At 40.0% G+C, this 144,179-nt stretch overlaps 2 protein-coding genes across 2 annotated transcripts; both read left to right on the forward strand.

Moving 5' to 3' along the window:
• Positions 1–14,559: 14,559 nt before the first annotated feature.
• PEX7 (peroxisomal biogenesis factor 7) lies at positions 14,560–99,879 on the forward strand. Its single transcript, XM_004609010.2, has 10 exons — positions 14,560–14,796; positions 16,549–16,606; positions 20,010–20,160; positions 30,611–30,688; positions 31,179–31,287; positions 44,681–44,787; positions 46,981–47,094; positions 48,259–48,314; positions 65,996–66,095; positions 99,425–99,879. Exons 1-10 carry the CDS (start codon positions 14,667–14,669, stop codon positions 99,491–99,493), a joined length of 972 nt encoding a protein of 323 aa, XP_004609067.1. The 5' UTR covers positions 14,560–14,666; the 3' UTR covers positions 99,494–99,879.
• A 10,780-nt stretch (positions 99,880–110,659) lies between these two features.
• On the forward strand, positions 110,660–115,044 carry SLC35D3 (solute carrier family 35 member D3). Its single transcript, XM_004609009.2, has 2 exons — positions 110,660–111,329; positions 112,311–115,044. The coding sequence occupies exons 1-2, from the start codon at positions 110,891–110,893 to the stop codon at positions 113,132–113,134; spliced, it is 1,263 nt and encodes a 420-aa protein (XP_004609066.2). The 5' UTR covers positions 110,660–110,890; the 3' UTR covers positions 113,135–115,044.
• Positions 115,045–144,179: the final 29,135 nt, after the last annotated feature.

Consider the following 144,179-nt stretch of genomic DNA (forward strand, 5'->3'; position numbering starts at 1 on the left):
AACTTTAACAGTCAAACTTAGAAAGGTGCCTATGAAGAGAGCAGGCTTAGGGGAGGGATAGGGAGGGAACCTGGGAACACTGGTGATGGGAAGTTGACACTGGTGGTGGGATCAGTGCTGGAACATTGTGTGTCTTGAACTCAACTATGAATAACTTTGCAGATCATGGTGATTGAATAACATTTTTATTAAACTATCCTTGACTTCCTAAAATAAATCTTATTTGACTATGTGCGGAAAAAAGAGTAATCTTTGAGTAAATAACTTTAAAAGTCACAAGAGCAAACTTCTACTACTGGAATTTTATACTGCTTCAGTAGACCTTCTTGATTAAAATTCACCAGCCAAGAAACTTTTTAGCTCTACTTTCATTGTCATCCCTAGATAACTGAACTCCAAGTGGAATGTACAGATATGGGAAGGAAGGTGAAAAGAATGAAAAGTAGAGATAAGAGAGAGTATTTCCTGTCTCTTAGTCCTTACTTTTCCAATTCCAGTCATCAACCCTTATGGAAGATTTTAAGTATTCCAGACATTTTCTTTAAGATGTTAGAGACACAAAGAAAGTAGACCTGGACTTTATTTATAAATTCTCCCAATATGGGCATAAGGGCTAGATAGCTCAATGGACTGGAGCATATGCTTTGCATGAGAGAAGCCTGAATCTGATGGAACCCCTAACCACCATCACCATCCAGGACACTGAACAGTGCCAGATTATGTCCTGAGCAGTACTTCTGGGTATAATCTCCAAACAGAAATACCTCCCCTGCCCGCCCTCGCCCCCCCTCCCCACTTCAAAGTGCCCTGACTCCAATATATTGAATCATCAGTGACTCAATGTTTTACTAGGAGTGATTTGATCATTTGTATGTTTGGTGATTTCTATTCTAGAAAACTTCACCCCATAATGATGAAATATTTTGTAACACTATATTCATATATTGATAAGTTGTGGCTGGTTTCTCAAAGCACGTCAAAACTATTTTCGCAGCCAGGATCACTAACCGTTTATTCCAGCTGGAACCAGCTTCTGTCCTTTGCTGAGAGACCCTACTATTTTTAGCTTAGATTGTATAAATCTTCCTTCTCTGCTCTCTGCCAAGGTTCCAGCTGCATTATGTTTTCTCACTTTGATATTTTACTACCATCCACTTATCGTTGCAAGATCTCCATAGTTCCTAGTTTACCTTTATTGTTTTACCAGAAGGATAGCACATTTAGGCTTGCTTTAGGCTGCACTCACTGAACCAGAATTTCCTGAATGCTTATATGATAGAGATATGGGGTATGCCAACAAACATAAGGGGTTCAGATTCTTACTCTGATGGAAAATTTATGAATATCCAAAATAATTGAGACTCAAAAAAAGATACAGAAGGGACCAGAGTGATAGTACAGTAGGTAGGGCATTTGCCTTGCACACGGCCGACCTGAATTCAATCTCCAGCATCCCATATGGTCTCTCAAGCACCACCAGGAGTAATTCATGAGTACAGAGCCAGGAATAATCCCTGAGCACTGCTGGGTATGACCCAAAAAGCAAAATATGTATGTATGTATGTGTATATATATATATGTGTGTGTGTGTGTGTATAAATTTATCTTATATATAGTAACTTCAGAACTTCATTTAATAAGCCCAGGGATTCCCTGCCAATGTCATTCTGAATCTTGATTCATTCATTATTTTTCTTATTGACAAGCACTGTTCCAACACCACAAAAAAACATCTGAGACCCCTGGTTATCACAACAGCAAGAGATAAGAGAAGGGGAGTCATAGTTCAAAAGAATAAAACAAAATTTAAAAATCATGGTTATAAACTTAACTTTAAATAATGGACACATTCCCATCTTCAATTTTTTTGAGAGCTGATTATCCTGCCTAGACAGCCACTGTTTAAAGGATGTGAGTTATGTGGTCACTTCCTTCACTGATTGAATCCACTACTTTTGCTTCTCAAAATAATCTGCAAATTACCTAATGTATTTTTAATCTGAATCAAATATCTCCACTAATCTCCAAAATATAAAAGAAAAAGTCTTCTCAGAAAGGTCACACTTTTAAAAAATTTAATTTTATTTTTATAAAGTTGTTCATAATAATTTATTACGTTCAATATTCCAACCCCAATCCCACCACCATTACATCTTCCAAACAACCATTATTTTGAATATTCCCACCACTTCCAAAGCCTGCCCATAAAACAGGATGTAAATAATTTATTTTGTATTGCTGGTTATGAATAATATGCTAAAAATGATCCAGAAGTTTTCTTAGAGGAAAGTGTTCAAAGATTGCTGTGCCTCACCTTGGAGCCACTGTACAAGGTATTACTAACTTGTTGTTACAGTTTCAGCCTGTGTGCATATATATGTATATCACTGTCACTGTCATCCCGTTGCTCATCGATTTGCTCGAGCGGGCACCAATAACGTCTCTATCATGAGACTTGTTGATACTGTTTTTGGCCTATCGAATGAGCCATGGGTAGCTTGCCAGCGGGATACTCTCAGTAGCTTGCCGGGCTCTCTGAGAGGATGAAGGAATCGAACCCGAGTTGGCCGCGTGCAAGGCAAATGCCCTACAATAATAATAATTTTAAAATCCATTAATAATAGAATTCAGAAATGAATTATGGGGTTCATGAGTTAAACAAGGGCTCCTAAACAGACTGTGTATATAATATATGTACAATATATATATATATATTTAAATTGATATTGATTGCCTTCTACTTTACACCCTATCAAATGTGGTGAGCTGCTTTTGGTATATCAGTGGTATAGAGTATGAGATGTCACTTCAGGAATTCTAAAATATTGAGTAGGGTGATACTGCTGGAGTTAAATTTTTAACTGGATGGTGACTTTGGGGTCCAGAGGTATCTCTGCAGCCTGTGGCTCTATCCCAAGATTTATTTGTGCATCTCTGGATCCTGGCCCATTAATGAGCTTATATGGGGCCAGAGGCAGTTTGTGAATGTGACTGCCAGGCTTCCAGATGAACAGGGAGATGGGGGAAGGTCACCTATTCCTTAATCCGTGAGAACCTGGAGATTTTGGTCACAAAACCCGCATACCTGAGTTTTTCAGCAGATCCACGTATGGATGAGGCTTGTCTGAGACAGTGGAGATTGGCCACGAACATGGCAGTGATTGAGTTCTGGCGGTTTTTGGCTGTTGGGGCTCTGTTGAAGCTCATGGGAGTGGGGTGGGGAGGGCTCACCTGCCCCTCTCTGTATTGCCCGGGATGGGACTCAGCCTGGCGCAGGGTCTAGAGGCATCTCTGAAACTTTTTGCTCTCTTCTGAGATTTATTTATGAATCGTGGATCATTGGTGTTAATGAACTTATATGGCACCAGAGGCCGTTCATGTGTCTGACAGCTAGACTCCAAGAAGAACAGGGAGATGGAGGAATCTCCCATTCCAGACTCCATGCAAGCAAAAGGTCATATTTTAACTTCAGGGAAGATAGAATGTATACTTAAGGCCTAGTCTTTAGATCTATGTCATTAGCACCTAAGAGATAGGTCCCTAATGCTGGTCTTTTAGAGCTAGATACCTAAGCCCTTGTCCCTTAGCTAAGTTTCTAACATCTGACGTTTAGAGCTGTCACTAAGCTAAGAGAGGTAGAAGTAGATGTCACGAGTCTCTCCCTTCATAATTCATAATTATTATATGAATAATAGGGTAATATAATAAATAATTATTTATTTATTAGCACCAGATGTGAACCATTTCTCCACCCTTACTCCAATTTTTTTTTTAATGAAGAAAGGCATCTTTATCAACATTAAAACAACAACACATTCCTCACAGTCCTGACAGGGAAAATCCCTCCAGTAGCCTATTAGCCTATTGAGATGATATCATTCAGCACCATAGATAGACACCTTAAACATTATGTTTATGGGTTTATGAAAAGTCTGTTTGTGAAAAGTCTTTGCCTTTTTTCAAGATTTACACCCAACAGAATAGGAGTAGAAAAGGTCATCACGGTGCCTGTATAACGGTAAAAGGTCTCTTTCTGGCTTTGAAATAACTGTCATTTTGTTATATCCTCACTTGGCCTTTCCCCTGTATATACATTCAGATAACTCCCAATAGTATGTACACACATATGTATATATATACATACATATATACATATATATATGAGAGAGAGAGTAGAGAGATTGCTCCAGGTCTCAATTCATTCTCATCAAAGTAGGATCCTACCACTATGACAGCTTTGTAAAAGTTCTCTCTCTCAATACAGTAGCACAAGGAGTTTGGAATACAAAGTGCAAATTTGTGGGGCTTTTGTTTGATTTTGGGTCATACTGGCTGTGCTCAGGCCTTACTCTTGGTTCTATGCTCTAAAGCAGTGCCCAGGGGACCATATAAGGTGCTTGCGATTGAACCCTCAGATGGACCATGCGCAAGGCAAGATCTTTATCTACTATACGATCTCTATTACACTTTGCACAAATTTACAAAGTGTAAATTTGGCATGGGGAAACATAATTCAGAGCATCACAAATACTATCACATATTACAATACCATAAGCCCATTTCTTAATCATTGTGGCAACATAGCAGACAAGCTCCACAGGCTAACTCAAATAAGTTTATTTTTGACTTAAATTATTTAAATTGAATAGTTTATCTAACAGTTAGATCAGACAGTTGCTCCATATTCCCTCATTTTTTATGTTTAACTCCTGAAAAATAAAAGACACTCTTCTCTTCAAAGGATTTAAGATTTTAGACCCCAGTCAATGTAACACTAACACTAATCAGTAGCAATTTCTTTAGATCAGAAGTTTACTACAAGTAACAAAGGCAACAATTATTAACAAGAACACTTTTTTATTTACTTTAAACATTTAATCTATTATTATTATTTTTGCTTTTTGGGTCACACCTGGAGAAGCATAGGGGTCGCTCCTGGCTCATGCACTCAGAAATTACTCCTGGCAGTGCTCAGGGGACCTGGGAATCGAACCCGGGTTGGCTATGTTCAAGGCAAACGCCTTACCTGCTGTGCTATCACTATAGTCCCACATTCAATCAATTTTTAAAAATAACTGAAAGGCCTCAAGAGAAACCTAAACTTTACTGAGTGTTTACTATGTATATGTATAGTATTGAGATTATTTGCATCGGGGTCTACTCCAGGTTCAGTGCTCAGGGGACAAGACCAGTGTTGCTGAGGGGAACATGAGATATCAGGGACCGAATCCAGGCCTCTTGTATACAAAGCATTGACTTAGTCCATTGACCTAGCTCTAGACCTCTTTTGCATAATTTGTCTACTAAATCCTCACATTAGTCCTAAAGATTATTTATTGCTACATCTACTTACAAAGGAGGTGGTTGGCAAGAAATAATTTTCCCATTGTTCTATTTATAATTAATGGTGCAACAGGAATTTCAATCCAGATCTGCTTAAGCCTCAATGACTTTTACTTTTGGGTAAAATTGAATATATATCATTTTAAGTATGTGAAGAGACTCTGTGTTGTTAAAAGCAGGGATTGGACTACGTATGACTAGGGAATGGTTTTTATGCTATATTGTGGGATTTTATATAAATAGTTGTAGATGGCAAAAAATTAAAAATCATAGAGGTATGTATACAGTGAATAGAGAGACCTGATCTTTATTCTGTCTCCTAATGTCTCCACTGTTAATAGTTTTTTTATGTTTTGTTCCTAATAGAAGTCATGGATTTACAAGCAGGAAAAATGCACATATTAATACATCTTGAAAACAGAAACAGTGTCATATTATAACCTTGTTCTGGATATTCTAGTGATGAGGCTTACTTCTCTCTGCATATTTCCTTGAATATTTTTTACCCACGTGCTTACATTAATTTGTTAAATTATAAAACATAACCATAAGATGATCTGGCAAGCTACCTGTGGCGTATTTGATATACCAAAAACAGTAACAACAAGTTTCACAATGGAGACGTTATTGGTGCCCACTCAAGCAAATCGATGAACAATGGGATGTCAGTGCTACAGTGTTATCCATAAGATAACATCAGTGTATTCTGTTTTCCTCTTTTAAAATTTGGTATAATTCCATATGATCTCACTCATCTATAGTATATAGAGCAGTGCTTCTCAAAGCTTTTCTCAAACTATGGCCCCCTTCCAAGCTTCCTTCCTTCCTATTGTTGTCCTGTTCTACTGGTTTGTCCCCTTGTCTCATGTCATGACCCACCCACTATTTACATGGTTTTCACCCATGGTTCCTTTTGACACCTGAGGTGCCACCAGAGGTTATTTGGTCCCTGGGTTGAAAAATAATCATATAGAGAAACAAAATAAGGGACCAGATAATATAAAATGATGATAAGCTCTTGGCCTTGGTTACAAAATTGAAATTTCCAACCAGAGGGAGCAAGGGTATGGGGAGGGAAGAGGCAAGCTAGAAGTGACACAAGGACAGTAGGGAGAGCCTGGGGCACTTTCGTGATGGTGAAAGTATCGTGATTTTGTACATCAACATTATAAATTGTGAGCATGTTGCCCAAAATAAAATAAAAGACTGTAATTAGGGGTTAAACAGGGCCATAGAGAGAGAGTACGTGGGTTAAGGTGCTTGCCTTATATGCGGCCGACTCTGGTTTTATCCCTGATACTGTATATGGTCCCCTGAGCACAGAGCCAGAAAACCAGGTGTGCCCTCCATTCACTCACCCCCCCCCAACACACACAACTAAAACAAAAGAGAAAAAATGGAGGGAAAATAAGATATCAACAATGAAAATTTGGTACAACAGACACAAAATAATATATATTCTTAATGCTTGGATGAAGAGCTTAAATACAAATAACAAGTCACTTTCTTTAGCAGTGCTGGGGATCTAATTTCATATATGCCATGCAAATATTCTACTGCTGAGCTACATCTTTGGCCCAAATAGTAAGGTTTTAAAGAAAAGAATAATTCAAGGTCAGTTTACTTCTTATAATGTTTGGCAATATTGACTTATTTTGTTTTGTTTTTGGAATAACACCTTGCAGTGCTCAGTGCTTATTCTGGGTTCTGTGTCAGGGATCACTCATAGAGGACTTGGGAGGACCATATAGGGTGCTGGGAATTGCATCTGGGCCATCTTCATGCAAGGTAAGCACTTTGTCTGCTATCTTTCCAGCCCCAAAATTGACTTTCTACTTCTTAAGTATGATTCTCAGTAACATTTGTTTTTTTAATTTAGCTTTGGGTTTTAATGTGACTACCTAAAATAAACTTACTAATTAAATAAAATATTGGTATTTTTTTAAATTTAAATTTGAAGGCAAACTTGCCTACTGCTCCTGATAGTTTTAGTTTGAGTACAAATAACTTAGTTATAGCAATTTTTCTTTATAACAAATCTTGGAAGCATGATAGAAACATGAGGGTCCAATAGTAAAGGGGATAAGGTGCTTTCACTGCTGGCTGTGGAAGGGAAAAGCGAGCGAGCGAGAGAGAGACAGAGAGACAGACAGAGAGGGAGGAGAGAGAGGGAGATAGAAAGAAAGAGTGAGAAAGAGAGAAGAAAGGACTCTATGATATTTATTTTTCAGAGTACCAAAATGAAAAAAAAACAATAAGCACTTAAACACACACAAAAAAGACTCCTACAATCAAACCACTACTGTCTCCATTAAACAACAATAAACAGACAATCTTGGGCTGGAAAGATAGTTCAGTGGGTAGGAGTGAGAGATTTACATGTAAGAAGATGGGATTTTATTCCTGACACTACATAATACCCTAGGACCACTAAGATTGGCCTCTAATACTGAATGAGGAATAGCTCCTGAGCACGACTAGAGGTGTCTCCAAAACCAAACCCAAACAAACAAAAATTACATGAATAGTTATTACCTCGTAGACATTTTATTTGCTAAGTTTGCCACCGAAAGGATGTGACCTGTATACTCTCCCCAAATGGGGAAAACAAGGAAAGCACAATCATCTTACAAATATATTAGATTCATGCTCTTTTCAAATTTGCAATTAAATTGAAGAATTAGAATTTCTGGAATTAGTCAACTTAAGGAAGAATTTGAAGAGGACAGAGTTGGCTTGTGGGATAAGAAGGCAAAACTTCTGCGTAGGGGGCAACATTAAAGAACACCCCAAAAGTCAGTGGGTGTAGAACAAAAGACTCTTTCAGAAGAAAGCTGTAGGCAATCCAAGTTAATATGACGGGTGAGGGGAGATTTTACTTTCTTTTCAGCTTCTGATTTTTTTTTTCACTGAAGGATAGTAGAGAATAAAACTAAACTCTAAACATGTTCAAATTACTTAAGAGCATGAATTGACAACGTTTATTTTTTAATAAACTGAACTTCTTTTTAAAATTAAGACCATTTTATACCCGCATAACTTATTTATTTTGTAACTGAAAGTTTGTACTTCTTGGACTTTTAATCTATTTCACCCTGCACACTTAAACCTCTAGCCATAACCAATCTGTCCCCAGTATTTTTGACTGGAGCTGTTGTTTTTAGTTTCCATAAGTAATTCCCATTGCATGTATTTGTCTCTCTTACTTGTTTCATTTAGCATAATACTATCTTGTTGTTTTACAGTTTTCACATCATGGAGTCTCACTTAAATCACTTAACATAATGTCCTCAAGGATCATGCTTTTTGCAGTTTCATGGTTTTCTCACTAAATAGAATCTCACTATTGCAGCATCTTTATTCATTCTCCCATTTGATGAATTGTAGGAGTTTTTGCATATCTAACTTTTGTAAATAATGTTGCAATAAACATTGGTCATTTTGAACAAGCATTTTAATTTCATTTGAATAAATATCCAGCAGGTAGGGTGTTTGCCTTGCGCGCCCGCCCCGGGTTCGATTCCTCCGTCTCTCTCGGAGAGCCCAGCAAGCTACCGAGAATATCCTGTCCGCACAGCAGAGACTGGCAAGCTACCCATGGTGTATTCAATATACCAAAAAACAATAACAAGTCTCACAATGGAGACGTTACTGGTGCCCGCTCAAGCAAATGGATGAATGGGACGACAGTACTACAGTGCTAAATACCCAGATCTGGAATTGCTAGATCTTGTAGCAGTTCTAATTTTCTGAGAGCACTGTACTGAGATATATCAAAATGTTGAACATCTTTAAACATATCTATTAACTGTTTGCATGTCTTCTTTAGATAAGCATCTACTCAGGTTCTATGAGCAGTTTTAAACTGTGCTCTTGTTGTTTTGAGGGCCCAACTCTCACCATTGAAATGGATAAGTTTTATCTGGTTCTATTGTTTCTTTTCTTCTGCTTACTTTGGATTTAGCTTACTCTTATATTTTTCTAATCTTATCAGGTGAAGACATAAATTATTGATTTTACAGCTTTTTCTTTTGAAAATGTTTATTGAAAGATGTAAGTTTTCCTGAAGCAGTTTTACTGCATCTCATAAATTTTAGTAAGTTGTGGTTGCTGTTTTTTAATTTGTTTTTGGGCCATCCCTGGTGGTGCTCAGAGCTTACTCCTGGCTCTGTGCTTAGGAATCCCAGTTGTGCCGAGTGGAGGTGTCGTATGTGGTGCTAGGAATTGAATGTGGGTCAATCATATGCTAGACAGATGACTATGTACTAACTCTCTTGCCCATAAATTGAATTTTTACTTTCAAAAATTAAGTTTAATGAATTAAAAATTTTCTTTTGATACTTTTTCTTAGATCCGTCATTTTAGCTAATTATATCCTGAATATATACTGGTAGTTTGGCCCCAGTTATATAAGTTGTTTCATGTCAATATATTTGGGAATTTTTCAATTATCTTCCTTGTTGTTAATTTCAATTTTGATTCTATTGGAAATGAAAGCAGACACTATCATTTGTATTATTTATAATTTACTAATGTGTGTTTTATGGCTCAGAATATGGTATAGCTTGTGAATGTTTCTTATGTATTTATATTTAAAGTGAGTTTCTTGACACAAGAGTTGGGTCTTAATTTTTAATATAAACTCTTTTAATAGGCGCACTTAGATCATTGACATTGAAAGCAATTTTTAATTCAGTTGGATAAATATCCACCATGTTACTTACTGTTTTCTGTTTGTTGACTTTGTTCTTTATTCTATTTTTATTCTTATATTTCTACTTTTTCTGGCTTTAGTGAGTACCAACTTGGTTCTATTTTCTGTTCTTCCTTAGCACATAAGTTATACTTATTTTTAAAAACTATTTTTAGTAGTTGCTGTAGAGTTTGCAATAGACATTTTTAGCTAATCTAAGACTAGTTTCAAATAACACTATACAATTTAAGGGTAGGGTAGTATGATACCTTTAAAAACCAAATAATCCTAATGCCTCCATCCCTCTCATTCCTGTATCATTGCTGTTATTTTTCATGATAATAATTATTATTCATATTGTCACTTTCAGCAGCCATGGGAAATTTATATATAAATTATTAAACGAGGGTCTGGGGCGATAGTACAGTGGGTAGAGCATTTGCCTTGCACACGGCTGACTCAGTTTCCGTCCCCGGCATTCCATATGGTCTTCCAAGCACCTCAGGAGTAATTCCTGAGTGCAGAGCCAGGAGCAACCTCTGAGCATCACTGGGTTCACACCCAAAAAGCCAAAAAAAAAAAAAATTAGATGAGACCAAGGGAATAAAAATTTTATTTTCATATTTTCTTACTTTATGTAGACACAAGTTTCTTACCTATATTATTTTTCTAATAACTAATTTAACATTTATTATGCCAAAAACAGCAACAACAAGTTTCATAATGGAGACGTTACTGGTGCCCGCTCGAGCAAATCGATGAAAGATGGGATGACAGTGCTTATAAATCAAGATTGTTGACCACAAGTTACCTAAATTTTTATTTGACATCTCTATTTCTCTTTCACTTTTGAAGAATTATTTTATAAAATGTGAAATTTTAGGCCAGTTTTTCTTTCCTACAACACAATATTTCATTTTTCTTACATTTTGCACGCATGGGTTCTGAAGAGAAGTTATATACACCAATATTTTTTCTTCATTGGCAAGGTATTTTCCTCTCTATAACTTCTTTTCAAATTTCTAAATTAATCTTCAACTTCATGTAGTTTGCTAAATGATATATCTCTATATAGGATGAGCTAGTTTGTTTCTATTTTTTTAAATGAAAATTTAAAAAAATATATTCAATCACCATGAGATGCTCTGTTACACATTTATCTTCCTTGATAATATGGATGGTGTGGTTGGGTGGTTTGGTGTCTAATTCTAGTTTGGGAGGCAATTCTCATTCACTATTGTTTTGATGATTTCTTTCAGTCCTCTTTCTCTTTCTTCTCCTTATGGATTCCCAGTACGTTTATCTTATACTTTTTGAGACTGTCTCATAGTCTTTGGATATCCTACTTTCATTCTTTGCTCTCTTTTTTTTTGTGAAGTTTGTTGATGTAGTCTCTTAACACAAAGTCATTTTTCTCAGATGAGGAATAATGAGCTCATCAGTCATTATTTCTGTTACAATATTTTTGATCTCTAGCATTTTGGGGGCGTTCTTAGAATTTTTATCTGTCTGTTTACATCGCCCATCTGTTCTTGCATATTGTCTACTATATCCATTAGAGACATTAGGCATGGAAATCATATTTGGTTTACAGTCTGAAAATTTCAACATCACTGTCGTGTCTGATTCTGACACTCTTGCTTCATCTTTTCAAATTGTATGTGCATGTTGTGGGGATGGGTAATAGGGGGTTACTTATGCTATGCTTTGTAATTTTATTCTTAATAGTTGGATACAGTGTAACCAAAAGAGGGAATCTCAGTAAATAGGCCTATGATACTGTGCTGGTAACGTGTGTGGAAGGGAAGAGGGGGCATCTGCTTCTCTGTTTAGCCAGCCTGCGCTGCGCTGACTTTAGACAGTGAAATATCCAAGTGTTTCTAGGTATCTTTCCTCTCCACACTCCTTACTGAGACAGGATGTCCAGAATGAGTTGGGGTTGAGTACTGTACTTCGCCCAGGTTAGTTAGACTCTAATAATACCCTAGAAGGTTAAGATCTGATTATCTAGTCTCCCCTGAGGGTCAGCCTTGTTCAGAACAGAGAGCATATTTCCAAATGATTCCCTTACTCTCCCCCTGCTAGAAAAATAAGATTTTTTTCACCATTTACTGCAGGAAACTTTTGACCTCTTGGAGATAAATGTTATGTTGTTGAGCATCTCCTATGTCTGGGTCATTCTGGAGATTTATTATTGTTATTATGATATGTTGTTATGATTTATTATTGTTATTCTGGGCACACCTAGAATGTAGGGATAGAATCCAAGGTCTTACACTAGTAAAACATGTACAGCAGTTTCCACAACCCTGCCCCAAACTCCTCCGAGATTTTAATTTATCAGACCTACCCATATTGTGCTTCCAGTAACTCATCATTCCCTGGTTGTTTTACTTACACAATTCCTTGGTGGTTTGTGCTAGTGGGTCTCTGCTCCTATAAGTTAGTACTCTTCCTGTAAGCCTGTGCTGTTTATCTCTAATATGGAAGGTAGAGGGTTGCCGTGATATTCTCCATCTCTCAGAGTCAAAAGACCTACTGAGTCTTAGTCTGTTTCACTTTTTAAACTTAATTTTGGGACAGAGGGATGACCTCCAAACTCATTACCTGCAGATCCAGAAACAAAGTTCAGCTTTTCATAAACCTGTATCAGTTTACATAATTAAAGTAGGTTTAGACGTTTTAGGAGATTTGGGAGGTAGAGGAGCATGCAAGGTGTCCTTACTCTGTCTACTACTTAACTATGCACTAGAGGTTCGTGTGGAAATTCCCCTAAATTAAACTGCAGTCTTGAATAGAGTAGAATGATTACTTACTCACTTGGATTTTTATTATGTATCTTTAACTATCTCCCATTCTCCTGCCAACTTTTATTTATACGTGTTTACCCGTAAGTTCTACCTTTGTATTTCTTCTTTTTTCTTACCCTAGTCTTCGCTACAGGAGGCAATCCTTTTAACAAGTTTAAAAGTCACCAATCTTCAAATAAGAATTTCTGCCTGAACAAAATTCTGACTGGTGTGCTCAAAAGCCCTAAGAAATTCACACTAAACATGTTACAACTGGAGCTCATTTTTTCTCAAACCTGCTCTTCCTCCACAGTGCATTTCACAAGACAGTTCTTCCATCTAGACACCTAATCAGAAATCTAAGAATTATTTTATCTCCTCCATGAGCCTCACATATCATGTTTTGAGTTACTGCCTTAGGATTTCATCTGACTTCCTCTCAACTCCCACAACTATAGTCTATTTGTTATCTTTTGCTTCAACTGTTGCTAAAGTGTTCTGATTGCCCTTATCTCCAACCTCTGTCTTACAGATTAGTGCTGCCAGATGTTTAAAAATGGAAACACAGACATTTAATTTCCCACTAGAAAATTTTGATTTCCCACTGTTTTAGCTAAAGTAGAAACTCAATTCCCTCAATATGGCTCATGAAGCTGTACCAGCTTCAGCGAGACAGTCCAGATGCTACTTTCTAGTCTCTTAAACTAGTACTCTCTTCATTAATACCCCTTCCCTATAGCCAGGGGAAGACCTGGCAGACATGGTCTTTTGGGTCGCCTGGATTGCTCAATGCATCTATCTGGAGCAGCACTTTCCAGTTATTCATCTTCCTTCCTCCATCTCATATTCATATGTATTTCTCATAGAACCTACAGTATTTTGATTACACTTAACTGATTACATGTCTAACAGTCTAATCTCTTGCTGACATCAAGTATATCCTGCTTTTGAAACTCAGATGCCTAGCACTGTACTTAGATTATGATCAAGGTGATCAAATGACTAAGGTTGCATTCATTGACCTGTTTTGTTAGGCAGATAAATTACAAATGGTGATCCTTCACCTAGTATATTAAACCGTAAACATTTGAATGAGTGAATGAACAGATTTTCCTTAATTTGTTCAGGGTTCTGCGCACTTAATATATCTAGTCGGAATTCAAAGAACAGAGAATTGCTTTGGTCCATACTTTCCCTCACCTGACTTAATATTGTGCACTTAATATATCTAGTCGGAATTCAAAAAACAGAGAATTGCTTTGGTCTATACTTTCCCTCACCTGACTTAATATTACTGTGGGCAACACAGTAATCAATTGCCTTTGGACTCGCTGTATGGATTCAGAGTGTTTTTAGCTTATCATCTAATTAGGTAACGATCAGGTACATTGACTGATGCCAGTCTTTCAAAAGTTCAATAGGTGAATAATGTACAATGTTTAATAGGTGAATAATAGACCTGTCTATCCCCTTAAATTAAAAGCTGAATTCAAAATTGAAAAAAAAAAGTTTAATAGGTGAATAAATAGTCGTACAGTGTAGGCTGATATGTAAGAACAAACAGTGTCCGAAGCAGCTGACCATAGAATCAGGGCTTAACTGAACCCTGTTGACAGCTGGCGCAAAGCAACGAACTTTGCCCCAAACCAATATGGCGCTCGGGACGTCTTTGCCCCACCCTCTGCTGACCAATCGGAGTCTAGAATTCAGGGTAACCGCGTCTTCACTTCCGCCTCGCCTTCCTGGTCGCTTCTAAAAATCTCTCGGGCGAGTTCGGACCGGGAGCTTCTGACCCGCCCGGGCTTCGGCGGCGGCGGCGGCGGCGGCGGCGGGCGGGCGGAATGAACGTGTCGCGCGGCGGAGTGGCGCGGACTCTGCGGGTGCCGGGCCGCCACGGCTACGCCGCCGAGTTCTCCCCGTACCTGCCGGGCCGCCTGGCCTGCGCCGCCGCACAGCACTACGGCATTGCGGGTGAGGACGGATTGCGCCGCGCCGCCGGGGCGGGGACGGGTAGCCGCCGGCCTCCAGCTCCTCCCGGACGTCGGAAAGCGCTGCCAACAGCAGGCAGTACCGCGGAGGAACGCCAGGGGGCAACAGAACCCCCCACCCTCCACCCTGGGCCGGCGCGCGCCTGCGTCAGTTTGGGGAGTCTGGCTCTGCAGACCCGGGGCCACCTGCAGACGGGCTCTCCTTTTATGCGACCGCGTAGAAGAAGGAGCACGTGGAACGTGCCCAGGTCCTTCATCCTTCAGGGCACCCGGGCTTCACCGCCACCTGACGCCTCCTCCCCTGGGACACATGCCGCCCGGCCTAGAGCAGTTTTGGTGCCTGGGTGGGACAAACAGCGCCGGGCTCATGGGTCTGCAGGGTCTCCCCCCCCCCCCCCCCCCCCCCCCGTCAACTAACATCGAAGCCCATTTTGCACATTCAGTTTCCCAGCAGTGATTGGTAAGAAGGATGCACTTGAGCACCTACCCGAGCGGACCGAATTTTTCCCACCTGTACGCTCATGAAATCGATCAAGTTCTGCCCTCATCTGTCGTCCCTAGAGAAGTACACGCGGTTAGTTGCAAGCCTTGTCGGAGGTTCGGCAAGCGAACCTTTTCTTCATTTTGCTATTTTTTTTTTAACAAAAATTCTTAGTATCCCAGCCGCATGAACGCACTGGAACTCCGTGAAACAAGTCACTGCGTAATTTCAGCTGTGTTGTAGTTTTCAATTGGTTCTCCTGCGAGGAAAGCAAAAGACTGAAAACAAAACAAAACAAAAAAAAACCCAACAACCCTACCCCCACCCCCAACAACAACAAAAAGCCCGTGCTTTCTAAAACTTAGAGGGAGAGAACTATTTACTACTTAAAATATTTCACCATTAGTTTTTAGTTCGTGTGCATTCAGATTTACAGTACTTGTCCGCCAGTAGGTTGAAGATGCATGAATTTATAATGATCTTTTAAGTTAAATCCAAAAATTACAGAGACAAAAACCCGCCTTAAAAGGAGTATTTTGAAAAGTTGGCCATGTTCTAGTGCGTTTCTTGCCCCCACCACCATCATAAGTATACCTTTTATTGTTTTGTTTTGGCCCCACATCCAGCGTTATTCAGTGCTTAATCTTGGCTCTGTGCTCAGTTATCACTCCTGGGGATGCTATGGGGATCTTACCAGGTGCTGGGGATGGAGCCCACGTTCACCGCGTGTAAGGCAAGCGCTTTGCCTGCTGTACCATCTTTCAGGCCTCTAAATACACCTTTTGAATTATGCTAGACTTTTAGAAAATAATGTTGGTACACAACATATGTGTTCAAGTATGTGAACTTTATCACCAAGCATGTGGTGAATTGCAGCAGGTATTTCGTTTTAAAATTCCATGTTGAATGTATTTGGATATTTTAAATGTTCAGGGAAGGCAGTGAGTGAGGAGGATCACAAGGTCACGGTCCTATTCCCTTGAGATTTCTTACCTGTGAATGGAGATGACAACCCTTACTGGGTAAGTCTGTATGTCTGCACACTCAGTTCTCTCTCCACTCTGCCGTGTGAGTCTAGGTTCCCGTCTTAGGTGCGGTAATAAGTCTTAAAGACTGAAGCACAATTGGGAAGGCGAATGAGCCCAGCTCTGATCAGTGTTTGGTGGTGATATTGCGTCTTCCCTCCGGGAGACTTTCTTGACCTGAGATATCCCTGGGCAGTGTCGCCTCTGATCTCGGTGTTTTTCTCCTTAGGCTGTGGAACTCTGCTAATATTGGATCAAAATGAATCGGGGCTTAGGATTTTTAGAAGGTAAGGTGACTTTAATTATTAAACATGTTTCAGTTTTAAATTTCTTGTAGTGCTTTATTACAGCTAGGGTTTGATTTTTCTAGTTTGACTCGTTGATCAATAAGATGTTTTATTTTGTAATATTAAAGGAATGTTTTCATGTGTAAAAATTATTTTTGCTGGTAAATTGTGATTATGTCACTGTCTTCTAAAGTGTTTGTCTCCTTTATAAATTATTATGACCCTTAAACATTTTTTAAAAGGAGTGAGTTAATATATATGGGGTGACATTGCCTAATCTTTGCTGTCTTTCCAAAATCTATCGAATTTTTTAAAATTTTGGGCACTTGTGAATTAAGAACAGTTGTGAGTAGGGGTTCATACATGAACTATCCAGGACCACATCCTCCAACCTGGCATCTGCTTCGCACTACTATGGTCCTCTGACAACCTATTCCCTTGTCCACTCACCCTTTCCCTGTGGGAAGATTCCTACTGAAGATAACTTCTCAGTTTCTGTTGCCTTTGGACATTTGTAACTCCCCTATTTTATTTCTTCATATGCTACACATGAGTGAGATCGTATTGGTGTCTGTCCCTCTCTTTCTAACTTCAGTCAGCATGATACTCTCTAGCTCCATTCATGTGGCAGCAGATTTCATGTTTTCTTATAGCCAAGTAGTAATCCACTGTGTACATGTCCCACCATTTCTTTATTCAGTTATCTGATCTTGGGCACATGGGTTGTTTCCAGATTTTGGCTATTGTGAATAGTACTGCGGTGAACATAGGAGAGCAAATGTCTTTTCTAAGTTGAGTTTTTGGGTGCTCAGGGGAGATGCCCAAGTGGAGTTGCTGGGTGATCTGAAAGTTCAACTCCTGGTTTTTTGAGAAGTGACCATATGTTTCCCAAAAAGGCTGGACCGGTCACTGTTCCCCAACATCAGTGAATGAGGGTTCCTTTTCCCTCACATCCATACCAACACTTTATTTTGGTTGTTGTTCTTTCTGATACGTGCCAGTCACGAGTGTGAGCTGTTATTTCATTGTTGTTTTGCTTTATATATTCCTCTGTACACAGGGCTTTCCTGTGACTCCTCATGTCCAGGCTGCTTTCTTGTGTCATTCGTCTCTACATGTCGTGCTGGGCGGGGGGTCTGCCATCTTCAATGCCTTTCTTTCCTGTCCCTTGGAGAAGGAGGTTCAAACTGGATGCATGTGCTGTTTCTCTTGAGTGCCATTCATCGGTTCCTCAGCACCTGTTAAACTTGGTGCCTCTCTGGCTCGCTTTTGTCTGCTTCAGTCTTGGGGCTTTGCCTTCTAGCAGGTGGGCCTCTGGCTAGCTTTCTGCATGTGTGCTTATTCTTTTTTATTTATTTTGTTTGTTTTTTTTGGAGCGATAGCACAGCAGGTAGGGCATTTGCCTTGCATGCGGGTGGCTGACCCAGGTTAGATTCCTCTGCCCCTCTCGGAGAGCCCGGCAAGCTACCGAGAGTATCTCACCCGCCCAGCAGGATCTGGCAAGCTACCTGTGGCATATTCGATATGCCAAAAGCCAGTAACAACAAGTCTCATAAGGGAGTCATTACTAGTGCCTGCTTGAGCAAATCGATGAGCAACGGGATGACAGTGACAGTGATTTATAAGTGTTGCAGAGCATTTTTTTTTATACACCTTTTCTGTGGGCTGGAGCGATAGCACAGTGGTCGGGCGTTCACCTTGCACGTGGCTGACCCAGGTTTGATTCTTCCGCCCCTCTCGGAGAGCCCAGCGAGCTACCGAGAGTATCTTGCCTGCACGGCAGAGCCTGGCAAGCTACTCGTGGTGTATTCAATACGCCAAAAACAGTAACAACAAGTCTCAAAATGGAGACGTCACTGGTGCCCGCTTGAGCAAATAGATGAGCAACAGGATGACAGTGAGAATGACAGTGACCTTTTCTGTGCCTTCTACGTTGAGGAAAATGGGTAGAATACTTCATGACATTGAATCTTCAGCATTCAGAAAGTTTGGCCAAGCAAACGAAAAGAAAGATTGATGGGATTATATCAACCTAAGAAGCTTCTGCACCACAAAGGAAAGGCTAGCTGGAATTAAAAGACCCCACAGACTGGGAGAGGATATTTGCCCACCACTCATTGGATAAAGGGTTAATATCCTAAATATATAAAGCAGTAGCTCTACAAACGAGCAAACCAAAACCAAAACAGTCAACCCCATTAAAAATAGGTGGTAAAGATGTACAGAAACCTTGGCTGTCTTTTCAAATATTTTTGGTGCTGAGACAAGAACCCAGAGCCTCACCCAGGGCGAAGCTTGATTTTTAACACTGAGAGACATCACTGGCCTCTGTGTTTTCCTTCCTTCCTTCCTTCCTTCCTTCCTTCCTTCCTTCCTTCCTTCCTTCCTTCCTTCCTTCCTTCCTTCCTTCCTTCCTTCCTTCCTTCCTTCCTTCCTTCCTTCCTTCCTTCCTTCCTTCCTTCCTTCCTTCCTTCCTTCCTTCCTTCCTTCCTTTTTTGCAGGTGGGGAGAGTCACACCAGCCATGCAAGGGGTCCTTTCCCTGTACTCAGGGGCCACTCCCAGGGCTGTCAGGAGACCATATGGGCACAGAGCACGGACCCCCCATTTTCAAAGCACGCACTCCAGCCCACTGAGCTCTCTTGCCCCTGTGCTGACTTCCCAATGGAGGTTTGCTTCACTCAGTCAGGAGCTGTGTCTCCATTTTGTGGCGTATTACTGCCTGTTTCTCCTTTCCATCCTGTCATATCTGTGTTACTTTGGTCTCAACATGTCCATCAGGATAAGTTAAAGGTAGTTAGATGAAAGGAAATTCTGCTAGAAAATATATACCTACTCATGGCACAGGTGAAAGAGTTGATGGAGAAACCTGAAATTGTTTTTGATATCCTCAGGCAGAAGCATTTGCCAACCCAGGTTTGAACCCTGACATGTGGCTGACACAGGTTCCATCCCTGGCATCCCGCATGGTCCCCCAAGCACTGCCAGGAGTGATTCCTTAGTGCAGGACCAGGAGTGAGCCCTGAGCATTGCTGGAAGTGGCCCAAATAACAAAGACAAAAAGAAATTCTTCATCTTTTCAACCCCAGAAACTGTGAGTCCTCAGGTGTGGCAGCGTCCCAGACCACTGTTCCCATCTCCCGCTGGGAGGCCTGTTTTATTCTGGCTCTTGAGTCTTCTCGCCCTAGCTCTGTCCCTGGGCTGTTTTTCTAACCTCTCTGGCTTTGCTCCTGCTTCTCTCAGGTGCAGCCCTGCTTCGTTTTTCATAGTTGTGAACATAGAGTGAAGTAGTAGATTCACTTAAGTGACAAGTTATGCAGGAAACCCCACAGTACTGTTCTGTTGCTCTTGTTCAGCCGTCCACGTAACTAGATTTTTCTTTTTGTTTGAATTTTTCTGGTATAGCTTTGACTGGAATGACGGTTTGTTCGACGTGACCTGGAGTGAGAACAATGAGCATGTTCTGGTCACCTGTAGTGGCGATGGCTCTCTGCAGCTCTGGGACACGGCCAAGGCCACAGGGCCCCTGCAGGTCTACAGGGAGCACACTCAGGAGGTAGGTCCCAGCGTCCTGGGTGGCTGCCTGTCCTGGGGAGGAAATCCTCTGGAGGCTGGATGGGGAATGGCTACAGGGAACGAGAAGTTCATGCTTTGAGTGTTTCTTGGACTTGTTAGATGTCATACAGTGTTTGACTGTGCAAACGCAAAGTACCTCTTGGCCAGAGAAGCTGGTAAAGAAGAAAAGGTCAGACTTCTCATTAGTCACTAAAGATGCCTCCAGTAACAAGTGAACTGAGCCGTTGTTTTCTCCTGAGGCCCCTTATCTCTGCTCTGTCTGCCATGCGCTGCCTTAAGGTAGAGGTGGGTGGACTTTTCTCTAAGGCAGGGTGAGATCGCCTTTAGGGTTCCAGTAAAATTTCTCCGGATTTTCAGAACGTGTTGGAGCCAGGGCACAACTGAATAGGAGGGTAGTGCTTAGGAGAACTTTAAAAATTAAAATCTGGTTCATGTTTCTATGTATTTTTAATGAACGTGATAAAGACATTCTCTTTCGGTGAAACGCCTTACATTTAAAATATTTTTTCCTCAAGGCACCAAATGGATCCTTCAAATGAAAACTTGCAAAGTTTGCTTTTAAATTTTTGTCTGCCAGAGACTCCACGGAGGGCCCTGAGTAAATGCCCGTTTAGTGCAACTATATTAGTATTTTGTGAGAAAAGATGAGTTGTAAGAGACTTCTAGATATCATCTGGAAAGTTTTGTGTGAAAATCCCCACGGAGAGACCAGGATGGTAGCTATAGTCAGTAAGAATAATAATTTCCAACTTTGTAACTCAAAATGAAATGAAAAGATTTAGTTCTTTTACTGTAAGTCACTGCGAATTAATGCGGTGATTAACTAAGTTGCCATGTTTTTATAGAATCAGTGTAAAGACAACTTTGGAAAGGGGAAACTTTCCCTTTAGAATGTTTCGTGCAACCCCCCCCCCCCCACACACACACTGAGAAAGACTAGGAAGGTAGGTCAGAGGGAAGAGTGATGTGAATGTGAGGCTGAGTTTGGCCCCCAGCACCACATGGATGCCTAGCTTCTGGAACAGCTGAGGACATACCTATTAAAAATTACAAAGTAGCGTGTCCGCAATTTAGACTTTTTTTTGTGTTAGACTCATGATTTTCACTATCTTGTTATATCACCTATAATGTTAAGGTTTGTTTTCCCTTAAAATATTTTTTTTCCCTAAAGAGTTCTTTTCATTTTCTTACAGTTTTGCTCTTACTTTATCCTGAAATGTAATGTTGTAATGTTCGTGAAATTGTGGACTTGACAACTCATTTAGAGTGTGTGTTAAAAAAGAAAGTATAATGTAAAATATATAAAAAATAGAATGTACCATTGAAAGAATCTCTTATATAACCAGTGGTCGATGTATTGCTCATTAGAAAATACTGTTGTAAAATGTTCTTGATAATCAGGAACTTTATCCTGTGAAAGTGATTTTTACTGTCTTGTGGTGGAAACTCATTTGACTTTTTGATTGTTCTGGTGGTGAGAAGATTACTTGTCCTAAGCCCATATCTCTTTTTCTGTCAACCAGCTGTTGTATCTAATGCCTTCTTTTGAAGTGGTGAGACTAAATCCAGTTCCCCTTTTCTAGGAGGACTCTTATATTTGCTTTTGTTTTGGGCCACACCTGAAGATGCTCAGGGGTTCCTCCTGGCTCTGTACTCAGGAATTACTCCTAGCGGTGCTTGAGGACTGTGTGAAGTACTGGGGATCAAACCTGCTTCTACCTCGTGTAGGGCAAGCACCCTACCCACTGCACTAGTGCTTGGGCCCAGGGAGGACTCTTAAAAATGGCTTTCAGCTCCCTACCTCTTCCTTCTTTTAGACTGAGCTTTTGTTATTCCTGAGTCTCTTCCCAGGTTACATTTCTCCACATCTTTTATCCTCCTGTTTTTCGACGTCGCTTTAAACCCAGAAACACGATGGTTGGTGAACTTTTTTATAAGATATTGCTACCATGATCTTGAGCCTGTACTTCTGCTGTGACAGCCTAACCTGGATGTATGTTTATCCTAGCCATAGTGCTGGATTACTGTACATTCGCTAGTAAATCTTTGTGATTTTAAGATTTTAACTGTTGGACCTGGAAGCTGCTGGGACCTTGCGTGGAGAGAAGGGGAGGCTCACCTGGAAGGGTGGGGAAGTAGGCAGGGGATGAGGAGGTGTGGTGTGGCACTGGGGCTGTTAATAGGACAGAGATCCGAGGTGGAGAATCGATCTTAGTACCTTCAAGGTCACAGGGCAAGATAAAAAGTGATGTCCCTGACTTGGACGTTCTTAAATGGAAAAAGCTTCCTCAGAGACCTCCTGCCATGCCACCCCACAGCCTTTGTGTCTGAATGACTAGAAGAGATCCCAGACCTGGCTCTAGACCTGTCACCTGTGAGGGAAGCAAACGACTTGCCTGCAGGCCTGAACAAGGTTTAGCACTGGGACAAGGAATGGACAGGGCTTTTCCCGAGGAGAACACTGGGTTCTGTAAGCAAGGAAGAAAGTACAGTTGAGTGACTGTTGGGGAGACAGATATCTGTATCCCAACATTAATGCTCATCTTTCTCACAATTTTTAGTAAAAGACAATGCCAAGGAGAGTAATGAAGAGAGAATTACAGGAATCTCACAAAGCTGTTCTCCGTGAGATTGGTCAGAGAATTTCTGGTCATCAGTTTTCAGATTTTGGTGCAATAATATCAACTGTTTCGCAGTTTTCTTTTATTTATTTATTTTCATTTATTTATTTATTTATTTTGGTTTTTGGGTCACACCCGGCGATGCACAGGGGTTACTCCTGGCTCTTCACTCAGGAATTACCCCTGGCGGTGCTCAGGGGACCATATGGGATGCTGGGATTAGAACCAGGGTCGGCCGCGTGCAAGGCAAACGCCCTACCCGCTGTGCTATCGCTCCAGCCTCATCGCAGTTTTCTTTTAAAGGGAAATGCTCCATTTATTCAAAGTAAGTTTCATTCTAGTCAGACGTGTAAAAGGTTTTAAGATCAAACAAGAATTGTCAGGCACACCTGGCGTTGTTCAGTGGTTACTCCCAGCACTGCACTCAGGAATTACTCCTGGCAGTGTCCAGGGGATCATATAGGGTGCTGGGGATTGAACCCAGGTCAGCCACATGCAAGGCAAATGCCCTACCTGCTGTTCTATTGCTCCAGAACCCTGCTTCCCTTTTTAAGGAACAGGGACCTTGGAAAAATAGTTGATTCCAGGACTGGGCAGGAACTACAGAAAATGAACCTATCTTTGTGTCAGAAAGCTAAACAGCTACAAAAGGCAGCTGGGATCCTGTCAAAAGTTTAAAAGAGACACCCCTGCAAAGGCTGACCTTGGCCTATGGTGGGACCTGTAAACATTAAAAAGTTTGAGCAATAAATGAAAATATCCTGCTCTCCCAATACAATCACATGTGTCTATACATTTTTTACTCACTACATGAAGTTCCATTACATGGAATAGTATGGGCGGAGGGGACATGCCTCCTGTTGCACAGTTGCTGTTCCCGATGTGTTCCTGGAAGTGCTTGGGGAACCAGGCTGGACCCAGGGCATATGCATGCAAGGCTCATGCTCCAGCCCTTTCAGCCTCCTCCATGGACCAATATTATTTGGAGTATTAATGATAAAAAAATTAGTTACCCACTAAAATCACTGGGATAACTAACCTATTCTGGAAAAAGGTAAGTGACCCCAAGGAATTTTTTTCTTTTTTTTTTAAGCAGTTAAAAGTAACTGCTTGTGGGGTAACAAAGAGTGATTCAGATAATTACTTAGAATCGTAGTTAATTAATACACAAGACATAAACAAATTCAAAATCACCATTCGGTAGCCCCTAATGACATAATGGTACGAGGCAAGGGTTATCTGTGGATGCTAAAATCATTCCTTTAAGATTGTCTATCATCTGGTCAACCTTAGGATCATTAATAATGGATCTCAGGTTGGAAAGGCTACCTGAAGGACTGAGCATATATTTTTTCATGCAGGAGACCTGGGTTTGATCTCAGGCTCCACATGATCCCCTGAGCACTGCTGGAAGCAATCACTGAGTTCTGGACTAACACTGGGCACTGATGGCCCTCAAATAAAAACAAATAAGTGGATCTACAGGAAATTATGCACCTCCTGATATGATAGAATGCTAGTATGATAATAATTTTTAAAAAGATTGAACATATTCTGATGATGCTTACCCATCTAACTTCCAATTTAAGGGAAACAGGAATGGTAGAAGAAAAATTTAAAACTCCACTCTGAGGAAAAAATGAGATCTAGAGTATAGAACACTCTGCAGAACTCAATCTGTATTTTCAAATAAATATCATGGGAAAAGGGCAGTGGGCATGAGAAGGAAGAGAAGGGAAGATTTTTTTAGCTTGGGAAAAACTTGAAAGGCATAACAGCTAAGTACTGAATGTGATTTTTGTTTGGAGCTTGATTCAGTTGTAAAAAAATGGTTTCTTCTTTTGGTTTGTCTTTGTTTTATTTTGAGACAAGTAATAGAATTTGGGCTGAGCATTTGATGATATTGAAGAACTGTTGCTAGTCTTATTGGGTGTGAATATGACCCCAGGTTTTTGTCAAAAAAGGAAAATAAGTGGAAAGGTCTGCTGTTAGAATACTTCAGCTATCAGTCAATGAATATGTGATGGGACCAGTGAAACACAACATCAGAATGCCAGCTGTTATGGGAGGGTACGTGATGGCTATCTGGGGCTTCTGTGATTGTCTCTCTTTTATGTACAGTTTAGAATTTCTACAATGAAAACAAAGCTTTTAAGTTTCACATTAACAGAGATCCGTTTCTTTCTATTCGCTCAGTAATTTAAAGTCAATGTCTCTCTTCTTTGTATTGATATGGATAAGTATGAACATTCTGGACAGTTTTGGGGGGGTGATTTTTAATTAAAAAAAACCATCTTTAAAAGGGCAATACTGTACAGTACATTAAAAATAAGCTCTTTGGGAATTGGTTCCAATAATGAAATTTGTCCTCTCAGAACGTGGTTTTGATAAGGTTCAGATTTCATAAAGCAGCACAAAATAGGGTTGAGTGTTTTTTTTTTTCTCTTATTGCAATTTCCAATTAATGCTCTTCACCACCACCAAAAGTAATTTTGTGAAATAGGCCTTTAGCAAGCTCTGCATTTAAATCATAACTGCATCGCTCTCTTTTCTTTCTGTGCTTAATGTGGCCCTTCTACATTTCTGGCAATGAATGGGAGTGGAGGGGGAGTGGGAATAGGGAGAAACATGAGCAAGCACACTAATGTGAGGTCTGCCTTAGGTGCAGACACGTCTCTCTCTGCCTTTACTCATTCTAAAACTCTGCCAGGGACGGATATGGGCATAGCTGAGAAAATGAACAGGTAAGGCCTGGTTCTTACTCTTTTGGACTCTTGGCTTTGTCTTGGAAAGAGATACATGCTGCTGGTTACCACCAGATTTGTAATCTGCTAAGGATCAATGAGAGGCCAGGATCTTGTCCGGGAGAAGGAAGGGGTGATGACCGTGAGTCTGAAGGGAGAGTTGGTATTAATTGTTTAGGTGGTAAGGTCAGTGGACTAGGACTAGAGGGGAAGGAAATTGTGTGGCAGAAGGTAAGCTCAGGAGCCAGTAGCCTGGAATGGTAGCATTTGGGCTGTTGTACCACACATAAGTGACAAGATAGTCTTTGAAAATTTGACTGAAATATTTTGTGTGTATAGATATATGATATAAATTAAGGGTAATATAATGAATGTCTATATATTCACTACCTAGCTTAAAAAAATAAAACATTACCTATACTATTGGATGCATTGGTTACCCCTTTCTCATCCTATCCTCTCTTCCTCCTTTTTTTCTCCTTCCCCCTCTTCTCAAAGCAGCAGCTATCATGAATTTTCTAATTTGTTTTCTTGACTTTTTACTTCATGTGCTTTTTTTTTTTAAAAAAAAAACTTCATATGTTTTTTTTTTAAACTTACCTAAAGCCTCTAGTTTTCATGATTTTTGCTTTGGTCCTAAGTAGAAGCACTGTGGAGTGGAGGAAACTTGATGTTGAATGAAGTTGGTGCTAAGTTGCAGAGGCTCTTGGTGTGAAACCATCGTGAGTGCTTTGTCTAGGGGAGTGGCATGGGTTTTGTTTTAGGAAGGTTATTTTGTAAATTCTTTGGCTAATGGATGGGAGTTGAGCAGTGGCACCTGGGCAGAACAGTTGGTAGCTGGGGTTGGTTGAAATCTCAAGATTACATTTTCGTTACATGAGAGTTCACATATTAACAGATAACCACATTGCCTTGGGACCATGTCCCTTCTAACTTGGCTTTGCTGCTTCTCAGCCACGATTGCTTGCATTTGCTTGCATCCTGCTTCCCTGTACTTCTGCCAGAAATCTTTCAGCTCTTGGTTCCCTCTTACTGCTCTTACGTATCTGCTCACTGAGGTCCCCCCACCTCTCCTACTAAGAAGTGACCTCTGTCCTTGTCATTGTTTTCTACTCTACTTAGCTTTATTTTTTTCTTTAATTACAACCCGAAATCATATACTTGTAATGTCTTTTCCCTACTAAAAGTATAGAATCCTTGTTATCTGGGACTTTTATCTGTTTTGTCTAATATTGTAAATCCCACTCCTATCCCTGTCAAAGCCCAGTGCCTTGTACATAGTAGCTGCAAAATAGATATTTGTTGAAAAATGAATTGTCTTTTTTTTTTTCCTTTTGGGTCACACCCAGCGATGCACAGGGGTTGCTCCTGGCTCTGCACTCAGAAATTGCTCCTGGCGGTGCTCAGGGGACCCTATGGGATGCTGGGAATCGAACCCGGGTCAGCCGCATGCAAGGCAAACGCCCTGCCTGCTGTGCTATTGCTCCAGCCCCAAAAAATGAATTGTCTTGAGTTTGGATTATAGATTCTTTCATCCCTTTCAGCTGTCTCCCCAATATCTCATCTGCTGTAAACTGTTTTCAGAGCTGAAGGTTAATATCCAAACCATTCCTACTGATGTACGCAGGGCAAGGAATTTCAGAGAAGACCATCCACTACTCCCAACTTTACCCCCTTGGCAGCCACGCGAGCAACAGACTCTTACTAGATGGAAGCCCCACATGGAGAAGCTTGGATCAAACCCTGTGAAAGCTACCTTGAACAAAGGAAGGGCGCGCATATGTTGCTGGAGCCCGGGTGCTGCTTGTGCCCATGTTTCCAAGCACATGTGGTGCCTGAGCACATGTCGCCTGCATCTCCCCTCTTGAGCTATGTACTGGGCTCTCTCTGTCTTTTGGGGGAAGCTCGTACTCTTTCTCCAGCACATTACATGACTCTCTCCTTTTTCTGTCTCTCCTTTCCTTCAAAAGCCTCCAAATAAAATCTGTTTTTCACTTCACTGCTCATCTACTCCTGAAATTCTTTTCTGTGAGATAGGGCAGTGTACCTGGGAACCCTGGGTAAGGCCTAGGACTGTTTTTTCCCCCCCTCCCCCTGGCAAACAGCAGTTCCTTGCTCTAGTCTGAGTCCACGGCTCCCGAGAAATGGGGTGGTAGGGATTAACTACTGTGCGGAAGACCAGGAGACGTCAGGTGTGGCTTGATGGCGACCTCATGGGGCTGGCAGGACTCATCGAAGATTTTATCAGTCCTAGCCTTCCCAGCAGGTCCTGGGGTGACAGGTGGATTGGGAGAAGTGACCGTCTCTCTCCTCTCCGCCTCACATAAGGCACCCGTGGGGACCCACCGACTTCACGATTTGACATTTCACTGTCTTGCTGTCATCTCAAAGTCATTATTTCTAAAATTAAAACTTGTCTTTCTCTTAGTCTGTAACACTTTTGTTTAAATAATACTGTCACTGACACCCTCCAGGCTCCAAACCTTGGTGTTCTCTTGCAGTGTTAACCCAGACTTGATGCCTAGGGTATTTTCTGTGCCTGTTTATGACTTTAGAGATGCTACTGGCTATTTTAGCTTCTGCTTTCTGTTACTGACATTTAAGCTTGCCCTGAAGGCTCTACCTGAATCCTTCTCTCCAGGATGAGTTTTCCATCCCTACACTCCTTTAGTACTTAAGTTTGGTTAGTTTTTCCCCTGTTTTTAAAAAATACAATGTTTCGTTTTTCACTCTTAATTACCTTCTCATCTCCTGCTATTTTGAGCACAGTAAAATGAAGGATTTATCGAATGACTCGTCTTTCCTTCCTTCATTAAGTTTTTAACCTCCCTCGTGCATTCTTTCTTTCCTTTCATCAGAAAGCCCCGGGCTTGCCACTTTGTTGTATGACAGATAAAGCAACTGGCAGCAACAATGCCATCAATATGATTTTATTTCCTCTTTCTTTTATTCTCAGGCCTGGGTTCTTTCTAAGCCTAGAAGGCTTAAAACTGTGGAGGCTCTTGCAGTTTTAACAAGTGAGAAATCTAAAAGTTTCAAATCCTCATCAGTCTAGAAATATGTAAAAGCAATGAAGTCTTAGCTGATGATGTTCTATTTGTTATATTTGTTCAGTTAGTCTCTAAAGTGAAAATAGGAATTTGAGAAGCAAGTTCTAAGATAAATTTGATTGGTTAGATGGACCATATATTTATTGGTTGCCAATTATGTTGCAATAAACATAGATGTTACAAGGTAGTTTTGCTAGTGATGGGTCTGCATTTGGTTCTAAGATGTAGCAGATAAGGCAGTTATTTATCGCTAACTTTAGAAAAAGATGGTTAGTGTTAAGTTATAAAGTAGATGCAGAACATGTTGAAGTGTTTGAAGGGAAGTGCCAGACTCCCGAGGAAGATTGGCAGGGTCAGGGTTACTTCAGAAAGGAGGAAATGATGTGGGAAAGTCTCGACAGCTGAGCAGTTCACCTGGTGGACGGGGGCATTAATTCTTAGAAGTAGATAATTCATGGAAACAAAATGAAATTGTCTGAACCCATATGTAACTGCAGTGAGGGTGAGTCCAAGCACAGCCCAGGATCACTGAGAGTCCAAGTTAGCACTGCTCGAACAAGTTCACTATAGGCACAGCCTAGCGAGTGACCAAGAGTGAACTCCACATAGGCTGCCCAGGTCCAGATTTCAGTTCTATTCCTACAGAACAGACTTTGGGAACTTGGACAATTTACCTAACCTCTTGGGGCTTGGTAGGTACTTGTATGGCCTGGTACTGTATACACTTTGTAGAAGTGAGGATAAAACGAGATAAAAGGCAGAAAGGACTTATGCCAACATCTGTATAAAGTAGGTGCTCAATAAGGCTTTGCTCTTCTGTTTATTTTTGCCTGTTCACATCTGCCCAGTGCAGGGGTTAGCAAACTATTTATGGGCCAGAGACCATGTCCAACCCCTTGTCCCACATGTAAATAAAGTTTTACCAGAAAACAAATTCAGCATGCTTGCTAAATAGAACTATTTTTGCTCTAGAAGCCTGAGTTTAGTAGTTTTGAGAGACCAAATAGCCCATATAGCCTGAGTGAGGCACATATATTGGGTACACAAATGAAAGACCCCAGAAAACAATAGTCAAAATAATCTCTTAAATGCAGTATTTTTAAAAATCAGGATGCAAAAAAATCCTATAATTTTCAAAATATCAAAGTTTTAATAATGACAACATCAGTATTATTGATTTACTTAAAAATAAATTAGACTCCAAGTTGGCTAGACCTGGCACTAGGTAGAAGAGAACACATAAGCCATACTTATGCCACAGCAAATCTTAGATACGCATGCATTGTACATAAATAATGTAGAGTTTTAAGATCCAAACAGCTGTCTGGCAGGGCCCATTAAATAATAAATACTAAGACCCATGTTAGAACTTTCATAAAAGTATAATTATGCAATTATTTTGTTGAACTTGGTTTACAACAGTAATCTGTATATAATCTCTTGTATAAAATTACAGAATGAAAACTATTTCCATACATTTTCAAGTGGTTGGTTTGAAATGGTTCACTGAGAGCAGTGAAACAGAAGAGCAGTATTGGATAACTAAAAGTATTTACCAAGAGATCTAAAAGGATCACCTGATTCCTGTAAGCTCCTTCTAAGAAAGGCCAGATAGGGATAGTAATTGCATTTTAATGCTTTCTGATAAACATTGACCTGGCAAGCTTTTTTAGATGACTAACTTTCTAATCTGCTTTGACATTTCTTCAGAGTGCTGCAAACAGTGATTTGTTGGTAGGTTTAAAAATATATATGATTTGTTTGAGTGAATAAGGCTCGGAAATACTCTTAGAGTTCTCTTAAAGCAAAATGGAGTCTCACCTGTAAACAATAAATAAGTGTGGAGAAATGGACAAAATGACCTTTATATTTCTCAGATCATGTTGAATGAAACATGTAGGACTTTGATATTTCAATGATATGAATTTGTTGGTCTTAACTGGCTATAAAAAGATAAGATGTAATATTGAACTTGATGCTGTTTTACTTTCTAAATGACACTTTATAATTTTTAGGTATATAGTGTTGACTGGAGTCAAACCAGAGGTGAACAGCTTGTGGTGTCTGGCTCTTGGGATCAGACTGTGAAACTGGTATGTCAGCATTACTGTACTGGGAAGCATGGGAAGCAGAGTCATTTGTTCAAGGCTTCCACTAATATCTTTTCTGGAACATACTTCAGTAGTGTCTCAGTTGATGGCTAATATTCTTTCCAGAAAAAAGATACTGAAACATTTGATAGAATTAAAAATTTTCTAATCTTTGGGCTGTAAATTAATGATTAGCTAAGCATTTGGGGCTGGTTTTTTTTTTTTTCTTTTGGTCACTGATATGCTATCTTGCTTTCAAAATTCTCAGAGAATGTTTTACATGTCGGAGACCTGGGTTCAATTCCTGCCACTGCCCCAAAATCCACCCAACCAAAAAAATCTTAGAGAGCTGAAAAACAATTCTTGAGAGATATACTTACTGTGTGTGTATGTAATTATATATGTGCATTTATGTGTATATAGTTACTGGATATCTAAAAATGTGCCAGTTTGAGTTTACAGCTAAATAATTGATCATTTCATTTATTTGTAGTGGGATCCAACTGTCGGGAAGTCTCTGTGCACCTTTCGAGGTCATGAAAGCGTCGTTTACAGTACTATCTGGTCCCCGCATATCCCGGGGTGCTTTGCTTCAGCTTCAGGTAAGTAATTCTTTCTTAATGCAAAATTTGCCTTCCTTAGAGGTTGTTTGCGAACCCAGCTTTCCCCAGTAGGTGGTGCCACATAGCTTAGAATCCGATTTGGGAGACCGGGCCTGTTGTACTGATCTTGATGCTCCTGAGATTACTTCATTTTTTTACACCCGCCAGACAAGAATAAGGCAGACATTGATTACTTTTTTCGTGATTCTACCCATTTGAATAACTGAGTTTATTTTCTGTGAGGTAAGAATTGGGGGACAGAAAAAACGAGGGCTTATTTGGTACCAGACTCGTATCTATAAACCCTCTTCAGCTGCCTGCTTGTGAGGTCTGTGGCGATGCAAGGAACTTCCTCCTAAGTGGGAATAAGACTGTTGCTGTGAAGATAAATTAATACAGATAAATGTCTAGCGTGTGGGGCTGGAGGGGTAGTACAGAGGGTGGGGCGTTTGCCTTGTACACTGCCAACCCAGGTTCAAACCCGGCATCCCATGTGGCCCCCATGCACCTCTGGCAGTAATTCCTGAGTGCATAGCCAGGAGTAACCCATGAGCTTTGCCAGATGTGACCCAAAAAGCAAAATAAACGAACAAAAATTTGTTTGTTTTTGCATATAGTCAGCCACCTTTTCTTGCTATGTCTATGTACCCTTTGGAGTATATTCTTTGAATTCAATACTGCTGAGATGTAGCAAGTTTTTTTCCCATCCGTGTGATTTTTTTTTTCTCAGATTACTAGTGATTTATATTGCTGATTCTACATTGATATATCTGACTTAATTTTTTTTTCCCAGAGGAAGACCATCTTTTTATTTTTTTTTATTTTTATTTTTTGTTTTGGAAGTGCTGGGAGGTGCTCTGTGTCAGTGGCCAGGAGCTGCTCCTGCAAAGTTCAGGAAATCGAACCCTGGCCTGCCTCATGTATACGCACCAGCCCTTGAGCCATATTCCTGGCCCTTTTATCGTCTCTTCCCCTTCCTCTTCCTGCTCTGTGATGAGAAGGTAGAATTGTTCACTGCAAAGAAACACTGCATTGGGAGTCATGTCGAGTAATGATTCCCGTGGTTCAGAATATGGGTAGTCAGCTCTCAGTGATACTGTAGTTTCTTCCACACCATGACTTTTTATAATATGAATGAGATAAAACAACTGTTAATTAGCAAATACGCTTGTCTTAGGCAGCTCACAGCTAGTTATAAATATTTCAAAGTGGAAACCAGACTAACACTTTTAATTATCTACTGAGCTTATTTGTTTAAATGAATTTGCCTTTGTTTTATTTATTAAACGATGGTTACTAAGTCTGAGTAAGATTTATGAGAATGTATAATATTTGCTAATCTTAAATATTTGTGATGAGGGATCGGGTGATAGTATAGTGAGTAGGGCTTGCTTTGCACATGGTCAACCCAGGTTTATTCCCTGGTACTCCATATGGTACCCCCCCCAAAGTCATACCAGGAGCGATCCCTGAGCGCATAGCCAGGAGTAAGCCCTGAGCACCCCCTAGTATGGACCAAAAACAAAAACAAAGGAAAAAAACAGAAAAGAAAAAAATTATGATGATTGAAAAGGACCATCACTTTGTCCTTTGCTTTCAGAGCTTTCGGAATACAGGAAGAAAACTTTTGTTATAAAGGAAAATTTTCGTTGTGAAGAAAGAAAACTTAATCTAGAAAATCCCTGTTCTTATTATACACATAGTAAGGAAACTCATGTAACACAAAAACGTGACTAATACAAAGTATAATCTTTGCTAGGTTCTCCTTTATAAACACACTAGCCCTATTTTTGTGTTCCTTTATAAGGGTTTTGCTTATTCTGGAATATATGATACCAAAAATACAAGCATTTGAATTATTTGATAGTGAAAACTCAGTTTTTTGCTCTATTTATAGTTTTGTTTCTTAGGTGCCAATAAAGAGTTGGCTTGGTGATAGTTGGAAAGCCTTGATTGGCAAAGAAAGAAAAAATATTCCAGACACAGAGAATTAGAGTGCTCCAAAGAACTTGGTGCATTTGAAAATCTGAAATAAGTCCAGAAAGACTGTTTCTTGAGGAAAGGGTAGAAAAATTATGTTCAGAAGGGCTGACGTGATAGTACAGTGGATAGGGTGCTTGCCTCACATATGGCTAAGCCGGGTTTGATCGCTGGCTCCAAATGGTATCTTGAGCCTGCCAGGAATGATCCCTGAGTGCAGAACCAGGAGGAAATCTGGAGCACTGTCAGGTGTGGTCCTCAAACAGACCAAATCACGAATCACGAAATCACGAAATCCCCATTAATCGTCGATTTCTCGAGCAGGCTCAGTAACCTCTCTATTTGTCCTTTCCCTGAGATCTTAGAAGTCTCTCCCGACTGGGCCCTCCAATGATGTCTCTTTCAGGGTCAGGGGAATGAGATCCAGCTTGTTACTGGATTTAGCATATGAATACACCATGGGAAGCTTGCAAGGCTGTCCCATGTTGGCAGGAAACTCTGAGAAGCTTGCCAGTTTCTCCCAGAGGGAGAAGTAGGCTACAATGTGACCTCGAGTTTCTGGGAGCTTGCTTTTAAGTCTCTGGGTGCTGACCGTTGATGGAATTACACACACCTGGGTTCTTCTGCCTGTACTTTCATGCGTGAGGCCTGTCCGAACGTGTGGAGAGGAACCTTGAGCATGGCTGTAGCTAGGTTCTGGTGGTCTTCGGCTGCCGGGAGCTCTGCTCCGGGTGGGGAGGGAAGCTGGAGCCCATCCCCTCCAAGGGGCCCTGGGGAAGACAGCCAAGTGTGTGGGCAAGAGACTCTGTCAAACAGACCACAACAAAAATATTAAGTTTAGGATTGTATAACTGAGACTTAAACCTGAAAGCTTTGTAACTTTCCATATGGTGATTCAATAAAAGAATAAATTAATTTAAAAAATTAAGCTTAGGAACTAGAGAGATAACACAGGGTTTGTGTTCTTGATTTACATGTGACCATCTCAGATTTAATCTCTGCAACTGTATATAGTTCCCAAGCACCACCAGAAATGATCCCTGACGCCCAACCAGGTTCAGTTCATGAACATGGTCTTCATCATCACTGGTTTAGCCCTGGAGGACCCCCGTACTGCAAGGGATGTACTTTATGTTTGCCTAAAGAATGTAGATTTTTTGTGGGGGGACTCTGAGAAAAATTTTTTCTGAAAACTTTACTTGGCTTACAACCATCTTTGGTCTAGAATCACCTTCAGAATGAACTGAATCATGCTTCCATTACTAAACTGTAGATGCATCTTTTAACTAGAACACTTCCTAACAAGTTGGGATAAATAAAAAATGTAATTTTGCATATTTGAAAAAGTATTTGTGGAACTCCTTTTAGCTAATAGGGAAAAAAAGGAAGAAAATTTCATCGCTTTACTATTGTATGTATAATCTTACAAATTTATACTATTGGGGTTCAAAATTGTTTTTAAACATTCTTTTTATGTTTATGATCATATGTACAACCTGATATGACAAAGTCATGAACCAGTACAGCTGCATTTATTTTATGTTTTGCAGAATTGTATATGTTAGTCATATGTATGACTCATATGAGCTGAGTCACCTATATCTCCTTCTCTACGTTGGCCTTTTATATAGAAAGATATCCATAATTCAGATTGGATTCTGAAGGAAGGATAAGTGTGTAGGCTAAATACAAAAAAAAAAAGAGGTTTGTAGAAAGTGGTATAAACAAAGCTTAGTGTTTAAAACTGTACATTGTATATAGACAGTTGATGAAAAGTTTTTTGTCAAAATAATAACCATCTGGTTATATAGGAAAATAAGACTACCTGTTTAATGCATTGCCTTTATGTGTTTTATTGAAATGAGTTTATGTAGTGGTACATCTGCTAGGACCTCTTTGGTTGAAAGTCAGAAATTCTGGCCCAACTTCTTAAAAGAAGGTGATTTATTTCTAAAATATATTTAAACATATATAGTTAACATCCAGAATAGATCTGGCATTTGTATACATGGCTGGATGTGGAACTCAAAGGAATATATTCACGACATTGTCTCTATTCTGTTGTCTGTTGAGTTTCTTTCATGATATCAAAAAGGCAGCATCTCCAAGCCCCATGTTCATTGTGGTATCTCTCCAGCAGGGAATTGAGGAAATCCCTTGGAGATCTAGGAAAGTATCTTCCCTTTTTGTGCATTCTGATGGAATTGTATGAATACTCATCATAATCCCTACGGCTTGTGATGTGTTGGTCACTTTGGGCCAGGCACATGCATGCACAGAGTGGCAAAAGTGAATCCTGATTAGGTGGAAGTAGATGAGCACAGAATCTACATTTCAACCTTATATGAGTTAGAGGGAATGGAAGAACATTTGAGCCCTTTACATGATTAATCAGAAGTAAACTTTGTATTTAACCATGAAAAGTAAATTATTGCTATTACAGACGTCATATATTAGCAGTAATCATAGCCACACTTAAATGTGTAGGGTCTAGTAGTAAATTTTAAAAATGATCCTACTTAGGGTGGAAGGGATACTGGGGGCATTCATGGTGGGAAATGTACACTGTTGAAGAAAAGGGTATTGGAACATTATATGACTGAAACCTAATCATGAACGACTTTGCAACTTTCTCACTGTGATTCAATTTGAAAAGAAAGAAAAAAAACAAGTATTCTACTCTCAAAAAAAATAATATTACATTCGACTGGCACATGTCATTTCAATTCACTTCAATTATTCAGGTCCAGTATACACACTCATTCACCTTACCCAGTTTCTTCTTATTGCTGCAATTTGAAATTAGACTCAGTAGCCACCACACTTCCTGCATTTAAATTCACTGTTTCTGCTGTCAGTGGCAGGTCTAAACTGATAAGAGAAGTGGTAATTCGGGGGGCGGGGGGTGTCTAAGTCACCAAACCCAGGGCCCTGTAAATGTCTGCTGACAATGAACAGCCAATTGCCTGGAAAATGTGATTAGAAAAACAACAACAATGTAAGTACAGATGTCCCGGTGTCTAGAAGACTGGAGTGAGTCATTGTATTATTTGGCCAGAAGGTCTCTCCTACCTGGAAAACAAAGTGATGGGGATGCAGTGCTAAATGTGTGTAGCAGGAGCGGCTGTTAAGTGGAGTACTTAGCCTCCTGCAGAACAGTCCCCACTTGTTTGCACCCTTTAAATGAACCACGAGAGAGAAGACCAGGAGCAATGACTTTTTTTTTTTTAAACTCGCATTTTCCTTGATTTTATTTGGTTTTCAAGAGAGTGTTTGTATGTTTTTTTAGGGTTTCAGTGTTCATACACCACACCTACCATCAAAATACCAGTATCCCTGTGCTACACTCCACTGGGCACGTTAGCCCATTCCCCTTATCTTGGTGTCCTCAGTTCTGTGGCCAGAATCTGACATTCTCTGTTCCCTTACTTAGTGTCTTTGTATACCACATAGGAATGAGATTGTCAGTGTTTTGTCTTTGTCCTTCTGACTTACTTTGTTTTACATGATACATTATTTGGTTTTGCAGTTCCATCCTTATTGTAGTGTAGTGCAGGATTTTATTATTCATAGAGGCATGATATTCTGTTGTGTATTCGCTCACCTGTCATTGAAAACTTGGGTTTTCCCAGATAATGTATATTGTGAATAGTTCTGCAGTGAACATACATGTGCATGTGTCTTCTTGTGTTCATTGATAATTCCTAAAAGTAGAATTACTGGACTACATGGCAGTTCTATTTTAATTTCCGAGACAGCTCTATAATGCCCTCCCTAGGGCATATAGGGACAGCTCTATAATGCCCTCCCTAGGGCATAGAGCTCTCCCTAGTTTACGGCGATACCATAATACCATAATGAAGCTTTCTTTTTTTCTACGCAATCCCTACCGGTAACTGCTGTATATGGTCTTTCTGAGATACTCCTTTTTTGTTTTTATATCTTGAGCATGATGATGACCAAATTTTGGCCTAGAGAAATTTGGAATTATTATCTACCAGTCTTGATTGGTTTTTAACTTTTTATGCATACTTTGTTACAATATTACACCTGCCACCATAGTGTCTGTGTTCCTCCCACAATCCCCCGACCCTCACCTCCTAGGTGAGCCCAATTCTATAGACCAACTCTCCAGTTCTTTAAAAAGAAAAGTGATTAAATCAAATCAAATCAAAAGTTTTATTGTATTTCCAATTCTGTTTGACTTGAGGTGACCATAATCACGAATTGTTAAGGACCTTTTAGCCTGTGTCTATGTAATACTTTCAAAACATAAACTTTTTAAAAAAATTGAATATAGCATTCTAATATAAGTTTGAGTTGATTGATGTTATTTTCCTGGTAGAGAAATTGGTTTGATATTTTTTTGTATCTCTTTGGATATTATTGTAATATTGCTTTGTAGAAACTGTTAGGAAAGATTCTTGTTTCATCAAAATTTGAAAAAACTTCTTCTTCCCCTCAGAACTTTTATTCTTGGGGAAACTCTTAATTATTGTGTCAGTTTCCTTGAGTGTGATTGACCTATTTAGGTTTTGATTTTCCTTCTCGATTAATTTTGGGAAATTATATGATTCTCAGAATCTATTCATTTCTCTTAAGTTCTCAAGTTTAACAGCATAAAGTTGTTCATAGTAATCTCTCATGATATCTCGACTGTTTGAAAGTTCTATTATAATTTCTTCCCTTTTGTTTCTAGTCTGAGTTATTTGGTAATTTGTAACTTTCTCTATTTTTTCCTCATGAGTCTAGTTAAAGGTCTGTCTGTCTTAAATTCTTTTGAAAACAGCTCCTGGTTTCATTGACTCTGTATTATTTTTTTGATTTTTATATCATTTATTTCTGTTCTAGTTTTTATTATTTTCTTCATTCTACTAGTTTGGGGCTCGATTTTTGTTCCTTCTCCAGATGTTTAAGACGTGTATTTAGGTATTGATTTACACTTTTTCATTTTTACTAAGTTAGACTTGTATTGTTATGAGTTTCCCCCTTTGTACAGCTATTACTATGGCCCATAAATTCTAATAGTTTATTCATTCTCATTAGTACCAAGGAATCTTTTTATTTTTTCTTTGATTTTCTCTTTGATCCTCTGTTATGTAGCACTGCTTTGTTCAGCTTGCAGGTATGAAGTTTTTCCACATTTTTGTTTTGTTTTGTTTTGTTTTGTTTTGGAGCCAGACCTGGAGATGCTCAGGGGACCATATGGGATGCTGGGGATCAAACTTAGGTTAGCCACATGTAAAGTGAGTCCCTTCCCACCGTCCTATTACTCTACCTCCAACCCCCGTGTATTTTATTGAAATGTTTTTTATTATAATAACCTGATTTGCCAAGTTTTTTATAATACAGTTTTTCAGGCATTCAGTATCCCAACACCATCATCACCACCAGTGTGCCCAATGTCTCCAGTTCCCCACCTATCACCCCTGCCTGCCTCCGTGCAAGTACAAACGGATGTACTTCATATAGTTTGTTACAACACGAAAACAAATGGAATTTAAATCTTAGATCAGTAAAGTCAATTTGTGATCATTGTTATATCGCACAATGATGTTACTAAAGTCGTCTGAAGATCTACTGTGTCTTTGTTATTGTTTGGGCTCACTGATTGAGCTTGGTGGGCTTCTGTGCAACTTTCCACTCAGATTTGCTATCCTCCTGTTGGGCTGATGGTACTATGAAATCTTGATGTGTTGAGCGATCCAGGAACTACAGATTTGGAATGGTTTGGTGGCTTGGCAGTTCTATGGCATTCAGTTGTGGAAGCTGTGCCATTTCTATATTGGAGGCTGTCAGGGTGTGAATGCGGACTGCTGTGCCTTCAGGCAGAAAGGGGAATCTGCCGCCCTATTCTGAGAAGGCCTCAGAGTTCTTTAATGCCAGCCGTCTGCCTGGGGAAATTCAGCAGTATCATGTTCTTTTAGAGGTGTTCATACATCTTTTTTTTTTTAATTTATTTATTTTATTGAATCGCCATGTGGAAAGTTACAAAGCTTTCAGGCTTATGTCTCAGTTATACAATGCTTAAACACCCGTCCCTTCACCAGTGCCCATATTCCATCACCAAAAACCCCAGTATACCTCCCACCTTCCCACCCCCCCACCCCCACCTGCATAGCTGATAAATTTCACTTCACTTTCTCTTTACCTTTATTACATTCCATATTTCAACACAAAACTCACTATTGTTGTTGGAGTTTCCCCCCAAAAAAAGCCCTGCTGAAAAGGAAGCATTTGATAATTAGTTTTCCATTGCTGAGAATGAAGAGATATGAAGTCAGGCAGCCTCAGTAGCGGCTGCGCGGTTTGGGATTTCTGTATTTTAGTATTTTAGTAACTAAGTCCAGGGAGATTTATGTTAGAAATTGCATCATTTCCCTTCCTGGGGCAGCATGGGGCTATGGCTTAGTTCAAGTCTAGAGACATTTCTGCAAGCAGCTGCTGGTACCAAAAGTAGTCTAGCTGGCCTCCAGATTGTGGGTGATCAGCAGCAGAGCGGCTGCACAAATGTGCAGCCACCCGGGTTGCATCTCGGTGGAGAGCATGCCAGTATCGCCCCCATCCTGAGATCCGTGCATCCCGCTGTTGCAAGTTCATACCTCTTTTTTTTTTATTTGTTTGTTTGTTTGTTTTTCTTCCCGAGCCTCCAAGTTCGTACCTCCTTAATGGCCCTTATAAAGTGGCGGGTGCTATGCCGTCTTTCTCCGTAAAGGGAAAAAAAGCCGAGAAAGAAAGACCTTTTTTCTCCTCGGCCATCGTGGGGCTGTGACTTAGTTCACAGTCTAGAGACATTTCGTTCATACATCTTTTTATGGTTACTTTCTATTTTCATGGTGCTGTGGTCTGAGAAGATGCTTGGTATTTATATGTGTTTGAGTTATACCCTAATATGTGGTCTGTCCTGAAGAATGTTCCATGTGCATTGGAGAAGAGTGTCTTTGACTTTTAAGGATGGAGGGCTCTATATATGTGTATTAATCCCAGTTTTTCTAATTCTTTTAGAATTTTTGTTCCTTTACTGATACAGGATGCAAATCTTGTTGATTTGTCTAGAGACAAAAGTAAAAGTCAATGTCTTTCTGTGAGTGGAAGCTTTATCATTGCAGACCCTTCATTTGATGCATATATGTGATAAGAGCTAGTAGTTGCTCTTTGTTCCCTCACCAGTCAGTAGTGCTCATCCCTATTTTAATAACTTTCTGTAGGTTGAATACTATTTGGTCTGATAGAACTATGGCCATGCAGCCTTTTGTTTTTGTTTTTGTTTTTACTACTGTTGGCTTGTATGACTGTTTTCTGTCGTTTCACTCTGATCCTATATTTATTCTGTGAATTTGTATGTATTTAGTTTCTAGATAGATTTTGCATCTTGATCCATCTAGCCACTCTATGCCTTTTGGTGGGAGAGTTTAGCTCATTGACATTAGAGACATTATTGATATATAGGACTCTGTTGCCATTTTTCTGTGTGAGGTTTAGTTGTTTTGAAGTTGTCCATTTTTTTTTAAGGTGCCTTTAAGTAATTCTTGCAGGGTTGGTTTAGTTATAGCAAATGTCACCAGCTCTTGTTTTTCTGAGGATGCTTTTATTCCTCCCTCAAATCTGAATATGACAGCTCTTCAGGAAACGGACTTTGAGTAAGTTTCTTTTCATTCAGTACTTAGAATATGTCATTTTTCTTTCTTGCTTGTATGCCCTCATATCAGAGATCTGTTATGATTCTTATGTTATTTGTCTTGCCTTTGAAGTTTGTCTTCTTTTGCTGCTTAAGTAGTAGTCTGTCTCTCGCTTTGGGTTCTGCCATTTTGCTTATTGTTTCTTGGTGGTGTTCTGTTGAATCTGTTTTGTTTGGTACTCTTTGGACTTCTTGAATCTGCATAATCCTCTTGAGTGTCTGATGTTCTGAGTTATTACATTCCCAACCCCTTCCTCCCAGTCATTCTTTGTCTTTCTCCTTTTCCCTCTCTTTCTGGTATTCCTTTGATTCAGAACTTATCTTGCTGTTATTCATTGATTATCTTAGGTCATTTTTATTCCTTTATTTCTCTTTTCTTTTCCATTTTATTATTGATGCTGGTGTATTTTGTCTTCAAGTTTGCGGATATGACTCTTTGCATTCAGAATTCTGTTGTTGTGGTTTGCTACTATATTCCTTAGCTCCTTCAATTCCATTTGTATGGATCCTTGCATACTCTGAATCAAGTGGTTTTTGAGTTGATTATATTTATCTTCCAGTGATTTCTAATTTCCATCGCCAGTGCATAGAGTGTTGATTTGAGATCCTCCTTAACCAGTCTCCAGAATTTACATGAACTTGTGCACCCACCTGGATTTCTGTCCCAGTCTGCCAGTGCAGCTGGGTTCCTTTGTTTCCCCATTGTTCTTAGAGTTTTGTGGGTGCTGGTAGTGGAGTTTCAGATTCCTGGTTATCTGGGCAGTGATCTGATTTGTTACTTTACACTACTGGACATCTGCTGATGCTTCTGGCATTCTGACTATTTCTATTACCGTGTAGTGGTATTTCAGCGGGACAAGCAGGTATAGAGCTACTTCCTCCCATTCAGTTAACATTGCTTTTTGGGGGGAATTATGGCATTGAGTTATGAGCCTGTGATTTCCCACAAGCCCTTAGAATGTGTGGGGTGCATAGAAGACTGCAGTTGGATCTGTGTGGTTCTGGTTTTGATGCAGTGACTGGGGCTTGAGGAAACCTACCTGGGTGGGTGGGGTGGAGTGGAAGGGGTGGGCTTCACGTCCCATCAGTGCACCTGATTGGGAAGACTGAAAATTGGCTTCAGCTGCACGAATTCCTATGCTGAATGGCAGCAGATTCAGGTACAAGTAGGGCCCCTAAAGTTGTGGTGTTTGGAGAAGTTACCCAAATTCTTCTTTCTTTAACCTCTTTTTTTATTATCAACACCAACTTAATTCTAATTTTTTTGGTCTAGTTTTTGTTCTTTATTTGGAGTAGTGCTCCAGGGTTATTTCTGGCTCAGTGTTCATGGGACCATAGGATTGATATTTAGGCCTTGTACATGCAGAACATTCCCTCAGTATGTTGAACTATCTCTCCAGTCTCTAATTCTTATTTTAGCAGCTTCCAAAAAAGTCAGGGAGAAAAGCTGTATAAACTAGCAAGATTTGGCTATATAGTATATGAATAATAATTGGGAGTATAGGAAAATATATGTAGTTAAGTAAAGGAAAAACTTTTAATTTAGCATTTTTCTTCCTTCCATTACATCTGTTCAAGGGTCACACACATGTCTCCTATACTATCATCTCTCTGGCATCATAAAACATTCTTTTTATCAAGTTGATCTCACTTCCTCTCATACTTTTGCTATGTACATTACATTTATATATAACATATATGCATGTATCTTAGTTTTATTCATACCATAATTTTTTGTTTCCATATAATTATAAGAATTGAAGACAAAACATATAAGACCCCTTTAATCAAGAGTGACTTTATATACTAAATAATACAAACTAATTCTGTAATAATAAAAGTATAATTCATAAATAAATATAATATATACTATAAAATATAATTCTTAAATATTTTGTTTTAATTTTTTTATTTTATAAGTTAGTTTACAATAACAGTTTATAAATTAGTTTACATTAGTTTACATTTAATGTTCAAACCCAATTCACCATTACACCTTCCCACCACCAAATTTGGGATGTTTCCATCCCAAGCCCCAATCCCTGTCCCAAAACACAACCAAAATAATATATTTTATATTGTCTGTTATGAAGAACTGCTGAACATGCTTACAAAAACGTGTTCATATAGGAAACAGTGTGAAGATTGTTCTACTTCGGTAGGAGCTATTAAGATATTCTATAGGATAGCACTAACATGTTGTTAAAATTTGGATGATGTGAGCTTTGGTATATATATACATATATATGAAAACATGTATATATGCATATATATATTTCCCTCTATGATTTATTGTCTGCTCTCTGAACCCCATCAGATATGGTATAGTAATTATGGAGAATGAGTAGGGAGTGTCTTATGATGTGTCCAGGAATATGTTCACTCATATGTGAGGCTCAGGCCGAGTGTGTGGGGAGTAGCCTTGAGTGTGGCTGCGGTTGGGTTGTGGAGGTTTTCAGCTGCCGGAGCTGGGTCCGTTGGGGTGGGGAGGGCTCTCACCCGCCCCCCTCTGGGGTGCCCTGGGTGAAACAGCCTGGTGTAGAGTCCTGTGAGGGCCTCATGTTATGCTCCCTTCCAGGGGAAGTAGCCGTGTGATCTGGATGGTGGCTGATGACAAGATTAACTGGTATCAGCAGAAGGTGGCTTATGGGTGTGACCCCTGGGTTGCCGGAGACTGGGGGAAATGAGCAGAGGATCTCCACTCCCAGGTCCCATTGAGCCCAGAGTCCAAGGTCACAAAGTTCCACATTACCTGGGTTCCAAGGGACTTCACTCATGTGTGAGGCTTGGCCCAAGTGCATGGGGAGTGGCCTTAAGCGTGGCGGTGGTTTGGTTGTAGAGGTTTTTGGAGCTGGGTCCCTTGGGGCAGGGAGGGCTATCCCCGGCCCCTCTCTGGGTCCCCCAAGTGAAACAGCCTGGCGCGGAATATGGTGGCATGCCTATGAGGGCCTCATGTTATGCTCCCTTCCAAGAGAAGTAGCCGTGTGATCTCAATTCTTAAATATTTTCAACTTGGTTTATCCAAGAGGGAAAATTATCTCCCTGCCTAACACTTTAGGTTGTGTTCCAAATGAAATCTGTGATTTAAAAATGATCTATTTTGGCATGGTGGGCTTTGTCCATTTTTAATAGTTAAAATTGTTACCCTTTTGCTTCTTTTTGTGTGAGGTTTTTTCCTCCTCCCCAGCAGTGCTCAGATCTTGGAGGCATTCCTGGTGATATGTGACATGACTTGCTGGCTAGACAGTTTAGTGCCATGGGAAACTGGGACCACATCTAGTGGTACTGGGGTGTAGGGAGGCATGTGGTCCAGAGATTGGGGCATCCGCATGTAAGCCATGTACCACAGTCCTTTAAGCACTACCATTTTGCTGCTGGTAAGAAAGTGCTTATACAGGATGCTAACTTTATTGTCTAGAAATAAGGATTTTTAGGGTCTTTTATGTCCTGCCGGAGTGTGTATCTAGTTACTACTATGTTTGTGTCAATTAAGATTCAGGTTTTCTTGCTTTGACTAGATCTAAAACGTTTTACCACTTTTTCATAGTTCATCGGTTTTAGTAGTTTTTATGCACTGTCCTAGTTCAAACCACTATGTATCTTTGCTATGTGGAAGACGGCATCCTAACAATGAGAAGTGAGGGTATTTTCCCTTGATAGATCTTCATGAGTACAACAGTTACTGGAACGTTAAGTGATGTGATCGAAAGTGACCCAGATTTCCTCTTTCACCAGGTGATCAGACTCTGAGAATCTGGGACGTAAAGACCACAGGAGTCAAACTTGTGGTTCCAGCACACCAAGCAGAAATTTTGAGTTGCGACTGGTGCAAATATAATGAGGTACCTTGTCTGGCGCCATCGTGAGCTGCTGAGCTCTTCCAAATATTGAAATGTCCTAGATTTTATTTTATCTTTGTTTATGTGGACTTTGATAGTGTTTATGGACCATTAAGTTAAATTCAGTCCCTCTCCTTTCTAATTGATGACTGTGAGTGACCTGCATTAGCATTAATTGGATTTAAGTGCACATAAAACAGGCAGAATAAGGAACAGAAATTCTCAAAGTTCAACAGTGCAGACTTATTTGTTTGTTTGGGAAACTGCTTTACAGATTATGTAGTTTGGGTCCCCACCCCTTATATTTCTTTACCAATTTGTATCATATTTTTTTTTTGCTTCACTTTGCTTGTCAGACTCCTGAGCTCTTTCTGAATTTTTTTTTCATTTTAACAGTCCATTAGTGTTTATATTATTCTATTTTCTCTTCTCTTATAAGCCTAACTAAGCTTCATGTATTTGTAAGATAGCTATTTCTATCAGTAACTTTTTGCAAAGTTTGATTAACTTTATGATCATATGAATTAAAACAGAAGTTGATTAAATATTTTACTTTATTTTTGGTTTTGGGTCATACTCAGCAGTGCTCAGGTCTTCCTTATATCTTTGCACTCGGGAATTACTCCTGACATGTCCTGGGGGACCAGCTGGAATGCTGGGAGTGAACCCCGGTACGTTACATCAAGGGAAATGCCCTACTCACTGTACTATCTCTCCAGCCCACTGATTAAGTATGTTTTGATAGACTTTTTAATGTTAATTTATATACTCAGAGAGGTTTGTTGACTATGACAACGTGCCTTATATTTTTCTAGTTTTGAAATAGTTCATGAAAATTAAGAGTGCTTTTAGTTTGTTTTCAGTTTGGATCACACTCAGTGGTGCTCAGGGCTTAACCCCTGACTGTTCAGAGCACTCCTGGCAGTTATCAGTGGTATCATGTAGGTGGCACCGGGGATCAAAGTGGGGTATGCAACATGAAAATCAAGCCCTTATGTTATATCTTTCCACCTCCAAATTAAGAAAATTATATTGGTAGAGTTCTTCAAATTAAAAAAAATAGAGAAAAACAAAATATAATATCTATTCAACAAAGCACTTGATCTAAGTAAAAATTTCAGTGCTTATAAAAGCATTTAAAATTATTCTCTTAGTAAAAGAATTTTCCATATAGGAAAATAAGGTTGTAGACTCAGGGATACTTCTGAGAATTCTAAAGAAGATGCTGCTGGCACACCTGAGAGTGATTCTGAATTTTTAAAAAAAGATTTAAACTTTTCTTAAATGAGTTTATACAAAAGCCTGATGCCACAGATAATGAATTACAGCTCTGATTGATGCAGTTGAGTCTGAGTCTGCGCACAGCGTTTAACCTTTCCAGCCCAAAACTCTCCTTCTGTTCTAGAGAGAAAAATTGATATAACCTGACTAGATAGGAAAATGTCTATTACCACTCTTTTCAGAGTTTATTAGATGTGATTAGATATATGAGGCCAATGATTGAAAGATTAATGTAGATTTAGAAGAACAACAGAAGGGTTTTCCAGAGAAACTCCTAAGCTGTGTTCAGGGGACATCAGCACCACTCCCAGTGACGCTCTTACCTTGAGCTGGGCTGGGTGTTCAATGCGAGAGTCTTCAAGTGCAGTGCTGCTGGGCCCTGTGGTGCCAGGGATCACCTGGGACATGCATGTGGCACTCGGGCCTTCAGGGTGACATCCAGTGACAGACCATGTGGTGCAAGAAAAAAACTAGGATCAACTATATGCAAGGCATGTTCCTTGACCCCTGCACTATTGCCCTGGCCCCAGATACTCTTTGCTCTTTCAATTATTTCTGAATTAATAGGCCTCTTGCCTTTTAATACCTCAGCATACCCTGAAGAGAAGAAAAGTGATCTCACTTGTCAGACTTTTTAATCCTATTTGTATATAGTAATACTGCTAACGGGGTTAGAGAATTTGGTTCTATGCTTTTTCTGTTGTATGTGGAGTTCCATTAAATACATTGCATACCTTTTCTCACAGCTCATACTTTTGATGTATAGTTTGACTCTTGTTATGTAACTGGTCAAGAATGACATTTGCATTTGTGGTAAAGAATTACAAGGAAATAGATTTTGCTTTTGCTAGTTAGATGTTAATGCCACTCAGTTGCTATGATGCCACAGTTTAATTCTCTCTGAATTGTTTTCAGAATTTGCTGGTAACAGGGGCAGTTGACTGTAGTTTGAGAGGCTGGGACTTGCGGAATATACGACAACCAGTGTTTGAACTTCTTGGTCATACCTATGCTATTAGGAGAGTGAAAGTAAGTTTTCATCTTTTCTTATGATTAATATATATGTATATAATTAATTGGTAAGTACTGGGAAGGAAAACACTGAAGAAAGATAGTTGCAAAGGTCAGCCTATTAAAGCATGCATATTATTTATCTGACATGTATTGGATTTTAAATCTGTTGTTTTGTATCTTTACTATGGTATATAGATAATAGGAAAATATTTTTAAAATGTTTTATTTGTCATTTAAATGTTTCTAATTGTGAGGGCTGGAGCAATAGCACATCGGGTAGGGCGTTTGCCTTGCATGTGGCCAACCGGGTTCGATTCCCAGCATCCCATGTGGTCCCTGAGCACCTCTAGGAGTAAATCCTGAGTGCAGAGCCAGGAGTCATCCCTGATCATCACCGGGTGTGACCCAAAAAGTAAATGTTTCTAATTGTGCTTATAACAATTATATGTATTCATAATGTAAAGTATATAGTTATATATTTATACTATTACATTCTTAAACCCCTCATGTTTGTAGGAGTTATGAAAGTTATGAAAAGTATAAAATAATGTTTAATTTTTCCAGAATATCAATATTTTGAGAATATTTTATTTACATGGGGGAGGGGCTCTAAAGGGCCACACCCAGCATTGCCAGGGCCTATGTCTGGCCCTTGAGAGTCACTCCCAGAGTGTTTCAAGGATAGAATGCTGGGAATTGAACTGGTGTTGGCCACATGCAAAGCAGACACTTTGTTTGTATTAGCCTCCTGATCTGAGAATATTTTATTCTGAATAACCTCTAAAAACTTGGGAGATGACATTCTTGGAGAATGCAGAAATAAATGTTTTTCCTATAGATAACAATAGGCCAAAAGATAACTTAGCATGAATAAAAGCATATAAGACTTAGAAAAAAATAATTTTCATTGACTTTTTTTTTTTCTTTTTGGGTCACACCCGGCAATGCTCAGGGGTTACTCCTGGCTCTACACTCAGGAATTACCCCTGGCAGTGTTCGGGGGACCATATGAGATGCTGGGAATCGAACCTGGGTCGGCCTCGTGCAAGGCAAATGCCCTACCCACTATGCTGTTGCTCCAGCCCCAATTTTCATTGACTTTTGAGTAAGTTTTATTACATTATTTATTGAGATTTCAATATGAAGTAGTGTGTTAACCTTAATTTTTGTCTTTTGTAGTTTTCGCCATTTCATGCTTCTGTCCTGGCCTCTTGTTCCTATGATTTTACTGTAAGGTACAGTTATTTTTGATAAATTTCATTTTGCAACGCAAAGTGACATTTCTATTTTTGCAAATTTTATAAAATATAATGTTTTTATTGTGCTACTTTGAACATAGTCTAAGCTGGATACATATGAGTATTTGCCATTCCGATTGATATTGTATTTTCCTGCTTTTCTATTCCAACTGTATATGAGTAAATTCTTGACTTTAAAAGATTAGCTTGACCGATTTGATTGACGTCCTTCCCTCCCTTATTTTTCTTAATACCTGTTTCTGTTTTATTGCCTTCCTGCATAGAGAGAATGAATGCATTGCTAGTATCTTTTAAAATTTTATTCTTCTCATCTAATTATATGAATCTTCAAGTTAAGATAGTTGGGAAAAAAATCAGAATGATGCATGTTATATGTGTGAGGGAGAGAGAGAGAGAGAAAGAGAGAGAGAGAGAGAGAGAGAGTGAGTGAGTGTGTGTGTGTGTGTGTGTGTGTGTGTGTGTGTGTGTGTGTATTTGACCAGGGCTCTATCCAGCTATACCAAGGACAGTGTGGTGGCAGGGGTCCAACTCATGCTAGCTTGTGCTCTACCACTTCAGCTATCTCCCAGACCAAGGTCACTCTGCTTTTCCCGCCTCTCCCAAATTTTAATTCCTGAGAGTTCCATTATCTACAACACATTTACTTATGTATTCCTAGACTATGATTAGAATGTAGTTCCAGAATTTTAGAGCCCTATGAAAAAGAAGTTGTTTCAAGGTTTTATTTTGGTTTTGGTCTAGAGCAAATACATAAATACATGCTTCATGTGTTTAAAAGTGACACAAGTTAGTTCTGCTTTCCTCCATCAGTGCTGTTGTGTGGTTAAATTATTCATTTAAAATGTTCTTTGATCATTTGTTTCTGTTTGTGTTCAGTTTTAGGATTTTCTTCCCAGAATAGATTTGTCTATTTTTTTTGAGCAAGTGAAACATAGCACAGTTTATTCAAAAGCTAAGATTGTGCATAAAGAGAAAATTCAGGAAGGAATTTCCCCTTCTGTTTGCTCTGTTTTTTCCAACCCATTCTCTATATACTGCACACAGCCTATAGATAGCTAGGCTTGTTCAGATAATAGTAATCATGTATACTTTCTTATTTCTTTCACAAAATATGAAGTATTTTAAATACTTCTTTTACTTTTGCTCTTGTGATTTAAAATATATGCTAAAAATCACTCTCTATTGATTCATAGAGACCTTTCTTTCTTCATAATGCTTTTATAATGCTCCATTATGTGGATGCATTATATTCAACTTCACTTGACCCTGTGTGGGACCAGAGTGATAGTGCAGCATTTGAGGCATTTACTTTGCGTGCAGCTGACCCAGGGTTAGTATCTGGCAACACGTATGGTTCCCTGAATACCACCAGGAGTGATCCCCGAGTACAGACACAGTAGTAAGTTCTGAGAGCAGCCAGGTGTGACCTAAAAATGAGGGGGAAAAAAAAAAAAGAAAAATCCTTGTATACCTTTTGACTCCTTCAAAACTTAAGCTATAGTTAAGTTAAACTTAGCCCTGGGTATCTAGAGACAGGTTTCAGAGTGCCTGAAATCTTTGCTTTTTAGTTCTTTTGAGTTTGCTCTCCAAATTCACAGTCTGATATATGAGCTCAACCAACTGACATTGCAAATAGTTGAATTTGTGAATGTTGAACCCACTGATATGGAGAACCAACTGGTATTTCTGTATCACTGTCATCCAGTTGTTGATTGATTTGTTTGAGCGGGTACCAGTAACATCTCCATTCTTCCTTGTCATTTGCTAGTGTAGCCCGAAGGTGTATTAGGGGCTCTTTCAGGGTCAAGGGAATGAGGACTGTCGTTGTTACTGTTTTTGGCATATCAAGTATGCTAAGGGTACCTTGCTAGGCTCTGCCATGCGGGCAGTATACTCTCGGTAGCTTGTTGGGCTCTCCGAGAAGGATGGAGGCTTTTGGGGCGGCCTCTGATCACCTTTACAGGTGTTCCCAGTCTACCGAATGTAAGCTTTTGGTCAACTGGCATGTTGTAATGATCTGCACACTGACAAACACGCACCTGCCTGCGTCTCTGGGTAGCACCTGGGACATCTGCAGCTTCAGGTTGATCCTTGAGGTTGATGGAGTGCACCCAAAGGTTGTTGAGCAGCTGGCAGAGAAGGACCCTATTGCGGAGAGGCTATGCCAGATCGAAGACCTGCGCCTAGTCCCAGGTCACCGGGTAGTTGGCTGACAGCACCCCACAGTGGATGAGCCACTTCGCGCACTGCCGCCATGGCTCTATGTCTGAAGGCGCTGCCACTCAGCCTGACTGGGGCAGGCGACGGTGTGCGACTGCCGCTGCTGTTTCTCTGTGCCCTGCTGATGCCATTTTGTCTGAATCTTGCAAAACAGCCGGCGATGTCCATCAGGAATCACACATAGAGTTCCATCAGGGATCACGCGTAGAGCTCTCTACCTAGCATGCTGAGCTGCTTGTGGTCTAGGCGAGATGGTGAGCCGGGTTCGGGCAGCGTAGGTGCCACCTTGCCTCCAGACTCAGGCATTCTGTCCAGATCTTGCAAAACAGCCAGCGGTGTCCAGCAGGAATCACGCATAGAGTTTCATGCCTGGCATACTGAGCCACGCGTTGTCTAAGGTGAGATGGTGAACCGGGTTCCGGAGAGCACAAGGGGTTAGGGTGGCATGGGCGCCATCTTGCCCAACTGGTATTTATTGAATAAAAATCTGTGTATATGTCCAATGTCCCCTTCAAACCAGTGTTGTTCAAGGGGCAGCTGAATATCTATTTACCATACTAAGTATCGGTTGCTGGTGTGTGTTTGTGTGTTTGTGTGTGTGTGTGTGTGTTTTAATCGCCTCTATTCTTTCACCCTGCAAGTCTTGCATATTCATACACAGTTTTTATTTCAGATCATGGAGGTTATTCCTAGTTAAGCCTGAAACATGCATTTACCTTTTTTTTTTTTCTGAAAAATGTGAAACATTTCCCCCGGTGGGGTTTCACACTCATATATAAATAGTTGTTTTTTCAGGAATATAATTTTGAAGTTAACTCAATTAATATGAAACTCCACACTAGTTGTCATTGGAAACTAGTAACTGTATTTCAGTATATACTTTGATAAAGACTTTCTTATGGTAAGAAAAATAGAGGAAGAAAGCAAAATCATTTAAAAATGATTTTTGAATTTTTTTTAACTGAGATTCTCAAAATATGTCAGAATACAGTTATAATTGTACTAATGCCTACCATGAATTTTGCTTCTAATTAATTGTGTGTAGTGACTGCTCAATGGAAAGGTCAGAAAAAGGTTCACTTGGGTTGGATTTTTACCCCATGTGATATGAGTTAAAATTATCCTCTAAAGAATTTTAAATCTTGTTGAATTGATGACTTTTTTTAGTGTCTAAAACAAATCATTTTGACAATGAAAGATTGCAAGACATAAGACTAACAGTAGCCTGTTTAATTTTTACTCATAATTATGCTTGCCAAGTTTAGGCTAGATTGCTAGTTTTTGTAACAAGTTTTCCAAATGCAAGTTTTGATTAAATTGCCCATTAAAATTTTTGTTACATTTGTTAAGCTTTTTACTTAAAAAAATTTTATATGGTAGGAACTATATTAAAACTAATATGATGCTTTAGTATAAAATGTCTTATACTCTTGTTTTACCTTAATATACTCTACTAGGAAAAACATGTCTTTTAATTATATAGCTTATTTGTGTTTCACTGAATGAATAATTAAAAAACAATATGAAACTAGTCTTCAAAATGATTTAATGTGGTTTCTAGGCTAAGTAAAAGCTGTAGACTTTATAAAAAAATATCAGAATATCCTTTAACTGGTAACTTCATGTTTCTAAAAACCACTCAAAATTGTAACTGACAGTGTCACTGTCATCCCATTGCTCATCAATTTGCTTGAGCGGGCACCAGTAACATCTCCATTGTGAGACTTGTTGTTACTGTTTTTGACATATCGAATATGCCACAGGTAGCTTGCCAGGTTCTGCCATGAGGGCGAGATACAGGCTTTCCGAGAGGGGCGGAAGAATCGAACCTGTGTCAGCCTCGTGTGAGGCAAACACCCTACCCGCTGTGCTATCGCTCCAGCCCCTCAAAATTGTAGTACATCTAAAATTTTTCATAGTGAATTATTTACATTATTAAATAAATGTTATCACCATGGACTTTAGCATTTTATATTTTTCCTGACTTTCTCTAATTTCCTTTTCTGCCAAATACTATTTGCTGACCAATCATGAACATGATTTGAATTCTGAGTGTTGGTTTTTGGTTTCATGCCAATTAAATAATTACACAGCCAGTAATCAGCAAATCTGGGATGTATTTCAGCCAAAGAAAAGTAAAACTTGCTATATTTTTTCATGAGTAAGAACAGCATTTTTTCCCCATAAGCTTTCAGATATTTCTCAGATATTTAAAACTGTAACTTAAAAATTGATAAAACTAAAATGATTGGGTTAGCTTTAAATACTTTAACACTTCTCAATTTAATGATACTCTTTTTCCATTTTTTGGGGGGGAGGCCACACTCAGCTGTGTTCAGGGCTTACTTCTGGCTCTGAGCTCCAGGATCACTCCTGGTGGGCTGGTGGGGCACAGGGTATATATATATATATATATATATATATATATATATATATATATATATATATATGCACACACATACATATATATGTACATACATATAGATATACACACATACATATGTGTATGTCACTGTCACTGTCATCCCGTTGCTCATCAATATGTTTGAGTGGGCACCAGTAACGTCTCTCATTGTGAGACTTATTGTTACTGTTTTTGGCATATTCAATACAACACGGGTAGCTTGCCAGGCTCTGCTGTGCAGGTGCGATACTCTCAGTAGCTTGCCGGGCTCTCCGAGAGGGGCAGAGGAATTGAACACGGGTTGGCCGTGTGAAAGGCGAATGCCCTACTGCTGTGCTATGGCTCCAGCCCCATATGTATGTATGCTATATACATATATACATAGCATACATACATATATGTATATAGATAGATAGATATAGGGTGCCAGGAATAGAGCTCAGGGTGACCATGTACAAGGAAAGATTCCTACCTGCTGTACTATTGCTCCTGGATCTCTTTCTTTTTAAAAAGAGTTTTGTTTTAGATTCCAGTTACATTCTAGACAAGTGAAATCATATGTTATTTATTATAAATAATGTCTTCAAGGCCTGCCTATACCTGTTGTTGCAAATGTTAGTATTTCCTCATTTTTTATATATTAATTTATTATTTAACATAAAACAGTGAATACTGACTTGTGTTCTGCTGATGTTTAACAACCAGCTCTCAAGCCAGTTATTAATGGCAGGTGGGGGAACTTGATTTATTCTTGCATTTGAAGCATGAGTTCAATGGTGAAAATATTCCCCCATAACTTTAATTAATAATTATGAGTTTAAAACAGTTTTTCAGAGGTGGGGCCAGAGAGAGAATACAGTATATAGGGTGCTTGCCTTGCATGCAGCCAGTCTGAGTTTCATCCCTTGAATCTCATATGGTACCCTGAACCTTGCCAGCAATGATTCCTGACTGTAGAGTGAAGAATACTGTCCCCCAAAAGATATTTCAGGGTTGAGAGATAGCTCAGCAGGTTGGATCACAGGCTTTCCATGCAGGATACCTAGGTACTTTATGGTCTGCCAGCACTGCTGGGAACAGATCCAGAGCCTCAAGAACTAGCAGGTCTAGCAAAAAAAATTTTTTTTAAAACAGAACTTTCATAGGAACCATGAATGTAGGTCAGTTATAAAGTGCATCCTTCGCAGGTATTCGACCTTGGATTTGATTCCATAGCACCATAAGAAAGAAAAAAATCAAAAGAAATCTTTAGAATTATAATATACACATGTTTACCTATGAACATATAGTCATATGAGTCAATACCTACATAAGTATAGATACATATACATATATACATTTTATTGAAAAGTGCTCACAAAGATATAATAAGTTAAGGAAAGTTACTGATGGATGAAATTTCAAATGTCCCTAACAAAAAATTTTTAGACTTCTTTATTTGGATATAATTTAAATACACAGTCTTAAATCTTCCTTAACAAAATTCCAACCTTCTTTTACCATTACTGATACTTACACAAGTTATTGAAACTTTGCTCAAAGAAACTCTTTAGACTTTTTACATTTCCAGCTGTTGTTATTCTACTTTTGTGTGTACAATTTAATATGCTTATCCATACAGTTCATAGACTTGTTTCTTTGACCAAAAAATGTTCTGAGATTTTAATATCAACAATGTAAGCCTTAAATATCAACAACGCAAGGCAGTTCACATAGTGCCTGACTGATATCAAGCACTCACTAAATTATAGTTTCTATCTCTTTTTCATTTATATGTGTTCCCCAAGCTTTGTGTCACCTTATTATAAATATATCCTCTTGTATTTTTTTTTTTTTTGCTTTTTGGGTCACACCTGGCGATGCACAGGGGTTAGTCCTGACTCTGCACTCAGGAATGACTCCTGGCAGTGCGCAGGGGACCATGTGGGATGCTGGGATTCGAACCAGGGTTGGCCGAGTGCAAGGCAGACGCCCTACCCGCTGTGCTATCACTCCAGCCCCTCCTCTTGTATTTCTAATCAAAATGACTGAAAGCAATTACAGGAAAGAACTACCGTTTTGATTCTTTGCGTTTTTTTTTCTGGGGTTGGGGGTTTGGGTCGTAACTGGTAGTGCTCAGGGGCTCCTCCTGGATCTGTGCATGGTGGTAACTTTCGGTGGTACTGGGGGATCATAGAAGTCATTGGTTTTGGAACTGAGATTGGCTGCAGGCAAGGCAAGTGCTGTAACCCCTCTACTATCTTTCTAGTCTTGTGATATATTTTTAAATGATTCAGCAAAAAGAAAAAAACCAACAAGTACACATAACACTATTTTAGGTATACACGTGTAGAGAGGGAAAAAGTAAGGCAAAATATGGCAGCATTTTAGTTGCTGAATTTCAATGAAGAATTTATGGGCTTTATATTATTAGAATTTTTCTGTGGGTCAGTAATTTTCAAAATAAAAACACTTAAGGAAAAGAAAATAAGCTTTATCTGCCCATGAAAATGCAAGATACAAAAAATTCTTAATTCTGTCTAATAAAGAGCATTGTTTAATTATAAAATGAGATAAATAGACTTATTGACCTGTATCAGTGGGGAAAATAGTCTTTAATCAGATTGTAGTCAACTTAAAATCTCACAAAGCAGCAGATACAGAAATACCTTTTATCTTTGTCACCTTTACTCAGGTGGGATTTGCCAGGTGTCTTAAAACTCTGGTGTGGTTGATGGTGTTTTTTGATCCTTATGTTTATTAGCACAGAGATTTCCACAAGCAGATACTTCTCTTTCTTCCCCTTCCCCATAAAAAAGGTCAGCCAAAGTAAACAGATAGTATAGTTGAATATGTACACTGCCTCACAAACCTTTCATTTCAACTTTACCTAGTCCCCCTTACCCACTTTTAAAAAAGGTCAGTCAAAGTAAATAGATGAGAAATGTGTCTGACTGTGAACTCATATGCAGCTTCAAGTGATTCTTTTACCTCCTCTTTTAAGATTGCGGTCTAAATTTCCCTACATTTCTTCATCAACACCCCCCGAAATTAATTTGACTAATGATACACTGGTTGTTAACATTTGCAGGATGTACTGTTGAATTCTTCAAATGATCAGAGTTGCTTAATGTTCTATGTCTCTTACATAGATAATGTCTTCATAACTATCACATTTTATGCTTTGTGGCAGGGGTTCTATAAGCTTTGCCAGTGATATAGTAGGAAAGAGTTTGTGTAATATCTGGTTTTCTTTTATATTTTATTTACTAATGCTGTTTAAATCTGTGTAATGGTTTGTCTCATAGAGACAAGCATGAGAACAGGAAAGGTTAGACTTTCTTACTATAGCAAGAGCAGATTGTGTCACAGAGTCTTGATCATTAGCCACATATTGCTTGCAGTGGTTTTCTTTTAGAGAATAAAAACGTGTGCATTTACTTACTTCTTACAAAGACACTTAACAACTGAGTACTTTTTATGTTAATAAATCATATTGCCTGATTACGGCATAGTATTGACTGTTTCACTGCTTTGTCCCTAGCACATAGAGATGGATTATAAACAAAGTAAGTGGAGTTGGAGTGGTACAGTGAGTAAAGTGCTTGCCTTGCACGTAGTCAACTTGGGTTCAGTCCCCAACAGCATGTATGTTCCCCTGAGCCCTGCCAGGAATGATCCCTGAGCACTGCTGGGTGTGGCCAAACAAAAACTCCCCAAACTAAATATTTCTAAATGTGAGTGATTTTAGATTAGGTGAAAAATGGTGGTACCTTTTGATCACTCAAGCCAAAAAACTTGGAAAAAATGCATTTTAATGAGTTTTTTACTTCAAGTTCAAAACTGTAAAATTTCAATAAAGCTAAATTTAAAATATAAAAAGTCCTGGTCAGATAAGAACATATTTCACAAGGAGAAAAATTATTTTTAAACCAGTACTGATTTGATTGAAGATACTTCTATTTAACAAATTTGGAATCATTACAATTGTTATTTCGACTTAACTAAACTTAAAGATTTTTGTGTATTTTTTATAATCAGTTATAGCATGCTTTTTTCTAAGTCTCTTTGAGCTTCATTTAACTAATAGTTAAAACATTTATCTGCACATATGAAAAATAACTCCCAAGCTTGTTGATATGTTTGTTTATAAATTGCCCCCGGAGAGTTTTCCCAATTGACTTATTTAAATCAGAAATTTCTTGCATAATTGTTGTCATACTAGAAAGATCTTTTGATCAAGTGAAGTGTAATTTTGCAAGCTAAATGCCAGTTGAAAAATGAGAATAATTTCCTATAAAATGAAACAACATACGTTAATTAGAAAAAGCATGTAAGACATTTTGATTTTAAGTACCTTGATTTATAACTGCAGAGCATTTTTAGAATTGTTTAAGTACTAAACATTTTTTCTTTAAGAATCAATCCAGATTCATGTCTAATTCATAACCTAATACAAGCACATGAAGAAATAGATCTAAAAGGAATGAGGAATGTTAAGCCTTAGCTTAATGCAGTATAAGTCACTGCTTTGAACTTTGAATTGTGCTGATTAGTTCCAGCAGAAAATTTATGGATCTTGTCAGTTAATTTACATTGTAATTTTTTTAATTCCTTTGTGCTATTTCAATAAAACAAAGTAGATTTTGCTGTATATATTTATATTTTATATGTAGATGCTGCCTGCTTTATCTTCCATAATAAAGTCAGAAGGCAATATTAGGAATGAAATAACTGATTTCGAGGGGCATATCATTTAGAAATAGAGATTGAAATCAGAAGAAATAACTGAAAGAATTATAGTGATTCCTCTAAGGTGAAGGACTGGAGGTATGTCAAGGAACCGCTGTTCCCTGTTATAAGCCTTGTAGTGTTAGTGGATTCTAATCTGTGATCTTATAGTTTTTACAAAAATAGCTCTGGAGCAGGAAACCATGCTGTTTTTCTTTCTTGGTTATTTGTACACTTAGTATGTCTTTTTGTTTAGAAAAACTGAGAACTATCTGTAAGTGGTTAGTAGTTTACTTGAGAGGATAGAATAATTGACTTCTAAGAACTTGAGGATAAATAATTGACTCTCGAGATCAACTTTAAACCCCTTTATTGTGGCAGTACCAAATTTTTGTTTTGGGGCTATACCCAATGGTGTTCAGGGGTTACTCGAGACTTTGTGCTCAGAGATCACTCCTGGTGGGGCTTGGGGTACCATCTGGAGCACTGAGGTTGAGCCTAGGTTGGCTAGTGCAAGGCACAGAGCCTTACTTGCCCTATCTCTCTGGCCCCAACACTAAATATTTTAAAGTCTGTTTCTTGGAGCTTTGACCTGATGGACTTAACCACAAAGAGAATAAAAGTGAATAATTATTCATCTGTTTCCATCTTAAAACGCACCAGAATTCCATATCTTTCTTTTGTTTGTTTTTTTTTGGGGACACACCTGGTGGTGCTCAGGGCTTACTCCTGTCTCTTTCTCCGGGATCACTCCTAGCTGTGTTCAGGGAACCATAGAGGGTGCTAGATCAAACCTGGGTTGGCCTTGTATAAGGCAAGCGCCCTGCCTACTATATTGCTCAGGCCTCGTGAGTCCCATTCAACACCATGTCAGTTTAGGTTGTGTGACAGGTGTATATATGAATGTGCATTTGCCTGCAAACTCCTGTGGAGAGGAACCATCTTGAGTTAGCTCAAAAAGAAGAGGGAAAATATTTCTCAAGATAAAGTATCCTCAAAGCCCAAGTGCAGGAGTACTGTAGGTCTAAGGAAGGGCCTGGAGTTGCCTTTAAGGGTCTGTTAAACCATTTCTCCTCTTTCTGCAGTCTGATAGTTCCCTTCCACATTTCCTTGTTTGGGCAGAATTATTGTTTTCCTCTCTCCATCCTTGTTGGTGTATCTTCTCCCCCTTGTCCCCATTACTGTGTCTGTCCTCCCTATGCTAAGGAGAGTGCCATTTAAATAAAGGGGATCATTATAAATTGTGCAGGCATTCCACAACCCAAATCCCTGTTGGATTTATTTGCAAATACTTAGCTGCAGAGAAGTTTTTTTCATGCAAGTAGAGCTAACAAATAACCAAAGCACAGCAGGTAGCTATTGTAAGTTTAATGTTCAGCATGTAGGTGTAGATTAAGATTCTGATGCAACTTCTTCTGTCCTCCTTGTCATCTATACTTTGTGAAATGCTCTGTTGCTCTCCATGATCACATTTTGGTGCCAGTGATAGTTCATATATGTGTGTGTGAATGTGTGTGTGTGTATGTGTGTGTGTGTGTGTGTGTGTGTGTGTGTAGACCATTCTTATCACAGAGATATGGACACTATCAGGAGGAGATAGCATTCTTATTTTCTGCTCAGATACTTGTTTGAAACTTTTAATAACAGAATAATTTCTTGGTTCTCCCATTTGTAATCATAAGCAGTAAACAGAGCCTAGGGGAGTTTTCCCTGTATATCCGCTAGTTGAAATATAGTATTCTGAAGAGAGTCATCCTGCATCCCTGTGGATCACAGCCATAATTACTCCCACAGCAAGCCCTCCATCAGCTAATGGTTTTCTGTAATTTGTCAAAGTTCTCTGGGCTTGCTGCTATGTGACTTCTGGGCTTTCTGTTTATTGTGATTAAGTAGAATCTCCAAACTGCTAATCTAATCAAAGTATTAATTGAAATATTATAGTTAATTCATATAGATAGGAATTAAGTCAAAATTTTGTCTTTATATTGTAACACTTAATTTACCAAGTTGTTCATAAGACAGTTGTTTCAGGAATTCAGTGTTCCAACACCCCGCCAGCAGTGTGGCATTCCCTCTACCAATGTTCCCAGTTCTTCATCTACCACCTCCATAGCAGGCACAAATTAACTTCATATTTCTTGTTATGGAATGGAATTATCAAAACAGTGAATGGAATTATCAAAAATTAGATCAAGAAAAGTCAATTTGTGATCAGTTATATTTGCAATGGTGTTACTAAAGTCATTTTTAGAGGATTTACTGGGCAGATTGATGCTACATGAATCTTCTGTGTTATTGTTTTTACGTACTGAGCTTGGTGGTCTTCTACACAGCTTTCCCATCAGATTGGCTGTGGTGATACTGGGCTGACAGTACGATGAAGTATGCTGCTGTGTGCTCCAAGAACTATGGAGCTGGAACAATCTGATGACTTGGCACTTTGATGAAGTTTGGTTGTGTAGCTGGGATATTCCTATGCTGGGGAGTGTTGAGTGTGGCTGGGGGCTGCTGTGTCTTTCGGACAGAAAGGGAAATCTTCCAGCTCACATTCTGAGATGGCCCCAGAGTTTTCAGCCCAGACAGATCTAGCTGGGAACATTCAGTGGCATCATTTTCTTTTCGAGATTAGTTGTCAAGTCTAGAATTTTTAAACAAATTTAACTTTGAAAGTCTGTGAACATGGCAGTTTCTGGATAACCTGGATTCAATCCCCAGCTCTTCCAGGAATAATTACTGAGTGCATAGCCAGGATAACCCCTGACTGTTTTCAGATGTGGCCCAAAACAAACAAATAAAAAAGTAATTTAAAATAGGAGAAAGTTCACGTACATTTTTTTTTTTTTAAGCAATGCTGAACGTTTGCTTTGAACCTTTTAGTATTGTCAGGGATTATTTGACTTTTTTTTTTTTAAACAGCCAGGAGGAAATTCCCAATTATTCCATGACCTTCACGACTTGTCCCCTTTTCTTGTCTCTGTCTGCTGTGTCTGATTGAAAGGGGCAAGCCGCTTTCTTTGCACCACACCAGACTAACTCTTGAACATTTGCATTTCCACTAAGTATTACGTCTTGACAGTGATCCTCCTTTGCTGTCTGTTGGGGTTCTTTCCAAGAAAAATTAAGATTTGTGATAGTTTTACAGAAATGGGGACTGTAGGAGGGCTGGGACTATAGTTTTCTTCCTTTTGGTTCTTAGGACTATACCTCAGACTGTTAGGATCCATAAATTATTGAACAAATGAGTGCTTAAATGGCAAGAAAAGAAGCAGTTGTCATGTTATTTGCTTTCCACTGTAGAGACTAATAGAAAGAACTAAGCCCTGCAAATATGAGGGAATTATAATGGTGTAATTTGCTTAAAATTTAAAAATCTGGGCTTAGAGAGATAGTCTATCAGGTAAGGCACTTTCTCGCATGTGGCCAACCTGTGTTCATTCACTGGCATTGCACATGATCCCTTCACTCCTGCCAGAACTGAAACTAAGTACTTCCCCCAAACAAAAATAATTAAAAAATAAAGTTAAAAAAGCAAAACTAAAATTTAAATGCAAAGAAATCATTGAAAAAGCAGCCAAAATATTTTGTCTTTTTTCGTTAGGACAAAGAAATCATTGAAAAGCAGCCAAAATATTTTGTCTTTTTTCGTTAGGACAAAGAAATCTTGAGAAACTTCTAAGTTGTGATTAGAAAAGAAAAGGGAATATCATCTAAAGCCTTCCACTGAATTCATCTGTTGGGTAAATTTCAAAAGTTTTAAGAAATTTCAAATTAAATTTCAGTAAAAAATAATTTTAGTGTAGTCTTTGAAGTAGTTTTAGTGTTTTATATGACACAGGGCTGCTGCATACTTGCTTTATCAGGACTATGGAGACAGAAGACTCGAAAGGGATTCAACTAAAACATTGTACTATAATGAATTTTTCCTCCATCCCCAATTTAATGAAAAATGTCTTTTAGTTCTGTAATATTTTTAATCATTGGAGCCCTGTCCAATATATTAACTTCCTATGAGAGAGCTTAAATAGTCAGTGATTTCATCAGCAAAGAGACAAAAAGGCACCAAGTAATATGAAGATGTGGGCCAAAGTATTCACTTAAAAACTATATCCCTTATTTGACCACTTGATATATGTAGTCTTCCTTCTCACAAATAGATAAAATGGAGCCCATTTTATTTGTGAGGTAGATATGTGAAGGTCCTCAGTACATATAACTTATGGGACCCTTGAGTCCAAATTATTTTAGAGGAATACTTTGGCCACTCCCTTCACTGAAAATATGAGAAAATCTGATAAAAAAAAACATCCATTTTTCCTGCTTCAGCTCCTCTTACTACTTAATACCTTTCTCTTGGCACTTGGAGATATGTAGAAAAATTCTGGAAGTGTGTACACATCAACCTGAAGAGCGGTTGCCATTCGAGAGGAAAGAATACATATTTTCTCTTATTCAGAATGCCATTCACTGTATCACTATCATCCCATTGTTTATCAATTTGCTTGAGCGAGCTCCAGTAACGTCTTTGTTTGTCCCTGTTGCATGCTAGTGTAGCCCAATGGCGTCTGTTCGCTCCAGGAACATGAAGAGCATGTTGTTGATACTGTTTTTGGCATATCAAATATGTCATGGGTAGCTTGCCAGGCTCTGCTGTGCAGGAAAATACATACATACATACATAAATAATAAAAATAAAGAGGTCATGCGGCCGTGAATGTGGCTGCACGCTCCAGGAAAAATTGTATCGCTCTCTTCTAGGAGCTTTGTTTTATAGTCTCTGGATCTTGGCTATTGATGAGATTACATTGCACAGGGGGGGTGGAGGAGGTTGTGGGTAGACTGCCAGGCTACTGGAAAACTGAGATCTGGGTGGAGGAGGCCCAGTCCCATTCTGAGCAGGCTTGGAGATCTCAGCCATGGGTCCCTCATACCTAGGTTCCTCTGTTGGTTCCTTCATGGGTGAGACTCGTCCAAGCGTGTGGAGAGTGGCCTTGAGCATGGCTGCGGCTGGGTTCTGGAGGTTTTCGGCTGCTGGGGCTCTGCTTGAGGCAGGGAGGGGGGCGGTTTGAGAATGCTATTAGCAGTTATATGGCATTGTTTAGCTTTTGGTTTCAACATGTTTGACTTGTATAATTACTATATTTAATTTGATATTCTTAGTATACTAAAAAATGAGAAATAATAATAGTATTTTTTTGGGGGTTTCCTGGTGTTTGATCTCCTTCATGTTGAGAAAATAGAAGTATAGATATTCCCTATTTAAAAGATCTGCTTGGGCAAATGTGCCTTTATTGTTTCATTTACTGCTCTGGGTTTCAGCCTTCACTTGATTGTTACCTGAGAGTTTCTCACTGATGCTTCAGTGAAGGTTTAAGTGGTAGTAATTTGATTTTGTTTTGACTAGGCTTTTCAGGCACCACCCTCCCCCACCCCAGACTGCAGTAGGAGTTTTTTTGAATGTTCTAAAATGTTCAGTAAGCCTAGTAGTCCTCATGCTAGAAATAGACATAATTTTTGTCCCATATGCATACTTTATAATTTCTGTATTTTCATATCCAACAGCACTTCTATATCATTCATTCATTAGACTAATCCACCCCTTCACTAATTATTAGTAACCTTAGTTTTTCAACCTTGAATCTTACTTGAGAGTTTTTTTGGTAGTAAAATGCAGAGAAATCCTTTATAATTTTCCCCATTTGGTGGGTTTGACTCCGGGTGCCTTACTTCTCATTTAACTATGTTAGAGTGAATTCAAAATAACATTTGAAATGCATGTGTGACTTTCTTACACGTTTCAGCAAAAGTTAGATGTTTTTCTATCTCTCTGTGACCTTGATATGGCATCCTGATTTTCATAAGACCAGCCTGGCTTATTCTCAGTATAGTCTTATCCTGATTTGGCTGAAAACAACAAAATAATAAAAACTGCATTTCAGGAATTTGTCAGGAGGGCATAAATGCGCCTTTATAGCATCCTTTATCCTTCAGATTTTCTGCTAAGGGCTGGGATGAAGCTCAGTAGTAGAGCATGGGTCTTGCATAGGTGAGGCCCTGAATTTGATCCCTGCCACTGGAGTAGGGGGAAAGGAAAAATCTGCTGAAAGAAACCATTTTCTGTGCTCTGTATGAAAAGTATTTAGCCCATCAGTTCTACTGAAATTAAACCTAAAGTCCTAATAAAATCAGAGAGCTAAATACCTGGACTGCAGCAAACTGGCCTTTCCTCAGAAGAATGCTGCTAAAGGGCCCCTCAGGGTGAGGCCACTGGCCCTGGGTAGCAGTAAGGGAACTGCTATGGAGGATGCTCTGCTATGGAGGGTGTTCTTGATTACATAAGCACCAGACTCCCTCTCTGTGAACTGCCAAGAGTGAGTCTCTCTGAGCTTGCCAAGAGCACTTTGGCTGTGGATACTCTTAGTTCTGGACCCGGTTGTTGCTCTTGTTTCTCTCTTTTTCTTGTAACTACTGTTCAGCATTTTGAGGTCCTCCCTTCTCAAGCTTATACAGCTTCATATGTTTTTGTGTACCAATCTCACTGCAATTTCAGATTTACTTTCTTACCCTTCTTTTCCTTTAGCTCAATTTTTTGTCCTGTAAATGACAAAGTTTAAATATTTTTCCTTTAACTTTGTTTATTTATTTTATGCTGAAGCAGTTGATTTCTAAAATGGTTTTGAAATCATTTAATAGAATTTTAAATGTGTCTGTTCTCATTTGCATTAATCATTTTACAGCATTTAAATATTTAAAACCATTTTGGGTGTTTCAGGGGGACTGTAATGGGCACATAAAATAACCATTTGATTATTGTTTCAAGTAATGCAAATCAGTGAATAACTCTGTTAAAGGAACAAAATTATATAATTACATATTTACTTTTGCTTATATAAACATTATCAAGATCTAGAAAATTAGATTTCAGTGCAGTTCACTGTCTCTATACCCAAAGGAAAAAAATATGCTAAGACAGTGGAGGTCACGATTATAATTTCTGAGAAGGACTGCAGCCTGTTCCCTCATCTGTTGGAACAGGCAAGATTTCAAAAGCAAAAACCACTCCTCAAATGTTTTGTAGATTTTAGTAATCTGATAAATGAGCTATTTATTCATTGTCTTTCTGATACCCATACAGTGTATTATCCATAGCAACAGTCCCTTTCAAACTTAATAAGACCAACTCAGTATTTATTAGGGAAATAATACCTCAAGGTTAAATAAACTGTGACTGTTGGTCCTATCTATTTACTCCCTTTCAAAGAGAACTAAACCTTCAGTGTGTACCATGTTGTAGCTCATTAGAGAAAATGAATTGCAGTATGACTCTGTGATTCTGAATGTGCCATTTTTATGGTGCATTTAGAGTCAAAAATGGTGATGAGCAAATAAGCTTTAGAAATAAAGTACTATTTTGTGTTTTGAAAATAGGGTCTAATTAGTCTCTATACAGCAAAAATCAGAGATATATTATGGTAAATACTACTACTTCAAGTTAGTAAAAGATAAAAGAATACTTAATAATTGCCCCAGGAAAACACATTACATTGATGTAATCTGTAAGAAAGGCTATGCTTCAGTAAAAAGATACTTTCAAAATTAGGAATTTTCATAACAAAACAGGCTCATTTTAAAGAACTTGAGTTATTGTTGAAATGTAAATTAAACACCAAATCTTTTTATGTCAGTCACTGAGAAATGAAGTAGTATTTAAAAATCACTAAATGTTAGAGTTCATGTAATTCAATATCTTTAATTTACAGTCATGAATGCCTTTAGAAATTGTTGCAAAAAACTTAGTATTTTTCATTTCAAATATTATTGCACAATATATGCACTGCACTGCACTGTCGTCCCGTTGTTCATCGATTTTCTCAAGCGGGCACATCTCCACTGTGAGACTTATTACTGTTTTTGGCATATCGAATGCGCCACGGGTAACTTGCCAGGCTCTGCTGTGTGGGCGGGATACTCTCAGTAGCTTACTGGGCTCTCAGAGAGGGACGGAGGAATCGAACCTGAGTTGGCCGCGTGCAAGGCAAAGGACCTAAAACTTGTTAAAAGTCTATCCTACAAGGTACACAAATAGAAATATATAAAATCTCTTATGAAGGCAATTGATTAAAAATTCTATTTTGTTTTCTTAATATAATTGAATGGAATACCTTTTAAAAAAATTTCATGTAGTTCACTGAAGCTCTGTGTTTGTGAATTGGTCAAACCTATTTTGATTAAAATCTTGGCTATATTAAAGTTCTATTTTTTTATATGATAAATATTTTTTGTAGTGTTGGTACTTACATTATTTTATTTCTGCTTATATTTATAGATTCTGGAACTTTTCGAGAGCTGACCCTCTCCTTGAGACAGTGGAGCATCACACAGAGTTCACTTGTGGCTTGGATCTGAGTCTCCAGAGTCCTACTCAGGTAAGGGATGTGACCTCCTAATGTTCTGATGGTTTGACCCATCCATTCACAAGTAGCTATTTATGTTGCTCTTAGGAGCAAACTTGTTTCTTTAGGATAAAGCAAATATATTTACCCTGACCTCTTGTGCTATATAAACATGAGTATTAAAGTATTTGAAACAGTAGGGAAGAAGGAGTAACCAGAAACTTCGTAAAAACTTGAGTCCTAAGTGAAGAAAGAACTTTTCCCCCAAGTATTGTGCCTACTATGTTGAAAGTTTTTCGAGTGGAAAGGGTGGCAAGAGAGGAATAGAATAGGAAATGAAAGGATTGCCCAGGTCAAGAGCACTGGGTCCTTTACATTCAGCCCTCTTAGTAGTTAAGACACTAAACAGGTTGGTCATTTCCTCTCAGGATTGTCACCCTCATTCATATACCTTGTGTCAAAAGAGAGGCTTCAGGTAGGAAGCAAAAGTAGAGTAGCTAGTTTTTCAATCTTATTTCAATAAAAAAAACCATATTTTATTTCCTTCTCATCCTTTTGTGGAACTGAGGGTCAAAATCTTATGCTTTCAATAGTCTATAGCCTTTTATATTTTATTTTTGGACACCCCCCAGTATACTCAGGGATCACTCCTGGCTGTGCTTGGAAACCCATATGTGGTGCTGGAGATTGACCTGGATTGGTCAAGTGCAAAACAAGCACCTGACTCACTGTACTCTTTCTCTGGCTCTGGTCTTTTTATTTATAAGCTGTTTGATTTCAGAAATGATAAAACTGGGTAAAGAATGTAAAAGCGCACTTAATATGACACTTTCTTGGATGTACAATGTGAAAACACTACAATATCAATTTGGGAAATAGAGAAAAATATATGAAAATTCTAGAATTTGTTGGTGCCAGTGAGATTGTACAGTGGGTTAGACACTTGCCTTGCAAATAGCTGACTCAAGTTTGATCCCTGGCAATCTCTTATGGTCCTTCAATCCCACCAGGAGTGATCCCGAAGCCTAGAGACAGGATAACTCCCAATTACTGTGGGGTGTGGCCCAAAAGCCAAAAAAAAAAAAAAAAAGGAAAGAAAAGAAAAGAAATTCTAGAGTATAACTAAGTATGGTTTTAAACAAAAAACAAGTCCTATTTGTCTTTACTGTGTACTTAATTTATATTAATACAAATTTATATTACTGAATTAATATATTAATAATTTTATATTAATACTTAAATTTATATGTGTATATTTTTATTTTATTGAATCACCATGAGATACAGTTACAAAGCTTTCATGTTTGAAATTCAACCATACAATGATCGAACACCCATCCTCCACCAGTGCACATTTCCCACCACCAATGTCCCCAGTCTCCCCCCACCCCCATCCCAGTCCTCACCCTCCTCTGTGGCAGACAATTTCCCCGATACTCTCTCTCTTTGCTTTTGGGCATTATGTTTTGCCGGAATTTTCCCATCACCATTCAAGCTCGCCTGCCAGGAGCAGATGCTAGATAATTTATTTTCCATTGCTCATTTTGAATATCATGAGAGTTCTGGGATCCTAGATTGTAGATGGTTGGATGCCAAAGACATCTCTGTAGGGCACTAAACCATTTGGGGATTCAATTGGGAGTCTCTGGACCAAGGCTGTTGGTGTGCCAAGATGGTGCCCGGTTGAAGCTTGTGGGTGTGACAGCTAGGCCGAAGAGTCGGTGGAGACCTGGGGTGAGACTTCCTGGTGCCTCTGCCGCCCTGTGGCCTGGTGACTTAAGTCCTGGAACCCACATACCTGGGCCTTGCTTGTGGGAGCTCTTGGTTGCTGGGATTCCATCTGGAGTAGACGACTTAAATTTATATTAATATATTAATTTACTTTAGGAATTTAAGACGATTCTGAGTTAAGATATTCTCATTACATATTAGAATATTCTCATTAGTACAGGTGAATAATTGTTTAAAAAACTAATAGCATCTGAAATAGAAGAAATAAATCATTAAAGGTGAGATGAAATTATCTTTAAGTATAATGTGCTTGGGCTGGAGTGATAGCACAGCGGTTGAGCATTCGCCTTTCCTGCGACCGACCCGAGTTTGATTCTTCCACCCCTCTCGGAGAGCCCGGCAAGCTACCGAGAGTATCGAGCCCGCACGGCAGAGCCTGGCAAGCTACCCATGCGTATTGGATATGCTAAAAACAGAAACAATAAGTCTCTGAATGAAAGATGTTACTGGTGCCCGCTTGAACAAATCAATGAGCAACGGGATGACAGTGACAGTGACAGTGATAATGTGCTTCAAATAAACCAGTTCCTTTTTAAAGAAATACACTCTGATGAGCAATATTAAATAATCAGACTTTTTCTATTTCATAAGATACATACTGAAGTGTGGCAATAAGAAACAAAGGATTCCACATAAATATTCTCTTCTCTCTTATTCCTGTTAGTATGTTCTTAGTCCCAGACTCTGACCTGGGGCGGCCCATGTGCCTCTTCCCTTCTCATGTACGTTCAGAATGTTTTCTGAATCATTCACATGTGGCTACCCTACTAAAACAAACTTTGTTAATCCCTAGCACTGAAAAAAAAAGAAAAAAGAGAACTTGGTTTTCAAAGATTCTGTGACTTTTTGCATCTTTAGATAATAAGAAATTTGATTACAGGAACTTATAGATTTTGCTTGTTATCTGATGACTGCCATTCATCTCTTCTGAGCTGAAAAACCAAATGCCATTTGTACTGAGAGCAGACACTGAGTGTTTAAGACAGGAATCTTTAAGTTCCTGTAAGCCGCAGTTTCAACAGCATCATGGAGAGTTCAGCTATGAACTCCACAGAGTTCATTCATAGACAGGCTCTTGGGATTAGAAGGAATTCAAAAAAGAACACTCCTTATTTATTGCTTTACTAGACATTTTCAGATGAGACCATGTACTGACTATGGGAGATCAGTTTCCGCTTTCAAAGTATTTAGACCACTGTGAAATCAAATAATCTCACAAAACAATATGAACAAATTTGTTGTAGGCTGTGACACTCAATGAAGGAGAACACATGGTTTCTTAGGAGTTTGAAGTCATGGGGCTGGAGGGATATTACAGCCGGCAGGGCACTTGCCTTACTTGTAACCAACCCGGGATTGAGCCACAGCACCACATATAATCCCCTAAACCTCACCAGGCATTATTCCTGAGCACAGTTCTTGTACTGAGTACTGAGCACACTCCCTCAGTACTGCATGGTGCCTGGTGTGATTCCCCCCAATTTTTAAAAATGAAAATATCTGTATTTTTTCATTTGTACATTTTAATTTTTTTTATTTGTACATTTTTAATTGAGCACTAAAATCAGTAGCTAGATGTTATAGTTTCTCGCTATTCTTTTTATTTTTTATTTTTTTATTTTTTGGCTTTGGGGCCAAGTTTACCAAGAAATTAAACGGCCAAAAGTTAGGTATGTGGAAGACATACCCACAAACCACCTTCGGCTTAGCTATATAAGCTCAAAGCCTCTGCTCCTCTTGGAGAGCCTGGCAAGCTACCAAGGATATCCTGCTCATATGTCAGAGCCTGGCAAGCGACCCGTGATGTATTCCATATGCCAGAAACAAGTAACAGCAACGTGCTCTTCGTGTTCCTGGAGGAGCAGATGCCATTGGGCTACACTAACACGTGACAGGGATGAATGGAGACGTTACTGGTGCCTGCTCCAGCAATCAATGAGCAATGGGGATGACAGTGATAGTGATACAGTGGCTTTTTGGGTCACACCCGGTGATGCTAGAGGTTACTCCTGGCTCTGCACTCAGGAATGACTCCTGGATATGGGATGCTGGGTATCGAACCAGGTTGACTGTGTGCAAGGCAAACCCCCTCTCCACTGTGCTATCACTCCAGCCCCTCGCTATTCTTTACTATTAGTTTTTCTTTATATATGTGTGGATATGTGTGTGTATGTGTGTAGGTATATATTCTTTGCTTGTTATGTAGATGATATAAATGAAACATTGAACCTTATATAATTTTTAGTTTAAAAAAATGTCTTGGTTTGGGACTACTCCTGGCTTGGTGCCCAGCACTTATTCCCAGTTGTGCTTAAGGGACCATGCAGTGTTGAGGATTGAGCCTGAGACTCTAACATGCAAAGCATGAACTATTTCCCCAGCTCCTGAGCCTTTTATTGATATTTTTTGGCTTTGGGGCCAAGTTTACCAAGAAATTAAACGGCCAAAAGTTAGGTGTGTGGAAGACATACCCACAAACCACCTTCGGCTTAGCTATATAAGCTCAAAGCCTCTGCTCCTCTTGAAGAGCCTGGCAAGCTACCAAGGATATCCTGCTCATATTTTTAATCTTTAAAAAATTCATTACATACTATTACATGCTGACTGTGCTTTTCTTAATGCTCTTTCAACAATTGATTCACACACTATAGTTAATAAATACTAAAATAGAACAAAGTAAAGGAATCACTGGAAAAACATGCACTTATTCAGTTGTGATATGATGTGTTTCATATTATTGATAAATAGCAACCAGATACCTAATACATGCTGGGCATTATATTCGGCACTAAGGGAGAAGAAAAGAAAAACCAGTGAACAAAGAAGGCTAGATTACTGCTTTCATGGAGCTTACAGTGTGTGGGATAAGTCAAATAATAAATAAGTAAACAAGGTTATTTTTATATAATAGTTTATACTGTTTGGGATTGGAATAATTTGGTAGAGAATAATGACATGCTTTTTCTTGAATTGTTTGGGAAGGCTCAATGAGAAGGTGAAAATTGAGCTGGAAGCTGAATAATCAAATGGAGCCAGTTACCCAGATCTAAGGAAGATTGGTTGGTTCCTTGAAAAGCACTAATAGTTATTGTTAAATTCTTGGTGGTAGTTACATTGATATGATTAAGGAACAGAAAGAGGGCTATTGTGGATAAAGTCTAATGAGAGAAGGGAGGAGTGATAGGAAATAAATAGAGCCCCAGTTGTGTGGGACCTTGTGTTTAGTTTTTAATTGCAATTATATTCTAAAGCTATTAACTGGTGTTTTTCATTCTTGCTGCTGTGGGAGACTAGAACCCTAAGTAGGGTTGTAGTTTGTAGTTAGGTTGTAGTTTGTAGTCTTCTGAAATAATCCAGGCAAACTCAAAATGAAGAAATCTAGCAATAGAAAGATCAGATTATGTTAGGTTTAACCATGTGAAATTGTTAGAAATCTTATATAGTTCAATCTAACATTTTGGAAATAGTGGCACTAGAATTCATTGGAAATAGAGTATGAGAGAAATAGAGAACAATCAATGATTTTTCTAGGATATTTCTCAGGAAAGAAGATGGGCATTGATTAGTTTAATGAAATAGGGAAGGAGGAAGCATTTGGGGATAATAATAGTCAAAAGTTGTGTTTGAGATGTTTCCTGTTAAACATTCAAATTGAAATATTGCAGAGGGCTGCAACATATGCATTGTATGCTTGAAACCTTGAGATTGATCCCTACTACCACCATATGGATCACCAAGAGCTATTTATTTGTCTGGGTTTTTTGTTGTTCTTGGTTTTTTTGTTTTTTGGTTATTTGGTTGTTTGTTGTTTTTTGCTTTTGTTTTTGGCTTTTTGGGTCCCACATGGCAATGCTCAGGGGTTGCTCTTTGGCCCTACACTCAGAATTACTTCTGGCAGTGCTCAGGGTACCAAATGGGATACCAGGGATTGAACCAACCCAGGTTTGCAGTGTGCAAGGCAAATGCCCTCCCTGCTGTACTATCACACTTGGCCCCTCCCCAAGCCCTGTTGATGGTACCCGCCTAGTATTGGAACCCTAGCATCTCTGCTCACTGGGCTCAAGTATTTATCGAATCGGCAGGCTACACAGTCGAGTCAAGTATCTTCGGAGGTGGCTCTTAGGCCCCCTGAGCTTTGTTGGGAAGCCCCCACACCAAATAAGAAATGGAGATAACAAATGAACCATTAGATATGTGCTTGTCTACCTTGGAGAAGTGGTAAGGGCTAGAGAGGCAAGTTTGGGAGTTTGGCACATATGAATCAAATATTTAAGGGAAAGATGAAATTATCTAGAGATACAGTGTAGATGATGAAGGCCATTTACAACTCTCTGACTCATTCTTTAGTCTCTTAACTCTTAGTTTTTATGGTCTCTCCAGCTCCATTTTAGATTCCTTTGCGACTCTATTTTGTCTACACGTTTTCCCCTTTTGATCGAAATATGTCTATCAGTAATTATCAAGACCTTTCCCAGATGCACAAGTCCCACAGAGGAGAGAGTTAGTAATGGAGGAAGAGTTATGTCAGGGTAAGACCCCATTTGAGCAACTCAGAAAGACCATTAAAGAATGTATTCTAGACAGCATCATTATTCCCTAGAGTATTAATTTTGTACCTTTTGGTTGACAGTTTTCAGTTGCCAAACAAGGTATGCCTTGTATGACGTTTTCAAGAGTAGGTATTGCCCCTATAGACCAGGGGTACAGTAAAGATTTACTTTGTTGTATACCACCTGTGGATCACACTTGGACGTGACTTAATTAACACAAATTGCAGCACTGTCCGCATGTAAAACACAGGCAAGAAAACAAGTCCTCTAGCCATTAATGATGCAATGTGAAAAGCAGTATGGAGAATGACTCTCCCATACCTAACAAGAGGCAGTTAGAGATTTGCCAGTTGAAACTTGAAAAAAGTAAAAGTAGAAAAGGAATGGCCTTTTAAGGGATTTAACTAACTGATGAAGTTTAGATGTTTTGATTCCATGAGATGAGAAACATTTAGCCACATGTAGTAAGATATATTAGTAATGACACAAATCCTTCCTTGTGCTACGGAGAGGTAGACTAAGGCAATTCTTCTATCTAGAACAACAGGTGTCCTTTGTTGAGGATACACAGCTCATGTAGTTAGTTGGCTGATTTAGCTTTCTCATCATTTTTTTTCAAATTTCCATTTCCAGTCCAGGAATATGTAATATGGAGGAGATGATATTTCTGGTCACCCAAAACTCTTGCTGGGTGGTTTTTGACCTTGACTGTGACCATAGCTATCATCTTTGGAATAAGAAGAATTATTGTTTGGGTGATTCCCTGTAATGTAAAGGGCTCTTTCCTTTCCGTAGGGTATGGTAGGGTTGATCGTTGTAACATAGTAAGGAGAGGGAAAATAGGTCGTGATTTCAGGAAGTAGTGGCCTCTAATTTACCAATTGTCTAAGGAATAAAAGGCCCAATAGTTACTATTAAATTAGTAGATGAAAGAAAACTCCAAGAGGATATATAAGATGCTTGATTTATTATAGTCATTTAGTTTATTATTATCAGTAGAAAGAACCAAAGTAAAAGCATTCATAAATGGGAGTCTGTTTTAGTAGGAATAGAAAACGCTGCTTGACTGTGTATTTACTGGGCGATTAGGGAAACCTGTGACTCTCTTTCGCTGCCTGAATTCCATGGTCTTGCACTGCTTTCCCACCCAGGATGACCAATGCCATGGGCAGACAGAGGAGGAAATGAGGGCCAGGCTGGTTGGTGATCAGGTGCTGTTTATTCCATTCTACACACGTGCCTGCTCCAGTCTCACTAAGCTCTGCATTCCAGTCTTGCACAGCCCCTCATTCCCGTCTCCTCCCATCTCTCCTGCTCATCTCTCTGTGCTTTCACTCCCCACCTTGGTCTCTCTCCAGTCTCTCCAATTCCCTGCATTTGGGGGTAGCCACTACACCCTGCCAGGTAGTACAGTCAACATATGAAAGCCCGTCTTCAGCTCAAGGGCAAAATACCACCTAAGTGGTATTTCTAGGGTGTTTCTCCTCTCCTTAGTTCATTAACTTAATTAACATCTTAATGAACATCTTAATTATTATTCTTAATATTAGTTATTTTGTATTGACACAATAAGAGATACATTAAGCTTATAGAGTGGCTCTCCTGGGGACATCTCGCAATAGATCTCAGACTGCAGTGCTCAGGCCAGATTGATCTTTTCTAACCCTAGCAAGGGTCCTAATTCAGTTGTTAGTTTTTTGGATCATGACAAAATTGGTCCATGACCAAGCTCTTACCTTATAATTAAGTGTTATGGCACTTTGGCCTGGCCCATTTCGATGCCAGGGTAGCTCACAGCTTGCCCTGGGTCCATCTAGTCCCTCATCAGGACCCTGCTTTTGGGGTGGTAGGAAGTAAGGGCAACCGAAACTTAAGTCAAGAGGACAGATGCGCAGGAGTGAATATTATTTGGAGTCAGTTAAGTCCCAAGTTATGAAAGCATAGCATTAACTGTCTTCCTGTGTCTATACAAAAAGGACATTGCTCTGAAGTAACTGCAGAGTACTTAAGGAGAAGAGAAAAGCAATATTTACAAGTTAACAGAGTCTGATTAGAAGATAAAGGAGATTGGTTGGGGAAGCGGCACAAAGAAAGAGGTTACAAGTAAACACAGAGGAATGGGAGCACTGTGATGGTAGTAACCCAATAAACCTAAGCTCCTTGTGGCAAAGCAGAAAGGACAAACCAATGTTAATCTTTACTTGACAAACATAGGGCCTATTCTAAATTTAAGACTTTTAGAAGTACAGTTTTTTAATTTTTGACATAATGCCAAACTACATTCACATGCTTGTTATTGCCAGATTTTACTCATAGGGTCAACTAACCATTTTTAATAACAAAAAAAATCTAGTTCCATTTTCAAAGAAGGTGGTGTAGATTTTGTCACTGGTCATACGTATCATTGTCATTGCATAATTAAATGCTCCATGACAGCAGGGAGTACAGTGAGGTAAACGTTTTTTCTAACTGGACATGCAAATAAACTAGTTTTGGAATGCGTTTGCCCTAACGGCTCAGATTGTCCCAGGTAATATATGCCCAGCTAACTAAACTCTCTGAAGAAGGGCCATGTTCCTTGAACATAAAATCAGAAGTCCCAGAAGGAAGCTGTTGACAGTTCCATAGAACTTTTAAATATGAGTACTAAAGGGGCCCAGGAAAGTAGGTCAGCGGTAAAGCACTTGTATTGCACACAAGGGGCTCAGGATTTGATTTCTGGTGTTGCTTAAAACAAAGAAAACCATGAGTACTAATTGGAAGAGAATAGGGAGTTCCCTACAGGCCAGTACCAGAATAGACCCAAATAATCTGAACCTCAGTCACTGCAAAAGATTTGGACCTAAAAGAACTTAACTACCAGGAACAGAGAGGGTGGGATGAGGAAATAAAGCCCAACTGATTTTGACAGTTAACTTGCTTGTTGCACAGCTGCTCAGAAGTCAGGACGGGGTAGCACTGATTTCATTTCTCAGACACTGTGAGGGAGTCGACAAAATTGAAGCAAAATGGTAGAACATAAATAAGGATGTTTCCCAGCAATTGAAAGCACACCTAATGACACAAATTCTTCAGGAGATATTAAAGGAAGTTTGGTCAGAATGTAGACCACAAAAGAAATATAAACCACACTAAAATTTAAAACTATGGAAGAAATTAGGGAGCCAGGGAGAAGGAAGAGAAAAAGGAAGGGAAGGAGAAAAATTCCCTTCTAAAAGAGAAAGGGATCATTTTCTTGTTGTCTCCTTATTTTTCTCTCACTTTATTTTACCTTGGTTACCTATCATCTAACAAAGTACCTACAACTAGGTGTCATGAACAATTTTATTTGCTCACAGTTCTATTACTTAAGCTTTGTGGATGGACTATGCTCAGGAAAGCAGTTCTTCTGCTGGTCTCTGCTGGCATTAGTCAAGTGGCTCTCTTTCAGACTGTCACTAATGGGGCTGGACATACTGGGATCATCTCAAGTATCTTGAGGGTTTGATGCTCTTTGACTGAGCCGTGTATCTCAGATGGCCTCGGCTTCTTTGCTTTTCAGCTGTAGATTTCCATGAGTTTTTTAGGTATACTCAGGACTAGACTTTGACATTACGTGACATTCTTTTTATTTGTAAATCCGGTCATGAGACTAGCCCAAACTCAGAGAGGCAGACTATCCCTCTGGTGAGAGAGGCTGGAGAGAGAATTTGTAGCCACTTAAAAATCTATCTCACTAATCTCTAGTTGGTTACGTTCTTTTATTTTTTTAGATATTTATGTTTTATTATTTGTATTTCTAATCAAAAAATATTGATTACATGTTAACTTAATTTCATTCTGTTTATATTTTTTTCCCTTGGAAAGTGTCTTTTGATGTGTCTCTTGGAAAGTACTTTTCCATCTTTCTTTCAAAACCTGTTGCAATTTTTAATAGCTATGGGACATTGCTGATATTACTTTAGGACATCTGTGTCTTAATATATTCTGTCTAAAAGTGCTACATCTGAATTCTTACAGCTCTCATTCTTTTTGGTTTCTCCATTATTAGAGATCTGAAAAGTGAGATACAAAGGCATACTTATATTATTCTTCCTCTCTTCTTGACATAATGTAAGGCCTTATCTTGAAAGGCTTTAAACTTGGAAATAAGTGTCTGGGGTCATCCTTTATGGGTAATTGCTGAGAAATAGTCCATGACCTTTCTTGTTAACTAAGCTAAATTTATCTTTCCATTGCAAATATTTTCTTTGATTTTTTTTTTCCTCCCCTCTGATCATGACTTGAACCGTCTGGTATTTTCTCATTTGTCTCTTATCTTGTTTTAAAATTGGATACCCTTTGTCTGTTTTTAGGTTTTTAATTCTAATCTGTGATACACCCATTTGTATAATGGTGTTTTCTATATAGTTGTATTTTTAGAATTCTTGAATCTGAATTCTGCATCATCAACTCTTCTGTCTACCCTCTGGGTTGCTGGAAGGACTTGGGGTCGATTCATATGAGGAGGGGGAGCACTTTCTATCTACTTAAAGAAGGTCAATTTCCAAGGGAATACTTGAGTATTTTTTTTTTCTGAAAAGGTGATGGTAGACCAGATAAATTTGGGAGACTCTGTTATAAAGCACTACTAAAACTAGAGTGACCTGAAATAATCACTGTCACTGTCATCCCATTGCTCATCGATTTGCTCAAGTGGGCACCAGTAACATCTCCATCTTGAGACTTGTTACTGTTTTTGGCATATCGGATATGCCACGGGTAGCTTGTCAGGCTCTGCTGTGAGGGCGAAATACTCTCGGTAGCTTGCTGGGCTCTCCGAGAGGGGCAGAGGAATCAAACCCATGACCTGAAACAATATAAACTTTAAATTTGATTTTTTAATTTTTAAATTTGTTTTGCTTTTTCAGTGATACCCAGTGATGCTCAGGGGTTACCCCTAACTCTGCACTCAGGAATTGCTCCTGACGGTGCTCAGGGGCCCATATGGGATGCTGGGGATCGAACCCAGGTTTGCAGTGTGCAAGGCTGTACTATTATTTGGCCCTAAAATAATTTTATTTTTGTATTCTTGGCCATACTCAATTTGAAATTTTTTTTAAATTTCCTTGTCCACTCTCCACCGTATCCTTTCACAACTTACTATAGTATTAGTAGTGCTCTGGACCTCATATTTTACTAGAGAAATGTATAAGAATGAATATCCTTTTTACAGTGGATTTCTAATTTTCTCACTTCCTTATTAGGCCTTTGCTTCTTCTGGCATTCACTTGTTTTTGTTTTGTTTTAAGTACTTTCATTTTTTTTCCCCCTTTTGTCTTCAGAGCTTTTTTGGTACCATTATTTAGTCTCCCTACCAGTGAAATTTTTTTTGGGGGGTGGGATTGGAGAAATCTTCCAAACAGTGCTTAGAGAGCTCTGGTCCACTTGGCCCCCCAGGTGGGAGGTTTGGTGCTATGGCCTGGGGGTGTGGTGCCCGTTGAGGCCTGCAGTGCTAAGGACCGACCACCAGGGCTATGGGGATTGTGCTCCCGGGCTCCCAGATTCACACCCAGACAAGCTCCTGAGACCGTGTGGTGTCCAGGATTGAGTCAGAGTCGGCTGCAAGATATGTATCCTAACCCATGTACTATCTCCCAGTTCCCACTTTCCCAGTCCCCATAGTGAATTCTGTTTCTATAATTAGCATCTAGAACTTCCCTTTGAAGTTGTCAGTTATATGTTAGTGATGCTTGACTCATTTATCCAGTTGCCTTTACTGAAGTAACTTGAATAAATGTATTGCTTTGCTTCCAATATTCCTAACTTGGCAGGTTGATTGAGTAATGGGAACAGATTAGAGACCTGAAAAGTCATCCTAGGGACATCAGGCTGATGATTCTCCTTCAGCAATATCTATGAAACCTGGACTGTTCCATTCCCTTTTTTTTTTTTCTTTTTTTAGGGTCACAGCCAGAGATGCTCAGGAATTGAGTCTGAGTCAGGCATGTGCAAGGAAAGCACCTTATCTCTCTGACCTGAGGGCTGTGCCTTTTAACTCCATTGCCTTAAACATTTATTAGCGCTATGCCATGAACTTTGAAAACTTAGTTAATAATTTAGTCTTTAAACTGATCTTTATCAGTGACTCCATTAAAGGTAGGAATAAAATGAGATTACTGCAATCATCTCTGTTAATCAACATGGTTCTAAGCATTGTAGCCAATTAGTGAACAAAAACATAATTTAAAGAATAAAGTTTTATCATTGTACTTTGGATGACTGTCAAATATTCTAGTATAAGAACATCTACTTTAGGCCAATTAATAATAAGAATTCAATGTAAATATCAGTAGGGATATACAAGAATGAATATCGGACAGATACCAGTAATCATTAGTTAGAAAATAAAATGGGGGGAAATCTTCTTACATAGCAACAGGCAAAAAGAACATATGTAATATGTTGGATACCTAGAGAAATTAAAAAGTTTTTAATGTGTAGGATTCTAAAGATTTTGTAATTTTACTAAGGGATATTTACCATGGAGTCTTCTTAAAGACTGAAATAAATGAACAGACCTATATCAGAGTTCTGTAATAGAATATATATTTTTTCTTATCACTGCCATGTTTTGCTTGGGGCTCCACTAGTGTTCCTCAGGCTCAGTACTCAGGAATCACTCGTGGTGATGCTCAGGGCACCATATGTTGAGTCAGGGATCACACCTGGGCTAGCTGTATGCAAGCTCTAGCTGCTGTGCTCTCTAGCCCCACACTGCCATTTTAAAGATTATCTAAAAGACACACTGTATGTGCCTCCTAACATGGCTTTATTACTCTAGAACTCAGTGGCAGCCATTCTATGATATTATTTAACCACTCTCTCCAAAAGCCTTTGCAAACTAGTTTATATTCCAGTTTTAATTTACAGAACACAGTTGTCATCTTCATTGTCTCCTTTTAGGGATCTTTAAGAGGCAGCGTCTTACCTTCATAGTAAAGTCTGAGCTCTTAATCTTGATTTCTGGATGAAATGTAACCTGTAATGTTTCCTAATTTCATTTCTCACCATCTGATATAGTTCTTATATACATTATTTGTTATATTTGTGTTTTCCCCATTATTTCCATATCTTTTTTTCACTTCTGTATTTCCTTTTCCCAAAGTCTAGAACAAGTTCTTTCCCTTCTTCTTGCCTTACTTTTGTCCAGTAAGTATTTGACTCCCAGCTATGTTCCAGGAGATAAATAGTAGACTCATACAAACTACCTGATATATTTACATTAAATAAATATGCAATGAATAAATGAAAAAATTATTTTAGCTGTTAATCAGTTCTTTCCTAACCTTTATGTAAATTCCATAATGACTAGCATAATAAACTATCTCCTCTGCAGTCCTATTCTAAGCTGACTAAGTAAAAAAAAAATTGTTTTGGCCCATGACTCAATACACTCTGACATAGGACTGAACTGCTTTTTCAAAAACTAGAGTCAACTGTTAGGGATCTCTTTCATGCTCTGCATCTTTCTACTTATTTTTGTTTTTTTCATTTTTGCTATCGAAACCTTATATCATATAGATAATTACAGTAAATTGAACAGGTTTCCCTAGGGTAAAAGCATTTGTCCTTGAGATTGAGAGAAAAGAATATAATGATAAACGAAATGAAAAACTTGCCAATAAGCAAATGTCTTAATGGATTGGTAGAAATTCTTTGTTATATTAACAGCTACGTTAAATCATTTGATATTTATTACCTTATGATTGGTACCTATAAACATTTTAATGAGATAGAATTGAGAAAATTAAGGAATATAAATTTACTTTCTAAGTTATAATTGTATTTAAAATTTGGCATTTTTATTGAAATATTTCCTTTTCTAAAATTTGTATTATTAGGACTGTTATTGTTGAGGATATTCTGTAACAAGCCTTATTTGATCAGTCAATTATAATTTTTATTATAAATTCATATATACTGATTTGTTTCTATCATATCTTTGGGTCTGCTGTAAAATCTAGCCCTCTGATGCAGACATAGGAAATGCTGAAACATTTGTTTAGAAAACATTTGTTCTCCAGAGTAGGAGACTAACACCCAAGAATAGTAGAAATAAGTACCAGGAGGTTGACTCCATGGTTTGGAGGCTGGCCTCACATTCTGGGGAGAGGGCAACTCATAAAAGGGATCACCAAGTATAATGCGGTTGGAGGCCATGCGGGGGAAGGGTGATTCGGGCTGAATGTGGACTAGAGACTGAACACAGTGGCCACTCAACACCTTTATTGCAAACCACAACACCTAATTAGAGAGAGAGAACAGAAGGGAATGCCCTGCCACAGTGGCAGGGTGGGGTGGGGGAGATGGAATTGGGGAGGGTAGGAGGGATGCTGGGTTTACTGGTGGTGGAGAATGGGCACTGGTGAAGGGATGGGTTCTCGAGCTTTGTATGAGGGAAACATGAGCACAGAAATGTATAAATCTGTAACTGTACCCTCACGGTGATTCACTAATTAAAAATAAATTTAAAAAAAAAGAAAACATTTGTTCTCAAATATTCCACATATTATATGTAAAGAAGTATAAGACATTTATTATATTGATAGGTAATACATTTCTGTTCAGTTTTTCAAGAATTCATTTTATTTTAAGAAACTGACATAATTGCAGGAAGTTTATATTTCTAAGTGCTTATTCTTCAAACTTAGATCTCTATTGCTATCATAAATTATAAAGAAGTAACTTACATGGAATAAAGATAGAATTTACATGGAGTTATGATGTAGTTCTTCACATTTTAGGACAGTTCTTTAAAATAACAATGAAGATGATTGAGACTCTTCCAAGTTTCACATTCAACAACAACAACAAAAAAATAGGACATACTGGAAGACATTTTTCCCCTCTAACTGTTGATAATTTTACTTCTGAGTTTGAGTTAAAAGATCTGTATTTTGATCTTAAAATACAAGGAACATTGGGATAACATATTCTGTGTCCAAGTGGGTGCTTGAAGGTTTCAAGTATAATTTGTCTGTTGAATATCCTTACAGAAGAGATGGCCCCTGGCTCTTCTCTCCCTGTAGGGCCCATGTGCATACTGATGACAAAGAGAGAGGGTCATCAGGAGAATTTGCCAGCCAACCTTCGAGAAACCCTATGTGGGAGTCAGATCAAAGCCTCCTCCTAAAAGATTAGGTTTCACCAGGGGAGCTATAATTTCATTTTGTTGCTTAAAACTGTAATTTTTGTAGATCCAGGGCGATAGTATAGTGGGTAAGGCACCTGCCTTGCATGCAGCCAACCAGGGTTTGATCCCCGGCAACCCAAATGGCCCCCTGAACCCCACCAGGAGTGATCCCTGAGCAGAGACAGAGGCAGGAGTCACCCCTGAACACAGCCAGGTGTGGCCCAAAACCAAAACAACAAAAAACTAGAGCTTTTGCTTCCACATTTACTCTTACATCTTTCACTGTTCCATTGCTGAGGATACTGCAAATACCTTCCATCTATTTTGTCCCCACTCCACAAACAGAAACACATCAAATGCTCTAACAAAAGCATGTTCCTCTTTAAGCTCAGCCACAGCTTAGATGCAGTATGTCCTTCTGAAAGCATGCCTGTCGCCGTATTTGATTACAGTAAGCTCTTCTATGGGACCCTCATCATCGTAGATGTGTTCTCAATCTTTGTACATATCACTCTGCACCGTCTTTCTCTTTCCCCTGGACTAGAGGATAGACACCAAGACTGCCAGTGCACTTATCTGACAACAGAAGAGATGTTTAATAAATAATTGTTGAATAAGTGAATGAATGGGCTGTAGCGATAGCACAGTGGTAGGGTGTTTGCCTTGCACGAAGCTGACCCAGGTTCTATTCCTCCACCCCTCTCAAAGAGCCTGGCAAGCTACCGAGAGTATCTTGCCCATACGGCAGAGCTTGGCAAGCTACCCATGGCGTATTCGATATGACAAAACGGTAACAACAAGTCTCACAATGGAGACGTTACTGGTACCCGCTCGAGCAAATCGATGAGCAACGGAGTGACAGTGAAGTGGATGAATATTAATATGTGCATATGTTATCTACATATATAAGTACTATAAGTCTATCTGTGTATATATATCCTTATAGTTTAGTGGAATATTTGACATGTAGTGCCAGAGATATAAAATAAAGCTGCCTGTGAAACTCTTAAACGATAATCATGATGCTCAAAAATTCCCAATGGGACCCCAATCCCGTAAAACCTATTGGTTTTTCCTAGATCACTGACCTCATACCTGATCAGAGCTGTTATTCATTATGTCTAAAACTCAGTAAAATCTTGTGAAGAGGAAACCCTTGGCTCATGCATAGATTTATTTACCTATTCAACAAACATTTCTTAAAGGTTTACTATTTTCAGAACCCAATGATCTTCAATCAAAATATAATTCCTGCCTCCAAAAAAATTTCTTGCTTTGGTTTAGTTGCACTAAACTGTTTTGATATGTGAATGTTGTTAGAAAACTGGAATTATATAACCCAACATGATTTTATTTTATTATTTTTTTAGTTATCATAAAACACAAGACCTAGTTATTGTGTAAAGGTTATGATATGCTTAACTCTGATGCTTAAGCTTTTCTTTGCTCCTTTTGTTGTCTTTAGAGCAAATTTAATTTTTTAAAAAATCTGTATTCGCTCTTGTCTCTGTGGATTGATCTATAAATAACTTAAGGTTATTTAGAACCATCTAGGTTACAAATCTCTCTTAAAATAAAAATAGGTTTTAGCATAGTTTAAATGATTAACAAAGTTTTATCACATGTTTAAGTAGAAATTCTTAATACTGGTGATAATAGAACTAGAGTGTTCCATATAAACTTGGGTTTAGGAATGTTTCAGGTTGATACATTAATTTCTTTAAAAGATGGTTCATTTGGGAAGATGGCAGAGAAGATTGCTCTGTGGGAGTGTACCAAGTCCAAATTGCAGCAAAACACAAAGTGACCACAGAATCCTGCATGCAGGCCCCCTAGAGGAAGGGCACAGGATATGAGGAATTTGTAAGGAACAGATGAGGAGCTCCTATGCAGCGGCTCCAGTGAGCGAGTGATAAAAGCAAAGAACAGGCAGCGAGCATGGCCGCAGTTTCAGTGGGCTGAAAATCTACCAGTAGCTTTATGAATCTTCACCCTTACAAAACCTGAGCAGGAGGCAGGACCTAGATCTCAAAGGGCCTCAGGCTAGCAATGGAAGTGGGCATGTATCTGCAGCCCCAAAGAATACGGAAGGCCGATTGTGTTGCTGCTCAAACTGGAGGACCGTGACAGCAGGTCCTGGCAGAGGCAGTGGGAACTGTGCATGCAGGCCTGTACTGCAAAGCCGCAGCAGTATTTGGAGGCTCCACAAACTCAGCCCCGCAGGCTCTTTGTGAATGAGAAGCCGAGGTTACCACCAGAGACTGGACGTAGGTGCGTCCTCACTCCTAGCCCTCACAGTGCAGCAGACACTGAAGAAGCAGAGGAGCCCATCAATTAGTAGATGAAGACTAAAGCCTGGAAAGGTCCCCATGTTCCCACATGGTCTCCGGTCTCTCAATGAAGACTTCAGAGTAGCAGTGGTGAGGCTGCTCAAAGAATTGAGGGGAACAGTAGAACAGACCTTCAGCAAAGAAAGAGACAGAAAGAAGTAGACTATGAATAAACTGCAATCAGAAGTCACTGAACTTAAGAGCCTGGGAGGCAAACTCAAGAAGTCATTGGGTGAATTCAGCCACAGAGTGACAGAAGCTGAGGAATGAATCAGCCTACTTGAGGATAAGATACGGGAAACAAATATAGAAAAGGAGAAAGAGAAAAGGTTTTTGTTTTTTTTTTCCACAAGGAAAATAACAGAAACCTACATGACAGTAAAACAGCATATTAAATTATAGGACTCCTGAGGAAAAAGAGAACAAGACTAAGGAAGAATCATTGGTGGAGAAATTATACCCATGAACTTTCCCATTTGAGGGTTGAGTCATATACCCAGATCCAAGAAGCCGAAAAAGTTCTAAATAAACCCGAATAGACACACTGCAATTAAGAAGACAAAGGACAAAGATAATGCTAGAATCCTAAGAGAAGTCAAGATCAAAGAAGAAACTTACAAGGGAATCCCGATAAGCCTCAGGGCAGATCTATCAAATGAAGTTCAGGGCCTGGAATGCTTCAGCATAGTTAATATGTCAGGTAAAATGAGTGTCCCAGCAAGAATACTATACCTGCTAACTTAGTCATGTTTAAAGAAGTGACACCAAGTTATACGGACCCTAAATTATACTATAAAAGCTATAGTAATTGAAATTATGTGGTACTAGAGTAAAGACAGACTCTTAGACCAGAGGAACAATATTGAGAATCCAGAGCTGAATCCTGAGATGTATAAACATTTATTCGATGACACAAGACCATGAGAAAACCTCACAAATACTGCTAGTAAAACTGTTAACCACATGCAGATCATCATCATCATTATCATCATCATTATCCTCATCATCATCTGGACCCTTATCTTACACCACATTTTCAAAATGGAACTAAGACCTCAGTATTTGTCCAAAGCTGGAGCTCTCCAGATAAAGGCAGAATTCTCCATGATAGTGATTTCAGAGGTATATTCAATGATTCAATACTATTGTCTAAGAAAAGAGGAGAAAAATAAACAAATGGGACTATATCTAACAAAAGAGTTTCTGCACTGCAGAAAGAACAACTCAAAAGATATCCTACTGAATGGGAGAAAATATTTACTCACCATACATCTGACAAAGGGCTCATATCCAAGCTACATAAATCACTCCCCAAACTCAGCAACAGAAAACAACCCCATCCAAAAATGGGGAAAGGAGACAGAGGTTTTCCTCAAAGAAGAACTCCAGGTAGCAGAGGAGTATGAAAGTGTGTTCATAGTTACTGATTTTTAGGGAAATGTAAATCAAAACAGTATACCAGAGAAAATGGCCCACTTCAAAATGTCAGAAATCAACCAATGATCGCATGATGTGGTAATAAAGAGAGAAAGAAAAAATGGAAGGAAGGAAGGAAGGAAGGAAGGAAGGAAGGAAGGAAGGAAGGAAGGAAGGAAGGAGAAAGAGAGAGAAAGGAAGAAAGGAAGAGAGGAAGAAAGAAAAAGAAAACAATCATATTCACTATTGGTGAGATTATTGACTGGTTCAGCCTTTATGAAATGCTATATGGAAACTTTTTCAAGACTTAAGGATAAAATTTTCATACATGCCAGTGATTCTGCTCTTTGAAATCTATCCCACAATCACCAAATCGTGAATTAAAAAAATATTTATAAGCCTGTGTTCATTACTGCACTATTTGCAATAGGTAAGATCTGGAAATAGCCCACATTCCCAACAAGAGATGAAGGGTTAAACAAAGTGTGGTGTGTGTACACGATGGAGTATTATTCACCCAAAAGGAAAGATGAGCTCTGATAATTCACTGTAACTTGGATGATACTGAAGGCTATCAAACTCAGAAGAGAGAAGAGCCGGTACCTTCTGGTCTCACTCATGTGTGGAGTATGAAATGAGGGGCCACAGAAACAGCTCAGTACTGGGCCGCAAGCTTGAACCGGGATATTCATGGCTCCCAAGCACAACTAAGTGTTGCCCTGGACAGAACAACTCAGTTCTCCCGCCCCTGTACACTGTATAGGAGACCCCAAAATAAAGCACAGAAGTAAATAATAGTTGGTGATAGCCCTGAGAGACTGCATAGAAGGAGTGGACAAGAAGAGACCTAGTGGAGGAGGGATGTTGACACTCTGGAGGGAAAACATGTTTCACTCATATCGTATTCCTAAAACATTAATACTGTTTATTAAAATACTGTTTATTATGGTGCCTTTAAAATTTTTTCTTTTTTTTTCTGTTTCTCCTTCTGTATAGAAACAAGCCTACTAAATTTGAAACTTAGATTTTTTAATAGAAATGTGGAAATCTGGGCTGGAGAGAGCACAGTGGGTCAGCCTTGTGTTGCATGTGGTGGTAGATCTGGGTTCATTTCCCTATATGGTCCCTAAGCCCACCTGGAGTAGTCCTCAGTGCAAATCCAATAGTGATCCCTGTGCATAGGGTTGAGACCCAGCCCACAAACCCCTCAAAACAAGGGAAAATATGGCACAAAGATGTTTTCTACTGATAGCAAATTAACCTTTTTTTTTATTAGAAAAGGATAATAATTTTTCTTTAAAAATAATATTTGAAGCCCACTACACTTCGTTTTAATTTGGTTTTGGAGCACACAGGACAGTGCCCAGGGGCCATTCTTGGCTGTGCTCAGGGGACCATATGTGTTCTGGGAATTAAACCAGGGTCATCTACACGCAAGGCAATCCACTTATCCCTGTACTATTTCTCCTGTTCTCGAGCCTACTGAATTCTAATTTTCTTTTTCATTATGAGCAAAAAAAAAATAAAAACACCCAAAGATTTCTGAGTATAAAAAAATCCTTCTCCCAAATTCCAGCTTAGTGTGTATGACAAAAACTCAGTTAAGAAAATTGAAATATACCAGAGATTTTTTGAGAACCAGTGCAGTGAAATGAGAAAAGTTATCAAGCTTTTGAAATGCCTCCAGGAAACTTCAGTTTTATTGTGTGGGTATTTTTTTCTTTTTTTTATTGCATTTGGTTTGTATTCTTAAAAGAAGACTATTTTCTATAAAACTACTTTTTTTGGTGTGTAATAATTTTTACAATGGAGGTATATTATATATTTCTTTTATATAGTCAAGTGCTGAGAAAAATTTTCCTGATGAACTGATGAAGTGATCCTATTTCTGTATCTTCTATTATTATATTCCTCTTTCACCTTTGTAGCCACAAGGTGTAGAGCACAATTTCATGCCCAATTTTAGCAATTATTTCTAGCCTTCTTGTAGTATAATTATATGCCCCTTTCCTTCATGTGTGTTCTTTTAATGAAATGGCATTTGTTACTGTTATTGCCTATGAGGAAGCAAGGGTCATTTTAATCATAGAAAAAAATAGTTACCTTGTGGAGACATGTGCCATATATCCTTGTTGTGGCTACATTAAAGTCTTAATTTTCAAGATGTCAATCATGACTCACAAATATGGCATGAAGATGTGTTGATTCTTTTAATTTATGCCTGTAACTTGTGACATATTCTACAAGTATTCCAACGAACCTGAGAACACATGTAAGCAGGCACTGAGTGCTGAAATGAATTTACTAGTAAATATAAAACTGGTTGGTATCCACAAGCCAATCAAGTGTCATGTTTGAAATCCTCTTTCCCGGGCAGGACAGCATACACCTGCGGTCAGTGGATGAGCATGACATGGTACCTTGCAGTTTTCTCTAGTTTTCAGAACTGTGGAATAATCCAGTCAGAGTGAAAGGTGTGGAATCCGGTAGCCCTGTGGGGCTCCTAAGACAAGATCAGCCAGCCAGTAGTCTTGTGTGGGGTGTAGTGCATGCCTGCCTGTGCTTAGGGACCACACAGTGCCAGGAATCAAACCCCTGCGCCTCATGCAAGCAAGGTAGGTGCTTATCACCAGCCTCTCTCACAGTCTTTTGCTGACTTTCAGTCTTACAGTTTTGCCTGACAGCCAGGTGATGGGCAAAGAAGTGACTTTTGGGGCCAGGAGTGATGCCTGAGCACAAAGCCAGGGGTAAGCCTGAGCCAAAAAAAAAAAAAAAAAAAAGGAAAGGCAGCTTTAGTAAGGGCTCTGACGAGAGAGTGCAGTGGACACTGCCTGCTTTGCACACGGCTGACTCAGGTTTGAGCCCCGGCACCATAGATCGTCCCCCCAAGTCCTGTCAGGAGTGAGTGATCCCTGAGCTTAGAGCCAAGAATAAGCTGTGAGCATGGTGGCATATGGCCCTCAAACAATGTTGTTCTCATCTAAAACAGAAAGAAGCTGTCAGACAGAGACAAAAGATAATTTTATTGCAGCCTTAACTCTGAAAGGGTCTTTTGACCAAGGGTGCATTCCTGGGGACAGGGGAAATGTGGGTTTTGTCCTGCAGAAACAGGATGGCAGTAAGAAAAGTTTACTTACTTTGACAAGTTAAAAATGAGTGATTCTGGGACCCTCTGCGGCGCTTAAAGACTTTGACTCCAAAGATGTAACACATTCGGGCATCCAGCGCAGCACCCGAGAGCAATGCATTGGGACACCAAACTGGGCTACAACTCGGTGCTGCTGGGGGTGGATTTTTTCCCCCCCCACCCTGTCTTCCTGCATGGAAAGCGGCGGGCTGGCGGCACCATGTGGCAGGCGCCATCTTCTGATTCCAGACCCACAGGTATTCGGATTTTACTTTGGGGGCTCCCAGGAACTCATGGGAAGGGGGCGTAACCGGCACGCCCTCGGCCCAGATAAACCCGGAGCCGCTAAGCGCAAATCGGACCCTCTGCGCCTAAAGACTTTGAATTCAGAGACTTCTTACAGCAATGCACTGGGACTGTGAGCTGGGCTATGTAATTTCTGGCAGAATTCTCCCTGGACTTTATACAGAAATCCAAAACCGCGCGGACGCTGCCGCGTCCGTGCGACTTAACATTAATAATTGTTCAGCAATGTGAATTGGTTCCATTTGAACAGGTCTGACTTGGGGGGGAAACTCCAAATAATAACAGTAAGTTTTTGTTGAAAATATTGAAGGTTTTTAATGTAGCAGCCACCTCTGGACTGTGAACTAAGCAAAAGCCCCACGCTGGCCGACGTGGCGTGGCGTACACCATACTATGAGGCGCAGGAAGGGGGATGAGGGGGGAAAAAAAAAAAAGGGAAAAGGAAAAAGAGAAAAAAAAAGAGAGAGAGAGAGTTATGTCAACTATAGTGAGTTTTGTGTTGAATTATGGAATGTAATCAAGGTAAAGAAAAAATGAAGTGAAATTCATTAGTTATACAGTAGGGGGTAGGGGGTGGGGGCGGGGGGTATACTGGGGTTTCTGGTGGTGGAATATGGGCACTGGTGAAGGGATGGGTGTTTGAATATTGTATAACTGACATATAAACCTGAGAACTTTGTAACTTTCCACATGGTGATTTAATAAAAATTAAAAAAAAAAATGAGTGATTCTATGTGCACTGGTAAAGGGATGGGGGTTTGATCATTATATGACTGAGACTTAAACCTGAAAGATTTGTAACTTTTGTCACGGTGATTCAATAAAATAAATTTTTTTTAAAAATGAGTGGTTCTCATCCTGTAAGGCAGATTATTTTCAGATCATCCGCTAAACTTGATTTATTTATTTTGGCTTTGCTCAGAGGCTGTTCCTGGCTCTGTGCTCCAGAATAACCACGGCAGGTGTTCAGGGGACCACATGACCACATGTAGTGCTGAGGCGATTTGAACAAGGGCTGTGGCCAGTACAGCCATGTTTCTTACCTTCTATACTATCTCTTCAGCCCTTGACTTATTTTGGAGACGGTTTTTGTTAACCCATATTTTTTAGCAAAGCCTTTTTTTTTTTTAATATCTTTTAAGCTGTCCTCAGATAGCTACTATAGAACATTAAGAAACATTCAGCTATACAGTGAAGCAGCAATGCCTCCAGAGGCCACTGGGGTACTGATGGCCATTAATGAGAGCTGTCCCCCTCCTAGGCCCAAAAATGCACAGCTTACCCTAGCAGGAAGTCTCTAAGGGGCCCACTTAGGCAAGTCACCTGGAGGTGTATGTTAGTTTAGTAAAGTGCTTTTTTCTTCCTTTGTCATTATAATTTTTTATCATAAGCTCTTTTAAAATTGTAGTACTAGAAGGGTTTTAGTCAGTTTATGGGGAGATTTTTTTTTGATTAATCAGAATCAGCCTTTTCATAATTCTATTTCTGTTTTAGATCTTCCATATATTGCCAGTTAATTTAAATACAGATTTGTAAGCATTGCTTACTATGGTGGTCTTGGCATTTATTAGTTATTAGCAGTTTTGAATAAGAAACTTACAGAATATTGAGCAAGTGGGTAGTTGTTTGCCTTGCACGTGGCTAACCTGAGTTCGATCCCTGGCATCCCATATCGTCCTCGAGCACCACCAGGAGTAATTCCTGAATGCCAAGCCAGGATTAATCCTTGAGCATTGCTGGGTGTGACCCAAAAAGGCCTATATATTTGATTATATAATATATATATTTGGTTTACATATATACTGAGTAATGATTCAGAACATTTATGAATACTATATATCACAGGTATAACTTACTTATTTGAGGTTCTTCTAATAGTTGATATTTAACATTTAAAACGGCTAGCACTTGGAAAAATATTTTATCTAGAAAAGATGAGGTAAATTAATATAATGATCTCTGTGGTCCAAGGTATAAAAACTTATAACTGCAGGATTAGGCAAATAGGGAATATTTGACTTTTATGAGGCACTATTTTTAGTGGATAGACAACAGATTTGGGCCCAGTTTCAGCTCTGCTACTCTTGTGGGAATAGGAGGAAAAAAATTAATATCTTCAGTCTTAATCTATAAAGTATGATCTTTTAGCTAATATTTAGTCATGGTTATGATATAGCAAGACTTGTTTCATGCCTGCAAAGAGCTGAAGATACATGACAATAAGTATTGCTGAGTATTGTAGGTTCTACGAATGACTTCATTGAGCTAGTGATGCTTACACTGATTCTTCAAAAGCAAGGTATCATCACCAGGCCTGTCAAGGCCCAGGGACAAAGGGAATGGGAGGAAGATGAGGGGCTCTCCAGCAGAGGGGTGATGGGGAGAAGAAGCATGAAGCATGAATCCCTAAGACCTGGATTTGAGTATGTGAGCCTGGTGCATTTACAAAAGAAATATCAACCAAATCCATAAAAGTCTAGTTTTTAATGTTTAAAAAAAATAACTAAAAGATTCTCTCCAGCTTGGCTTCTGATCTTTAAAAGGATCAGGAGTTAATATATTCTAGTTAATTTGACTGTTTCTTATGTTCACAGTTTGTGACAGCCTGGTAATTTGATTAATCAAGATTGTAAATTTCCTTGTGTAACTTTCAGCCTATTAGACTGAAACAAACGGGATAAGAGTGTACATGCCTTTGGTCAAAATCTCTCCTACTCCTTAATCTTTCATATTACTGCCTACATTTTTCTTTGATTCAGTTATTATTTTGTATGTATAAGTTATATGCATCAACAAGTACAAATCCTAGAGACAAATTTTGAACAGATACACCTATGTAATCTACATCACAGAGCAAAACATTTGCATCTTCCTGCTACATTCCTTTTATTCTTTTCAAGTTTCCCTCAATCCCCAAATTATCTCTAGCTAAAAAAAAAAATCAAACGCACAACACTGACCCAATTTTGTTTTTTAAACATTAGACCAGTTTTGCCTATTTTAGACTGTATATAATGGAATCCGTCTGCTGAATGCACTCTTTTGTTTCTAGCTCTGTTTTTGCTCAACTTATTTTCTCTGAGATTCATTCATGTTGAATTTGTCAATAGTTTTCTCTGTGACAAAGTAAGTGTGCTGTCAATTTGCACACGTAAATTTGCTAACAATTGTTTGTCAAGGGGAATTTTATTTTCCAATTTTCTGTTGAATTTAAATTACCACGAATTCTTATATACGTTGTATTATAAGCATGTGTTTTTATTTTTGTGACTAAACCTCTAGGAGTGGAATTAATCACTCTACATACACCTGTTTGACTATAAAAACTGACTGCTTTCCCAAAGTGATTGTACCAGGAACAGATGAAAGTTACTGTTCTATATCTCTTCTTCCATGTAACATTGTTTATCTTTAATTTTAGCTATTCTCATGGGTATGCACCTCATTGTGGCTTTTATTTGCATTTCTCTGATGCCTTATGATAGTTAACATTTTTTCATGTGCTTTTTTATTATTCATAGGTTTTTCCTTTCATTTATCAAAGCCATTTGTCCATTTTTAATAGTTTGTTTTGGTTTCTGACTATCAAATTAATACGCTTCAGGTATAATTTCTTTGTTAAATGCATGACTTATGAATATTATCCCTACTCTGTGACTTGCATATTCATCCCCTTCCTTCCTCCCTCCCTCCCCCCTTCCCTTCCTCCCTTCCTCCCTTCCTTCCTTCCTCCCTTCCTCCCTTCCTCCCTCCCTCCCTTCCTTCCTTCCTTCCTTCCTTCCTTCCTTCCTTCCTTCCTTCCTTCCTTCCTTCCTTCCTTCCTTCCTTCCTTCCTTCCTTCTGTATATTTATTTTCTTAATGTCTTTCGATGAACAAAAATTTTATCTTGAGTGAGTTTGTTAACTTACTATCACTATCATCCCGTTGATCCTCAGTTTGCTCGAGCGGGCCCAGTAATGTCTCCATTCATCCTAGCCCTGAGATTTTTAGCAGCCTCTCTCTACTCATCCTTCCCAAAGGTGCCACATTAGAGGCACTTTCAGGGTCAGGAGAATGAGACCCATAATTGTTACTATATTTGGCATATGAATATACCACAGGGAGCTTGCCAAGCTCTCCCGTGCAGGCAGGAAGACTCTCAGTAGCTTGCCTGGTTCTCCGAGAGGGAGAACTAGGCTATAAGATGTTGCACATCCACGTCACTTCTGGGAGCTTGGTTTTATAGTCTCTGGATGTTGGCCATTGATGAGATTACATGACGCTGGGGGCAGTTTCTGGTTGTGACTGCCTGGCTACTGGAAAATGGAGGATCTGGGCAGAAGAGGCCCAGTTCTGATCCCAGCAGGCTTGGAGATCTCAGCCTCAGGTCCCACACACCTGGGTTCCTCTGCTGGTTCCTTAATGCGTGAGGCTTGTCTGAACGTATGGAGAGGGGCCTTGAGCATGGCTGTGGCTGGGTTTTGGTGGTCTTGGGCTGCCGGGGCTCTGTTCAGGGCAGGGAAGGAAACTCAACCCACCCCCTCCGAGGGGCCCTAGTGAAGTAGCTGTATTTATTGTGTTTTTGTGTCCTAAGAAACCTTTGCTTACCTTCAAATTAACAATATATTGTTGTTCTAAGTTTTTTTTAATAAGAACTTTCTACTTTTAGCTTTTGTTTTGGAGCCATGTCTGGCTCTATGCTAAAGTATCATCCCCCCAGTATTGCTTAGAGGACCATGTGCAATCAATGATTAAGACAGAGCTTGTAGTGGAAGAAAGTGCCTATTCGCCCTTTGCCCTTTGAGCTATCTTCCCAGACCCCTTTGGCTTTTATATTGAAATCTGTAATCCATCTCAGAATAATTTTTGTTTGTGTTTTGAAGTTAGGGATTGAGGTTTATTTTTCCATATATATATGTGTGTGTTTGTATGTGTGTATATATATGTATTGTGTATATATATATGTATATATATATAAGCATGTGCGTGTGTGTATGTATGTATGTAAAGACTGTTCTTTCCATATTGTTTTGGGTATCTTTTTGGAGAACCATGTGTCTAAGTGTATGGTCTGTCCCTGAACTCTTTACTCCACTGATTTCCTTATATGTTCTTGTACTGCATTGTCTTCACTACTATAAGTCTTCTGTAAGGCTTGAATTTAGATGGTATATTTCAGTAGTGTAACTTTGTTAGACGTTACTATTTTCTTATTTTTTTGACTATTCTACATCCTCTGTATTTTATTTTATTTTCATGAAGTTGTTCACAATAATTTATTACATTCTATGTTTCAACACCAATCCCACCACCATTACATCTTCACATCACTATTATTTTGAATTCTCCCACCACCACCCAAGCCTGCCCCAAAGGCAGATGCTAAATAATTTATTTTGTATTGCTTATTATGAATAATCAACTAAAAGTGATCCAAAAAGGTTTCCTTAGAGGACAGTAGAGGAAAGTGTGTGAAAATTGTTGTGTCTCATCTTGGAGCCATTAAGCCTCGTATAAGAGATCACTAACATGTTACAGGATGAGCTTTGCCTGCTATATACATATGTATATACATTTACATATTTTTTTATCAAGATTGATTGACTTCTTTGTTACCCCATCAAATGTGGTGTGCTACATTTGGTGTATTAGTGGTATAAAGTCTGATATGTCACATGGTCGCAAAAGTGGTCATGCACCCCAGGAATTCTAAAATTTTGAATAAGGTGCTAGAGCTGGAGTTAAATTGTTAACTGGATGGTGATTTGGGGTCTGGAGGTGTCTCTGCAGTGTGTTGCTCTTTTCCAAGATTTATTTGTGAGTCTCTGGATCATGGCCGTTAATGCACATAAATGGCGTCCAGAGGCAGCTCATGGTCATGCCCCCAGGGACCTGGAAGCACAGGGAGACAGAAAGAGGGGCCCATTCATGACTCTGTGTGAGCCTGGAGATTTCAGTCACAAGTCCCACATACTTGGGTTTTTCAATTAATTCATTCTCATGCGTGAAGGGTTCGGAATAAGCCTGTGAAGGTCAGCTGTAAGCATGGCCGAGATTGGGTTCCGGAGGTTTGTGGCTGCCGGGGTTCTTTTGGGGCAGTTGGAGGGACACACTCACCCTCCTCCGAAGTACCCAGGTGAAGTCAGCCTGGTGCAGGGTGAGGAGATATCCCTGCAGCGTATTGCTCTCTTCTGAGATTTATTTGTGAGTCATCCTCTGTATTTCATATGTTTTTGTAGAGGTATTGTGTGTGTGTGTGTGTGTGTGTGTGTGTCCAAACATTTTTGTGTCTCAACAAGTGATCTATCTTGAAGAATGTCCCATGTACATTGTAAAAGAATGTATATTCAGCTTTTTGAGGATAAAAAGTCTCTCTCTCTCTCTTTCTCTCTCTCTCTCTCTCTCTCTCTCTCTCTCTCTCACACACACACACACACACACACACCCCACATGCAAACATGTGCTAAACCCCTCTCTTGCATTTCTTCCTTCAAAGAAAGTATTTCCTTACTTAGATTTAGTTGATCTATCAAGAGATGACAGAGCCCTGTTAAAGTCTCTAACTGTTACGTTGCTATCAATGTCTTTCTTCAAGTCTATTAGCACTTGTTTAGTATTTTGCTTGCCCCTCATTAGGTGTGTGAGAGTATGAGCTCCTGATGTACATATCCCTTGATCATTAAGAAATGACCTTCACTGTTTCTTACAACCTTTTTCAGCCTGAAATCTTGTCATCTGGAACTGGTATCGAACCCTGGTCTTTTTGAGGGGATTGTTTGCTTGTAGAGTTATCTTTCAACCTTTAACTTTGAGTTTGTGTTCGCTCTGACTATTCAGATGTGTTTCTTGGAATCAGCAGAATGTTGGGTTCAGTTTTCTAATCCATTTGCCACTCTTTGTCTTTTAATTGATGTATTTAGCCCATTGACATTGAGAAAGATTATTGTTGCAAAGTTTTATTCCATCTTTCTGTAGAAATTTGGCGTGTGTGTAGAATTTATCTTATATTAAAGTAGTTTCTTCAGTTCTTCTTGTAAAGATGGTTTTGAGTGTATGAAGTTTCTGAGTTGCTTATTCATGAAACTATGTACCTTCTTTCAAATCTGAATGAGAATGTAGCTGGGTAAAGTATTCATGGTGAGATGTTCATTTTATTAAGTTTCTTTCACTATATTCCACCATTGTCTGGGCCCAGAGGGTTTCATTTGGTAAATCTGCTGTAAATCCAACACCCTCCCACCACTTTATTTAAACACTGTGGTTTACAAATTTGTTCATGACAATTTTTTACAGGCATTCAGTATTCCAACACCAATCTCAGTACCACTGTCACCTTCCCTCCACCACTTCTCCATTTCCAAACTATCCTTCAAGCCTGCCCTCATTGAAGGCCCACAATAATTTATTTTATATTGCTTATTACCAATAAAAGGTTAATAAAATGATCAAAAAGTGCTTCTGTAAAAAAAAGTTTGTGAAAATTATTGTTTCTCACCATGAGGACTTTTAAGTTATTACAAGATAAGCCTTCTGTGGTAATGTTTTTGTTTGTCAAGATTGCTTGGCTTTTGCATTACATCCCACCCAGTGTTGTATGCTACTGTTAGATGCCAGCATTGTAGAGTTTGGAGATGTCACGCCAGAAAATCCAGAATGTTTAACTGGACTGTCTGACCGGAGGCATGATGGTGGCTTTGGGATGTGGGAGTGGCCTCCAGGGCGTTGGTAGGGTCCTCCTACCCCATCCAAGATATTCCTGGACGTCTCAGCCAGTAATGAGTATCCAAGAAAATTTTGCAGCTAGTTTATCTCTTTCAAGATTTATTTACAAGTCTCTGGAACAAGACTGTAGATTTTTGAGCTTCCATGGTGGTGGCAGTGGGATGTGTGCGTGGCTCTGCTGTGAACCTTAAGGTCACTTCCCTTTTTTTCTTTTTTTGCTTTCTTGGGTCACACCTGGTGATGCACAGGGGTTACTCTTGGCTCATGTATTACTTAGGAAATACTCCTGGCAGTGCTCAGGGGACCATATGGGATGCTGGGAATCGAACCTGGGTTGGCTGCGTGCAAGGCAAACACCCTACCCCCTGTGCTATCACTCCAGCCCCAAGGTCACTTCTTTGCATATAATTTCCTTCTTTGATCTTGCTGCTTTCAGTATTCTGTGTCTATCTAAGGTTTTTGTCATTCCGCTTAGGATGTGTCTTGGAGTATTTTTATGTGGCTGTCTTTTAGCTGGTACTGTTGGGGCGTCTGGCTAGTGAGTGCATGTCCTCTCCAGATATGTGAACTTCTCAGCAATGATGTGTTTTTGTTTTTGTTTTTGTTTTTTTTTGCTTTTTGGGTCACACCCAGCGATGCTCAGGGGTTAATCCTGGCTTTGCACTCAGGAATTACTCCTGGTGGTGCTTGGGGGACCATATGGGATGCCGGGGATCGAACCCGGGTCGAACCCGGGTTGGCCGCGTGCAAGGCGAACGCCCTACCCACTGTGCTATCGCTCCGGCCCCATCTCAGCAATGATGTTTTTGATGTTGTTGCTTCTTCATCAGGGTTGCCTTCCTGGCCGTCTGGGTCCCCAGTTAATTCACAAGTTGTTCTTTTTGAATTTATCCCAAAGCTCTCTTGTTCCTTGTCAGCTGTTCATTTATGTTGAGACTTTTTTCCCCCCCATCTTCTACTATAGTGTGAAGTTTTTCTGCACCTCATCTTAGTTACTTGCTGCTGAGGCCTTCCAGTGAATTTTTCGTTTTGCCTATCATTTTTTTTGGATCTGCCATTTCTGTGTGAGTCTCATATCCTCTTTGTGTTTTATTGGCAACCCATTCCATTGCTTATTTGTGCTTGTTAAGCATCTTAAGCATTTCCGATCTGAATTCCTTTTCAGAGAGATTATATCCAGCATTATATGCGGGGGAGACCTGTGCCGCCTCGCCATGGTTCCTATCATAGTCTGAGCATGAGCCTCTTTTCCATTTCACTGTCAGCGTTCTGCCATCACCACCACCACCACCACCACCACCACCACCACTTCTCCCCACCCTCGACTGTCAGGGAAATCTGTAGGGGTACTGTATTGAGGGATGGTCAGTACATCAGCTGCTCAGCTGCTCACTCTTTCAGCGCATCAGGAAAAGTTGCTGACTCCTGGCCTTTGGGCAGAGACCAATTTCCATGGTGCATCTGCTCCTGGAGGCAGAAAGCGAGAATGCAGCCACAGTGGTGTCCTCTATTTTATATATTTTTCAAATTACATCACTCACTTTTAATTAAAAGCCTGCTGAGATTATGAATTGTTTAGTTTTTGATTTGCTTTGCTTTGGCCACATCTGGCGGTGCTCAGGACTTATTCCTGGCTCTGCTCTCTCAGGGTTCACTCCTGGGAAGGCTTGGGGGACCATAGGTAGTGCCAGGGATCAAACCTGTGTTGGCTGCATGCTGCTATATGATCTGTTCAGTCTGAGATTATGATTACTCATAAATTTTTTAGGAACTTTTATTTATTTATTTATTCATTTATTTATGTATGTATGTATGTATGTATTTATGTATTTATTTATTTTTGGCTTTTTGGGTAACACCCGGCAATGCACAGGGGTTACTCCTGGCTCATGCACTCAGGTATTAACTCCTGGCGGTGATCAGGGGACCATATGAGATGCTGGGTATCGAACCCCAGTCAGCCACGTGCAAGGCAAACACCCTACCCGCTGTGCTATTGCTCCAGCCCCCAAATTTTTTAGGAACTTTCAAATGGTATTAAATACACAAATATGATATATCTCCCTATTTGTTGAGGCCTTCCTTAATTTCGTTCAGCAATATTTTTTAACATGAACTTATTGCCTTTTTAAGTTAGTTACTAAGCATTTTGTTATTTGGTGCTATCGTAATTATTTTGATAGTCAAGATTTTCCTTGCTAGTATTCAAAATCTCAGTTGATCTTTTTCTTAGTTCCTGAGTCTTGACTACACTCACCAAGTTCTTAACACAGTTTCAGAGCCCACTGCCTTTCTTCCCCTCATGTTTTAACAGACTTCTTTATGTACACTGCTGAATAGGGCTATTATAGGGCCAGGGATGGTGTAACAGGTAGGGCTTTTGCCTTGCACTCCATCCCCATCACCACATCATGTCCCTGAGTGCCACCAGAAGTGGTCTCTGAGCACAGAGCCAGAATTAAGTCCTGGGCACTGCTAGGTGTGGTCACCCAAATAACAAAAACAACAAAGAAGAGTGTTGTGAAAGTCATCAGATTGTGGAGTTTTTCTGACAATGCCCTGGTTGGACTCAGTAGTACTCCCTCTGAGAGACTCTGGAGAATAATTTCCAGCCCTGGTCTTGGATAGCCATTCTTAGAAGACAAAAATTGTACTGTATCATCTTTTTTAAAATCTAATATGAAAGTGAAGCTTTGCTTCACATTTTAGTATTGTATCTTCTCAGCACTTGTCTCAGGAGAATCAATATCCTTACAGGCAATTTTAATCAGTTTGGAAACAGTACCTAAAGTGAGTGTATTGCCAAAAGAGAAAATTAAGTTTTATTAAAAAAAAATGTATCCCTGTGTTTTTATTTAAAGGTATATTAAATAGTGAATGATCTACTAGCCCATGACTTCATTGAACAAGTTAATGAACGTTTGTATACCAATTTTAATGTCAGTTTTGATGATCTGTAGATTATTTTTCTTATTTTATTTTCTAGGTTGCTGACTGTTCTTGGGATGAAACGATAAAGATATATGATCCTGTTTGTCTTTCTCTGCCTGCTTGAGATACCTTCCAGGGATCAGACACGGAAGACTGGTTGAAGAACTACTTCACAGGAAATAAATCAATAACATAGACATACTTTTTTATGATATATATGTTACAGATTTTAAAATTTTACGCTGCGTTCAGTTTTTACGCAGCTGATAAAATGCTGCTTACTTTTTAAGCATGGTAAATAAGCCATACTTCTTAAAAACCTACAAAATTATTGATGTTATAGCATATCTTTTAGTATCTATTAAAATGCAATCTCTGTATTGTTATATGAATTAAAATATAGGATACCCAAGGTTTATATAGTGATATATTTAATTTTTAAATGAGCATTTTCAAGTAAAATATAGTCATTGCTATTAATAAAAATAAACTGCATCTCTTGACCATTTATAGCATCCTAGCCACATTGCTTTTTCTAAAGTGTATACATATGAATGTGATGTTACACACGTGTATGCACACACATATCTACACACATATATGCACACACATATATATACACACATATATGTGCATATATACTGGGTATGTATGTGATTCTGAAATAGGGCTCTAAAATAAAGATTTAATTTATTCATCAGTTCTTCATTGATCATCTACTGCATGAAATTGGTTTTCTAAGGACTGGCACCATACTTACTTTAGGAACATGGAATGCGTGAGTTAAGAGCTTACATATTTTTTAAATTCATTCAGATCTCTTTGAATATTTTACCCATTCAATCTACATTTCTCCCAGTTTGTCTGCTATTTGATTTTTCTGGTCCTTCTACTTGCTGCTCTGGCTTTCCAGGTGAGGCTGCCTCTGCTGACATCATCGGGCCTGATCGGGAACTAGAGGCAGACACCCTCTCTTCTGAGGAGGTCCCAGCAGCTTCCACACTAAGCCTGTGCCATACAAATGTGCTCACACCACAGTTCCTGAAGTGCATAGAAGATCTGTTGAACAAATTGCACATTACTCACACTATTTTTCCTGTCATTTGGTGAAGAAGGCAAAGAAGAAAGAGAGAAACCGATGCCTAATCCTTCGGTATTTTCCACGGTGTCTAACTACAGAGACACACCACTAGCACAGCACAAACACCGGAAACCAATGGGGAAAACACATAGAAACCCAACAAGCTCAGTGAGTGAAAACCTCGGTGATCTAGAGTCTCACCAAATACATAACACCAGTAAATCCTAAAAAGAAAAAAGTCTCGGTGACACCATGATGAGGATGTTAAACAAACTTAAACAATGGCATACATAGTCAGCAAAGCACAAGAAAGTAAGAGTTGTAATGCAACAGCCAGAAGTGTGCTACAATCAGAAATGACCAAAATGAAGAACATGGTAGGTGATATAAAAATAGAATCTCTCAATAGCAGAATAACAGAAACTGAAGATCAAGGAGTCCCAAAATGAGATAGTGAAAACAGCTAAAAAACAGTAGAAGATGAAAAAATAGTCTGAACAGAAATGAACAGCATAGCAGAGAACTGTGGAATGAGTTCCAGAAGAGCAATATAATAAACATGGAAATTGGGAGCCAGAGTGATAATACAGCAAGTTAGACATTTGCCTTTAACACAGCTGACATGGGTTCAATCCCTGGCATCCCATATGGGCCCCCAAGCACCATCAAGAGTAATTCCTTAGTGGAGGACTAACCCCTGAACATTGATGGGTGTGACCCAAAAAGCCAAAAAAAAGTCCCTGAAAAACAGGAAAGCAAATGTGATGTGAAATAATAGTTAAAATATCAATAAGAATTTTCCAGAGTTGAGGATTACAGGCACCAAGATCTAAGAGGCCTTAGTTGAAAATAGTCTCAACTAGGAAAATTCCAAGATCCATTGTGTTCAATGACAAAAGACAGAGAGACAGAATACTGAAAGCAGTGAGATCAAACAAGAACTTACATAAAAAAGAAGCCGATAAGATATACAGCAGATATATCAAATGAAATTCTGCAAGCCAGAAGAACATGAAGGGATATAGTACAAAAATTCGACAAAATGAAGACCTCACCAAAATACTCTTTTCATGTAGCTTATCATTCATATTTAAAGGAACCGGCACAGAGCTTCATGGGCTTGCAGCAGCTCAGAGAATTCAGTTTTACCAGAAAAATAATTAAAAGAGCTTCTCTAAAGGACAGGACAAACTTCCCAATATGTAGTGTTGAGTATGTCACTCAACATGCCTATGATTGCTGTCTGCTATGTTAGGAAAGATATGTATATTCCTAGCTTGCTAAGGGATTTTACATATTTTTTGGTAGTGAAGTAATCTCTTACTTATATTGGTTAAAATCATTTAGCAGTCAGTCATCACAAGTTGACTTTCATTCATTTTATGATGATTCCATTTGACATTCCTTTAAGTTGAAGCAAGTAATATGAAATAAATTCGTTATATGCCTGCCAAAAGGACCTGCCGGGAACTGTGAAGGAACCTAGGAACATTGGTGGAGGGTTTGCTAGTGGGATTGGTGTTAGGACATTGTGTGCCTGAAAAAAACTATTATGAACTATTTTGTAAATCAATGTCTTAATAAATTAAAAAAAAAACTGACCACTGGTAAAGAAAAAAGACAAAAATTAAGTACTTTTACTAGCTTTTGAAAATTTTAATGAGAAACTTAAATATATGTAAATGGCCAGGGAGCTAGTATAGGGGTTAAGTATTTGCTTTGTTTGTAGTTGACTCCAGTTTAATCCCTGGTACCACCACATAGTCCCCAGAGCACTTCCAATGACCTCTGAGCACAGAACTGGAGCACTACTGGATTTGGCCTAAAAATAAGTGCATATATATGTATATAATATGTCTTAAACTTACATTTTTTTAAATTCCAGGATAAAACTTAAGATAGTTTTTATAGAGTACAAGAATAATTCATATAAAATTAAAAAGTGAAGCCAGGAAAGGGGCTTGAAAATCTAGGCAGCTAAGCAGCCTCTGAACTTAAACAGATATAGAACGGTATCTCTCACATATGGGGAATAACATAAGATTCTAATAACAAATGGCCAAAGCCAACAAAATATAAGAACTGATCTACAGCATGGAATTTACCAAGGCAGGGAGGCAGGGTAAATGGGGAGACACTAAGAAAATAGTGGAGGGAAGTGGAAACTGGTAGAGAGTATAGTATTGGAACATTACATGTCTTAATCCCCATCATTTAGAATGTTGTAAATCATGGTATCTTAAAATTAAAAAATAAAAAGTCTACTCATTCTCTCCTGGTGGAAAAATCAGCATTGGTCTACAGCTGCTCACTGACCTTTATCTGTCTGCTTTGCCAAGTTCTCCCCACTTGCTGTGATTGGGAAGCTTAGTGAATTGAACACTTACTGAAGATGTTTTCTCTGTTACCTATTTTCATTTTTATTATTATCCCTGCAATCAAGCCTGCTCAGTTTTTCCAAACAAGGAAATAATGACTCACGAATCAAAATATCCAGGAAGTAATTGAGCTAAAGTTTGACATTTGTATGACTGGATCCCAAACCATGAACATACACATGATCTTCTTTTTCTAAGAATAACATTGATTGGCCCACTGAGACTAGTAAAGAGGTGGAAATCTAGATCCTGATCATTCCCAACAGAAATGACACTTGAGTTTCCAAGTTTAAAGAGCAAAGAAGTTGACCCTGGTCTAGAATGACCTTACAAAGGTTTGTCACCTGGAGATCCAAACTAAGAAAAAGCCAGCAGTTATTTTTGCTTTGACACTTTGTTTTATTCACTTATTTCTATTCTCTCTGTGGGGGGAGGATACATTTAAGCTGTATGTCCTACCTAGAATTTGGATTTTAACAGAAAAGACCTCTGATTTCTTTACTGGTCTCTTCTCAAATGAGATAATCCATGTAAATGATTTTTTCAGTTCCATACAGTTAGCTGAATACTTCCAAGTCTGTATTTTCTCTCTCTTCCTCTTCTGGGTCTCCCATTGCCTTTGTACTTGTTCCAGTCAACTCATCTTGCCCACTTAACTAGCGTCTCTTGCCAGTGTTCTTATATTTGTTGCCAGTATTGTCCATGCAGACACTTTTCAAGTTCTCATTGCAGTCCTTGTCTTTACCCTGTGTTCATATATCTTTACTACAAGGTGCATCAAACAGTTCACTAAATTTCATCCTTTCTACTCATTAAATGATTTCCCATTCTCTCTCCCCCTCATTCCCACCACCACTTACACCAGTTCAAGCTATCAACTTTTCTTTGGATAATCATAGCAGCTTCTTAAATAGTGTTTCTGTTTTTACTTTTGTGTCTGCAGATCTCCTTAATACAGCTCTAGGAGACTGATCTGAAATGCAGTCTGAATAAAGTTTCGTGTAAAGCCTTCCTCTATTTATAGGATTGTGTTGAATAAGATTCAGCTTGGTAAATCCAGGCTAGCCCTGCCACTCTCTGCAGCATTGCTTTTCTCCAGTGTCCCACACATCATACTCCAGCAATGCCAGTGTGCTCACTCGTAACCTCCTTGTGTAAATAATGGAGGATTTGATTTGTTTTAGCTAGTACATGTACCTAGATTACTTGTTTTGGTTTAATTTGGAGCACATGGCAATGCACAGGGATTACTCCTGGCTCTGCACTCAGGAATCACTTCTGGCAGTGCTGGAATGGTATGGTATGCTGGGGATCAAACCCTGGTCAGCTATGTGAAAGGCATGTGCCCTACCTGTGTACTATTTCTCTAGCCCCAGATTGCCTTACTTTTTTTAAAAAAAATCTTTTAAAAAATTTTATTTTATTGAATCTCCATGAGATATAGTTACAAGCTTTCATGTTTCAGTTATAATCACACAATGATCAAACACCTATCCCTCCACCAGTACACATTCCCCACCACTAATATCCCGCGTATATCCCCACTTTCTCATCCTCCCTCTGTCTGCATGGCAGACAGTATTACCCATATGCTCTCTCTACTTTTGGGCATTATGGCTTACAATGCAGATACTGAGAGGTTTTCATGAGAGGTTATCATGATTGCTCCTTTATCTGCTTTCAGCACACATCTCCCATCCTGACCGGTTCCTCCAACCATCATTTTCTTAGTGATCCCTTCTCTATTCCAGCTGCCTTCTCCCCCCCAACCCTCCACCCTGCTCATGATACAGGCTTCTAGCTATGGAACAATCTTCCTGGTCCTTGTATCTACTGTGCTTGGGTGTCAGTCTCATGTTATTTTATTTTATTTTTTTTAAACTTGTTATTAAATCACCATGTGGAAAGTTACAAAGTTCTCAGGTTTTTATGTCAGTTATACAATATTCAAACACCCATCCCTTCACCAGTGCCCATATTCCACCACCAGAAACCCCAGTATACCCCCCGCCCCCACCCCCTACCCCCTACTGTATAATGTTATGTTATTTTATACTTCACAAATGAGTGTAGTTCTTCTGTATCTGTCCCTCTCTGACTCATTTCACTTAGCATGATACTCTCCATGTCTATCCACTTATAAGCAAATTTCATGACTTCATCTCTCCTAACAGCTGCATAGTATTCCATTGTGTAGACGTACCAAGTTTAAAGTTTTTAACCAGTCGTCTGTTCTTGGGCACTTGAGTTGTTTCCAGGTTTTGGCTATTGTGAACAGTGCTGCAATGAACATATAGGTACAGATGTCATTTCTACTGTGCTTTTTCAGGTTGATTTGGCAAATTCTTTTGAAAGTCTTTGGAAATGAATAAAAAGATTCACACAAAAATTAAGGGAGTAAAATACGCCATTAAGAAAGTGAAAAGACAGAAATATTTCTGTCTGGCAAGCTCCCCGTGGCATATTCAATATGCCAAAAACAGTAATAAGTCTCACAATGGAGACGTTACTGGTGCCCGCTCAAGCAAATCTATGAACTATGGGATGAGAGTGCTACAGTGCTACATTAATAATTATAATTAAAAATAAATAATCTGGCGCATATGCTGCCTGAGCCCATGTGTTGCTTGCACCCACGTGGCCGAGCACATGTGTCACCCGCATCTCCCCTCTTGAGATGTGTACTTTCATGCTTTCATACTTTTGTGTCTAAAGCTCGGTCATGTGTAGGGGCTTCCTCCACCCTTGGTGAAGCCCGAGTTCTCTCCTGAATGCGTTACTCTTTTATCTCTTTTATCCCTTCTCTCTTTTATCCCTTCCTTCTATCCTCAAAAGCCTCTAAATAAAAATCTGTTTACTTCAAAATAAATAAATAAATAAATAATCTATTTAACAAATCATTCCAAAACTTAGCTTTCCATTTTTATAGAGTGGAAATCCAGGGTGGCTCGCTGTGTTGTTCTGGCTCAGCCTTTGTCCTGACACTATTGTCCAGCTGCCATCTAGGCTTGCAGGCACCTGAGGCCCAGCTGGGGAATGAAGGATCTGCTTCCAAAGTCATCCACATAGATGCTAGCAAGTCTCAAATGCAGCAAGGAGGGTAGGATTTATGTCTCCATCCCAACCCTAAAATACGGACAGAAGTATATAAGGACAAGAGAAGGGGCAAAACCCGGATGGAAGCCTTGATCTTTTATTACCTTAACTCAGGAGGGACTCCATCACTTCCACGTTTCATTGAATACTCAAAAACTGGTTCTGCCATTCTATTGGTCATACAGATCAACAGAAATCAACAGTGATGCAGTGGCAGGGGGGGCCGGCAGAGATTAACCAATGGGGTGAACATGAAGAAGTAGGGGATACTGAAGTGGGAGATTAAAGGTTGATCACCACGGTGTGCTTTTTAATGTGCAAATTGTGTATTTAGCTAAATGTGGAGACTATTTAATTTTAAAGTCGCCTGTGGCTGCAGGGATGGCTGAAAGTAGACTTGCCAGGATTGCATTTGGTGCCAGGGATCAAACTCTTGGCCTTGTGCTTGCCAGAAAGGTGCAAGAGCCAGCCAGCCATTTCCTGTCCCCAGGAATTTGTGGGATTTGCTTTTTGGCCATATTTGCTTGGGCCATTTCCAGCTCTGGGCTCCAGGAGTCACCCTTGGCCGTGCTCCACCGGGGAAGAGTGGTCATGTCAGGAATCAAACCTGGGCCTCCTGCATGCTAACTTAGCCTGTCAGCCATGTCTTCATCCCCTTCCTCCCAGTCGACTACTCTGGCCTGGACAGTGGGTGGCTGATAAGGAAAGTCTCTGGTGGCCTTACTAGTAGATCATGTGAGAATTGGGAAATGATCCTGCTGGGTATTTTCAATTTATTCACTGGGATTCCCCCAAAGATGGTGGGGAACTCTTAAATCTCTGGGAATCCAACTGTATTGTCCTTTTTGAGGGGAGGGTGTCTCAACAGGGGTGCTCAGGGTACCACAGAGTGCTGGGGAATCAATGTAGAGCTTGTGCTCATCAGCCCACTGGGCCATCTCAACAGCCCTGTCATTGTCCGTGGGGATTTTATGTCATTTATGAAGTGGCAGGCTGAAGCGATAGCAGGGCGTTTGCATTGCATGTGGCCGACCCGCGTTCGATTTCTCCATCCCTCTCAGAGAGCCTGGCAAGCTACTGAGAGCATCCCACCCGCACGGCAGAGCCTGACAAGCTACCCGTGGTATACTTGATATGCCAAAAGCAGTAACAAATGACAGTCCTCATTCCCCTCACCCTGAAAGAGCCCCCAATATGCTATCGGGCTACACTAGCACGCGACAGGGATGAATGGAGACGTTACTGGTGCCCTCTCGAGCAAATCGATGAACAACAGGATAACAGTTATACAGTGATACAGTGATATTTGTTTTAAATGTACTTACATACTCACATACCTGAAGAAAAACTGAAAAGGTCATACCAAACTGTTAACAGGGGTGTGCTGTGTTTTTGGATGCCAGGCAGGCAGTATTGGTCACTTAATTCTAAAGTTTTCCTTTCACATACCTTGTTGCTAATCACGAATCACGAAATCCTTGTTAATCATCGATTTCTCGAGTGGGCTCAGTAACCTCTCCATTCGTCCTTTCCCTGAGATCTTAGAAGTCTCTCTCCTCGACTCAGCCCTCCCAATGATGTCACACTGGACACTCTTTCAGGGTCAGGGGAATGAGATCCAGCTTGTTACTGGATTTAGCATATGAATACACCATGGGAAGTTTGCAAGGTTGTCCCATGTGGGCAGGAAACTCCCAGAAGCTTACCAGTTTCTCCAGAGGGAGAAGTGGGCTACAAGACATCTCGAGGCCACAAAGTGGCCGCACGCTTCTGAGAGCTTGCTTTTAAGTCTCTGGATCTTGGCCCTTGATGGGATTAGACACACCTGGGTTCCTCTGCCGGTACCTTCATGCATGAGGCTTGTTCGAACGTGTGGAGAGGGGCCTCGAGCATGGCTGTGGCTAGGTTCCGGTGGTCTTCGGCCGTTGGGAGCTCTGCTCAGGGTGGGGAGGGAAGCTGGGCAGAGAGTCTCTTGCCTGCACAGCTGGCTGTCTTGCCCGGGGCCCCTCGGAGGGGATGGGCTCCAGCTTCCCTCCCCACCTTGTTGCTTATATGATTAAAAATAATAAAATACATAAAATGTTCAAAATGACTATTTCCTTGTCCAGGAAGCCTTCTCCAGTATGGTCGGGAGGTGTCATTTTCCTCCTTGGTGACCCTGCCACAAGACCCCACTATAGCATGAGCAGCACTGAGTTATCTCATGCCCACATGAGTGTGGAGGAACTGAGCTAAGTGCTCTTTTTTTGAATCATCTGTGGCTAAAATACTTGTATCTGTTTAATGAATGAATGAGCAAAAGAATTTATGTCATACCATAAGTAGTTATTGAGGAGTTCCAAAATAATGATCCTTGAGATCCTGAGACCAATACATCAGAGATTTTCACATTCAGATCTGTGTTCTTCAGTTAGCTTTTCTACTAACCATAGAGTTTTATTGGGATGCGGTATTAATTTTTTTTTGTTGTGAAAGCCCTAATGGAAAAGATTACATACAATAAAGTGGAGAAAATGTACTGTTTCATGCTGCCGTAGGATTCACATATTAAGTTTAATATTCTTGCCTCAGTGAGAAGGGTATGAGAGCTGAATCAGCCCTAAATTTTTTACCTAAAGTTAGTATCACAAATGGAAGCAATTATAATTACTGGAAGAAATGAATCATCCTAAAACTGGATCTGTACAGAAATTTTTTTTGTTATATTACTCTAGGTGGCTTAAAGCAACCCTCCTTTAATTGGAATGGTCCCCAAAAGCAGAAATCTGTTATTTGTTGAAACCTTTAAAAAGACACATCTTCGAAGTTTTTGAGTATACTTTGAATATGCTTATACCACACATTTCACATAATTAGAATTGTTGCTTCAGTCATTATTTTCCAAAGAAAGAACATCAGCGCTTGAAAAACAAGAGTCCCCGGAATAGTCAATGGTGTGTAACTATAGCTATTAGCAACAAAACCCAAGAGTTCCCCCAGGGAACCGGAAGCCTGGGGTTTCAGTAGAAAGCTTTCCAATCTTTCAGTGCCATCCCCAGAAAGTTGGCGCCAGTGGGTCCATCGCAAATACTTTTTCGTGCCTACCTATTGGGCACAGGGAGGTGACCCTCCCCAGTGCGCGGCACTCCGTTGGTAGATGAATTGAGCCCAAGCTCTCTCATAAAAAGTAACCGGCAGTACTAAACTGGTCAGGATGAAGAACGGTTCTGTAGGTCCTTAATGGAAAATAAATTTCTTTTCTTGCTACTGTAATAATCGTGGCCTACAAACTGTCGGGTTTAGCGCAGAGGTGGGAATGTGGAGGAGAAAACAAAAGAATTGCTAGAAAAGTGGATCTTGTGTATTTGGACAGCGTGGACAGGATGTGGGAATCCGCGTGTGGTGAGTGGACATGAGAAGTGAACGAAAGGAGAGGTGAAGCGCCGCGCTCTGGCGGGCTCCCTCTCGACCAAACCCTTGCCAAGTCCCTGAGGTTTAAAGTAGCTCCGAAACACTTCTGGGTCTGCTTTCTTCGGCTACGCAGGCTAAGCCGACCCTCTCTGGGGGGTGCTCCAGCTTACTCTTAGCCCGGCGGCACTTTCCAGGGGCTGATCATCAAGTCGAAGAGCCGCAAAAGTCGTGTGCTCGCCGAAAATAAGAAATTTTCTTTTCTCTTAACCAAGAGGAAAGTAAATAGACCCTGAGACCTGGACGCACACAAGTCCTGGCCAGGAGAAGTAGGAGAACGGGGTTCTCTGCTCGCCACCGGGAAGACTGCCGGGATCCAGATGGGGTCTCGGCCTGGGGGTTCCTAGCCCCGTCACGCCCTCTCTGCCCTGGACCCACAGCCTCTGGCCCAGCGGGTCCCCGCCCGCCCCCTGCCCAGCCTTCGCACATCTTTGCTCTCTGACTACCCGCTCTGAGGGTTTCTGCTCTTTGTGGTTTTTTTTTTCCTTCTTCACCTCTCTGTCTCTGTTTAAACGCGCTTCCCTGCTCCAGTCTCAGCCTGCTGCGCCCCGTCTACACCCCGGCCCTAGCGGTGCGCGTTATTTCCAGGGCCCAGCCTGGAAGGCGCGAGGGCGGCCGCCCAAGGTGCCAGGAACGCCCCAGAGGCAAATCTTCCCGCCCCAAAGCACTTCTGGACCGCGACCTGGGGCCGTGGCTACTTCCGTCAATGTCCAGGTACCTGTGCCCGAACCTAGAGCATCGGGGCGCCCCTCACCGCTCACCGTTCTCTGGCACCGACGTTTCCCTCTTCCCTGGCGCACAGCTGGCCCCGCGGGAGGAATCGTGGGTGGGAAAATGCTGTTGCAACCGGGGGTGGGGGGTGGGCGGGAGGGAAAGGGCTGGGGGCGCTGTCACTTGTTGGAGCTAGTGAATGGTCCTGCAAGCGGGAGCACTGTCGGTTCAAAAATCGGCAGCGGTGCCCGGAACCCCTCAACGCCCGCCGCTGGGCTGGAGGAAGCACCCAGGAAGCACCCAGGAAGGCACGCACGAGCGGCTTCTGCGGGCACTTGCCGGGAGAGACGGGGCCCCGGGGCCCACGAGCGTGCGGCGGCCGGGCCCGTCCCGCTGGCGGCAGCTGCCGGGACTTGCCCACGGCGGAGCGTCCTCCCTGACGCTGAAACCGCGCGGGACACAACCCATCGCGGCTCGTCACCTACTCACAAATCGCTGTCGCTAGGATTCCCGCCACTCCTCTCAGACCAGCCCCCCACCCCTGCCACTTTTCGGAGTCCCCCGCCCCCGTCGCTGCCTCCCCGGAGCTGCGGGGCAGTCGGACGCGGAGCAGCCAAGCTGCAAGGACGCCTGGTTGGAAGCTGCCCGTCGGCAGCCGAGCCGGAGTCTCCCTCCTGACCCCGCGCCGCTAGGCGCTGGGCAGGCATCCCCGCTGCCCTCGCTCCGCGTCTTCCCGGTCCTGCTCTGCGCCCTCCTCCCGACAGGTCCTACAGCCTCCTCCACCGCCGGGTGCGGCGGGGCCGCCACGATGCGGCGGCTGTGCCGGGGCCGCGTCCTGGGCATCTCGGTGGCCATCGCGCACGGGGTCTTCTCGGGCTCCCTCAACATCCTGCTCAAGTTCCTCATCAGCCGCTACCAGTTCACCTTCCTGACCCTGGTGCAGTGCCTGACCAGCTCCACGGCGGCGCTGAGCCTGGAGCTGCTGCGGCGCCTCGGGCTCATCGCCGTGCCCCCCTTCGGCCTGAGTCTGGCGCGCTCTTTCGCCGGGGTGGCCGTGCTCTCCACGCTGCAGTCCAGCCTCACGCTCTGGTCCCTGCGCGGCCTCAGCCTGCCCATGTACGTGGTCTTCAAGCGCTGCCTGCCCCTCGTCACCATGCTCATCGGCGTCCTGGTGCTCAAGAACGGCGCGCCTTCTCCAGGGGTGCTGGCGGCCGTGCTCATCACCACCTGCGGCGCCGCCCTGGCAGGTGAGCGGGAGCGGCGCGGACCCCAGCCCACCCTAGCCCCACCCCGGCTGAGACCCTCGGGGTTCCCTTAGTGCCACGGCTCTCCAGTCCAGAGAGGGGGAAACTGAGACCGAGAGAAGCCGTGCACTTGAAATGTGGTCACTCGGCCGGCCCGCGGGGCTGCTGAGACCCAGCGGAGCTTTCCCGGGGTGGGGGTGGGGGGCGCCCGGGACTCCCCCGCCCCCTGCCCTTTGTCCTGGCTTCAGACCCCCGCCCCAGCCTCCCGGGGGTCGCCCTTCCCGCCCCACCCCCCTGCCAGCTCTCTGCTCCCCTCACTCCTTCCTTTCTCCGGGACCCGTGGGAGAGTCTCCTGAGCCCCGGAGCTGGAGTCCTCCAGCCCGAGCCCGAGCCGGAAGGAGGGGGGCCGTGAACTTCCTGGGGTCACGCGGGGCTGCAGTGGGTGGGAAACCATGGGAGCGAAGCTCACTTGGGGTCTCCAGCCCTGCGCGGGGGCGTGCCACGGACGGGAAGCAGAGCGAACCGGGACGGGTGCGGTTCGGCAGCTGGACGGAGACGGGCTTCTCTTGGGGGCAGAGGCGGGGCGCTGGAGACTAACTGGGGCCGGGAGAGGAGAGAGCGCTCGGTCCTGTCGGAGTTAGCGGCTACTTAGCTGGGGCGCCGTGTCATTTCTGGCGCTCCGCAGACCCGACAGGAGTGCCGCGTGCCTGCCCGACCTCCTGCCACTGAGCCATCCCGGGCGGGCGGGCATCGGGGAGGAGGGCGTGCAGGGGAGACGCATCTGGTGCGCGCCCGCCCAGGGCAACTAACTGTCTGCGCGCGGCTTTTCCGCCGAACGCACCGCAGCCGCGCAGAGCCGGGGCGCGAACCTCGGCTTCTTCTCACCCCGACGCGTAGCCAGGAGTGAACGTCCTCGCGCGTCAACCCCGTGTCTTCTCTGTTTCCTCCCTGCCCTGTCTCCGTCGTCCTCCTCGGGTGCTGCAGGAGCCGGCGACCTGACAGGTGACCCCATCGGGTACGTGACGGGCGTGCTGGCGGTGCTGGTGCACGCAGCCTACCTGGTGCTCATCCAGAAGGCGAGCGCCGACACCGAGCACGGGCCGCTCACTGCGCAGTACGTCATCGCTGTGTCGGCCACCCCGCTGCTGGTGGTCTTCTCCTTCGCCAGCACCGACTCGATCCATGCCTGGACCTTCCCGGGCTGGAAGGACCCAGCTATGGTCTGCATCTTCGTGGCCTGTATCCTGATCGGCTGCGCCATGAACTTCACCACGCTCCACTGCACCTACATCAACTCAGCGGTGACCACCAGCTTCGTAGGGGTGGTGAAGAGCATCGCCACCATCACGGTGGGCATGGTGGCCTTCAGCGACGTGGAGCCCACCTCTCTGTTCATTGCTGGTGTGGTGGTGAACACCCTGGGCTCCATCATTTACTGTGTGGCCAAATTCTTGGAGACCAGGAAGCAAAGCAACTACGAGAATCTGGAGACAATGCAACTCCCGGGAGAGGAGGCTCAACGGAGTGGAGGCCAGCTGCCATTCGTCATGGAGGAGCTGCCAGCAGAGGGTGGCAATGACGGGTCAGAAGGTGGGAAGGCAGCAGGTGGTTCGGATCCGCAGGGTAGGCAAGGGGCGCAGGGCAGCCCCAGCGGAGCCCCGCTGGCGGTTAGCAGTGCTCAGATGTCCGATGAAATGAGCAAGAGGTCATTGAAGGATGCGTATCTCAACGTGTGGAGGTTAGTTAGGGGAACCAAGTACATGAAGAAGGATTATTTGATAGAAAATGAGGAGTTACCCAGCCCCTGAAAAGGAACCGTGTGTATGTATATAAAATATATACATACACTTATTTTATATGTTACAGACGACATATTTTGATGAGGGCCCCATCCTATTTACTTCTGTAGGGAGTAGGGAGGGGAAGCTAAGAAAGAAATTCAGAGGGACAAAGGTGCAACAAATTAGCACCTGTTTAAATTATTTAGCCTGAGTTTCTCTGAGGCATTGAAGAGACAAAAGAATGAGGTGGCTGTTTAAGCTGCAGGCTCCTGGCACATTGGATTTTTTTGTCATTATTACTACAACCAAGTACTTGCATGTATCAAAGTCCCTCAACCAGTCCTCATTCAAAAATGGAGTACAGAATCCATCCACAGCTCAAAGGTTACACACAGGGCATATTTTGATGGTAGTCAGAATTACAATCTTTGTGACCATCTGGGCAAAGATTTTTTACTGACATGACATCTATATACATTTAATTTATGTTTACTGTTTATAGGCATTTGAAATACTATGTTTACTCTTTTTTATTTCTTTTTTTAATAAGTACTATATTATTCTATTATATATACTGGTAGAAATTCTTAATGCTGTTGGAGATGAGTTCTCAGCTTTAATCATGAAGTTGAGGATTGGCTTTTGGTGATTATAAAAATATTTTAAGAGTTGTTTTGCTTCATGTTATTTATTATGGAATGGCACAACCCTATTGAATACCAGTTTGCCTGTATCTGATATTCTTTCAATCAAATGCAGTAGTGGAAATCTCATTCATGGGGAACTGAAGACCAGACAGAAATGAGATCATCCTGTTTAAGCAGCCCCTTCCAAGTCTTCTTGCACATCCATGTTACAAAAAGAGTGACTGACTGCTACATTCACATTATGATATTTTTCTATCTTAAATTTGTCAAAATAAAGTATGAGTCTATATGCTAAAAAGTATATTGTTAGAATTTTTTTGCAGTCACATTCATGTTCTATTGTTGCTGTTAGGCCATGGATGCTTTCTACACCTCGTGTCGACTATCTGGTAAGTTCCACTCTATCAGTGACATCCTAAATTAGCAGTTTAGATCCAAACAACGACAATACAAAATGTACTCTCCTACCACCACAACAAAATGCACTCTTTTTTTTAAGGAAGAAAATTATAATATAGTCAAATACTATCTCACGCTGCCTTGCAAAAACTATCTGATAGCCACCTTCAGTTAACAATAAGTTTGGAGTAAATATTTGAGTTCATGGAGGGGGGACAATTTCCCATTTGCACCCCCTGTGAGAGATTCTTAAAGAGTGAAGGCTCTCGGAGCGTTTACCATCATATTCCTAAGGCTCTCAGATGGTTGAATCCTGTATCTTTCTTTTCAAGAATCAAAACAAAAGTAAAATCAGGGACTTTTAGCTTTATCATGTTGACTCCACAAGCTGATGAGCTAGTTTAATTGTGGTGGTTGATCATCCTGGCAGACTGGCTTTCACAGGCAATTGATTGTTCTAGAAGTATCACAATAAGCCACTGAAGATACAGGAGCTGCAGCTGAGAATGGTTGCAGTTGAAACCTCAGATGGCTGCTTTTGGAAATGGTTGGCTAGGGTTATAATGACTTCTTTAAAAGTAAGCATTAATTGTAATGTCAGCATGTCAGAATGTGATGTTCTATGGCAACTCTGAGAAGCTGAGGATTAAGGAAGGCAGGAAACTTGAACAAAACATGTATTTTCTTATAATATATATCATTGTCAGATGAATCACTTGTATCACTTGTTATCCCGTTGATCTTTGATTTGTTTGAGCGGGCACCAGTAATGTCTCCATTTTCCCCTATCAAGTGCTAGTGTAGCCCAATGATATCTGCTCACTCCAGGAACAGGATGAGCCTCAAATCATTTATTCAGGGTTTTGACCAAAAAAGTATTTTATATGCCAAAAAAAAACCAGTAACAACAATGGGCCTCATTTGTCAGATGAATAGATAGAATAATTATTTTTTCACTAAAATCTATTTAGTTGAATACATACGTTTACCTTTATTGAAAAAATATTCTTTCTTGTTAATAAATATGTAACCATGTCAGAGTTCTCCAGAGAGACAGAACCAAGAAGATATATGTACATGTGCAGAGACAGAGAGATTACAGCTATAAATTTGGAAATAGATACTACATATATATTCACACATATATAATGTGAATATATATATGTGTGAGACACAGAGGGATTTTAAGAAAGTGACAATTGTGGGGGTTGGCAAGTCTGAAATATGTCAGGCTGGCTGGCGGGAGGAAAACTCAGGCAGGATTTCTATGTTTTAGTAATGGCAGAATTACTTCTGCTTCTACAAGCTTGTCTTTACTTCTTAGACCTTTAGCTGATTGAATGAGGCAGACTCTCACTGTGTGAGGTAATCCCCTTTATATTTAAAGTCTGAGATGAGACATATTTGTTACATCTCACAACTGTGTTACAATACCAATCTGGACTACTATTTGACCAAATGACTGGGCACCAAAACCTAACCAAGTAACCCAAAAGTCTCCATGGAAGCTAAAAGTCATGCGTCAGGTGGGATGAAACAAGGAAATATGATAGATTAAAAAAACACTGTCATATCCATTGATTTGAGTAAGACTTCACATGGAGCAAAAAAGTTAGTCACCAGTGGGACAGGTGAATTGATTCCTGGGTTCAGCCACAAAAGGTATAAGCTGGTGGCTGGCTTTGCTGGCTCCCTAATCTTTTCTTCATAGTCAGGAGGATTTGAGTCCATCCACGGGCTCAGACTCAGCCTGATCTTTGGAATCTAGCTAGGTCTTGGGTCAGGCAGGAACAAGGTTTTTAAGGCACTATGGGAGGAAAGTTCCCGCTATTGCTTGTCTCACCCATTCTTGTGCACTCCTTTCTGACAACTCACATCATCTTGTATTTCTGAGATTATACCCCCACCTTGTACGCAAGAGTATGTGGTCCCTGCTTTGAAAAACTTATTATTGAAAGGATTAATGAAAGCAGCAAACTTGAACAAAACATATATTTTCTGTTAATATATATCATTGTCAGATGAATAGCACTGTAGCACTGTCATCCCGTTGTTCATCCATTTGCTCGAGCAGGCACCAGTAACGTCTCCATTGTGAGACTTATTGTTACTGTTTTTGGCATATAGAATATGCCACAGGTAGCTTGCCAGGCTCTGCCATGCGGGCAAGATACTCTTGGTAGCTGGCCAGGCTCTCTGAGAGGGACAGAGGAATCGAACCTGGGTTGGCTGCGTGCAAGGCAAATGCCCTATGTGCTGTGCTATCCCTCTAGGCCCAGTCAGATGAATAGATAGAATAATTATTTTTTTCACTAAAATCTTTTGGTTGAATATACACATTTACTTTTATTAAAGAAATATTAACTTTCTTGTTAATAAATATATAACTGTGAGAGTATATAATAATCTTTTAATTAATAAGAAATTATTAGTTCTTCTGGACTGAGGTCTGTCTCATCCTAACCTCAGCTCTCAGCTGGGTTCTGTCAGTGGAACATAGCATGTTACCAAAAAGCCCTTCTCAAAACCTTCTCAGCCCTGGCAATGCTGCCTATGCCTTCCCTAAATGCTGCCTAGGCTCTGTTATTAATTGAGGCATAGATTAGGCAGAAATATCAGGGCAATTGACTGCTGAGATTGTGGTAGTAAGAAGGCGTGTGTATATCCAGGTGGATTGCTACGCTGAAGCTATGGCCCAAACTTCTGCAAGATTAGCTGTCATTCAAAAGCAGTCAGAGGCCCAGCCTATGTGACTTTGTGACCAATAGAAATGCTTCTTTTTTTTTTTTGCTTTTTGGGTCCCACCCGGCATTGCACAGGGGTTACCTCCTGGCTTTGCACTCAGGAATTACTCCTGGCGGTGCTCAGGGGACCATATGGGATGCTGGGAATCGAACCCGGGTCGGCCGCGTGCAAGGCAAACGCCCTACCCGCTGTGCTATTGCTCCAGCCCCGAAATGCTTCTTGAAGCCAGAGCTGGGTGGATCTTAGAAGCCCTCTGTTAAGGCTTTTTATTTGCATTTCAATTTGGGAAGTTTCTACTGACCTATCTTCAAGCTCACTGAGACTTTCCCCCTTAGTATGTACCATCTGTTGATGAGCCCATCAAAGGCCATCTTTTTTTCCCATTGCAGTCATTTTTGTTTTACTTTGGAAACATACCCAGCAGTGCTCAGGGAATAATACTGACTCAGTGCTTCTGGGTCAACTTCCAGCAGTGCTCAGAGGATCATGCAGTACTAGAGATGAAACCCAGGCCTCCAGCAAGTACCTGTTCCAACTTTAGAGCTAGGTCTTTAGCCCTACAGTTTTCTTTTTTTTAAAAAAAAACAAATTTTAGCATTTCCTCTTGATTACTTTTTTAAAATTCATCTGCTCTTGCATGTTGTCTGCTTTCCCACTAGAGTCATAGTCTATTAATATAATTATTACAAATTTCCTGTCTGATACATTTAGAACTTGGATCCTATCTGACTCTGATGCTGATGCTTGCTTTGCCTTTCACACATGTTTTTGCCCCACTATTTAACACGTCTTACAGTTCCTATTGTTATCGAAGCCCAGACGATATACAGAAAAATAGGAAGTTAGGTCAATGGGATTCTAGTGTAAAATTTCAAGCGAATGTGTCTGGAGTTGGATTCTGCTTAATATTGTTGCTTCACTGCTGGTACCCAGAGGTTTCAAATTCCTCTAGATCCTTGTTCTTGCTGTTTTCTTTGAGCTCATCTGAGGACTCCTGGCAATGTCACTCTTTCACTTGTAATCAACACACTCTTTCTACACTAGAGATAAGGGAGAAGAAGTGTACACAACTTTTTTTTATTAATCTGTCTTTAGTGGCCTCCTTGTGACCTTCTTGGGTATTTCTTAATTTTTTCCCCTCCTATTAGGCTTTAGGGGCCTAGAGAACACTATCTTCCCCCAGTGGTAAGACAAAAGGCTCTCTAAGATTTTGGTCACAGAAAACAGGTCTTTTTTCTGCAGAATCCTTTGGACAGTTTTGGCAATGGTTATTCTTTCCTTCCTCCTGTCAGAGTACCAAGGTTTCTTGAAAATCAAGTTCATGAAAATATGGATACACCCTTAAAACTGTGTCTTCAAGAGTTTCTCATTATCTTGACGATCCCTATTTAGTACCATGAAATTAATTTTTAAAATATCATTTAGGTATTTCAACCAATGTATACTCTGATGTAAATTTCTGAATTTACCTGTTTGTCCAGATTTGGGGGTGGTAGTTTAACCATGCTAAATATTATTGCTCTCAGGTGTCCTAGAAATGTTTGTTTTTATTTGTTATGAGAGTGTCAATTTCCAAAATCTTCAAATACTTGAACTCCAGTCAGACAATTTGACTGAGAATTTGTTTGTTTATTCATTTTGGGGTCACACCTGGCAGTGCTCAAGGTCTGATCCTGGCTCAGTGCTCAAGGGATCATGCAGTGTTGAAGCTTAAACCCAAGTATCTCCCATTATAGCATGTGCACCATCTTTTTGGACTATCTCCAGTGTCTAAGTGTTTTAAATATACCAGTTTATTAAATTTTCACAATATTCATATATGTTGGCATTACTATTATAGTAATCACACAAGAGATAAGCCAATGTATGGATAGGCAAAGGTTACTTGTCCTGTAATTGGTGAAGCAACTAGTCTTATAGTTTCTAACTTATAGATTTGGGATCTAGCTCCAGTGCCCATGTTTCACTGCCATTCTCTCTTTCTCCTTGTGAAAAGCATTATATCTAAAATGAAAAATTTGAGATGGTAGAAGTCGTGGCAGACAGGTCCAGTGCTTGTATATCCTGCAATTCAGTGAAGAGGACTCTGGTTGTACCTAGATTTATTTCTGAAGTCTTCAGAAAGGAACAGGTAAAGCTTTATTCACAAAAATAATGTGTGTTTGTGGTGTGTGTGTGTGTGTGTGTGTGTGTGTGTGTACAGTTGTTGGTACTAAGGGATAGAGAGAGATAGGTACCATGAGAAACAGAGTGAGAAGGGAGCTCGGTGCTATTAGAACAAGAGACAAGCTTTCAAGCTTTTGGGAATCTTTTCCTTTTTATAGTCAAATAAAGTCTTTCTTAACAAGCTTGAAAAGTCCACACCCTTATTAGTGTTTATGAGAATCCACTGAACATGCACTGTTATTTATTACTTCTTGTTCTCTAATTCTTTGCTGCTGAGTTTTAAAAAATGATAACTTTATTGAAACATACTTTTTATAACAAAGAGTCTCACATTTTAAGTGTGTTACTTACAGACTTGTGTAACATCACCACCATCCAATTTTAGAACATTTCATCATTCTGCAAATAAATCCGAAATCCATTAGAAGTAACATCTATTTCTCCCCCAAGCCCCACTCTTCCCACTCTGGCAAACACTCATCTCTCCTTGCCTCTATGAATTAGCATATTCTGGCTTCTTGCTGTCCTGAAATTGCTTTTTCTAATCTGCCCCCTCACTCCTTTTCCTATACAAGGTATGAGTACTTCAAAGTTTATTCTTTCTCAAAAAGTAACCGGAAGGGCTATAATAGTGTTCTCTTAAAAGACCATCCTCTAATATTATTATTTCCTACTTAATGGAGTGCTGTAAAACTATAGTTATTAAAACCTCACCCCTTTTCTGTCCTGCCATATATTCATGGATTTGCATTTATATCCATACATGGATATATATGTTTACATGTTTATGGATACATGTACATGTATTATATTATATTATACTATATTATGTTATCATATTATTAAAATGTGATGCTGGAAAATTTTATAACCAGTGCAGCATTGGTTGTTTCCCTGCCTATCATCCTTCCCTTTCTCTCCACTGTCTATGCACATAAAGCTCTAAATGTGTCCAAGTACAAGCTGCAGTGTATTCAGGGAAGTTGGTCCAGCTTATTAATGATCATTCTTCTAAATCATCTGTTTGCAAGTGATTGGTTTAGTAGCAGAATGTGATCCAACCATTGAATGAGAAGAGACTTTGTTCTGAGGAAGGGATTCTGGAAATGTTGTTGATGATTGCAAGAGACTCATCATAAGAAATTCCCTTTGTGCTGTAGCATGAGACAGTCTACCTCTGAGGGTGTGATACCTGAAACTACACAAATCGTTTTAGGACCATAAGTGGATATTCCTACGGATGCTGTCATTAGACTGAGGGCAAATGTGAAAAAGGGAAAGAGCCTTTCCTCAATTTCATCCTTGTGCTGCTGCACTAACAATAGCAGAGCCACCAACAATACACTTACATTATATGAAGGATACATTTCTATAGTCACTTTTTAAAATTTTTTTTATTTTTTAAATTCTTTTATTAATTCACCATGTGGAAAGTTACAAAGCGTTCAGGTTAAAGTCTCAGTTATACAATGCTCAAACACCCATCCCTTCACCAGTGCACATATTCCACCACCAAGAATCACGATATACCTCCCCCCTTCCCCCCACCTCCCCAGCCCCCCACCCTGCATGTGTAACTGGTAAATTTCATCTATAGTCACTTTTAATTATTTTTTTACTTTCAGTAAAAACTCTTCCTAAGTAGTATAACTTAAATTAAAAAATAATTTGCCTTAGAAAAGAAAATATTCATCTTTTTATCCATACATTATTTATTAATTGATTTAACATTTATTAAGTACTTTTATATAAATAAAATTTTTTTTCAGGCCGGACATGTGGCTGACCTGGGTTTGATTCCCAGCAACCTATATGTTCCCCTGAGCACTGGGTTGGGAGTGATTCCTAAGTGCAGAGCCAGGAGGAACTCCTGAGCATCCTGGGTGTGGCCCCAAAACCAAAACTATGACCACAAAATACCCAAATTAATTTATGTTTTCTTCTGAATTTTTTTTCTTTTGGGTCACACTTGGCGATGCACAGAGGTTAATCCTGGCTTTGCACTCCGGAATTATTCCTGGCAGTGCTCAGGGGACCAAACGGGATGCTGGGAATGGAGCGATAGCACAGTGGGTAGGGCGTTTGCCTTGCACGCGGCCGACCTGGGTTCGATTCCTCTGTTCCTTTTGGTGAGGCCGGCAGGCTACTGAGAGTATCCCACCCGCATGGCAGAGGCTGGCAAGCTATCTGTGGTGTATTCGATATGCTAAAAACAGTAATAACAAGTCTCACAATGGAGACGTTACTGGTGCCAGCTCGAGCAAATGGATGAACAAGATGACAGTGCAACAGTGCTATAGACAGCGCTTTAAATATTGGCTTGTAGTAAAGTGTGTGTGTGTGTCTGTGTTTGGGGAGGGGGCAAAGCAGACCATGCATTGATCAGGAATTATTCCTGACTCGTGCTTAGCAATTATTCCTAGGGGTGCTTAGGGGACCATAGGGACCAAACCTGGGTCAGCCACATGCAAGCCAAGTGCTCTACACTCTGTATTATCTCTCCAGCCCCTATAGTAAACTTAATTAATTATTTCATGTACAAAAAATACCTTCAAAAGAACTATAGTGACATGGATGAAAACAGCAGTACAAATCTTAAGGTTTAACTTCTGAAGTCCATCTAAAAATCCAAACTGGACAATGGTTTTCATAGTCACTGAAATTTTAAAAATTAGCCAGAAATCCTCTAAAAGTTGTACAAAATAAGCAGAAAGTTGTTTTTTATTCATTTATTTATTTTTATCAACAGTGACCAAATGGCTATTGTCCACATGAACGGTCTTTAATCTCATTTAAGTAAGAGAGAAGCAAATCAAACTACAGTAAAAGCAATGTGTCAGTGAGGCTGCCAGAAACTGGCGGTGCCTTTGGTTGCTCAGAAATAGGCACAACCTGACCTCTGTTAGAGAGAAAATGAATAACAAATGATGCATCTTATTATGGACTGAATATTTGTGCCCTCCTCCTCCTGACTCCTCTTCCTGGCAATGCCTGTGCTGAAATCCTAGCTCTGCTTCCTGTGTGATGATGAAATTTGGAGGTAAAGCCTTAGGGAGGTGAATAGGTCATAGGAAGGAGCCTTTATACATGCTCTTATCAGAAGAGAGAGGTGCACTTACTTCTCCCAGTTTTCTATGGTATGAGGATTCAAAGAGGAGTTTACTATCTACAAACCAGTTCTCAAACCATCATTAAATACTGTACCTGTTAATGCCTTGATTTTAGGCTTCCTGGCCTCCAAACCTATGAGAAGTTAAGTCGTCAAGTCTGTAGTATTTTGGTATGGCAGCCAAACAAAGACATAGTGATTATTTTATCCAGAAATTTATTATATGAATTTTTCTGACATATAATTGCACATCTATCCAAAGGGTACTGGTTAAATAATTTAGAGTGCCACCAAACAATAGAGTACATGTAGCCAGGAGAAAAATATATGTTGGATACTCTCTTCAAAGTATGTTGAGAAAATGTTACATAGTCAGATACCATATTATCATGTGTCTGGAAAAAAAAGGGTGAGTGTTATCCTTTCATGTGTGCAGTATATTTTTGTAAGAGTGACAAAGCGATTGGTGAAATAGGTGTCATTGTGGGGGGCAATTGGGTATATACTCTGGGAATCAGATGGAAACACCCTTCTATACTCTGGGATCTTTGGGGATTTTGTGTTTTTATAAATTTTCTGTCCAAAATTTTAAAATACTGATTGCCTTGTTTCGTGAAAAGAATAAAACCTCCTTTTGGCCAAATTATCCTTCCAAAGATTCTTTATAAATATTGGTGTTTCTTTGCTGTTTTTGAATATGACACCTGACTAGTATAGACACAGTTCTTGGTGAATCATCAATTTTCTCCCTAAAGTATAAATGATAACTAATGTTTGTGTGTATTGCTGTGGGGCCAAATCTCATAGTACTTGTGGGTGCATGTAGTGCTGGGGGTCAAATGCAGGGTTGGGCACATGCGAGTGTTTTACCACTTGAGCCACATCCCAGCCTTCATAAAATTTTATATAATTTAAAATGGTTTGAGGCCCTCTAAGATTTCTAGGATATGAATGTTTTTGTATTCTGCAGCCCTTGACTCAGATGTTGGAATCCTAAAACCAGTTTTGAGGATAATTAATAGCTGAGGTCTTTGGGATGTGCTTAGGTTAAGAGGATTGAGAAGAAATGATTAGACAAATTCCTATTGTCATGAAAGAGACCCCAACAAAGATCCCTAATTCCTTCTACCTTGTGAAGCTACTTCTTCACCAATGAGCACTTACAAAAAAGAGAAAGAGCTCTCACCTGACCAAACCAGTACCATGATCTTGGACATCCAATCTCCAGAATTGTCAGGAACACTTTTTTTTTTCCCAGCTTCTCAGTCTGTTTGTGCTTAGAGATCACTCCTGGTAGTACTTGGGGAAACATATGCAGTGCCAAGGATTCAACTAGGAACTTTCATATATAAAGCATGCTCCTTAACCCTGAACTATCTCTCCTGCCCCTGAGACTCTGTTTTAAATAAGATATTCTTCCCTTTAGTGCTGGAGTCCCCTGGGCTTTAGTGCAGCATTGGACTGTGAACTTGAACTACACCCAAGTCACCCCACAGTTATTAGTAGCAACCAATGGACGGTAAAGGGAAGCAATGTAAACAATATACATATCACGTCAAGAAAATTTGCTTATGAGTGAAAAGTGATGAAAAGTGATGGAAAATGGTCAGGAAAAGTGAGAAAATGAAGACCTTTGACTTGTATATATGAAATTGTTAAAATGGCAACGTTTGTGTTCTAGTATGTCTTAGTGTTCTCAGATTATTTTTATAACAAAATACCTCTGGGTGGCTTCTGCAACAAACATTTATTTCTTAAGACCTGGGGGCTAGAAGTCCCAGATCAGGCAGGACTCAACTTCCTCCTTCTGTGTCCTCGTATGGCCAAGACGGATCCTTGAACTCTTCATCCAAATGGGTGTGCACCAATCCTTCCTGTAGTTCCACCCCCATAACTTCAAATCAAACCGCCTCTGCAAAATCCCACACTCAAACACTACCACACTGGAGACTGAGACTTCATCATCATATTGGGCATGGGGGAGGGACATATTCATGCATAATAACTCCTTTTCCTTCAATGTAAGAGTCAATAATGTGGGCAAGAAAGATAGCTCAGCTGGCTGAGTGCATAATTTCAATGCAGAAGGCCCAGGCTTGATCCTTGGCACCAACTGGTCCCCTAAGCACCACCACAGCAACCCCTCAGCCCAATCTTGGGGTCCCTGAACACTGCTGGGTGGGCCTCCAAAACAGAATATGAAAGTGAAAAATATAATGGATGCAAGTGTACTGAATTACATAATTTAAGTGGTAGATTATGGCGGGGGGTGGGGGTTGGTCAGTTGTATCTTAGTAGACCTGTTTTTAGGGCTGGAGAGATAGTGCAGTGGGGTACATGCTTGCTTTGCTCGTGGCTAACCTGGGTTTAATCCCTGGCCCTGCATACAGCTCCCTGAACCCCACCAGATATGATCCCTGAATGGAAAGCCGTTAATAGTCCCTCAGTGCTGCTAGGTGTGGCCACCAAACCAAAAAAACAAACAAATGAAATTTAAATTTAAATACATTTTAAAAATGGCTAAACCCCCAAGCAATTCTGCTTGTCCTCTCCTATCTTTCCAGTCCATGGCCCTGCTATGGTTGTGGCACTCAACAAACTATGACAAAACTCAGACATGTCAGAACACATACAGGAGAAAATTGGGGCCCAGGATAACCGTACAAAGTTTGGCTTCTTGCTCCTGTAGTTCAGACTATTGTGGGAGAGAGCACTTGTTGGATGAGCGTCTGTTCTTGGGTTTTTGTCAGTCAACAACTTAGCTAGCAGGGTAACCTCAAGTTGTCACACTGAGGAGATATATATATATATATATATATATATATATATATATACACATATATTTATTTATTTATTTATTTATTTTCCTTCGCCCCTCTCAGAGAGCCCGGCAAGCTACTGAGAGTATCTCACCCGCATGGCAGAGACTGGCAAGCTACCTGTGGCATATTCGATATGCCAAAAACAGTAACAACAAGTCTCACAATTGAGACATTACTGGTGCCCGCTTGAGCAAATCATGAGCAATGGAATTACAGTGATACAGTGATTTATTTATTTTTAACATTTTTTAAAGAAATTGAGTCACTATGAGATACAGTTACAAAACTGTACATGATCCAGTTTCAGTCATACAATCCCTCCACCAGTGGACATTTCCCACCACCTATGGCCAATATCCCTCCCACAGTCTCCCTACCCCAGCCTGACTCTATGGCAGCAGACACTTTTCCTCCCTCTCTCTCTCTCTCTCTCTCTCTCTCTCTCTCTCTCTCTCTCTCTCTCTCTCTCTCTCTTTCTCTCCTCTCTCCTCTCTCTCTCTCTCTCTCTTTCTCTCTTCCCCCCTCTGTCTCTCCCTCCTCTCTCTCTCTCTCTCTCTCTCTCTCTCTCTTTCTCTCTTCCCCCCTCTGTCTCTCCCTCCTCTCTCTCTCTCTCTCTCTCTCTCTCTCTCTCTCTCCTTTTGGGCATGATAGTTTGCAATACAGATACAAAGAGGTTTTCATGTTTGGTCCTATTCATACTTTCAGCATGCAGTTCTTATCTGGAGAGATCATTTACAACTAAGAAAGAGGATTTTGAAAAGCAACAGAAAGGGATTAAGGGCTTCTTCCTGCCTATCTTCTCCAACTCCTCCCCTCCCTCTTTCTGACTAATACAAAGCTTATAACCAGGAATGCCTCAGGACTTCACAATCCCTGGCCCACTGTGTAATTTTACTTTTAATTTGCTCAATTGCTGAAGGCACAATACTGTATTTATGATAGTTACCAAGCATTTTTTTTAGCAATTTCATGAACATCTGAGTTTCAATGAGTATACTATCTAATAGTAAATCTCAAGAAAAAATTTTTCATGACATCTCTCGGAGTAATCTTTATATATATCTATGTTCAAAAGAGCAAAATCGAATTTCCCATAGCTCTCTGAACAATGACTATTTGTAATTTATTCCTTTTATTTAATTGCAGAAAAGATTTTAGATCATTGAACTTTAAAAACCTTTATTTTTGTCAAATATTTTCATTGTTATAATCTAATTTGATAGATTTTCAAAGCTTGCAATAATGCAACAATGAATTAACCACATACACATGTTCTGAAAATAAGCCATAAAATAAACGATGCAAAAAAGAAAAGAGCCATTTCTTAGGAGCAAAGAGCATGCATTTGATTTTTGTCCTTTCATGTGATATAATTTAATACGTGTTCATGCACTTCTGACTCTGGATCAATTTTATTCATTTTTGTAATGGAAGCGGTAAAGTTTGTTGGTAATCATTTGTTGCCAAAATACCTGGCTGAAAATTTTTTTAAAAACGGACCATCTTGGGGCTGGAGAGATACATAAAGGTAAAGTGCTTGTTTTTTTATGTAACTGACCCAGCTCAATTATAGTACCATATACCTTGAGTAAACCAAGAATGATCCCCTGAGCACAGTGCCAGGAGTAAACCCTATCTATCATTGGGTGTGTCCTCAAACCCAAATACCCAAACCCTAAACAACAATAATAAGAAAAACCAAAAAGAATCATCTTGACTTTAATTTTGTATTTAGTTGTACGGAACCTTAGAGATATCAGGACAGGACACCAATTTCCTGCTTTTTATTTGACCACTTAGCTTTCTACTGATTGCATATGTGCATGTATGAGTGCACTTGTGCGTCTGCCTACTTTTCTGTGTTTGTGTATATATCAAAGATGCTGTATCAGTCAGTGAGATATTTTAGAGAGATGTTGGTCTTAGATTCAGACTCCCATATAATTCTGTTGAATCAAATGTGCTCATCTATTGTGTGATTTAATAAAATTCTACCATCATAAGTCTTTGTAGTATGACACCCCTGCTTTGGATTAGTGGGAGTAAATACAGGTCATGACTGAAATTCAAAAGTCCTGACTGTTTATGGAGTGCTTTCACACTGATTGCCCAATTCTCAAGAGGGCTACCTTTCTTTTTCATCAATAATTTCCCTACCCAATTCTCCTTTATGCAGTCCCTAATAAGTGAGCCAGTTCAAATGGCTAGCTCTTTGTCTCTCTTTAAGGAGCAGTGTTAAATTTTCAAGCATTAGGTAGGCAAATAGGAAAAGGTTTTGCATTTTGCATTTTGCATTTCACCTAGTGGCTGTCTTCCCAAATTTACAACATATTTTATGGGTGTTATTAGTGACTTGGTAATTGGCCATTTCCACAGATACTCACTGTCATTACAATGTTATAAGGGGAAATTCACTTTGCCTAATATTACTTAAGCCTTCCAGAGCTCTGCTCTAATCACAGGATGGCACTGCCTCTCTCATTTTATGAATGATTTTTTTTTGTGAGCAAATACAAAAAGTATTTAGTTCTATAATTTAGAACTTTTGGAACTAAAAGTATTTAGTTCCCTTTAGTTCTATAATCATGTGGAGAGATAGTTGTAGAAAAGGAAATAATAGGCCAAGTGAACTATGCTCCCTCCTACTTCCCACCACTCAACATTTGCTTGGCCTTTGATCTGGTGCTCAATAAATATTTTCTGACTGTTCAAAAGAATCAAAGTCATGGAAGCAAAGCACATCTTCGACTTTGTCCTTCAGTTGAAAACTCTAGAATACTATAAGCTCATTTTTCTTTTCTTTTTGGGTCTGCTGGAGCGATAGCACAGTGGTTGGGTGTTCACCTTTCACGTAGCCGACCCGTATTTGATTCTTCCGCCCCTCTAGGAGAGCCTGGCAAGCTACCGAGAGTAACGCACCCGCGCAGCAGAGCCTGGCAAGCTACCTGTGGCGTTTGCAATATGCCAAAAACAGTAACAATGAGTCTCACAATGAGAGATCTTACTGGTGCCCGCTCGAGTGAATCCGTGAACAACAGGCTGACAGTGACAGTGACAGTTTGCATCACAACCAGCGATGCTCAGGGTTACTCCTGGCTCTGCACTCAGGAATTACTCCTGGCAGTGTTGGGGAACCATATGGGATGCCCGGGATCAAACCTGGGTCCGCTGCATGCACAGCAAACGCCTACCCACTGTGCTATCACTTTGGCCCCTATAAGCTCATTTTTAGATAAACTGACATGTAAATTTCTGAATATTGCCTTTTTGGAAAATAAAACATTATAAATTTAAACTGCTAGATATATGGATTATTAAGATTTTATATACACACAACAGAATGCTATGCAGCTGCAAGGAGCAATGAATCATGCAATTTTCCGCAACCTTGTTGGAACTGAAGTAAGGAATGTATTTTTTTATTTTTTAAATGTTTTAATTTTTTAAAAAATTGTAATTAATTGACCATGAGATACAGTAACAAAAATTTCATGTTTGAACTTTGATCCAACACCCATCCCCCCATTCCATACCTCCCCTGTCTGTGTGGCAGACAATTTGCAAGGTATCCTTTCTCTACTTTAGTTACCTTCGATATTTCGAGACCATTTCTACCTCCCCTCATACCTGCCAAAAATACAATTGCTAGACAATGTGTTTTGTATTGCTTGTTATGGATATTATATAATGTTGTGTTCCACAAGAGCAGCCGCGTGCATTAGGAATTTTAAGATCTTAATAATTAGGGTCTGAAGAAATTGCTGCCGCAGGTTGCTCATGTTGGAGATTCCTGTGTTTGTCTCTGGATTGTGGCCACGTGGGAACTGGTGCTCATTGCTGGCTTCTAGAAAATGGACACCGCTGGAGCTCTTAGAGGGCAGATGGTGGGACAGCACCTGCCCCGCCCCCCACCGCCTGGAACAGTCCAGCGGAGAAAGCCTATTGCAAAGTCCTGGACCATCTCTGCCACAAGTTGCTTGGGTCCGAGATTTCTGTGTTTCTCAAGTAAGTAATGTTGACTGAAATAAGCCAGAAGAAAGATGAACATAGAATGATCTCACTTATCTGTGTTATGTAGAATACTGGATGAGGAAATGTATTATAGTAAGGGGGGGATAACCCTTGACCTCAGTGTTTAGAGAGAAGGATAGAGAAGGAAAGAAATTAAGGGGGGAGAAAAGAATGGGAGGAAATGGGTGAATACATATGAGGGCTTCAGTTATACTGGTGATAGGGAAGAGTGGTATAGCCATATATCCAAAACACAGACTAAATATCACTGAAAAGATGAGATCTAAGTTGCAGCCACTGGAACTTTGACAGTTGTCAAGTTGATAGGTGGGGTGAAGGTGGAGGTGGGGAGGGAAAATGGGAACACTGGTGGAGTGAAGTTGAACTGCTGATGAGACTGGCATTAGAATATTATATGCCTAAAACTCAACTGTTAATAGCACTGTAGCCCAGTTGTTCATCGATTTGCTTGAGCAGGCACCAGTAATGTCTCCACTGTGAGACTTGTTACTGGTTTTGGCATATCAAATACGCCATGGGTAGTTTGTCAGGCTCTACCATGTGGGCGGGATACTCTTGGTAGCTTGCCGGGCTCTCTGAGAGGGACAGACTATATGATATCAGAAATAAAACCCAAGCCTCCAGCATGCACAGTGCTTCACATGTGTTTATCCCCTTCTGCTTTTTTTCCAGTTCTGGGAGGATTTTCAATGGGCAAAACCAACTGGAGTATTTCCCCTAAGTATCCCTTTTGGAAAGCAGGATTAGAGCTCCTTGTCCAGTTCACTGATTAACAAAATTCTGGTGGTTTGACGACTAGCAGGCATTTTCAGCACCTAAGTCTTTAGCATTTAATCTATACCAGTCTTCGCAATAACAATTGTCTTTTATGCAGAGAAGGAAACCAAGGGCATGGTGACTTTGGCACAAGTGCCTCCAGTCAAATAGCCAGTAAGTGGGAGAAGATCCTGGAATCAAACTTAACATCAGTTCAGGCTGCCAAGGCATATCCTGCACTAAAGTGAATTTCGCAGGCAAGGGAAGTAATCAGTGATAGAGTATTAGCCTTTCACAGGTAAGGCCCTGGTTTGATCTCTAGCATCACCAAAAAACAACACAAAGAGTGATGCAAAACCAAACAACAGAAAGTACAAAATGGAGTGGGGCGGGTGACACCCCTCCCTGCCCAAGAGACCCAACTGCTAATAACTTTTAATAATAGTTTATAACTTTGTAAATCACAGTTCTTTAATTAAATAAAAAATTGTTTTTAAAAAATAAAAAACAAATCAATAAACTGGAAGAAATAAATTTAATCTTCTGGGAAATGAATCACCATGTAACTCTGCATATAGGCAGAGAAGAAAGATGTCTCAATGCAGACAGTTTGGAGTTGTATTGAGAACGGAACTTAGGCCTGACATATGTGTTGCCCTGGGATTCCATGCAGTCAGGTTTTAGGAGATTTCTCAGTCTCAATCCAATAAAAAAAAAATGTTCATAAAGCAGTTTCTTGGGGATGTGAGGGGGTTGGTGTGCTTGTCTTGAAAGAGAATATAGAGCATTGTTAACAATTGAGACAGGGAAGGTAGAAAGAGGCCAGACACAAAACAAAGGGTGAAGTTGTCCTAGCCTTTCTTTAATCTTTTGAACATTATTTGAAATAGCAATTGGTAAAGAAAAGAAATGTTCTGTATTGAGGAGTTAATATCTGTGCCAAGATTTCTGTCATTCTTTGGTGGTGGTGATCAATATAACTAATAAGTAAGGAAATGACTAAATTGAGCTTACTGGAGGCAGCAATCATAAAATAAGAAATGTCTTCTGTTTTTCTTTTTAAAAAGGCAATTTAACAAAATTGTTTTTTGATTCACAGAGGAAAAGAGAAGAAAGAGCAGAGATTTCTCATATACCTATGCTTTCATGCATTATCAAATTCCCTCATCAGAGTGGTTCATCCAATACAATTAATTAATTTACATTCATGCAAATGTAACTGACTAAAGTTTACTAGAAGTTTTATACATTCTGTGAGTTTAGACAAAATTGTAATGACACACACCCTATCCATTATTATAACATCACATAGTATTTCCATTTCCTTAAAAATCCACTGAGCTTTGCCGATTCATCCCTCACCTCAACTCTCTTACAATTTTGCAAAAGGGAGATTTTTGAAAGCATGATATAGGAAATTTTTACTGTTTCAATAGTTTTGCCTTTTTCAGAAAATCATGCAGTATGCAGACTTTCAAAACAGCCTATTTTCACTTAGTAATATGCACTTGTTTCTACATCTTTCCATACCTAAAAGCTCTATTCTTTTTAATGCGGGATTATTTCTTTCTTTGTCTGTAAGCAACCCACCCTGATTATCTATTCACCTACTCAAGCCAGCTTGATTTCTTGCAAGTTTTGCCATTATGGATAAGGAAATAATACACACTTATGTGCAGGTTTATGTGGACACAGGTTTTTAGCTATTTGGGTAAATACCAGAAAGTATCCTTGCTAGATGGTTTTCTTAAGAGTGTATTTAGTTTTCTAAGTAGCTGCCCATCTAGCTTCCAAAATGATTAATTTTGGACACCTTCCAGTTATGTTTGAGAGTTCCCATCAGTCCACTTTCTTGTCAGCATCAGAAGTAGCTAGTGTTATAGATATTAGACAGTCAAAAAGCCAAGTAGTGCTATCTCATTTTTGTTTTAGTTTGCGTTTTCTTGATGCACAATGCCATTATACTTATTTCCCATCTGTATATCTTCAGCCCATTTAAAAAACAAGTTTTTTATATTATACTTTATTTTATATTATAATTATATAAATTTAATATACATTAAACATATTATATAATAATAATACAAAGTATAACTATATAATTATATATGTATATTATACAATATATTAATATAACATATTAATATGCATTATATTAATATATATTAAATAATATAAGAAATCATATTATATTATAATTTTATATTTTATATTATATTATAAAGGAAGCCTTTTATTTATTTAGTTTTTTCAAAATTTTGGAGTTTCATAGAGGGAAATATATATATGTATATATATATATACATATATATATATATATATATGTGCCTCACTGGGAATACCTGTAAAGGTGATTAGAGGCCTCCCTAAAAGCCTCCATCCCTTTCAGAGAGCCTGGCAAGCTACTGAGAGTATCCCACCCACATGGCAGAGCCTGGCAAGTTACTTATGGTGTACTTGATATGCCAAAAACAGTCACAATGACGGTCCTCATTCCCCTGACCCTGAAATAGCCCCCAATATGCCATTGGGTTAAGCAACACAATAAAATCCACAGCGACATCATTCATAACTCAAACCAAAATCTCTTTCAATGCCAACTAAAAGAAACATTAGAATATTATGCAGCAATATTTAAAAAAAAATGTGTAACCATGCACAAAAAAATTTCAGAAATATCTTATTTCATAGTATAATCATCACACCATATTTTTTCCTGTTAATAGTGTCATATTTTTTAAAGATTTACATAATTGTCTCCCCCACATTTTTACAAAAAGAAAACGACATAACTTCTGCAGTGATCACTATATCACTGTATCACTATCATCCCATTGATCATCAATTTGTTCAAGCAGGTCCTATAACGTCTCCATTCACCCTAGTCCTGAGATTTTAGCAGCCTCTCTTTGTCCTTCCCAATGGTGCCGCATTAGAGGCTCTTCAGGGTCAGGGGAATGAGACCCATCATTCTTACTGTATTTGGTACATTAATACGCCACGGGGAGCTTGCCAGGCTCTCCCCTATGCAAGCAGTAAACTCTCGGTAGCTTGCCAGATTCTCCGAGAGGGAGAACTAGTCTATCAGATGTTGCTCGGCCACATGGCCGTGCTTCCGGGAGCTTTGTTTTATAGTCTCTGGATGTTGGCTGTTGATGGGATTACATAGCACCAGGGGCAATTTCTGGGTGTGACCGCCTAGCTACTGGAGAATGGGGAATCTGAGAGGAAGAGGCCCAGTCTTGATCTGAGCAGCCTTGGAGATCTTGGCCCCAGGTCCGGCACACCTGGGTTCCTCTGCTGGTTCCTTCATGTCTGAGGCTCGTCCAAATGTGTGGAGACAGCCTTGAGCATGGCTGTGGCTGGGTTCTGGAGGTCTTCAACTGCTGGGGCTCTGCTTGGGGCAGGGAGGGAAACTTAACCTACCACCTCTGAGAGATCCTGGTGAAAACAGCCAGGCGCAGGGACAAGAGGCTCTGTGTCACTATCTTCCGGGAGCTTGGTTTGATCTGCAACCTGCAATGATCATGTAGTAAAATATGGAATGTGAGGAGTAGAAATTAATTTGTACATACTGTATGATTCTATATTTTTATGAAACTTAAAAATATGCAAAACTATAGTCAGATTTTTGTTTTCCTTTGTTTGGGGGCCACACCTGGTGATACTCAGGGCTTATTCCTGGCTTTGTGTTCAGGTTAGCTGCATGCAAGGTAAGCAACATATCCACTGTGCTATCTCTCCAGCTGCCAAAGTGAGTCCAGAACAGGACAGTGGAGACTTCTGGGAATGTGATGTCATTTTGTCTGTTGATCATATGGGAACTCTAGCATTTTATTCAGTTTATACAAGTTCACTGAGTTGTAATTTTGAAATTGGTACAATTTTATTTACATGTTATACTTTATTTTAACATTTGTGCATTTTAAAAATACTTGATTAAAACACTATGATTCACAAAATTGTTCTTAAAACAGTTTTATGGTCTTTTGATGTTCTAACCCCGATCCCATCACCACAGTGACCTTTCCTTTTACCAATGTCCCAATTTTCCCAACCACTCTCTAAGCCAGCTCTTCTAGCTTGCACACAATAATTTATTTTATATTGCTCATTACAACTATCCGGCTAAAGGAAATAGCAAAAATACTTCAGTAAAAGAAAACTTTGAAAATTGTTACATCTCACCACTGGGTTCTTTAAGTCCTTGTCTGAGGGTTTACTAAGCTGGCTGTTGCTAGTTGAGTCTTCTGTGTTATTGTTTGTTGAATTTAGTTGACTTCTATATTACTTTCTCATCTAATTTAGTGTGTTCTTACTGGAAGTTCATATTGTGAAGAATATGTGGCCAATCAGCCCAGAAACTTTAGGATCTGTAGAACTGGGCTGATGAATTGACATGGTAGTGGTTGTGGGAGGTGGACATGGCTGTCAAGGCTTCTGGAAGTGTGGGGTTGGGGCTGGGGATGGGGAGGCTGCCTGCCCTCACTCTGCAAAGACCCCAGTTTTCAGCCGGAACACCAGAGTACCTGGAAATTTTGTGATTTAGTGTCTCTGCAGAGATTATTAGTGAAGCAGTGGAGTTGAGCCATTAGTGGGTGCGGTAGCTGGGTGGAGGGTGCGGCAATGCAGGGGAGGGCTCAGGAAGGTGAGGACTCAGCTCATCCCCCTTCTGAGGACTCCCAGAGTTTTCAGCTAGAAGGCTGTATGTCCATACATTTTAGTGGTTTAGCTTGCATCTCCTTGGTGATTTGGTCATGAATCAGAAGAATGGGGTTTTTGGGTGGCATATGATTGTTATAACATTTTCAGATGTTATTGGTATAGTATCTGCAGTGACATTTGTTATACCATTGAGTCACAGTCCTGACCCTTGTGTTTTTGTTTTTATTCCTGTTGGAGTATTTGAGTCTTTACTAGATTGTTATGCCATGGAAAAGGGCAGTTGGTATCTTTGTGTTCATCTTTATGTTCCTGACATCTATGATTTCTGGGACATTAGATTATATTTAGAAAGCCCTTGCTCAAAGTTTGAGTTCTCCTTATTGCATTGAAAATATCTTTTAGCTATTGAAACTGTATATTTTAAATTAAACTAAATTTCAAAAACACATTCATTGTGATAGTCAAGAGAATATTGTCAGTGAAGGAGCCACAGGCCACTCAAGAGCAGATTGTAGAGAAGGTGATATATTAAGAATACTCTTTTTGAATTTTCTGTTCTTTTATTATTGTCAAAATATTAAAGGAAAGTTATATAAGAGGCATCCAGTTAATTTTTCATTCCCCCTTTATTAAATTGGCCCTCAATCTCTTGTAAATTATGATAAATTATGGTAAGATAATTATTAAATTATCTTGTTATTAAGTAGATAGGAAAGTAAGGGACAAATGTTTGTATTGCTTTCAGGTTCAATCAGGAAATAAGTCCCTGAAGTGTTTGGTAAAACTTGCAAGTAGAAAAAAGTCTAGTTCTGGAAAGATAGTGGCTTTTTAACAATGGTCTGCTCATTGGAGCTCTTGCTTCTTTGTAGATGAGGATGTGTTCAAATGCTTGCCAGAACATGCTATTAGTTCTGGATGAACAGCAAACACTGCAGATTTTATCCGTTTAACTTTGAGGGTCTTCCCCAAAGCTAGACATTTGCTATTTAAATCTCTAAATTTTTTGATTAACAAGTATTACTAGACTGGTTAGAAATTTCTTCTGATTGAGCATTCTTAATACACAGCATAGAAGAGCAATGTACCCTACTAGGTAATTATTTAAATTATCTAGTAATTTAAATGAGGTGCAGAATACTTGTGTTGAATAGGCATCTTAATTAACAAAACTGATATAGCCATATTTTGCATTTAAATAATAATTCCACTATTCAAGATTTATAGAGAATGTCTTATCTGAGGTCAAGGGAATTGTTCATTTACATGCATCCCCAAGTACCTTTTTTCTTTCCTTCTATTCATGTCATTCTCAAGGATTTGCTTAAGACATGTGTTGTCCTCTGCTGAGAGAATAGTTTGTCAGATATGTAAAATGATGTTTCCCTGAGTCTCTACAAACTGATAAAGCTGAGAATAAAAATACAATCTAAAATATTTTATGGTTAAGCATTTAGCCTTTTTTAAAAATCACTTTAAACCCTGGGGATGTGACTCTGTGAGAAAGTACATGCCTTGCATAATTAAAGTCCTGAACTGGGTTCTCTGCTGGGCGAAAACAAACAAATAGAAGCCATTTTTTAAAATCAGGACCCACTCAGTGACGGGTATCCTGTGGTGCCAGATATTTGACTAGTGGCCTTGCACATGCTATGTCACTATCACTTGAGACATAGCTCCATATCCAGCTTTTTTATGTTGTAATGATTTTGTTAGCCATAATGGGATAGTAGGTGCAGTTTTACTTTTCCAAGATGGATTAGGATCATCCTCATCTGAAACTACGTATAAAAGGACTATAAAAGAAAAGATATTGATCTCTTCCAATGATATTCAAATTCATTTGGTAGTTTATTTATTGACAACTTCAGTGCTTTAAACTTGAAAAACACTGAATCTATTTATTACTCTGTCAGCTCAAAACTTGGTAGCATAGCACAGTGGTTGGGCGTACACCTTTCATGGGGCCAACCTGAGTTCAATTCCTCCGCCCCTTTTGAGAGCCCGGCAAGCTACCCAGAGTATTGAGCTCGCGCGGCAGAGCCTGGCAAGCTACCTGTGCATATTGGATATGACAAAAACAGTAACAATAAGTTTCTCAATGAGACGTTACTGGTGCCTTCTCGAACAAATCAATGAGCAATGGGATGACAATGACAGTGAATATGGTCTGTTATGCTTTATTTTGCTTGACCAACTACTAATTAATAAATATTTCTTATGAAAGACTTTGAACATCTAAAGATGAGTAAGACTTAGTTTCTTTTTTTTTTTCTTTTTGTGTCACACCCAGCAATGCTCAGGGGTCACTCCTAGCTCATGCACTCAGGAATTACTCCTGGCGGTGCTCAGGGGACCATATGGGATGCTCGGATTTGAACCCGGGTCGGTTGTGTGCAAGGCAAATGCCCTACCCGCTGTGCTATTCCTCCAGCCCCAATGTTTTCTGTCCTTTCTACCCCTGAGAAGTGAAAGCAGTCTTCAAATGAAGCCAGTTGCTGTCTTGCTCACTTATACACTGAGATGAGCCCAGTTGAGCTCTCTAAGCATCCAGCTCTTGAATACAAGGACTTAGGATAAGAGATGACTAAGCAAGATCATCTAGGCCTGGAGAAGATTAGAATCTGAAGGTAGTTTTGTGAAAAACATCATTAACCAACAACCAAGAATGGGCAATGAGGCTGATGACCAGTGATACTGAGCTTTAGAACCAACTTATGAGACATAGAGCTTGTGGAAGACCACACTTATTTTCAAATACAAAATTTTCTTTGTTATTGGAAAAAGGAATGTAAAGTGTTGTAGAGAGGAAAGGAGGCTGACTCAGAGAACTTAAACAGGAAAATTCCAGGTAACAAGCCACCAATAGTTTAAAAAATTCACAAGTCTCCATTTAATTGAATTTTAAACACCTCTCTTTCGTGATCTGCTAATGAGGACAGTTTGACATTCTCTCAGGTGAAATAATTTAAGTAGAAACCATGTGACAGTATAATCAATTTAAGCAGCTCTCTAACTATTTCAAGTTTGTCAAAGTGTTTTACAGTTAAAGCTATAATTAGCGAGCCCTTCTAAATTCACTGTGAGATAGAGAGCTGAATTACCAAGTAAGCTTTTTAACTGTGGAAACAGAACAAATAATTTTCTAAAGGATTCAACCTATTCAGTGCTGACTATATGGGTGTGTTACTTTTGATAAAATGCATTGAGCTAAGTAAACTTAGATGGTGTGAATTGTTACAAATGTATGTTACATATCAGTGAAAATGAAAATGTAAAATCTATATAAAGAATCTGGTATAAAGAGGAAGAAAGCGGATCTCCTTTACCAAACTCATTTCCCAAACACTAGGTACTTTTGCAGGGGACTTCTCAAGGAGGGCCCTTGTGTTTAATGGAACAAACCTTCAGGTGCTGAGCCAGCTACTTTAGATGCTAAAACTCCTTAATTACCCCAGTTTTTAAATTAGCATCTGAAAAGAAGAGAATGTGTGCTCAGGTGTGTAAAGGAGGGCTAAAGTGGTCAATAGTAGGATTTAATTTGTTTTTACCAATAAGTGGAATTCACCTGAATTACTTCTTCCATTGAGCAGTTGTGTCTTTTTTTTGGGGGGGGTCACATCTGGTGATGCACAGGGTTACTCCTGGCTCTGCACTCAGGAATTACCCCCTGGCAGTGCTCAGGGGACTATATGGGATGCTGGGAATCGAACCTGGTTGGTCACGTGCAAGGCAAACACTCTATCTGCTGTGCTATTTCTCCAGCCCCGAGCAGTTGTCTTGACTGCAAGGTGCCCCAAAGCAAGTGAACAACCTGCAATGGTAAAACGTGTGACTTTCAAACTTTGATTTCATGAAGAAGAAACAGACTCTTGGAGCTGAAATTCCTGAAAAGTGACTTATTTTTTCCACCCAGGCCCCAGTATTTTAGATTTAGACAGTCCTTGAGCCCAATTCCAACCCCACTTCTAGTGAATGGTGAGAACACCATGGAATCTTTGATGCCGTTTCTTCAGTCACTCAATGGGAGATAGTACAAAAATACCCACTTTCACTTAAAGTCCTAAAATTGGATTAGATATCCCTGGGATTCTCTATATCCTGGCAGGAAATAGAAGCTAGGAAAGGCAAAGCTCAGTGTTTTCTCTGTCTTTATCTCACACACTCACCTTTGGTCTGCTGTTTTCTGTGTCTTCTTCCTTACTGCCTTCAATATCAGTAAACTCAGTAAACTGCAAGTGTGCATTTCTGTATCTTGTTTTCTTTCTTCCATTTAGACATGTCTTTGAGATCTAGGCTTTACTTCAATTATTTCACTAAAATTACTGAACTGAGGTCCTCAAGGATGTCATGTTGTCATAATAATAAAACCAAGTCCTTTCTTTTCCTCCCTCATGTTCTGCTTCCTAACTCTCCTTCCTAGCAGTGCTCAGGAGCCCAGGGTCCATTGTCATTTATACTAAGCCAACCATTTATGGTGATCAGTGCTATAGACTAAGGACACTAAACTAATAGGGGCTTGAAGTGCCAGGAATATGCAGGGCCATACCTGGTAGTTCTGACTTATGGAACTGGGATAGGTGGGTCAAAAAGTACCCCGGCCCTGGAGGCTTAGAAGACCACATGGTCTAGAGGTTTGATCCCAGAGTTCATATTCCTGAAGACTATCAGGTCCCTCTTTAGCTTGATCTTATTATTTTTTTTCCCTCGTCATTTCTTCCCGTTGATCACTAAATCTCCAAAAGGCATTTCTCTTCTGGCTTTTACATGGCATTTATGATTTTTATTTTGCTCACTTGCCCTGCCTTTCTTGTGGGTTCTTTATATACAGGTAATTGCCAGGACCCCTTATCTCTCCTTGGCAATCCCCCCTTTGACTTCTACCCACTGCATGACATTCAAATGTATCTTACAATGTAGGGTTTCTAGCACCCTATATTCTGAATTTCAAATTTCTTTGGGATTTTTGTTTTGTTTGGGGCCACATCTGGCAATATTCAGGGATTACTCCCAGCTCGGCACTCAGGGATCACTCCTGGCAGTGTACAGGGGGCCACTGGGTGCCAGGGATGGAACCTGGGTCAATCACGTGCAAGGCAAGTGCCCTACCCACTGTACTATCACTCCTGAACTTTCTGTATTGGTTGTCCATGGACTATTTCCATTGGTTAAACTTCAGCTGTGCTCACCTTGGATCCTCCCTCCACTTTCTCTTCCTCCTCCTGAGCCCTGAAAACCACCAACTATGCTGTTGTTGCTTTAAGCACTCACTAACCACATCCAATCCCTCTGTACTTCTGAGACACCCATCTGACCTGGTTACAAATGCATCTCTTTGTCCTCACAGTTGCTGCTCTACCTCTGTCTTTTCATCATAGCTGATATTTCTGATTTGAGTCATTTGGAAAGGAGGTGATAACCCCCACACAACTCTGATGCTGTGAATATGAATCAGATTACTCCTGCTTTAAGATCCTCCTAATTGTTCCCCATTTACTTGAAGTTGAAACTCTGATCTAGCTTCCAAGACTCTCTGTGAGACCTTACCCCTCGGCCCCTGGCACCGTCCAATGTACCTTTTCCATTCTGTTTCTTGCATGACATGGGATTGCCTGGAAAAAACTTTCTTTCCTGAACATCTCCTGCCCATATTTCAAAACACAGTCAACTGTCATGTTCTCTGGGAAAACTTCCCTCCCCTTCCTTGCTGCACCCCCCACCCTCCCTTCCGCACTGGGCTATTTGTCTCATTCACAGCCCCTTTCTGTCATTCCATACCCACCTTTCATGTAATTGTCTAGTTTTCTGACATTCTCACTGGTAGCTACAAATGTGTTTTAAAAATCTATTTCCCTAGGACCTGTCACAATGCTTATGTGTACTAGTCCCTCCAACAATTAAATCTGGGTCAGTGATAAATTAGGTTGAGTGAGTTTATGAAAAACTTCGGCATGGCTGTGGAGGAACAGGGAACAGGTGTGTGTGTGTGTGTGTGTGTGTGTGTGTGTGTGTGTGTGTGTGTGAATAGGGTGGCTTCTCATCTCCTCCCCAGTCTAGAACTAGCTCAAAAGTAATTTCAATAAAAAATAAAAAAATGAGAAGTTCATCTTTTCTCTGATCCACCCACATCATCATTTTCCTGCTACCTGTAAGACTAAAAACCATATAACTTTCTGTTGCTTGCATGACCCTGTCAGATGATCTGAAACATGTCATACTCGAGCAGTCGCTCCTGTGGGTCTGACACCCACAGGGAAGATTCCTGCCAGTCTCTGCTTATCCCCCTTTGATTCCCCTGAAACACATTATATATTCCTGTGAGCTTTTCATCCTGGAACAATTCTTCTGTGATGAAAACATCCCCTTTATCTTGTTCGAACCTCCCCTCCCCCAACAAACCTCCACAGAGAGAACAAAGGTGATGACTTTCTGAACATTTCAATGAGGCATGGAGCTGCATGGCATGGAATAAGATTTTAATATTACACTTAACAGGAAAAAAAAAGTCAGACAGTTGGTCCAAATCTTTCTTTGAAAATGCACCAAAGTAAAATATTTGGAATTTAAATGTAAATTGTAAAACAATCAAAGTAGCTATTAGGATGAAATTGAAATTGATACCCACAGGCCCAGAGAAACAAAAGTTTTTGTTCCTTTGAAACAAAGGAAATGCTAGTTATAATGGCTTTTTGACCTAATTTGTTTTCCTTAGAAATACTAATAGAGAGTGGGAGATAAAAATCCACAGGCAAATTATTAGATAGAATCTTATCTCTATTAAGAAGTCTCTTGATTGCTTTTTACATCAAAATCTAGATCAACTTAATTTATAAGGAAAAGAACACCAATTCCTTATGATGAAGGAAACTTGTTGAGTTAAAAAATAGTTATTGAGTGGGTGTGGGGAGCATGCAATCCTGAAAAGTTCTGTTCCTTTTGTGGCAATCAATATCTGAAAGCCACTTTTCCAATTCTAAACTCGTCTCTGTGATGAGGAAGCCCCTGACAATCACTATCCTGTCACAGACTTCCTTCATATTTAGTGGGTGTTTTACCAATAAAATAGAAACGAAGGGGAGATTATTTGAGCAAATTGTGTTTCCTGCGGATGGTTAAAGGCCTCATTTTCCTTAAAAGGAGAGATCATCTAGCATTTTGTTCTCTTTTTCAGTAAGTTCAGCCCCTAAAGCCTCAGTTGCTGTGTCCAGACTTGGTCATCCCGTGGCCCAGACTGCAACTGTGGAGATAGCATACTAGGAGGGAAATTTTGGAGAAGATAAATTGGGAGTGGTCAACGTGGTCAAAAAAAAAAACCCTCTTAGTCATATATGTCTTTCCTTTCTGTTCTCATATCTTCATATTTATCCAAGTTTTGCCCCTTCCGAGGGGCCTTCCCTGACTCTGTCTCCAACTCCTTGCTCCTGCTCAGTCCCCACAATCTTCCATGGCCACACACATTCCCATCCTTACTTAGGAACTTTTCTCATATTGTTCTCATAAACTTGATTTCCTGAGGCAACTTATCCATTGTTTGGGAATAAGTTGATAGTAGAGGAACAGATCAACCATCTTTTGCTACTTAATGAAAAGAGAAAACCCTCTCATCAGAATTTTTTTTACTGTGAATTTTCATGTTATTGTTTTTCTGATCCAGACAATGGTCCTTTTTGAAGCATAAGGTCACTGACTGGCTCAGTTATTAAAGAAAAATATGCGACCTATGGTTGTGATGGGCTGGAGCGATAGCACAGCGGGTAGGGCGTTTGCCTTGCATGAAGCCAACACAGGTTCAATTCCTCCACGCCTCTCGGAGAGCCTGGCAAGCTACTGAGAGTATTCCACCTGCATGACAGAGAATGGCAAGCTACCTGTGGCATATTTGATATGCCAAAAACAGTAACAAGTCTCACAATGGAGACATTACTGGTGCCCGCTCGAGCAAATCAGTGAGCAATGGGATGACAGTGACAGTGACAGTGATGGTTGTGATAGACACTTTAGGGTACAGAGAAACATTCCTAGTGCTCTGGTTGCTCTTTTTTTTTTTTTTTTTTGCTTTTTGGGTCACACCTGGCAATGCACAGGGGTTACTCCTGGCTCTGCACTCAGGAACTACCCCTGGCCATGCTCAGGGGACCATATGGGATGCTGGGATTTGAACCTGGGTTGGCCGCGTGCAAGGCAAACGCCCTACCCGCTGTGCTATCTCTCCAGCCCCTGCTCTGGTTGTTCTTAAGCTGGGCAAGTAATAAAAAAAAAAAAACTTTAGCAAGGAAAAAAAATTTTCTTACATGTACGGACAATTTACATGACAAAATTGAAAAGAAAAGTAGGGCAGATCTGGATACTTAAACCTAATTTACAGTAAAACTTAATTTACAAAAGCAGACAGAAGGCTAACTTTGGTCGACTGGCCTCAAATGCTATAGACAAGTGACTGGGGTGTGATCTGTTCCTAGGGTTGGGGTACATGATGGCAGAAGTAACCAAAATAAGAGAAGTAGAAAGTGAAGTTATCCAAGAGACAGGCTGGGGACTCCTTGGTTGCCTCTGTCTTGAGGATCTGGATTTTGTTATTGAGAGATGCCTTCTCTATTTAATCCTTTTGAAAAAAATCTTAAGAGCAGAGATTTATGTTCGCTTTTTTAAGTTATATACTATTACTTGCATATAGCAGGCAGTTTGAAAAAATCTACTAATGAATAAGAATTTGGTCAAATAAAATTCTCATAGTCATCAGTGTTGGGGGAACGCTTAATGTTTCTGTGATTCCGAGTATGACTTGGAACTTATTAATAACAAGCAAACAAAAATAGAAGTTTTGGTGTTTTAATGGTAGAAAGAAGAAAAAGAAATAGTTTCTCAATTTTAAACTAATCACAGATAAATGCTTTTTTTTTTTCACCTTGCTGGAGTTTATATATCCCTAGGTTCTGTTCTCTGTGTAATCCACACTTAGGGTTGTAACAGAATTCTTGATGGTGGAATCAGATCCTACAAGCAGAGTCTAAATGTGGACAGTAATATATATTCTGAATGTCTATACCCTCTCTAGACCCAGTTTAGGCACTGAAACACTCCCCAGTATGATGGCATTAGGAGGTGACGCTGTTGTGCAAATGGCTGCAGAAGTAACTGAAGTGAGAAAGGTCATTTATGTCATGAGGATGGAGCCCCCTATAATGGAGTTAGTGGTCTCATTCACAGAGGGCTCCTTTGGTCCTCCCACCAGGTGAGGATTCAGTGGGCAGGCTAAAGTCTGTGAATCATCACACCAAATATTCTTGAACCTCTCAGCTTCCAGAACTGTGAGACAGAGCTTCTCTTGTACATACCCCACCCAGTTTGTGGCAATTTTGTCAGAGTAGAGCACTGTCCTCTCATTGTTCATCAATTTGCTCAAGCGGGCACCAATAACGTCTCCATTGTGAGACCTGTTACTGTTTTTTGGTATATTGAATATGCCACGGGGAGCTTGCCAGGCACTGCTGTGCGGGTGGGATACTCTTGGTAGCTTGCCAGGCTCTCTGAGAGGGATGGAGGAATCGAACCCGGGTCGGCCTCGTGCAAGGCAAATGCCCTACCCGCTGTGCTATCACTCCATTCCTTTGTCAGAGTAGAGGCAAAGAAAGAGAACACTCTCAGAACTCACTGGGAGTCTCGTAGAATTGCCCTTTGCAGCCTTGCAGACACAAACCCTTCCTCTGTATTATAGTATTTCCATTAAATATAGC

The sequence above is a fragment of the Sorex araneus genome, chromosome 4, assembly GCF_027595985.1.
Source record: "Sorex araneus isolate mSorAra2 chromosome 4, mSorAra2.pri, whole genome shotgun sequence".
Lineage (NCBI taxonomy): Eukaryota > Metazoa > Chordata > Mammalia > Eulipotyphla > Soricidae > Sorex > Sorex araneus.

Coding starts and splice junctions, on each gene's coding strand:
- SLC35D3 (XM_004609009.2), top strand. CDS start 110,891: ATGCGGCGGCTGTGCCGGGGCCGCGTCCTGGGCATCTCGGTGGCCATC. Junction 111,330..112,310: donor CTGCGGCGCCGCCCTGGCAG/GTGAGCGGGAGC, acceptor CGGGTGCTGCAG/GAGCCGGCGACCTGACAGGT.
- PEX7 (XM_004609010.2), top strand. CDS start 14,667: ATGAACGTGTCGCGCGGCGGAGTGGCGCGGACTCTGCGGGTGCCGGGC. Junction 16,607..20,009: donor GGGCTTAGGATTTTTAGAAG/GTAAGGTGACTT, acceptor TTTCTGGTATAG/CTTTGACTGGAATGACGGTT. Junction 31,288..44,680: donor GTGCTTTGCTTCAGCTTCAG/GTAAGTAATTCT, acceptor CTCTTTCACCAG/GTGATCAGACTCTGAGAATC.